Here is a 144,179-nt window from a genome sequence, read left to right as displayed (position 1 = left end):
TAGGATTTGATGTCTTAATATGAATTGTTTCTCTAGAAGTCTACTTTCATTTCATTCAAGAATCAACCGATTTAGAATATCCTACGGTGAGATATGTTTTCTTCTACAAATACTCTATTTTATCACATCACCATGTCTTACAACAATTAATTTATTGAACCTACTTAACCTCTAAAACATAAAATATGGTCTTCACAAAGGTTGTAGGTAATAATATTCGGGTTATTTAGAAATTTAAATCACCTAATTTGGACCATCCTATTAAAAGTTATGTCTAAAATACATAAGAGATATCATTTTCATCGAGAAATAGAACATCATATACAATATATTTATGGAGTGTTACATTATCTTCCTCTTGGGACATTCGTCCTCGAATGAGCAAAGACTTAGCTTGAGTAGAGTAGAGTGTAAACCAACAACCCATCATTAATGCAATAGTGCAATTTAAAACATCGTTCGAAACATATTTCATAATTTTGCATGCATATCATAAGAAAAGTTGAAATGCAAGGATTTCAGGTAATTGAGAAAGGACAACTTAATACCTTAGGTTTGGGTAGAGGGAAAAAAATGAGGGTATTTCTTAATCATATCCGCTTCCGCTTCCCATGTAGCACTTTCGATTTATTAATTCCTCCAAAGGATTTTAATAGATGTAACTTCTTTGTTCCTCAATCTCTTAACTTGTCGGTCCAAAATTTCAACCGGAACTTTTTCATAAGTCAAGTTTTCTTCAACATTCACTACTCTTAAAGGAACAATGGAACTAGGATCACCCACACATTTTCTCAACATAGACACATGGAACACCGGATGAACCATGGCTATTTCCAATGACAACTCCAACTCATATGCAACCTTGCCAATGCGTTCATGATTCTATAAGGCCCTACTTACCTATGGCTCAACTTCCCTTTCTTACCAAACCGAACCACACCCTTCATGGGTGAAACATTCAGATACACCCAATCGTCCACATTAAACTCAAGATCCCTTTTTTTAGTATCGGAATAGGACTTTTGATGAATTTGAGCCATCTTCAAACTTTCTCTAATGATCTTCACCTTCTCTAAAGCATCAAGTACCAAATTGGGGCCTAACAAGGTCATCTCACCTACTTCGAACTAATTAATCGGAGACCTATATCATCTCTCATACAAAGTTTCAAATAGCGTCATCTTAATACTTGAATGGAAACTATTATTATAGGCAAACTCGATGAACGGTAGATGATCATCCCAATTTCCTTTAAACTCCAACACAAAGCTCTTAACATATCCTTTAGTGTTTGAATCGTCCTTTCGGCTTGTCCATCCATTTGAGGATGGAATGCAGTGCTCAATTTTACCTTAGTACTAAGGTCATTTTGAAATGATCTCCAAAAGTGAGAAGTGAATTGGGTACCAAAATCCAAAAAAATGGATAACGACACACCATGCAACCTCACCAACTCTCGAATATACAACTTGGCATAGTCTTTGACACTATAGGAAACTGGTAAGAAGTGAGCCGACTTAGTCATTCTATCAATAATTACCCAAATCAAATCATGATGCTTCTGGGTATGAGGCAAACCCATTATAAAATCCATATTCACATTTTCCCACTTCCAAGTAGGGATTTCAATGTCTTGAACTAGGCCACCCGGCCTTTGATATTCGGCCTTCACTTGTTGGCAATTTAGACATTCGGAAACGAACCTTTCTATGTCCTTCTTTAAGCCACCCCACTAATAGAACTCTTTTAAGTCTCGATATATTTTCGTCGAATTGGGATGAATGGAGTATGTAGAATTATGAGCCTCCATCAATATGAAACTCCTTAGGTCATCAACATGCGGAACACATAGATGACTTGGTAGTATAATACCTCATCTCCCCCTTGGCAAAAGACCTCTATCTTCTTTCCCTTCACCAACTTTTTTAACTCGATAAACATCAGGTCAAGATCTTGCTTTGATTTAACATCCACCACCAAAGAGGATTCGGACCTATTTTGAACAACCATACCACCATCATCAGTACCACATAACTTTACCCCTAATCTAGCCAACTGGTGAACATCCTTCACCAACTCTCTCTTCCCTTCATCTACATGGGCCACACTCCCCATACACACTCTACTAAGTGCATTGGCAACCACATTGGAGTTTTATCCACCTCATTTGTCTTAGATTAAGGTCCTTTTTAGTGCACACATATTGAATACTTTTATGATCGGTATACACATCCACATGCACCCCATAGAGGTAATGCCTTCAAATCTTCCAAGCAAAAATAACGGCCGCCAATTCAAGGTCATGGGTAGAGTACTTACACTTATGCACCTTTAATTATCTAGAAGCATAGGCTATGAACTTACCGTTTTGCATTAAGACACAACCTAAAAAAATCATTGAAGCATCACAATAAACTACAAACCCTTCTAATCCTTCTGGTAGAGTCAAAATAGGAGCGGAGGTAAGTCGATCTTTCAAGGTCTGGAAACTCTTCTCACACTCATTCGTACATATGAATTTGGCTTTATTTTGGGTCAATTTTGTCATAGGAGATGAGATGGAAGAAAACCCTTCGACGAACCTTCTATAGTACCCGGCTAGACCCAAGAAGCTCCTAATGTCTGAAGGAGACAACGGTCTAGGCTAATTCATGACTGCCTCCATTTTTATAGGATCAACATTGATCCTATCACCAGACATTACGTGACCAAGAAAGGCCACCTCCTTCAACCAAAATTCACACTTACTAAATTTTGCAAATAATTTCCTATCCCTCAACGTTTGAAGCTCAACTCTCAGGTGATTTTTATGTTCTTCCTCACTCCGAGAGTAAATTAAAATATCATCAATGAAGACCACTATAAAAGTATCAAGGTAAGGTTTGAAAACCCTATTCATCAAGTCCATGAATGTCATCGGTGCATTCGTCAACCTAAAACTCATCACCACAAAACTCGAAGTGACCATATCTTATTCAGAAAAAGCCATTTTGGAAATGTCACACTCCCTCACCCATAGTTAGTGATAGCCGGACAAAAGGTCGATCTTGAAAAAGTGACTTTCCTCTTGCAATTGCTCAAACAAGTCATCTATTTTAGGGAGTGGGTACTTATTTGTAATGGTCATCTTATTTAATTGTTGTTAGTCTATACACATTGGAAGCGACCCATCCTTCTTTCTCAAAAATAACATGGAAGCACCCCATGACGAAATACTTTGTCTTATGAACCCTTTTCTAACAAGTCCTTTAATTGTTCCTTCAAATCTTACAATTCTGTTAGGGCCATTTGGTAAGGAGAAATAGAGATAGGTTGGCTATCGGAGAGGAGATCGATACCAAAATCAACTTCCCATTTGGGAGGGACACCAGAAAGGTCATCGGGAAAGACATCAGGTAACTCATTGACTATGGGAACCAACTCAAAAGGAGGACTTTTAGAGTCAACATCCCTAACCCTCATAATGTGGTAAATACAACCCTTAAAAAATCTTTTTTCGAGCCTTAAGATAAGAAATAAACTTACCCTTCACCACTGAATCACGACCCTCCTATTCAATGACGGACTCATTTGGAAATTGGAACTTGACTCGATAAGTCCTATAATCTATGGAACCATAAGATGCATATAAGCAATCCATTCCAAGAATGACATTGAAATCTACCATGTTAAGCTCAATGAAATCACAAGTAATAACTTTATGTAAGATAGACAAGGAACAACCCCTATAGACCTTTCTATCAATAATTGACTCACTAATGGGGGTAGACACCAAATAAGGCTCTAATAATATTTTGGGTGACACAACAAACCTATTAGCAAGGAATGGAGTAACAAACGATAAATTTGCACCTGGATCTAATAGTGCATACATATCAAAAGCAAAGACCTTTAACTTACCAGTAATGACATTGGGGTGGCGTACTCAACCTCTCATCTCCTCTATTAATAAATGACGAACTCCATTATACAGATGATGCAAGGCATAAAAGTGGTTGGTGCATTGGATACCTCCTTAATCTTGTTGACCATGAGCAATTTAGCCTTAAGGCCTACCACCGCCATCTCTACAATCACTAGCATAGTAGTCTAGCTTGCCACACTTAAAGCATGCATTGGATCCGGCTAAGCATTCCCTTTTATGAGTCCTTTTACACTTTTTGCAAGCGGGGAAAGTTTGAGCAGCAACATTCTCTCTTGGAACCATTAGTTTAGCACTCTTGTCCTTGTTGAACCCTGGAGGAGGAGTATTGGTAGAACCTTGTCCCATAAATTATTTCCCACCTTGTCCTTTGCCATTGTTACCATAATCGGACCTTGTAGGGTTAAACCCTCCACCATCCACTCTAGCCTTTTTGAACCCCCTTGATCTCTCTCTCAGCTTCTCTTCTTCAATTTGTTCTTCATAATTCATTAACTAAGAGATGTCAATCTCCTTGACCAACATGGCCAATTTGAACTTCTTGGACACCAAGCTTGAGACATCGGAAATAAACTTGCTCATCCTAGATCTTGAGTCGAATACCATAAAGGGAGCATAATGTGACAACTTAGTGAATTTGAGAGCATACTCCCTCACACTCATACTCCCTTGGCCTCCCTTAGCTCTAATGGGAAGAAGCAATCTAGGAAGGCACCTTTAAACTCTTCCCATTCTATCGGCCCTATTTCTTCATCCCTCTCAACAACCCATTGTTCATACCACACTCGAGCCACACCTTTGAGTTGATATGCCACTAGCTCGGCCTTCTCATTTGGTGGCACACCTATGATAGATATAATCCGATACACCTCATTAATGAACTCCATAGGGTCCTCATCTATTTTAGAATAATTGAACTCGGGCAGATTCATCCTTTGGAAATCTCAAATCCTAGAGGATGGATTTTGTATTTGGGGAGGAGGGACACGTAGATGCCCTTAGTTTTCTACGACTTGAGCTAACAAAGTAATAATACTGCAAAACTCGGCATGGGTTACCCCATCCTCATAATATGGGGCATTAGGAACTGAAGGAGTTTGGTCCTCATCGTCAACCCTTGATCTTCGAGGTTCTCTTCCACAAGTCATTATCTAGAGAACACAAAATGGGTCATTAGTTAAAGGAAAACTTAGGACACTCTAAGGCACGACATAATTTTGAGAGAAGTGAAAATTTTCCTAAATGCCTCATAGTCTCCTATTCTTAATTGTGGCGCGCTTCACAACCATGAACAAGACCCTATTCGACGCGGCATGTTGGACTCCAACGACCATTCAAAACCTTGGGCTCTGATACCAAGTTTGTCACGACTCAACCCTAGGGCCTAGACGTGACATGGTGAATGATGAATCTGAAAGTACCTCAAACTAGCCTCTTAGAATTTCTTTATCCTTTCATAGGTAATGACGATAAATAAACAAGCAAAAATCATAATAGTAAATTTTCAACTTACATATATCTAACAATACCTTTAACTGATAGATTTAATGGGGCTAAGACAAGTTCCTAGCTCATCCTTAATCATAATAGAAAAAATTCCATAGTAAAATATCTCAACATATCATAAGTTAGAAATATGAAGGAGTATTGTTCCTGAAATATGGGAACTCTCTAAAAGTAGTCTTCAAATAAAGTCTCAACATGAATTTGAAATAAGTGAAAACTTTTCTAAACATCCCATAGTCTTCTATTCATAGTTATGATGCGTTTCACAACCATGAACAAGTTTCTATTTTATGCGGTATGTTGGACTTTGAGGACCATTCAAAACCTCAGGCTCTGACACCAAGTTTGTTACAAACCAAGCCTAGGGTCTAGATGTGACATGGCGAATAAGGAATCCAAAATTACCTCAAACAAGCCTCCTAGCATTCTTTTAGCCTTTCATAGGTAATGGCAATAAATAAACAAGCAGAAGTCATAATAGTAAATCTTCAACTTACATATATTCAACAATACCTCTAACTTTTAGATTTAATAGGGCTAAGACAAGTCCATAGTTCACCCTCAATCATAATAGAAAGAAATGACATAGTAAGTGTCTAAAGATCTCAATATATCATAAACAAGAAAGATAAAGGAATATTGTTCCTGAAACATGGGAACTCACTAAAAGTAGTCTTCAAACAAAATCTCAACTAGCCACATAGAGGAGAACGAGGAGGAGCACCGGTCCCTATAGGCAAAAGAGTATGTATTAGTGCTTTGAATGTTCTAACTATGTAAGCATGTATAAACATTGAGAAAACATTAAAATATTTATGTAATATTAAACGTAATGCAATGCATGTATAATCAATCATATACATATCCTTTAAAACATCCATTTTATGGGAAAATGACCATAACCGACATTTAAGACCATGCGAGCTATTACATGGAATCCAACATAACCCCCTACATTGGCCGGAGAGACTACTTGTTGGGTAGAACTCCGTCAACTTCATTTATTTCTTTAACTTTAACCTTAAGGGATATTTGTGGATCCATTAGCCTAAGCTTACAAGGGCTCCTATGTGGGCACATAGTTAATGAGATAATAGGTTGCTACTAGGATTCCCTTACCGAATCTCACCTCAATGACCCATTCGGTGGTAAGTCAATCTACGGAATAGTTTAATACTTCAAAATAGTCATAGCATATAGCTTGAGGATTCAAAATATCATATTCGGTAGAATAGCTCATTAAAATATTTGGTAATTCAAATATGCAAGAATTGTCCTTATTGCATAAAAAATCCATTATTTCATAAGACTCTATTTTTTATCATATAGATTGTTTTCATAAACATTCATTTGGAGTCAAAACTTTCAAGTCAAACTTCATTGAAAACATACTAAAACTAGGTGGATTCAAATCACTTCAATTTTCAAATATGAATGTAAATGAAATTATACATAAATACTTTGAAATCCATCAATTAAAAACCATGCTTTAAACAACCCACCATGAATTTCAAGAACCTTTAAAGAGCTAAATAGAGAAAATACTTGCAAACCATCAATTCATACATATGAAATTATTTTGCATCAAAATAGACCAATAATCATTAGTTTAACCATTATTAATGCTATTAAGTAGAAATAAGAATTACCCATGGATAAAACACCCACATAACTTAGAGTAAAGCTTAAAGAAAATAAACATAATTTATTATATAATCAAAATACTTTAGGCATGAGAGTGGAAGGAATACTCTCATTGAAGACTTACATACGCTAATATAAGATACGTAATTAAACTTCAAATACTTAATAATATATGCATTTGGAATCATGATATGAAAATCCATAAAGTTCCATACTTGAATTAAATAGAAGACTTGATAATTCATTTGGACTTCATGGATGAAAGAATCCATAAATCAATACCTACATACCTTAGAGTAAAGCTTCAAAAAAATAAGCATAATTTATCATATAATCAAAATACTTTAGGCATGAGAGTGGAGGAATACTCTCATTGAATCCTTACATACTTGGAATTTGAAATGTTACTCAGAATCGAAGGACTTAATAAATAATCTTGAATCCTAGCATTTTCTCCTCGCCGGAGCATTTTGTGTACTACCCGGAGTATATGAATCACCGAAATAGTATTTATACACTTCTAAGAACTAAAATTATGTTTTAAAAATAAGTAAAGGAGTGTATATAGAGAAGAGTTTCTTGAGAAAGTTTGATGAACAAAATGATGAAATAAGGTGGGTATTTATAGGTGTGAAGGAGAGACCTAACAATAATTAAAATAATTATAAAGAAAAATCTGAAAATTTAATGGAAGATTGTGATGTCATGGGTGATGTCAAATGGAGGACTATTGATGTTATGGGTGATGTCAAATGGATCTAGTTCTTTCCATAGTTGGTGAGATGAACCTTCTTTTAACAGAATACCTTTATTCGGAGCTGCGTTTTGAAGAAGATAATTTCCTCATTAGGATTTGGTGTCTTAATATGAATTGTTTCTCTAGAAGTATACTTTCATGTCGTTTAAGAATTAATTGATTTGGAGTATCTTACAGTGAAATATGAGTTTTTTTCTACAAATATTCTATTTCATCACAGCACTATGTCTTGCAATAATTAATTTATTTAACCTACTTAACCTCTGAAAGTTAAAATATGTTCTTAACAAAAGTTGTTGGTAATGATGTAAAATTTGAATCACCTAATTTGGATCATCTTATTAAAAGTTATGCCCAAAATTCAGAAGAGATATTATTTTCATCGAGAACTAAAATATTATATACAGCATTTTGGGGGTGTTATAGAAGTAGATACAAAAAAGCAACTACGGGAAGAATATTACCAGAAGACAAGAGTACTGATAAGGAGACTCCTAAGCTGACAGAGATTCAAACTACCAACAAATTCTTTTTTCTTGAACAAGAGAAAGATGAAAGCACAGGAGACAGAGAGACAACCAATAGCAGTACATGGAAGGTACAAATAGAAGAGAACCAAAGGACCCTCACACCAAAAATAATAGAAGAACAAGTATTAGAAGGAGAATCGGCAAAGGAATGGGTCACCAGGTGAAAAACAAGTCTTAGAAGGAGAATCGATAAAGATCAACACAAGAACATATTGAAGTAAACTAGTAACAATGCACAAAATATTCAACAACCCATAGATTTGGGCACAAATAAGGCTCTAGAAGAAGAAACACCAAGAAACTCAACAAATAATGTAAAATTGAAGAATAAGTTAGAGAGAAAAAAATATTTTCAGGATAACATATTGAACCATAATAATCAGGAGCAGGGAGAAAACAAAGGAATCATAGAAGCTAAAAACACTATAAATCCAAATTATGATACATCAAGAGGTGGAACCGAATAAAGAAAGTGACATAAATGAAGATAATCAGATTATCTCTACTGCTAGAATGGAGAGTCATATTTTTCACAAAGGAGAGGAGGATGACACTAGTGATAGCTTAGAAGAGAAACTAGAACTATCATGACCCAACCCCGTAGGCCGCGACTAGGGTCCGACCTGGACTTCCTTATGCGTATCTATCAGCTACTCTTAAGTTGAACCGTGTGTGATGTGATACCATACATAACCCCCAATGGGTCAAAAACCTTTTTTCATAAACTTGTAGCCTCATTCACCTGTATCATAACAAGAAAGGGCACGCGAGCCGATGAAGCTTCCATACTACAAAAACATTTGTAATACGTCATATGAGCACAATTGAAACAAACTTATAAATAACCCACATACATATATCTACAAACCTCTAAGAGTAATAACTGTATCATATGGCGGAACAGGGCCCCTGTCGTACCCATGAATAAATAAACATATACATCAATGACCAGCATCAATAGTAAGGCTCTGGAACAGCGGAGCACATCCAACATAGCTAAGTGGAAACCCTAAGCTAACGGATCTCCAACATAAATATTTGTACCTGCAGGCATGAAATGTAGCCCCCTGAAGAACGGGGGGTCAGTACGACATATGTACTGAGTATATAAAGCATAACGTACCATAACTGAAACAACAAATGAAATGGGGATACAGAAAACATGTATAACAGTTAACAGATTACTGTACTTGCAGCTTAGGATATGCAGTCATATACCTTATCATACCATGTACCCGGCCCTCTAGTGAACTCGGTATTATAATTGTTTCATCATAATCACGTATCGTTATATACTCATGTATATCATTTCATCATATCGTCATATACGGCATCATATCATCGTATACGACATAATCTCATATGTCATCACAGTATATCCGGTCCACTCTGGGGCTCGGGGTCACAAATATATCCCTATATTTTCATATGCATGCCTACATAAAGTATCCGGTCCTTTAGTGAGGGACTCGGTGAAAAAGTAGTGTACGTCTATAGCGTACCATCATCATACAGTAAAATACGCCGAAGAACGTTCGGCCTGATCCATAATTTAAAACAATGCTGAAGAATATACGGCTCAATCCATATTTTCCATCATATTATCATATATATATGGCCCAGGATGCGGTGACGAGCATCATCACATACGGCGTCATTGTATGATTCACTTTATCGTATACAACACCTCATCCTTGTATACTTCTATATATATATATAACTGGCCCGGGACTCGATGAACGAATAGTAAAACTAGGTACGACCGCATTCCCGGCCCCCTTATGAGACTTAGAGGAAGATGGGTTACAGTGTGCTCGAATAGAGTAGTGACAAACTATATGCAACTAAGTCATTATTTGAGACTCAATGAAACAGTCAAGTGAGTCATCACCTGAAGACCAGAGTAGTAATTGTCTTAAGTACCTTCTAAGCGTCGTTAAGGAGCATATGAACTGGAGTTTCTGGAATCGTAAACGTGTATCGAGACAAGGTTAAACAGCTTATGGAAGTAGAGACGTTTGTCGTCGCAGAAACTTTAGGAATAAGAATTGACACATTCAAGTATTATTCAACAGATAGGAGACTCGAGGGTAGTAGCTCAACTATTTTAAGAATTCTAATACCAAGTAGTAAATACAAGTCACAAGTTATACCTGGAGCTTATAACTGGAACTACCTCCACTTCATATCATATGCTATTACATTTATACTTAAGACCTTCTAAAAGGAAGAACAGACAGGCTTTACATATACTACTATTCATGATCTAGCAGTCTGGAAAGGCAATAACTCAACTATTACAGGAGTTCTAACATCAAAAAGTAAATGAGAGTTTCGACTTATATTCAGGGATTTATGAATGTATTGAATCCCAAATATCACATACATATCATTTATAACTTACATCTAAGACATGCCAAAGGAAAAGAAAGATAGCTCTACATACTTATTCCAAAAACATGCCAAAGGAAAGCTTCACATACCTCTTACGGACTTCCCTTAATCACGTCCACGTTGTCGTCCTCCAAACCTATTTAACATGGAAGAAATACAAGTATCAACAACCTTAGGCTTTTCAGCACCTTAGGTTACACACGAGTATTTATAGAACTCATCCCCTCGCTCGCCTTCTCGGCTAGTTCCATAACTAGTTAAAGAGTTAACAAAAATCGGACAGCATCTCCCCTATAATGTGCCCTATCCAAATTTTCAATTATACTACTAATAGATACAGACAACCAAAAACAATAACCATCAGCTCATATATATATAAAACTTGGCAACATTACCCATTACAACCTCCGAACGACTCACTCAAAATTACGATATCCAAAATAGGGTTTCTAGTTTCTATTTTGCGAAACCTTTAACCGTACGAAGTGTGGAATCGTGTGGATGAAACCAGAAGCTCCCACACCTATTTTAGAACACATTTATACCCTGAAACATACACCACACAACCAGAAGAAGCCTCCAAACACACAACGCCTCACTTCGGCTACAATTTAACTACGACGACTTCAATTTAGATTGTTTCTTTTGCTGAGCATCCCCATGATTTTTTCCATACTTACAGAAGTATAAAAGGTACAAAATACACTCCATAACAACCCCATAAAGTCCAAATTTAAAGGAGAAACCTTATCTTACCCGAAATTGGCCAAAACTAGCCAAAATTATGCCTCGGAAACTTCTTTAGCGTGCTGAAAGTTGTGGACTGTTTGCAGCTCGTTCTTGCTGCTCCAAAATGGATTTTTATGTTATTAAACACTGATATACCACCGTACGATACCTTAAATCATTAATTTATGGAGCGAAATTAGAACGTACCTATTTTTTTCCTCCTAGCCGTCGCGATTTTCTCTCTTGTTCTAGGATTTATTTTCTGATTTTTGCTGCAGTTTTAAGACCCAAAACTGAAGTATAGTCATAATATACATACATATATGTGGTCCCAAGGTGTGACACATGTCATCGCCTAAAGGAGACACGTGTACAGCCCCTATTGGGCCACCGTGTCCATGCAAGCAAGGTGGGGCTGCCACGTGGTAGTGGGGCCCTCCTCCCCCTAAGCAGGTGGGTCACCTACTTGACCCCAAGCAGGTGGGTCACCTGCTTGCTTGAGGTGCTGCCACGTGTCACTCCTCCATTGGCTGTCACGCGTCATCTTTTCCCTTTCCTCGTGGGTTCGTAATCTCGTCTTATTTTAAGAATCCATGTAATCCATACTACGTAAGCTTGATATGTCTTTAAGTAACTCAAGTGTATAGGACTTCTAAATTAGTAGCTTATGTAGGTAAATCAAGTCCTACGATTCATTTCTTGTCCTCCAATTCTTTCCGGATTCTTATGACTCTATTTCCAACCTTCCCTACTATGGGGTATCACATTCTCCTTTCCTTAGCGTCGTTTGATAGTGTCATAGCTTATCCGGATCACATGATAATATCTAAGTAACTTAAGATACATTCCGAACTCGAGAGTGTGGGGTGTAACAAGAACAAATTTCCAAAGATGGAGGGCTCTCTCCTTGGCAAAAAGATAAAATAAAAGGCATTATTACAAAAGGAAAAGGGGGAAAGAGTAACAAAGAAAATCCTACCCAATCAGACAGTTACTCAGGAGGCTTGCTACCTCAAAATCTCTCAACTTATAATGAAGAAAATCTTACTATGAAACATCAGTCAATTCACAATAGGCTTCTCAAAGATTGGCAAATTAAATAAAAGAAATCATTATTTTATGATAGGATTAACAGAGCCTTTTCAAGATCCATTTAGTCTTGAAAACTATAAAAGAAAATTGGGAGTGTCAGCTGCAATAGCTAATTATTCAATTTTTTTTGATTATTTGTTAATGTTGAAGTGCAAGTGGACATTGTCATGGATACAACTCAGTATCTCACTTTTAAAGTGAGATAGAATAGTGAGGAAGTGATATTAACAATAATCTATGTAGCATGTGACTAAAGAATCAAACAAATTTGTGGGACTCTTTGATCAACCTATCAAATCAATTACATCTACCATGGTTGGTAGAGGGTGACTTCAATGTCATTATCAATGCAGAGGAGAAGCTTGGAGGACTCCCAGTATATCATAATGAAACTACTGAATTTAATGAGTGCATTAATGCTTGTGTTTTAATGGATATAGGCTACACTAGCGTATATATACATGGTGAAATAGTAGAACTGATGAAGCTTGTATTTTTAAAAGATCGGATAGAATTCTAAGCAATCAGAAGATGTTGGATATGTTTCCTACTTTATAACTCACTCACTTGATAAAGAAAGGATCAGATCATGCCCCATTGGAGCTTGAATGTTCCTAAATGGCAATTTCAATGGCAAAACCCTATAAGTTTCTCAACTTTGGGCGAATTATGCCATATTTAAGAATCAGGTGGAAGACAATTGGATTACAGACTTTCCTAGAAATATTTTTATGGTAGTACATTTAAAATTAAAGAAAGTCAAGAATGCTTTGAGAGGTTAGATCATGGAGACTTATGGGAGTACTTTTCAAAAACAATTACTACCATAGAAGATGTTATTATGATACATGAGAAGATCTTTAAAGAAGACCGTACTCCTAAAAATAGGGAAAAGCTATATAAAGTACATGAAAATCTAAGCAAATACTTGCACCTTGAAGAAGAGTTTGGGAGACAAAAGACAAAACTTAACTGGTTTCAAAATGGGGAAGGCAACACTAAATTATTTCACAACCATGTGAATCATAAGAGAAGAAGTCAATAAATTGATTGTCAAGACCCAAAAATCGAGGTAATGATGGCATACATCACAAAATCCAACCTGATGTATAAACCGAATAATATATCACATATGAGACTCCCAAAGGGAAATCAGGCCATAAACGGAAGAAAAAGAATTATAATGAAGAATTTTCTAAAACCTAGTATCATAAGTGTAAAGAACATCTAATTATTGATTTGCCAAGTAATTGGGCAGATTTGGTTACCATGGTTGAAAAAAGCCAACATGAATTGAGAATAACCAAAGTATGCTGGACTAAACCACAGCCTACAATGATCAAGCTAAACACAGATGGGAGTGCCCTTAACAATCCAGGGAAGATAGGGTTAGGTGGCATTCTAAGGGACCATAATGGAGTGTTAATATATGCTTTTGCATCTCCACTAGGTTGTGGTTCTAATAACCAAGCTGAAGTGCAGGCAGCAATTATTGGTATTCAGTGGTGCCTACAACATGGATACAGCAGGGTAGCCCTTGAAGTGGATTCTGAACTTCTAATCAAGTGGCTCAAACAAGAGGCTAAACCTCCATGGAACATTGTTGCTTATACTACTGAACTGCAGGTATTGGTTAGCAAACTGGAGACTTTCCAGTTCAGTCATATCTTTAGGGAAGCTAATTACACTGCAGATTCACTCTCAAAGGAAAGCCACATGAAAAGCTATACACAACACTACTACAGCTTTCAGCAGCTTCCAAGAGAGACCAAGGGACATTACAAAATGGACAAAGCTGGCATGGCTAGCTTCAGGAGAACCAAGATGAAGAAGATCAATCAACCACATTGAAGGAACTTCTTCATACATTGAAATATTAACTGATATTAATAATGATAATCAGGTCCATTGAAAAAGGGAGAGTCTCCCTAATTTACTGCTCTAATAGGATAATCTCCTTACCAATAGATTTAGGATTTAGCAGGATGGTACAGGGCAGCAGGTGCAGGGTGAGGAGTAACATGTGGACCTGTCCAATGGCCCCCAAACTTTGCAGGATGGTAGAATATATTATTTTGACAAGTCCCAAGAAGTTTCAGCCCAAACGGATAATTGGAGGCGTTAGGCGAGTGACATGGAAACATTCAGCTGCCTTAAGCCTAAAGAGAGGGTCTTTAGTAATTTGGACCCTCCAACTTGGGAAACAAGTCTTCAAACGTTGCAGGACTAAAGGAGAGGATATATATGCTAACTCCATAAAGTTTCAACTCAAATGGATAATTGGAGACGTTAGTCGAGCGACTTGGAAAATGATAACACTCTCCAAAGCTCTTACTGAGGTCCCTTCTTTATTTCTAGTCTGTGTATATTATGTTTTGTTTGGGCTTGTTTGCTGTATTATTGCAGGTGTCTGGAGTAATATATTAGCATTCTTCAACAACAAATACATAGACAAGAGCACAAAAACAACTTCCAAACACCCTGCAACCCCTAAGCTTCAGCAGGGCAGCAGGTGCAGGGTGAGGAGTAACATGTGGACCTGTCCAATGGCCCCCAAACTTTGCAGGATGGTAGAATATATTTTTTTTACAAGTCCCAAGAAGTTTCAGCCCAAACAGATAATTGGAGGCATTAGGCGAGCGACATGGAAACATTCAGCTGCCTTAAGCATAAAGAGAGGGTCTTTAGTAATTTGGATCCTCCAACTTGGGAAACAAGCCTTCAAATTTGGCAGGACTAAAGGAGAGGATATATATACTAACTTCATAAAGTTTCAGCACAAACGGAGAATTGGAAACGTTAGTCGAGCGACTTGGAAAATAATAACAGTCTCCAAGGCTCTTAATGAGGTCCTTTCTCTATTGCTAGTCTGTGTATATTATGTTTTGTTTGGGTTTGTTTGCTGTATTATTGCAGGTGTTTGGAGTGATATAGCAGCACTCTTCAACAACAAATACATAGAGAAGAGCACAAATACAACCTCCAAACCCCCTGCAGCCTCTAAGCCTCAGCAGGGCAGCAGGTGCAGGGTGAGGGGTATCATGTGGGCCTATCCAAAGGCTCCCAAAATTTGCAGGATTGTAGCATATGTTATTTTTACAAGGCCCAAGAAATTTCAGCCGAAACGGATAATTAGAAACGTTAGGCGAGCGAGCTTGAAACAATTAGCTGTCTTAAGATTAAAAAGGAAGAATTTTGCTAAATTGAAGCTCCATCTTGGGAAACAAGCCTCCAAACTTTGCATGGATAAAGGAGAGGATATATATGCAAATTTCAGAAAGTTTCAGCTCAAACGGATAAGAGGAGACGTTAGTCGAGCGACATGGAAAATGCTAACAGGCTCCAAAACTCCCTTTGAAATCCTTTCTCTTCTATTAACCTGTACAGGTCCTTGCTTGTCTTTGGCTATTTGCTGTGTAATTGAAGGTTGTTGGAGATATACACCAACATGCTTTAACAACAAATACATGGAGGACAACACTGCTACAGGAATCTCCATGACTGAAACAAAAGGAGTGTGCAGAAATGGAGACTCCTATTGTTTTTGGTACTTGTTTGGTTGTATGTACTCCTTGTTTGTTTTTGTTTAGGTGCAATACCTACTGGGGAGCCACACACAAACAACTTGAACCAGATCACAAGAGAGGATCCTCTTTTCTCCAACACAAAATTGGAACTGCACACAAACCTACAGCAGTTTCTCCACTCCATCCATGAATTCTCTAAAAGCTCAACACTTGCAGCAGCCCATTGTGCAACCCCTGTCCTGCTGGCTCCTATTTGTTGTATAGCTGCAGGTGTCAGGATGGACTCACTAACATGTTTTATCAACACCTACATAGAGCACAATACAGATACAACCAACAAAACAAATACCTTCACTAAGAGGCCTACAAAAGAATTGTGCAGAATGGCAATTAGCTCCTGGTTTTTGTGTTTGTTTGGTTGTTTGTATTTGTTTGATTGTTTTTGTTTAGGTACATCAACAACTGGGGAGCTATTCCATCACAAATTGGAGCTGCCTACCAGGATTCCACAGAAGCAATCTCATTACATCCACTCCAACCTTTGGCTTTGTTCTTCTCAGCCTGTTTGGCCATGGCCTTTTTTCATTTATGCAGGCCCTCTTTGGAACTGCTATGAGAGCTGCAATATCCTGGGGCTCCCATGGAGCAGCACACTCAGCCTTCCATCCACACTCTCTAACATAAACACACCACAGCAAACACTCCACCAACTGGCAGCACATAAAGAACATGGATACAGCAGCCTGCAAATCTCCTTGTTTGTGAGGTTTGGTGGTTTTGTTCTATGCAGGTACCCCAGCTACAGCTCTCACCAATGTAGCTGGCAGACCTCCCTTGGAAATGCTAAAAGGGTTGCAGTAACCTGGGGTTGCTTTGGAGCAGCACAATCAGCTTGCCAACCACTTTCTCCATTATCAACAAACCTCAGCAACAACTCCATCAACCTACAGCAGACAAGAAACATACACAAGTTTGTTGGTTTTGTTTTGCTGTGCAGGTATTCCAAGAAGTCTAACCAACTCAAAACAATGACCAACAAGCAGCCTAGGGAACCTGCAGTCATCAGCTCCAGCAACCTGCAGATTGGCAGGTGGAAGCCAGCTGCAAGTTCTTATAATTGTGTGCTTGCTTGTTTGTTTGCTTCTTTGTTTATGCAGGTTGATGGAGATACAACCAAACAAGACCTGCACACTTCTTTGGTTGTATGTTTTGTTGGTTTTGTCTGGCTGTGCAGGTACTCCAAGAAGCTGAACCACTTCAAAGCAAGGACCAACAAGCAGCCTAACTACAATGGCAACAACAAGAAGCTGCACACAAATCTGCACCAGCCTGTTCATTTCCCACAATTGCCTACCCCTTTGTTAGTTGCTAATGCAGCACAGCAGCAGCAATATGCAGCATATGCAGCACACAAGAGCCATTGTTTGCTTGTGTGTTTTTCTGGTGTTGTTTGTATGTGCAGGTACCAAAAAAGGGATCTACTACTAAACCTAACCTGCAACAACAAGCATGCTATCACTGCAGCTAGAGAGGTAGCAAGGAACTGGATACAGGACTGCAACACCCATGTTTGTTTGTCTCCTTGGCTACTTATAGGTGCAGATCCTCATAATTGTAAACAACTGGATACTAAAGCATGGCTTACTAGGGTGGTCGAATGCAGCTACACTTGTTCTGATATTCAGGCTCTCAATTTTATCCACAACAACTCCAAGGCTGTTAAATACTATAGCTCCATATATTTCCTCTCCTTTCAGCCCCCATAGCTGATAATCATGATACTGATGCAATGACACATCTCACCTGGATTTACTTGGTACGACAAGACTAGAAAGAGCAAAGATGAAAAGAATTTTCCCATCCCATGCGAGATAGAAGTTTCGTATACTTGTTCTTCTTCAATGTAGCTATGTCTGGTACGTAGCATAGTTGGAATAGGACTAGTGTAGGTTACTTTCTTTTTTTCTCATGGAAGGGGAGAGTCTCCCTCATTTATGCTTTCATAGTTGAAATTGTACCGGGAGGAGTCCTCTCACAGGTTTACTGCTTTCTAGTTATAGTTAGTCTCTTTTTGTATCGGGGATGAGTTAGCCGACCTTAATAGGTTAGCCGACTTATGAACCACCATAGGATTGGAGGTAAGGTTTATGTCCCCCTCCTTGTATTTTTATTTTGATTATTTATGTTAAGGCTTGGGGGTGTTGCTTAACCCCTGACTGTGCACGAGAGGTGGGAGCCTCGTGTAGGGTCTGTTCCCGTAAAAAAAAAAAAAAAAAAAAAAAAAAGAACATCTAATACAACTTTTGAATATGAGGTACATCATAAGTCCCAAAATAGTAATAAAGACTAAAATAGAAGATGGAACTAATGGTGATCCGAAACACATGATCTTAACACCACTCCTAGATAAACCCGTCCGCTAGTGGTGATCAACTACCACGAGGAGTATCCTGACTAGAATCTGTATCAAAAGTGACAATGAAGTAGGGGTAAGTGCAATTCATATGTACTCAGTAGGTTTGACAAAATGAGTATAAGGAATTAATCAAACTTATGAAATAAACTACATAACGTTTCCACCTTTATACAGAAAAAGTCTTACTATAGCATCGGTGTCTACAATTTATATAGAATAGAGCAAATAAAGTAAATATAGAAGGCATAATAATTTCATATAATATAAGGCAAGTTATACAATAAAGTAGACCAATGCAATGCAGTGAGATGATGCAACGATAAGGTGGTACGGTGGAATCAAGGTTGTCTCACAACCTGTCGTATACATCTTGTCGAGCTAAGGCTTCCAGAAAAGAACTCATGGGGGACTCATAGTCCATATATCAATCACACAATCTCAATACCTTATCAACTTGTCACCTAGATCATGCTCAAGAATATAAAAGGTGTCTCATTTTCTTTCTCAAAAATAAGTTCCACATTTCTCACCTTCCCAAGAGAAATGATATGATGAATGAGGATGAATGCATCACAACACATATAACATGGAGGCAACAATTAACTCAGCATGTGTAAAAAGATTCAAGGTTTTCAAAACTCAACGAAATCATGATATACACCCTCATATAAAAATAATGGGAAGAAGATTATTTGTAATAAGTGTTCACGCATTTTGAAAAGCATTTCATGTACTAAAAGTATGATAAAACCCCAACTCAACCCCTATCTCGGGCATTACAAGTCAAAAAGCATCTCAAGCCCCTCTCTTGGACAACTTATGAATGGCATGCTCTCAAAACAAATAGTAATATCAAATAAGGCCCCCACATGGTCAAAACAATACACATAATCCCTCGCACGGGTAAAACAATACAAATAAGCTCCCACATAGACAAAACAATAAAATTTACCACTTAAACCTATGTTATGATCCCATCCCATAGCCTAACTTATAAGGACGGTCAATTACTCAATCCATTCTAAAATAAGAATAGCCAAACCTACCTTGAAGGCCGAAAATTTCACCCGAACACTTTACCAAAGCTTTAACCTCAAATATCGACTCCAAAATGATACATGTTGGGTAATGTCAACATCCTGCCTATAGCAAGCCCCACGAGGGGCTAGAGTGGTCCAAATCGGAGTCATGATCGAAAATCGTATTTGCGTGATGGACTTAGTGGGGGATTATTGGATAATGCCAACATCCAACCTATAGAAAGACCCTAAGAGGCTAGAGTGTCCCGGATCGGAGTCATGATCGAATATAGTGCTTGCATAGTAGACTTAGTTAAGAAATAAAGTTGCACTTTTGCTATCAATTATAGCTTTTGGTATAATGGTAAGATCTTGATCCTAACAAGACCCAACTATCAAGAATGAAAAGAATTAATCAAAGGAATTTCAATGGTACCCATATTGTAAAGTTTAAGAACTAGGTCAAAATCGTCTAAAATTACTTCAAAACTAATAAGGGTAAAACTAGAATTTTAGTTGAAATTAAGTTCTACAAGTCAAGAGGAGTTCATGGTTGAAAACCCCATAGTAGAAATTAAGTTTAAAATTATGAAGTTAAAAGTTCTGAAATTTGGGGGAAACCCCAAAACCCACATTGAAATCTTGATTTTTGAAGGGTTTTGGAAGATAATAATTTAAGAAATTGATAAAGATTGGTTAAACAAACTTACCTAAATGAATTTTCTTGAAAGATTACTTTAAAATATCGTCTTTAAGATTCAATTGAGTAACAGTAGTGGAAATAAGAAAAAGGGACTAATTCCTGATTAAACAATGTTCTGGCCTAAAAAGGCTCTTCGCGATTATGGGCCACTAACCACTACAATCACGGAGCACAAAAAAAAAGTCCATTGCAAATGCAGGCTCAGAAATGCGAACGCAAAGTGTACTGGGACACCTTACTGCAAATACGGAGCACACGTACAGTTCTCATAGTGAATGCGTGCCTGCTGGCTGCGAACGCAAGGGGTAGGGTTCCCTACACCAAAACCAGCAATCCAAATCCAAGAAATGTCTCTGAATGGACCTTCGAAAATCATTTGGGATATGATAAAAAAAATCGGGTAGCCTACTCCACTTAGATCGATATTCTGGACTCAATAGAATCGTCGAAAAAAAAATAATTATGACCAAAATACCCTCACGAGCCTTTCTTAGGCCTAAAACTCAACTTTTAGCCTAAATACTCAAAATGAATTATATGATCTCATGGCTTTAACCAACCACCCTACTAGACCAAACTCTATGTTCAAACGCAATGGAATTTCTGGAATCACCATCCGACACTCGAATCTCAGAATATTGATCCAACTATTTTCCTACAATTAACCTAACAAGAGTCAACATCCCTCTCAACATGGACTATTAAGATTGAAATTCAAGATTGGACCACTATCACTAGTCACAAAAAACCATGACCCACATCATACCATCCTTTCCTACATAAAAATAATAATCATTTAGCCATCCAAACTTTGTGCCCGAAGGCCTAAGCATGAAATATCTCATTAATCTATGATAAAATATGCATTGAGAATATGTTTACAGCTATTCAAATAAGAAAACCTAATCTACCTGGTGAGAAGCAGCATTAGAAGGATTATAGCACAATCCTCGACTTTTGAAAAGAAAAATGGTGGAGATAGGCCTAAAATCTATGGGTTGTAGCCTTCCTCACGCTAGAATTATCTTTCTCCCTCCTCTCCAAACCTAGAGCAGCTGTATGAGGGCTTCTAGGGTGACCCTTGTCTATTTTGGCACTTAAGGAAAGAAGGAGAAAATAAAAATTCACGTCTTTTAATCCTACTCCCATAATCCCATTATGGCAGGTCCCATCCTACTCTAGCAGCGCTGCTGTGGTGAGTTTATTCCTGTATGGCGAGATAGTACTATTCTAGATCAATTTAGTGTACAAAATTTTTATTCCTTCTAAATAACGATAGTTCAGGTCGTTACAATTGCTATAGAGTATGCCTTTACATTTAATGTCAGTATAGAATCCTTCTAAGGGAGTCATCAACCAGTTATACAAGTTATTCAACAAATGTTTCTAGAGAAACAATAATGAATGTAGAAGAAGACATTAGGTAAAATGAAAGGTTATATGCTTTCCCAAAGAGGAGGGAGGTGTAAGGTCTCGTGTGTTTTCAAGGTTGGAATGTCATATAATAGGGTAAAATAGAGGAAAATGGCTTCGAGGGATTTTTTGGAGTTGTATTTCGCAAGATAAAGTTTTCAAGAAATGCCCAAAATAGTGAAGTCCATGACCTAGGCGCTTCGCGCTTCTGTTCTTGGATAATGCAAATTTGTCCGAACTTGAGCCAAGTTCAAATCTGGGAAAAAATTGAACTTCACGAAAAAATAACATGTGGGGGAACACCTCCGCATCGTAGACTTGTTCCCAAATAGTGTAAATTTCTACAAAACTTGCAATTTTAATTTAGGGCATCTTGGATAATTCCCTGAACTTGGACACATTTGGGGGTTATTTTCCACCCTTTTGGCTATCCAAAACCCTAGATTTTATTCCTCATCTTCCCTAAATCATCTCCTACAAGATTCCTCTCAAACTAAAGGATTTCAAGCTCCCTATTGAAGACCAAGCATTAAGATTTCTTCAAGTTTCTCAAGATTCCTTCAATTCCTTTTCAAGCTTTGCTCAAAGGTATGTGAGTTCCTTCATCTATGGGTTCTTCAACCCATGGAGTTCCAAAACCCTTTCCAACTAGTTCCTTTGAATTCAAGTATTAATTCTTTATGGGTACTTCTAATTTCTTCTTAATAGCATGAAGCATGATTGAAATTGTTGGTATTGACTCAATTTACATGAAATTGATTACTACTTAAGAATGACCTAATTTTCTATCTTGTGTTTATGAATTTTCAAATGGGTGTTCAAACCATCTCAAATTGCTAGATTATGGTTCAAAGTATTGATATTATGTTCAATAAGCTTATATTACTACTCATTTGCATGAATTATTGAATTTCAAGTAATTTCCTATCTCAAGCTATTATGGGTCTTTAAATCAATGGTGGGTTATTTGAAGTATGTTTTGAATTGACTCAATTGATAATTTTTATGCATAGTTCTATTGAAAAGCATATTTGAAAGATGAATTGAATAGTACCCACCTAGTTTTACTATATTTTTAATAAAGTTTGACTTGGAAGCTATTGACTCCAAATTATTTATGAAAGCAATGTCTATGATCAAAAGGGAGTCTTATGAAATGAAAGAATGATAAAATAATATGAATGATGGATTCTTTATGCAATAAGTACAATTCTTGCATATTTGAATCACTAAAGGTTTTAAGGAGCTATTCTATGATTATGTTTTCATAAATAGTGGACGGGTAGTAGATATGGCCCCTCCCACATGATGTTGATTTTATGTCTTATGATTTGTCTATTCCGTTGAGAGCTTACTTAGCACTGAGTGGACCTTCAGATAGGCACTCTCTCGTAGTTGAGGCAAGAGACCCATATTAAGATCCTATTATCCCATAACTACGTGCCACCGTAGGATAAAGGATACAATAATTTCTTTGCTAGATAGGCTTCTAGTACATGGAAGAAGATGGTAACATTAAGGGATATGGTGGAATATCAGATACTTTGGCAAGTGAGAGATGGAAATTCTAGCTTCTGGTATAAAAATTTGACTTATCTAAGAATTCTATATTATGTGATTCTAGAAGCTATGAAAGAAGAAAAGATGGAACACACAGTACAATACTTACCAGATAAGTTCGCATATATCAGTACTACTATTATCCCTCCTAATAACTAAAAAGAACTGGACAAGCCAACATGGATGTTGGAACATAAAGGAAATTTTTCAATATAGAGTGCATGGCATTACATAAGGCATAGAGAAGAGAAAAGATATATGGTGCGAAAGATTACTATCTAAAATGTCATCTACTTTACGAAGGGCTTGGAAGTTCAGATTGTGCCCATAGATGAGGTGGTACCAAAAAATGGGTATCATCTTCCCTTCTAGGTGTTACTGTTGTCCTAATCCACAAAGGAAGACCGTAGAATCTTCTATGGTCTGTAAGAGCTAACCGTAGAAGCTCTACTGAAATCTGAGGTCTAGACTCAATTCTACAGGCTCAAACTACGATCGGTAGATACTTCTACAACTTGTAGTTGGGTCCATAGGAATTGGACCCAAAATCTAACTTTCAAAACTTTTTCCAAGAGTGCATAGTATGGGTCATACACCCCATCTATGAGCCGTAGGTCAGGTTTGTAGGTATTGACTCTAAAAACTCTATTTTGGTAGTCTATGGTAAAATGGTAATAACATTTTATTCTAAACTCCAAATGAGGCAAAATTGGTGGCACTGAAAAGAAGAATCATATACCTTTAATTTGATAGATCATATATCACATAATTTATTGTATGCTGAAAGGTATGACCATTTGAAGTTGAACTTTCTATGAATTAATGCAAAAGACTTAGTCGGTAGAAAGGTTTTGAATTCAACTAAGTACTAGGGGTCTCTTATGACCCTAAACCACTTCCAATACACTTTTTGCACATGGAAATGAACTTAACACATAATTATAAGTAGGACATCACTAGCTCAAGCTTATATACTTATGATGGAAGATTCAGATTCTAAGAATAGAGTTGCAAAGTGTTACAATATCGCCCCTTTGGGATCATTCATTCTCGAATGATGGTCAGGATGAACTGGGAGGGAAAAGAGTTACTCTTACAGTGTTCAAGCCTAACTTTAAGTCACAGGTTGCTGCACATAAGATGATTATACTAGTCTAAACTACAAGATTCATGTTCTATACCTCTATAGAGAATTTTATCCCAACAGTACTACTCCTTATCACCATATTCAGCAAACCTTGAGTCCTAATCAAGAATCACCTACTGCATCATTCATTAATGCACATGTCATCAACACCACATTTAAGCCTATTACTATAACAACTCCATGGACTTTAAGTAACTAACTCTTCTAAGAATTCCCCGCCTTCTTATGTTCTCTAGCTGCTGAAATATCATGTATCACTACAAGAAGACAGGCCAAGTGCTCTCATATGACTGTTAATCATTAAAAACATCATCTTGCTCTTACTTTACAATTATAACCTTAACTTAAATGAAATAGCACACCACCACTATCACAACAATAACATCAACCCCTCTTATCTATCAATACTCAATTACTACCATTAGTATCACCATCAAAACTGAAAATGGATCATTGTAGGGGCTTAGAGGAAAAGATCCAACGCTCAATTCATTTGAGAAACTTTGATATACGAGTATGTATGACATAACATTACTTCATGACAGAGGATAAATCACGAATTCACAAGACTGAGCATACTATGAGACCTGAATACTTATATGAATACATTTATATCATAAGGATGATATTTGAAATATTATGGAGTAAGATTGAGATTAATGGGTTAAAGTCTTCGTCTCTTATTTTGGAAACTGAGCATAGATATGAATTTATCTGAAGTGTATGAGCATACGTCATGGATATATTCTGATATGCGAGACATCAATAGGGTGTTATAATGATTGAAATTTTAGAAATGTGTGAATGGACTGATATATCGCCAAAACTTCTTCAATACATCACTATTTGACTCTCATCACTTGACTTGATTCCTCAACGTATCATCTCCCCCTTAGGTTTGAAGCCAACACTAGTTATGGACCTATTCCACATTCTCTAAACTAGTCTATATTTGCTTTACTCTAATACTCGAAAAATGCTAATCTCATGTCTAGTGAACTCTCCAAGTGCAGGCACTAAGATTTCTTCTAAGGCTTATTTTTGATATTCTTCTCTTAACTTTATCCTGCTTCTATAGAAATCTTTCTATAATTATTACCCGCACTGTCTTATAAATCCGCTTTATCTAACTCTTGATATTCTGACTTATCCTTCTAAGCTCGCTAATACCGCTCTTCTAAGTTCATATCTACCAAACATTAGACACTTAAGCTATATTTAAGAGTCTCATCATTGTCTATATATGATCCCTTCGCCAAACTCTTAAGGGTAATAAATAATGCATACATCAGCCTACTCCACATTGACAACTCAAAAATACTATGTAGGCACACATAAAAAATCATAAACTTAATTAGAGCCTCATCTTACTATATACGATCTTAGTTACACCTCTTAATGCTCTTATTTATCTAATGACTTAACCATATTTATTGCTCTCATCTAACGGTCATAATACCACACTTATACCATTCACATTTATTGCAAGTTAACATCTTAATCTCTCACATATGCTATGTCAAACTTACTAGAGAAAATCTCCAAACTAACACTATCACTCTTATTATCCTATGCCCTTTTTCAAAAGGCTCATCTGAAATTCAACCTTAGAGTCTAGTATTAAACTTGTACATCACACACTTATCGCATAATATACTAACTTACAACTACTAGATAAAATTAAGAAACACTTACCCACTAAGACCTCATGACAAGTAGTAAATCTTTATCTCCTAGTCTACTTAGTTATAGTTTGTCATCACATTCTCTTTCACAACCTAAGTCTCTCTCTTCAAAATTATAATCCTAGCTTAGACTTATCAACTCATGACTACTTTGTCCTTTTGTTCAAATCCTATACTTCCATCTTTACTAACGCAATGACACATCATCATACACTCCTTTCTTGGTTTGGGTGTACTCTAACTCATCCTAACCAACAACGTTTTCTCTACATTCTATCATGAAAACTAAATGATACTGACTACTCTTTAGTCAAAACCAAAGGGGCTTAACTTATTACCCCATACCTAATAGATACATAACTCTATTTACATGCCTTAACCAATAACCATTCTCACTTTTTATTGGTTTCTACTCCTCTAACTTCATCTTCTAGCTCTAGAATCATTCTACTATTTATGGTTACAAAGCCTCGAATCACACTCTCTCTGGTGACAACACTACCCAAGCATTCTAAAACAACATACTTCCCTCTTAAAAGGTATCACCTGACTTGAAATAAGGTTTTAGAGATGAGAATTTGAGATCACATCTTGCGTTAGCTCAAATGCGTGATTCATATGAATAATAGTGCATTCTTTCTAATCAATAGGCTTAAGCACACTAATCAGCTCCTCTCAAGCCTTGTGCAGTCTCTTTACTTTTTGAAGACTTTATCGGAGAGTAACTCGTTGATAGGGATTTGAGCATTACTATTTCAACCACCTTGAATATGAGGGGAAGTCGAATGGATTTGAGAGATGCACAAATCTGAATAAGTTTCTTATGGCACAACTCTATTGCATGATCTAGAGTATGAAAGAAGGAGAAATATCTCCTAAGTGTCCTATAGCCTTCTAATTATAAATATGGAGCACGACACACCCATAAGTAAGACTATACTAGACATGACTTCATAGACACTCTAGGACACTCAAACTATATGCCCTGATATCACATTTTTCAAGCCCAATCCTATAGCCTTGATGTAATATTTCTCAAAATGCTCATAAGTGCCTCGGTAATATGCCGCTAGCATAGCGCATTATCCTTATTCCTTTTGAAAAATTTGAGTCTGGAATGTCGATCAGGGGGTTAAAACCTGTGGCAAAATAATTTCGATGGATCTTAGGACTCGTGTATTGAAAGATGAATTTTGTCAAAAATTTCACAAAATAGTGAGGTACGCGGCACTCTGCGTCGCCCACTTGTTCCTGTTCAATGTGATTTTCTCCTAAGTCAAAATCTGGCCAAAATCTCATTTGCTAAAAATTGGCCTATCCATGAGTAGCTCCATGTGACGAACCTGGGAGAAACTTGGCCTTGAGGATGACCATCTTTGACCTTTCATTCCCTAGCATGATGAGCTGGCTTACTACACCGGTAGCACACATTCGACCTGACTAGACATTTACCCTTGTGGTTCCTACCACACATATTGCATGAAAAAGTAACTTGGACTATAGGAGCACCTTCTTGAGGTTTAGGGTTGGGCACCTTATGTTTGTCAAAACTTGGAGAAATAGCATTAGAAGACCCTTGGCCAGAGTACTTTTGGCAAAAATGAGGACGTCCATCATTTTCGGACTTAGCATGAAAGAATTCACTATCATTAGTCATTGGACTCTTAGACTCCCTATTCTTCACCTCTAGCTTCTCATTTTCTACTTTCTCTGCATAGTTCATGAGTCTAGATATATCCATCACCCGAATCAACATCGCCGTTTTGTATTCTATTGCAACCATGTCTGACACACTCTATACAAACATGCTCATACGAGCTCTTGAGTCAGCAACCATGAATGGAGCATATTCTGATAATTGAGCAAACTTGAGGGCATACTCCCTCACACTCATACCACCTTACTTAAGGTTGATAAAGTCTTGCACTTTGGCCTTCCTCAACTCTAATGGGAAGAAGCAATCAAGAAATACCCCTTTGAACTCATCCCAAGTCATGGGCTCTGCCTCTCTAGGCCTCTCACTTTTCCATTGATCAAACTAAATTTAAGAAGAACCTCTCAATTGGTACGTAGCCAACTCTGATTTTTAAATCGGGCTAATTCCCATGATCTCAAAAATCTTATGGATGCTATCGACAAACTATTGGGGATCCTCATCAACTTTAGAACCTCAAAACTCTAGAGAATTTATCCTCATGAAATATCAAACTCTTGTTGCATCTGAACTAGCATTCGGATTCATGGGAACAACCACCTCATGATTTACTTGAGTCATAATGACTTGAGAAAGCACTTGAAAGGCCCACTCGGAACTCGGCATTGGAAACTTGATCATCGATAGGGTCATTCAGAGCTTGTTGCTCCTTTTCAACCACATTTCTTCTAATGGGGTATCTTCGTAGAGGCATATTCTGAAAATTGCAAAGAACAAGTGTTAGAGGAAAAATACTTAACCACTCTACCGCAAGACATAGATAATGAAAGAAGTGATACTTTTTCCTATGACGTTTCGCAACCTCCTATTCATGGATGTGGCATTCTTTACATCAATGAATAAGACTCTATTTGACGCTTCATGTTAGACTCCCTAGGACTTTTCTAAACTTTGTGCTCTGATATCAAGTTTTTCATAACCCGACCTAGGGCCTAGTCGTAACATGACAATCGGGATGCGAGGGACCTCAACCATAATCCATCTTAGCATACATCGCATGCATAAGATAAAGAACAACATAAACATGAGAGGAAGTAATTATTAAGTGGGGAATGAGACTAAGGGAGATCAACTCTATAAACGTCCAATCGAACTACACCATAATATCGTCTAAATATGCCTCTAGTCTAGTGTTTGACGGGGGCTTAGGACAAACTCCTAGCTCACCCTCAATAGAAGAAAGTGTAAAAAATAGTAACATGAATAAAAGTCTTGTCCTCGGTACAATAAGGACTCACCAACTTCTTTGAAATCTAAAGCAAGTCTCTATCCACGAGTGGGGTGATCGTGAGTGTCGTTCGTCCCTATATTATGAGACAATATAGGCAAAATATGCGTTAGTAAGTTTGAATGTGCTAAGTATGTGAGGTATGCATGAAAAAGAAACAACATAATCAATATACCATAGTATGCATGACCAATCATAATGAACATGAGTATAGTTTAAAAGAAATTTAAATCATAAGAAACTCTTGGCCAATGCATATCATAAGAACTTCAACTTTTAACTCATAGCTTGACATCTCATTTCTTTAACTTGAACTTGTGTGGGATAGGACCTTTAACCGACAACTAAGACCATGCAAGATATTACATAGAATCTGATAACTCCTACATCGAGATAGGCTGATGACTCTTGCATCGAAATAAGGGAGGCTACCTTGCCAGGGCATACTCCAAAAATAACTCAACTCAACTGTGCTATATGTGGATCCACTAGCTAGGCCATGAAGGCAACCTACACGGGCAACATAGTTTGGGACTTTAGGTTGCTACTAGGATTTCCTTGGGTAACTAACTGCGTTACTAGAATGAACCCCACCTAGAAGTCCTCTCGGTGCTTAGTCAATATCCCAATGGAAACTCATAAGCATGATCATAACATAGTAGGTAAAGATAGTAACTCCCTATCAATCCATCTTTAAGACATATTAGGAATAGCTCATCTATTCAGTTATTCATAAGAATCTATAACTTCGGTGAGAATTGTCCCTACCACCATCTTTAAACATCTTTTGATCTTAACTCTGATCAGCATCATAAGTTTAACTTCAAAATCATAAATCTCAAATTTAACTCATATAAAACTTTCATTGGAAATTATTTAACTCATGATCAACTCATAAACTCATCTTAAATTCATAATCATAACTTGAAAATACAGATTTATGCATGGGCATCTATAAATCATGCAATTCATATGAGAACATGCATATAAATATCATTGATAACATTTAAAAACGAAATCAAATCAGCCCATTGCAATTCATCAAAATTAGGGTTCATAATCAATTATAAATTGAATGGAACTTGAGAAACCTTTGGTACTTCATGGGTGAAAAGAGCCCATGAATCAATCTTCACATATCTTGAGTGAGAAGATGAAAGAATTTGGAAGAATTTGAGAATTTTGATGGAGAGCTTGAGTGAATTTCTTGGAAGTCTTCAATGGAGTCCTTGTGAGCCTTTTGTAGAGATATAAATATTTGAGTAGGTGAATTGTAGAATAATGAATGGAATTAAGGGTTTCGGATAGTTTGAAAGTAGAATTAGTCTCTAAAAATGTCCAGGTTCATTAACTAACAAATAGGAAAAATTCTAAAGTGCCCTTACTTAAAAATTGAATATGGACAAAAAACTTCTCCCAGGTCCACAATGTAGAGCTGCTCCCGGATAGGCCAATTTTTAGCGAATGAGATTTTGGCCAGATTTTGACTCGAAGAAAAATTACACTGAATGGGAATAAGTGGGAGACGCAGAGTTGCCGCGTACCTCACTATTTTATGCAATTTTTAACAAAATCCATCTTTCGATATACGAGTCCTAAAAATCCACCGAAACTATTTTATGGCAGGTTTTGACCCCTGATCGATATTATAGACTTGAATTTGCCAAAAAGAATAAGGATAATGAGTTACTTGAGCGGCCTATTCTCGAGGTATTCTTAAGTCACTTATGAGTATTTTGAGGAATGTGATAATATCTCCCCCTTGGGAACATTCGACCTGGAATGAGATTCAACTAATATAGGAAGGACATAGGAAAGAGGACTAGCAACCCAACATGTATATGAGGACACTTTGAAAATGCATAAAACATGTAAACTTCAACTTAACATAAAATCATGGCTTTGAAATCAATTTTTCATGAACATGCATGCATATGAATGACATAGGAGGAACTGAATACGTAAGAGTTCAACTAGCTTGAATAAGAACAACTTACTACTTTAGGCTTGAGGAGAGGGAAAGAGATACGGGTATCGTTTCATCATATCTTCCTGTAGAACTTTCTACTTGTTGATTCCTCCATAACATTTTGATGGACACAACTTATTTATTTCTTAACTTCTTAACTTTCCGGTCTAAGATTTCCATCGAAACTTCCTCATAAGTCAAATTCTCCTCAACACTTATATCTTTCAAGCCATATCCTTTGCCAAAGGTTCAAATCTTTTTGGTTAAACACATATTGTAAACTCTTATGATCGGTGAACACATCCACATAGACATCATAAAGATAGTATCTTCAAATCTTCAACGCAAACGTAACTGCCACAAGTTCAAGATCATGGGTTGGATAGTTCATTCATACACCTTAAGTTTCCTAGAAGCATAGGCTATTACCTTACCATGTTGTATCAATACACAACCAAGAACAACCCTTGAGGCATCACAATACACCATAAAACCATCGGACCCTTCCAGAAATGTCAAGATAGAAGCGGTAGTGAGATGATCCTTCAATTCTTGGAAACTCTTTTCACATGCTTCCGACCATCGAAACTTCACCTTCTTTTGAGTCAACTTGTTCAAAGGTGATGAGATTGATGAAAACCCTTCCACAAATTTCCTATAGTATTCAGCTAGGCCCAAAAAACTCCTAATATCCGAAAGAGATAATGGTCTAGGGCAATTCTTAACCTCTTCGACTTTTTTAAAAACAACCATAATCCCTTCATCGGACACAATGTGACCTAGGAAGGCCACCTCCCTTAACCAAAACTTGAATAGCAAAGTTCTTGAAGAAGCTCTGAAGAAGACGCTCAAAACCCTAGCTTTTCTACTCTTGAATCTTTCTCTAAGACTTGAGAAAGTTTTTTAGAGTAATAAGGTCAAATAGTAATGCTTAGGACCATAATTAGGTGCAAATTCATTGGGGTTTGGGCTTAGAAAGATTAGGAAAAGACCAAACTAATCCTTATTAATACACCATCAAATCATCTACGGGGCCATCTATGGACCATAGGAGCCAACTATAGGAACTCGGCTGAAATCGGAGGTTCTAGAATCAATTCTACAAGCCCAAACTACGATCCGTAGATGCTTTTATACCATAGTTGGATCCGTATGAATTGGAACCAAAATCTGACTTTTAGACTTTTTCCACGAGTGCACAGTATGGTTTGTACACCCCATCTATGACCAGTAGGTCAATTTCGTTGGTACTGACTCTGAAACTCTTTTTGGGAAGCCTCTTGTGAAACAATCATAATATTTTACTCCGAATTCTAAATGAGGCAAACTTGGTAGCATTGGAAAAAGAACTCATAGACCTTTAATTTAATAGGTATACTTCACCTAATTCATTATTTATTGAGAGATATGATTATTTGAAATTGACCTTGCATGAACTAATCAAAAAATTTAGCCGGTTGGAAGGTTTTGAATTCGACTAAGTACTAGGGCTCTCTTATGACCCTAAACCACTTCCAATGAACTTTCTACAAATAGGAATGAACCTTAACAAATACGGACAAGAAAGACATCACTCGATTCAAGCTTATATACTTACGAAGGAAGATTCAGATTCTAAGAATAGAATTGTGAGTTGTTACATGAAAATATATCAACACAATGGATAGAAATTTTTGAATTCCTAAACAAACTCAAACCCATTGTGCACTACAAGAAGGTAGTGTGGAAACCACCCCTAAAAGGCATACTTAAGTGTAACACAGATGGTGCTAGTAGGGGTAGCCCTGAAAAAAGTTCATATGGGTTTTGCATCAGAGATAATAGAGCAAATGTATTTTTTGCACAATCAACCATCATACCAGACACCATCAACAATGAGGCTGAGGCAGTAGCAATAAGAGAAGATATGGAATTCAATGTAGCAAAGGGGTACAAAAAATGTATTGTAGAAATTGACTCTCTTCTAATACAAAAAAATTATAGAAAGGGAGTGGAGAATAGCAGAATGAAATGGGTCAACATGAGTATACGAGTTTTGTAAAGTTACCAAAGAGAGGAAAGGCACTAGTAAATTTGGACAAAGCACGGGTCCCAAACATTAGGTTCAACATAAAAACTATTACTAATAAATAATGGCGGATGCAACAAATCAATACGCAAAGGAGCACAAAAGAAGTCCAGGAAAAAAATTGCTAGCACGCTAAGATGGATGGAAGGCACAATATCAACAAACATACGTATAATCGTCACAATACAAAGGAAATAGGGGAACATTCCTTAAAAGAGAAACCACAAGAAGCGTATGGACAAACCCAAACGTGAACTTGATGAATATAAATTAAAAAAATCTTAAGAGACATTGTATATCAAACAGGACAAGAACAAGAAAGCAAGAACATTTAGGTGGAAAAGAACAAATAGCAGCAAATCGACTTATCTTCCACGAAGAGCTTGGAGAAAAGATAGTTAGAATGGAAGTAGAAAATGTGCGAGATTACAAAGCTATCAACTTGGGTACACACAAAGAAACAACAAATCTTTATCAGTTCAACAAAGCAGAAGACCAAAAGAAACAAATGGAGAGAGAATCATGGAAATAGAGCCAAGAGGAGGGAGAAACAAATGAGATCACTTGAGCATCATTGAACACCACGATGAACTGATAATGAAGACATCTCTGACGCCAAAGTTCAACTTAGCAAGAAAATTCAAAAAAATTTGAAAACACCCAAAAAGAGACCAGCCAAAATGAGTTTCATGGAGACTTCTAGATATTTGATAGTCTACCTTTTTTTATTTTAGTTTAGCTTTTATTTATTTTGATAAGCCATTTTTGTGCTGAATTAGACAGTGTTTTTTTTAATTAAAAAAGTGGCTTTTGTAACCCAAAGTTAAGTTTAAAAAAAATAAAGATAGTGACAAAAAAATTAAAAAGAAAGAACTACAAGAGCCATAGTCAACATCCAACCATAACAAGATAGCACACTACTACCTACTATTCTCATATCCTTTTATCTAAGATCACATGTTCTAAACTGAAATTGTATCATATGTTTAGGAGTGGCAAATGGGTGGATTGAATTTGATAAGGATTGATTGAATATGGATTGAATAACAATCTACCCATATAAAATCTATAATATATTAAAAGTATGAACACTCTTAAAATATTGATTGAACTTTTTTCCCTTCATTAAAAGACTCCACTTTAGACAAAATCGTCTTTTCACCATTTTCTTCAATTAATATATCATTACTTTAATAATATTAAATATTGACTATAATTAATATAATTAAAAAATTAAATAAAGAAGATTTTCTTATCATGGTTAAATTTCTACATGAAAAATCCTTTTCCAACTTAAATAGACTTGATCCAAAAAAATAGTCAAAAAATACAAAATAATATGAAAAAAAGTTGTTAAAACTTTCAAAAAATATAGGTAAAAAAGGCCTAAAAAAATAGTCTAAGGAATAGGCAAAACAAGTAAAAGAATAATGATGTACCTTTGACTAGAAACCTTAACTTAACCTTCCGTGTTAATATAATGAAATCTTCCACATTAATATAATAAAATAATCTATCTATCTAAAAATCATGAAGACCCTTAGAAATGTTGTTAGAACTTTTTGACCGATCCTACAATAGATAAAAATTATCTTTTACTATTTTCTTTCAATTATTATTTTATTATCCTTATTATATTTAATATTACTGACTTTAATATAAATATTCATTGCTTTTATCCTTGTCTTAAGTATATGGGGATGATTTTGCCCATGAATGACATGAATAGGTTTAGAACTAATATATTAATTTTTTTTGTCCGTGAAGACTCCTAAATATGGGCAATATATTTAGAACTAAATATGATAAAATACTATGATTTACTAATTAAATATGATAAAATATCAATCTATTTATTTATTTATTCAATATTCGTGGTTTGGATGTGTGTCTATAAATATGAATGTTACTTTTATGATAATTTTAATTAACAAGAGTTGAGATACGTATATAAAAGTAAGTTTTGAGAAACCTTTTTACATGGGCTTCTAAATTTCATATACAATGGAATTTTTACGAGCATCTTTTGAGCATTTTACTACGATAATTCTATACTATATTCCCTTTGTAATTATTGATTGAGTTGATGAATTCACTTCTATTTATTTTTATGTTTTTACATGCAGGTACTTATATCAAAATTGAGGTTGATTTGATCAAAGATCAAGATGACGGATCGTTTGAACATGATTTCCAATCATGATTTTAAATTATGTTAATTTTAAGTTGAAATTCTATGAATTCCTAAAATATATGGTAAGATAAATAAAGGACAATTATTTTGTTATTTTTTCAAATATGGTTCATCAATTATTTCTTTTTGCCTTAACAATTCTTTAATTAATTGACTGTTAATTGTAATTATTTAAACATCACGTAATTGTGATATAATGTTGCTCCAATATTAGTAATTCTTAGGTTTGAAATTGTCATTTGTCCATTTCATTATTTTGATTTGTAGGATCAATCTCCACTCACAAATTTCAAAAGACAAAGTTTTCAATTCTATTAACATGAAGTCATTTTATTTTAATTTTGATTTAAGTCGTTTAGTGTTTGCTTTAGGAAATCGAAGACAACAATAGAACTTTTTGAAGTACATTAACATAACATAGACTATATATAAAGCACAAACAAAATCTACGAATAAGTAACAAATAAATTTGTCTAAATGAAGTATGATCTTAAGTTCTTATACAATAGACAATAACATATTTTAGATACCATATTTATTTATATTATTTAAATAGAATTATTTTAACATCAATTACTACTTTTTTAAAAAAAATTATTCTTTATATATTATTTAATTGATTAATGTAACACATACGTGTAAAACACATACACTAAACTAGTATGGATAAATATGGATTTAGTCAAATATGATTTGGATAAAATGGTTGTAACCCACTTTAATCTCTTAAATCCAAAAAATATTAAATCAAAGCAAAATTGTTAATATCTCAACTCATACCACCCACCCCTTATACTATTATTATTTTTAAATAATTTTTCATACAAAAGAAGAAATTTAATTTTCTTTACTCTGTATCCCCACCCACCCACACCCTAATTTTTTTTGGAAAAACAAAAAAACAATTGCCCACCCTACCCCCACCCCATTTCCAACCCCTCAAACGTACCACCCCCCTGCCCTCCCAAACAAATATCAAAACATAAATATTATTTCTTTAAAAAAAAATTGCCTACCCTACCCCCACCCCCAAACCTCTCTCCCCCCAAAAAACAAATTCAAAAACTTTAATTTCTTTAGAAAAATAATTGCCCACCCTAACCCACCAACCCCCAAGACAGCCCCCCACAGTCACGGCCTGAGCCTAGGGCCTAGACGTGACACGGTGAATGAAGCACCCGGAAGCACCTCACTCAAGCCTCTTATCATTCATCGATCAATTCATCGGTGAGGATAAACAACAAGCGGAAACATAAGGGGGTAATCGGGACTAAGGAGTTTCACATTCAATAAGAGTCAAACTCAACATATCATCTTTTTCTATGTCCAACAATACCTTTTACATTAACTTTAATGGCTAGTTGTGGATCCAATAGCCTAGAACAGCCGACAATGGACCCTATGTTGGCGCATAGTTAATGCATTATTAGACTTTACTTAAACACCCCTTCGATCGAGTCCCCATCTACATGCTATATTTGTTGCTAGGTCAATCCCACGGAATACTATTTAAACATCATAATAGCATAAGAATTTATATAACTTTAACATAAAATCGTCATTCAATGGAATTGCTCATTAAAACCTTTCATTTGATTCAATGCGAGATTTGTCCTTTCACATTGAAACAAAACTTTGGCTAAGAATCCCTTTCATCATTCAATCAATCATAAGAATCTCATTACATGAACACTTGTTTCATATCATTCATTTGGAGTTAAGTTTTCATTTCAACTTTACTTTAACATAATGAAATTGGGTGGGTTCATTTTATAAAAACCTTCAAACGCATTTAAACAATACCTACATGCGTGAGAGTGATGGAAATGCATCAAAATACACATCACAAAATAACCTACCATATATGCCTTAAAACCCTTTTCAAGTCTTCATATAAGCACTTTAGTAAATTATTCATTTGATGAAATTAAGAGTCAATATACATCAATATATGTAAAAAAAACTTAAAATACATCATAATCTATGCATTTAGAGTCATTGTGTAAAAATTCATGAGAATTCATTATTTAGAAATTAAAATGCTAGTTTGAGAGAAAATATTTGGGTCCATGGGTGGAAGGACCCTTGGATAAAATCCCTCATATGAAAACTTGAGGAAGAAAGGAGACATGAAATTCCTTGATATGAAAACACTAGCTTTGCCTTGAAATTTTTGTGAGAGTTTGAAAAGAGGGGAAATTTTGTGTATTGGATCTAAGTATGGAGAATAAGGGTTTTAGAGGTTTTAGGGTCTTTAGATAGAAAAATTTAGCCTCCAAAATGACACCCTGTAGAATTAAAATGCATGAAAAGACTAAAATACTCTTTTAAAAAATCTGGCCAGAAAGGACTTCACAGGGAACACCGGATGGACCATGGCCATTTCCAAAGGCAATTTCAACTCATAGGAAACCTTGCTAACCTGCTTTAAGATTCTCTAAGGCCCTACATACCTAGGGCTCAATTTTCCTTTCTTATCAAATCGAACCACACCCTTCATGGGTGAAACCTTCAAATACACCCAATCATCTACATTAAACTCAAGATCCCTTCTCCTAGTATCGCAATCTTACTTTTAATGAATTTGAATCATCTTCAACCTTTCGCTAATGACCTTCATCTTCTCTAAAGAATCAAGTACCAAATCGGGGCCTAACAAGGACATCTCTTCTACCTTAAAGCAACCAACCAGAGATCTATATTCTCTCTCATACAGAGCCTCAAATGACACCATCTCGATATTTGAGTGGTAGTTATTATTATAGGCAAATTCGATAAGTGGTAGATGATCATACCAACTCCTCTTAAACTCCAACACATAAACCCTTAACATATCCTTTAGTATCTGAGTTATCCTTTTGGCTTGCCTATCGGATTAGGGATGAAATGTGATGCTTAACTTTACCTTAGTTCTGAGTCACCTTTGAAATGACCTCAAGAAGTGAGAAGTAAATTGGGTATCATGATTCAAAATGATTGACAACGGCACACCACGTAATCTTACCAACTCCCGAATATACAACTTTGCATAATCTTTGGCACCATAGGAAATCTTAACCGGTTAAAAGTGAGCCGACTTAGTCATTCTATTAATAATTACCCAAATTCAATCATGACGCTTCCGGGTATGAGGCAATCCCACTACAAAATCCATATTCACATCTTCCCACTTCCAAGTAGGGATTTCAATATCTTGGGCTAGGTCACCCGGACTTTGATGTTCGGCTTTCACTTGTTGGTAATTCGGACATTCGGAGAGAAACCTTGCTATGTCCTTCTTCATGCCACCCCACCAATAGAACTCTTTTAATTCTCGGTATATTTTCGTCAAATCGAGATGAATGGATTGTGAAAAATTATGATCCTCCATCAAGATCAAACTCCTTAGGCCATCCACATCAGGAACACATAACCGACCTTGGTAGTATAACACCCCATATCCCCCTTGTGAAAAGACCTCTACCTTCTTTTCCTTCACTAACTTCTTTAACTAAACAAGTGTGGAATCAAGGTCTTTATTTGACTTGACATCCATCACCTAGGAGGATTTGGACCCATTTTGAACAACCATACCCCATCATCGGTACCACACAACTTTACCCCTAATCTGGCCAACCGGTGAACATATTCTACCAACTCCCTCTTCTCTCCATCAGCATGGGCCACACTCCCCATAAACACTCTACTAAGTGCATCGGCAATCATATTGGCTTTACCCAGATGATAATGCACACTCATATCATAGTCCTTGAGGAGCTTTAGCCACCTCATTTGCCTTAGATTGAGGTACCTTTGGTGAACACATATTGAAGACTTTTATGATCAGTATGCACATCCACATGCAACTCCATAGAGGTAATGCCACCAAATCTTTAAAGAAAAACCAATGGCTGCCAACTCAAGTTCATAGGTAGGGTAGTTACATTCATGCACTTTTAATTGCCTAGAAGCATAAGCTATAACCTTATATTTTGCCTCACAACACAACCCCAAAAAATCTTTGAAGCATCACAATAAACTACAAACCCTTCTAATCCTTCCAATAGAGTTAAAGTAGGAGCGAAGGTAAGTTGATCTTACAAGGTTTAGAAACTCTTCACACACTCATTCGTCCATATGAATTTTGCCTTCTTTTGGGTCAATTTTTTCGTAGGAGATGGGATTGAAGAAAACCCTTCAACGACCCATCTATAGTACCCGGCTAGACCCAAGAAACTCTAAATATCCAAAGGAGATAATAGTCTAGGACAATTCTTGACTACCTCCATTTTCTTAGGATCAACCTTGATTCTATCATCGGACACTATGTGATCCAGAAAGGTCACCTCCTTCAACCAAAATTCACATTTGCTAAAAAAATTTAAACAATTGCCTATCCCTCAATATTTGAAGTACAACCCTTAAGTGATTCTTATGCTCTTCCTCACCTCGACAGTAGATCAAAATGTCATCAATAAAAACCACAACAAAAGTATCAAGGTAGGGTTTGAACACCCAGGGTGTCTACCACGAGGACACACCATGGTTCGTGGACCTTGCCTTGGGAAAATTTCATGAGGGTCTTGGGGAGGGATCACTACGGAGGGTTTCACGGCCCATGGTGCTTACCACGGTCCGTGGTCCTCCTTCATGGTTCCTTCCCTGCAAGTTCTGTCTCTTAATCTCTACAATAGTTGCTCATCCCGATCCGTGATGCATACCATGGCCCGTGATGGCCTCTGTGGTCAGCATCTGATGCCAGTTTCTACAACTTTCTATTGCTCCTTGGTTTTGGACCTTTCACATTTTTGAGATCTTACAATATATCCCCCTTGGGAACATTTATCCTCAAATGGGAATCATTAGTATAGACAAGACATGGCATGAGCCTAGCTACCCAACATATGTATATACAATGACACTTGAAATGCATCAAACATGAAATCTTTGAACTTTTGCATAAATCCTAACTTTAAAACTCTTCATGAATATGCATGCATTTGAAAACATGGGAAAACTGAAACATAAGAGCCTTAAATACTTGAGCATGAATGACTTAATACCTTAGGCTTGAGTAGAATGAAAGAGATGAGGGTAACGTTTCATCATATTCGCTTCCGCTTCCCATGTAGGACTTTCAACTTGTTGATTTCTCCAAAGGACTTTAATGGATGCAACTTCTTTATTCCTCAATCTCTTGACTTGCCGATCCAAAATTTCAACCAGAACCTCTTCATAGGTTAAATTATCTACAACATTCACTATCTCCAAGGGCTCTATGGAACTTGGATCTCCCACACATTTTCTCAACATAGACACATGGAACACTGGATGGACCATGGCCATTTGCAAAGGAAATTCCAACTCATAGGAAACCTTGCCAACCCGCTGTAAAATTTTATAAGGCCCTATATACCTAGGGCTCAATTTCCCTTTCTTACCAAACCAAACCACACCCTTCATGGTTAAAACCTTTAAATACACCCAATCATCTACATTAAACTCAAGATCCCTCTCTTAGTATTGAAATAGGACTTTTGATGACTTTATGTCGTCTTCAACCTTTCTCTAATGACCTTCACCTTCTCTAAAGCATCAAGTACCAAATCAGGGCCTAACAAGACCATCTTGCCTACCTCGAACCAACCAACTAGATATCTACATTGTCTCCTATACAGAGCCTCAAATGGCGCCAACTTGATACTTAAGCGGTAGCTATTATTATAGGAAAATTTGATGAGCAGTAGATGATTATCCCAACTCCCCTTATACAGACCTTAACATAGTCTCTAGTATCTAAATTGTCCTTTCGGTTTACACATTAATTTGAGGATGGAATGCGGTTCTTAACTTTACCTTAGTTCCGTGGCCACTTTCAAATGACCTCCAAAAGTGAGAAGTGAATTCGGTGCCATAATCCGAAATGATTCACAATGGCACACCATGCAACCTCACCAACTCCCAGATATACAACATTGCATAATCTTTGGCACTATAGGAAGTCTTGACTGGTAAAAGGTGAGTCGGCTTAGTCATTCTATCAACAATTACCCAAATTAAATAATGACGCTTCCGGATATGAGGCAATCCCACTACAAAATCCATATTCACATCTTCCCACTTCCAAGTAGGGATTTCAATGTCTTGGGTTAGGCCACCCGGCCTTTGATGCTCGGCCTTCACTTGTTGGCAATTCGGACATTCAGAGAAAAACCTTGCTATGTCCTTTTTCATGCCACCCTACCAATAAAACTCTTTTAATTCTCGGTAAATTTTCGTCGAATCGAGATGAATGGAGTATGAAGAATTATGAGCCTCTATCAAGATCAAACTCCTTTGTCCATCCACATCAGGAACACATAACCGACCTTGGTAGTATAACACCTCATATCCCCCTTGTGAAAAGACATCTACCTTCTTTTCCTTCACTAACTTCTTTAACTAAACAAGTGTCGAATCAAGGTCTTTATTTGACTTGGCATCCATCACCTAGGAGGATTTGGACCCATTTTGAACAAACATACCCCCATCATCGGTACCACACAACTTCACCCCTAATCTAGCCAACTGATGAACATATTCTACCAACTCCCTCTTCTCTCCATCAGCATGGGCCACACTCTCCATAAACACTCTACTAAGTGCATCGGCAATCATATTGGATTTACCCAGATGATAATGCACACTCATATCATAGTCCTTGAGGAGCTTTAGCCACCTCCTTTGCCTTAGATTGAGGTCCCTTTGGGTGACCACATATTGAAGACTTTTATGATCGGTATACACATCCACATGCACCCCCATAGAGGTAATGCCACCAAATCTTTAAAGCAAAACCAATGGCCGCAAACTCAAGTTCATAGGTAGGGTAGTTACGTTCATGCACTTTGAATTGCCTAGAAGCATAAGCTATAACCTTACCATTTTGCCTTAAGACACAACCCAAAAAAATCTTCGAAGCATCACAATAAACTACAAACCATTTTAATCCTTCTGGTAGAGTTAAAATAGGAGCAGAGGTAAGTCAATCTTTCAAGGTCTGGAAATTTTTATCACACTCATCTGTCCATTTGAATTTTGCCTTCTTTTAGGTTAATTTCATCATATGAGATGAGATGGAAGAAAACCCTTCAACGAACCTTCTCTAGTACCCGGCTAGACCCAAGAAGCTCCTAATATCCAAAGGAGATAATGGTCTAGGCCAATTCTTGACCGCCTCCATTTTCTTAGGATCAACTTTGATCCCGTCACCGGAACTATGTAACCTAGAAAGGCCACCTCCTTGAACCAAAATTCACATTTTCTAAATTTTGCAAAAAATTGTCTATCCCTCAACGTTTGAAGTACAACCCTTAAGTGATTCTTATGTTCTTCCTCACCTCGAGCATAGATCAAAATGTCATCAATGAAGACCATAACAAAAGTATCAAAGTAGGGTTTTAACACCCTATTCATTAGGCCCATAAACACGATCGACGCATTCGTCAATGCAAAACTCATCACTACAAACTCAAAGTGACCATACTTTATTCGGAAATCCATTTTAGGAATGTCACACTCCCTCACCCTTAGTTGGTGATTATCGGACCGAAGGTTGACTTGCCCCTTATAATTGATCAAACAAGTCATCTATTCTAGGGATTGGGTAGTTGTTATTAATGGTCACCTTATTCAATTGGTAGTAGTTAATGCACATTAGAAGCGACCCATCATTCTTCCTTACAAACAACACAAGAGCACCTTATGGAGAGATGCTCGGCCTTATGAACCTTTTCTCTAAGAAGTCCTTTAATTATTCCATCAACTCTTTCAATTCCGCTGAGGCCATTCAATAAGAAGGAATAGAGATAGGTTGGGTATCGAAGAGGAGATCAATACTAAAATTGAATTCTCTTTCAGGAGGGACACCGGAAAGTTCACCGGGAAAGACATCGGGAAACTCATTGACTATGAAAACTGACTCAAGAGGACAACTTTCAGATCTAACCCTCACAATATGGTAAATACAAACCTTATCAATTAATTTTCGAGCCTTAAGACAAGAAATGAACTTACCCTTCACAACCGAATCATGACCCTCTCATTCAAGAACAGGCTCATTTAGAAATTAAAACTTGACTCAACGGGTGCTACAATCTATGGAAGCATAAGATGCATGTAACTAATCCATCCCAAGTATAACATCAAAATCTACCATATCAAGCTCTATGAGATCACAAGGGACAACTTTATGCAAGATGGACATAGGAAAACCCTTATAGACCTTCCTGGCCACAACCAACTCACCAATGGGGGTAGATACCAAATAAGACTCTACTAACATTTCGAGCAATATATCAAACCAATTAGATAACAATGGAGTGACAAATGACAAGTTTGCACCCAGGTCCAATAATGCATAGACATCAAAAGTAAAGATTTTTAACATACCGGTAATAATACTTGGTGCTTTCTCAACTTTTTGCCTCTCATGCAAGGCATAGAAACAGTTGGTGCGTTGGCCACCTCCTTGAGGTTGTTGGCCATAATCAACTTATCATTAAGTCCTACCACCACCACTACCTTTATAATCCTTAGAATGATGACCATGTTTGCTGCATTTGAAGCACGCATTTGAGCCTGCCAAGCAATCCTCTTTGTGGGTCCTACCACACTTCTTACATGGGGGAAATCTTGAGCACCAAAACTATCTCTTGGGACCATTGGATTAAGACCATTGTCCTTATTGAATTTGGGAGGAGGAGTATTAGTGGAACCTTGTCCCACAAACCATTGCCCACCTTGGCCCTTGACATTGTTATCATAACCGAACCTTTAAGGGTTGAACCCTCCACCATCCACTCTAGCTTTCTTGAACCCTCTAGTCCTCTCCCTCAACTTTACTTCTTCGATTTGTTCGGCATAAGTCATTAACCGGGAGATGTCCATCTCCTTGACCAACATGGTTATTTTGCACTCCTTAGACACCAAGCTTAAGACACTGAAAATAAACTTGCTCATCCTTGTCCGGGGGTCGGAGATCATAAAAGGAGCATACTTGGACAATTTTATGAATTTAAGGGCATACTCCCTTGACGGAGGTTGATAAACTCTTGGATTTTGGTCTCCCTTATCTCCAATGGGAAGAAGTAGTCTAGGAAGGAACCTTTGAACTCTTCCTATCCTATCGACCCCATTCCTTCATCCCTCTCAAAAACCATTGCTTATACCACACTCGAGCCTTACCTTTGAGTTGATAGGCCACTAATTCGGCTTTCTTATTCGGTTGAACACCCATGATAGCCATAATTCGGTACACCTCATCGATGAACTCCATAGTATCCTTATCTAATTTAGAACCATCAAACTCGGATGGATGCATCCTTTGGAAATCCCAAATCCTAGAGGCTGAATTTTACACTTGAGAAGGAGGTACATCTTGATGCCCTTGGTTGGCTACGGCTTGAGCCAACAATGTAATGAAATTGCAAAACTCAACATGGGTTACCCCTTCCTCATGATGTGGGACATTGGGAACCGGTGGAGCTTGGTCCTCATCATCAACCCTTGCTCTTGGAGGTGCTCTTCCATGAGGCATGATTTAAAGAACACAAATGGATCGTTAGTTAGAGGAAGTTTTAGGACACTCTAAGGCACGACATGAATTTAAAAAAAGTGAAAACTTTCCTAAACGTCCCATAATCCTCTATTCATAGTTGTGGCACACTTCATAACCATGAATAAGATCCTATTTGACGAGGTATGTTGGACTCAGAGGACCATTTCAAAACCTCAAGCTCTAATACCAAGTTTGTCATATCTCGAGCCTAGGTCCTCAACGAATGAAGCACCCAGAGGTACCTCACCCAAGCCTCTTAGCATTCATCGATCAATTCATCAGTGAGGATAAACAACAAGCGGAAACATAAAGGGGTAATCGGGACTAAGGGGTTTCGCATTCAATAAGAGTCAATATCAACATATCATTATTTTCTATGTCGAACAATACCTTCTACATTAAGACTTGGTGGGGGCTCAGACATGTTCCTAGCTCACCCTCAAGATTAGATCAAAATACCAATATATATAACTCAAATGTCTAAACATAAAGCTAGATAGGTTAGGAGTGTTGTTCCCGAAATATGGGAACTTACCAAAAGAGGTAGCCTTCAACGATCAACTTAGCCATAAGGAGGAGAGTGTGGAGAAATATCGGTTCCTACATGATGATATCATGTAGGCAAAAGTATGCGTTAGAACTTTGAATATACTAAGTATAAGAGCATGCTATAATGAAGAACATCAAGTCATATATATAAGCAATATGCAATAATGAGTGCATGCATAAGGAATATCGTATGGAACCTTAAAACATTCATTTTATGGGAAAGTGACCATAACTGATATTTAAGACCATGCAAGTTATTACATGAAATCTAACATAACTCCCTATATTGGCACGGGGATACTACTTGCCGGGTAGAACTCCTTCAACTTTAATCATTTCTTAAATTTTAATTTTAATAGCTAATTATGGACCACTAGCCTAGAATAGCCGATAAGGGCCTCTATGTTGACGCATAGTTAATGCATCATGAGACTTTACTTAAGTCCCCTTCGGTTGAGTCCCCATCTATATGCTACATTGTGCTAGGTCAATCCCATGGAATAACATTTAAACATCATAATAGCATACACTTTTATATAACTTTAACATAAATTTGTCATTCGGTAGAATAGCTCATTAAAACCTTTCATTTGATTCAATGCGAGAATTGTCCTTTCATATTGAAATCTTACTTTGGTTAAGAAGCCTTTTGATCATCCAATCAATCATAAGACTCTCATTACACAAATACTTGCTTCATATCATTCATTTGGAGTCAAGCTTTCATTTCAACTTTACTTAAACATAAAGAAATTGGGTGGGTTCATTTCATAAAAACCTTCAAATTCATTTAAACAAAACTTGCATGCATGAAAATGATGGAAATGCATCAAAATACACATCTTAAAACAATCCACCATATATGCCTTAAAATCCTTTTCAAGCCTTCATATAGGCACTTTAGCAAATCATCCATTTAATGAAATTAAGAGTTAATATACATCAATATATGTAAATAAACTTAAAATACATCATAATCTATGCATTTAGAGTCATTGTGTAAAATCCCATGAGAATTCATCATTTAGAATTGAAATGCTAGTTTGAGAGAAAATATTTGGGCTCCATGGGTGGAAGGATCCTTGAATGAAAACCCTCAAACCTTGGGGACACAAAATCCCTACGAAAACTTGAGGAAGAAAGGAGACTTGAAATGCCTTAAGATGAAACCCTAGTTTTTCCTTGAAGTTCTTGGGAGAGTTTGAAAGGAGGGGAAATTTTGTGTATTAGGTCTAAGTATGGAGAATGAGGGTTTTAGAGGTTTTAGGGTCTTTAGATAGAAGAACTCAGCCTCCAAAATGACACCCTTTAGAATTAAAATGCAAGAAAAGATGAAAATACCCATTTTTAAAATCTGGCTAGAAAGGACTTCATAGGGACCCTTCACGGCCCGTGGTGGGGTCTCATGGTCAGGGACTTAGAAATATCTTTAGAAAAGGTCCTTTAGGGTAATCTATGAAGTTTCACCACGGGACCTCTTCACGATCCGTGAAGTGCACTATAGGCCGTGAAAGGTGGTCGTGGTGCAGGTCCTGCAGGTGGACTTACAGGGTGTCCACCATGAGGCCACACCATGGTCCGTGGAGGATTTCACGATCTGTGGTGGTCGTCCATGGACCCTGCCATGAAAGCATCCTGAGGGTCTTGGGGAGGGCTCACTACGGAAGGCTTCATGGCCCGTAGTGTTCACCACGGTTCGTGGTCCTCCTTCGTGGTTCCTTTCCTACAAGTGCTGAGTCTCTGAATATCTACCACAGTTGCTCACCATAGTCCGTGATACACACCACGGCCTGTGATGGCCTCCGTGGTCAACCCCTGATGCTAGTTTCTGCAACTTTCTGAAATTTTATCCTTTGTTCCTTGGTTTTGGACCTTTCACATTTTTGGGATTTTACACCCTCCCCTACCCCCATCCCACACCCAAAAACTATCTATAAAAAAATAAATTATAAAGTCAACTTTTTTCATCCCCACTCCACCCCACATCCACCCCTACCCCAAGTTTTTATTTTTATTTTTCAAAAAAAATAGTGTAATTAGAGATTTTTATTATAAGTGGTGATATATGGATTTTTATTATCTACCCATTTTATTCATATTTGTATGAGCTTAAATAGGTTGAAAAATATGAGTGATCCATTTAATTGGCTAAATGGACTTATTTCACATAGGGGCTGTTTGGAAAGCCACCATATAATTAAGATTTGGTTTAATTGGGTTAATTACACTCTTTGGCTTGTTTGGTAGACCAAGTAATTACTTGGTAAGAGAAGAATTGAGTGTAATTGAAGGAGAGTAATTACACTCTTCAAATCCCAAGAGAGGGTAAGAAATTGGTATAATTACACCATGTAATTACATGAAATTTTTTAAATTCTTTTTTATTTATATTTATTTTTTATTTATTTTTATTTTTATTTCTATTATTTATAAAATAGTTTTATTATTCTGATATTCTTTTTAAATGTATTTTTTATTTGTATTATTTATATATCATTTCTTTCTCAATCTCAACCTTTACTTTTTCATTTGATTCCATATAATTTTTCATATTATTTATTTATGTATTATTCTATTTTTTTATTTTTATAATTTTTTTATTATTATAATTTTTAAATTAAAGTATAATTCATTATTAAATAAGATTATAGACTTACGTTTTCCTTTTTTTAAAATCATATTTATGTGTGTTGTGTTGAAATTTGATATAAGAGTATTATGTTAATTTTTTTGAATTTAGAATTTATGTCATATTTTTAATTTCATTTATTTTAGTAATATTGAATTGATATTTCACACTGCAAATTATTTATTTTTTAGTTAAACTTGATAGATTTATTTTTTGACAAATATTTTAATAATTTTATGACATTATATTTATAATATTAATATTTTTGTCAAACATACATTTCAAGATGCTAATAAAAATCTTATACTTTTAGTTTTTATGATTAAATTATACTAATTTAAAAAATATAAATATTTTTATAATATTAGTTATGGGGTAGTTTGACTCCGTCTAGTGCCCTAGAGATGGGGGAGAAGTTGATGGCTATAGGGGTGTGGGATAGTAGGGGGATGCGAGCAGTATTTGGGATAGGACGGTCAGCTGCATTAGGGAAGCAGCTAAAGAGGTACTGGTGGTGGCATTAGTGAGCACCGAAGGGATTGGTGGTGGAATGGAGAAGTCCAGGGAAAGATAGAAGCAAAGAAGTAGGCATATGTGAAGTTGGTAGATAGCAAGAATGATGAAGAGAAGCGGACGAACAGGGAAAAGTATAAGATGGCGAGTAAAGAGGCGAAGATGGCAGTTTTGGCGGCCAAAATAGTAGCCTTTGAATGCCTTTATGCAGAACTAGAGGACAGGGGTGGGGATAGGAAGCTATTTAAGCTCGCCAAGGTGAGAGAGAGGAAGGCACGCGACTTGGATCAAGTGAAGTACATCAAGGATGAGGATGGTCAAGTGCTGGTACAGGAATCCCGCATTAGACAGAGATGACAGTCATACTTTCATGAACTCCTAAATGAAGGAAGAGACAGAGACTTTGTGTTGGGAGACTTGGAGCAATTGGATAGGCGTCGCAACTTTAGGTATTGTAGGAGTATATAGGTTGAGGAGGTTAAGGGAGTTGTTCGTAGGATGTGCAGGGGAAGAGCGATCGGACCTGACAAGATCCCTTAGGAATTTTAGAAGAATGCAGGTAGGGTAGGATTGGAGTGGCTGACTGCGTTGTTTAATGTCATTTTCAAGACATCAAAGATGTCGTAAGAATGGAGGTGGAGTACAATAATTCCTGTGTACAAGAACAAGGAAGACATTCAAAGTTGCAACAACTATAGAGGTATCAAGCTGCTAAGTCACACTATGAAAGTGTGGGAAAGGGTGATGGAAATGAGGGTGAGGAGAAGTGTTTCTATTTCAGAGAACCATTTTGGATTCATGCCGGGGCTCTTGACTACAGAAGTCATTCATATTGTAAGGAGATTGGTGGAGCAGTATAGGGAGCGAAAGAGAGAGTTACACATGATATTCATTGACCTAGAAAAGGCCTACGATAAAGTACCAAGAGAGGTCCTATGGAGATGTTTGGAGGAGAAAGGTGTACCTGTGGCGTACATTAGAGCGATTAAAGACATGTATGATGGAGCTAAGACCAGGGTAAGGACGGTAGGAGGAGACTCAGAGTACTTTCCTGTTATGATGGGGTTGCACCAGGGATCAACTCTTATCCCATTTCTATTCGCCCTGGTGATGGATCAATTGACGACACAAATACAAGGTGAGGTGCCTTAGTGTATATTGTTCGCGGATGACATAGTCCTGATTGACGAGACTCGCAACGGAGTTAACGATAAGCTGAAGGAATGAAGACAGACGTTGGAGTCTAAAGAAATTAAATTGAGTAGGACCAAGATAGAATACTTAGAGTGCAGGTTTAGTGGCCTGCCGCGTGAGGCTAATGGGGAAGTGAGGCTTGGTACCCAGGCCATTCAAAAGAAAAGAAGCTTCAAGTATCTTGGGTCTATTTTACAAGAAGATGGGGATATCGATGACGATGTTTCACATCGTATTGATGCAGGGTGGATGAAATAGAGGCTCGCCTCAGTGCCGTGTGACAAAAAAATGCCACCAAAACTCAAAGGCAAGTTCTACAAAATGGTGGTTAGACCGAATTTATTGTACGGGGTGGAGTGTTGGCTAATCAAGAAACTTCATGTTCAGAAGATAAAAGTCGCAGAAATATGAATGCTGCGATGGATGTGTGGGAACACTAGTATGGATAGAATTAGGAATGAAGATATCCGATACAAAGTGGGAGTGACATCGGTGGAGGACAAGATGCGGGAAGCGAGACTAAGATGGTTTGGGCATGTGAAGAGGAGAGACACAGATGCTCTAGTGCGGAGGTGCGAAAGGTTGGTTATGGACGGTTTTAGGAGGAGCAAAGGGAGGCCGAAGAAGTATTGGAAAGAGGTGATTAGACATGATATGGCATAGTTGTAGCTCACCAAGGACATGACCTTAGATAGGAGGCTGTGGAGGACTCAGATTAAGATAGTAGGCTACGTGGCTTATCTTTTCACCATAGTAGTCGTAGTTTTGCTCATTTGTTTATTATCATTTGATTACTGCTTACATTTGTTGGTCCGGTATACTTTGGTATCCTATTTATCTATAGTAGTTAATGCTCCTCTCTTTTCGGTCTGTCCTACCCTGACTTTCTCGCTCTCATTATTCATATTTTTTATATTGTTTTCATTATGCTTCTGACCTTTGTCTTGTTTCCTTGTTGTTCCTCTCTTGTTCTTCTCTCTTAAGTCGAGGGTCTTTCGGAAACAGTCGCCCTACCTTTCTAGGTGCGGGTTAGGTTCGCGTACACTCTACCCTCCCCAGACCCCATATGGTGGAATTATACTGGGCTTGTTGTTGTTGTTGTTATGAACATACATTTATTAATTAATATATATCTTAAATATTTATTTTAATATCATTTATAAAGGTCCTTATTAGTTTAATATAATTTTTAAATTTTAAATGATTAACTTTTATTTTTAAAATTTTGATATAACTTTATGATTACACTTGTGCAACCAAATAGTACACTTGTAATTCCAATGTAATTACATTTTGACAAACAAATAGGTTATTGTAATTACTAGGCTGTGTAATTACTAAGTTGGTAATTACTACCCTAGTAATTACATCAATTCCAATTACTAGTGTACTATTTTGTTTTACAAATGCAATCATAAGATTATATTAAATTTTAAAAATAAGTTAATCATTTAAAATTTATATTAGACAAATAAGGACCTTTATAAATGATATTAAATCAACTATTTAAGATATATATTAATTAATAAACATATGTTCTTAACTAATATTGCCACCCCTACATATGTTATCTAATGATTTCTCTCCAATACTTTATGACCTAATTTTTCATCGAGCAAAATCATCCATAACCAATCTTTCACTTAACCATCTCCCTTTTGTTTCTAATTAAAAAAAAAAGAGAAAATGCTCATAAATACCCCTCATCTATTAGTAAAGACTCATAAATATTCTTCTTCCGCATTTTGATCTAAAAATACCCCTAACTTATTTTTTGGCTTAAGAATATCCATAACCTATTGGAAATGGCTCAAAAATAGCGTTCCTCCACCTTTTGATCTAAAAATACTCTCAACCTTTGTTATTGGTTCAAGAATACCACTCAATCTACTTTTTAGTCTAAAAATACTATCAACCTTTGTTATCTCTTTATATTTGTATATCTAATATTTATGATTTTAATATTGTTTAAACTTTTACCATATAAAAAATTTGTAATTTTATTATTTGAACTAAATTAATTTTTTTTGTAAATAGTAATTTTTTACCCGACTACAACAACAACAACCCAGTGAAATCCCACAACGTGGGGTCTGGGGATGGTAGAGTATACGCAGACCTTACTCCTACCAAGGTAGGACGGCTGTTTCCGAGAGACCCTCGGCTCAAAAAAGGCATAAAAGGGGGTCGGTCAGATAAGGTTAAGAAATTCAAAGCGCTATAGGAAAATAAATAACGAAGGCATCACAGATAAAATAGAGTAATCAAAAGTACTGAAAGCAATAAATAGTAACAGAAATAGCAGAAATGAGAGTACAAAGAATTGTAATGTGCTAGTGCGCCTATGAATAGGGAAGAATAACGAGACTATGTACTAGCCTTCTACCCTAATGTGGGTCCTCCACAGCCTCCTATCTAAGGTCATGTCCTCGGTAAGCTGTAACTGAGCCATGTCCTGTCTAATCACCTCTCCCCAATACTTCTTCGGCCTACCCCTACCTCTTCTGTAACCATCCATGGCCAACCTCTCACACCTCCTCACTGGGTCATCTGTGTCTCTCCTCTTCACATGCCCAAACCATCTCAGTCGCATTTCCCGCATCTTGTCTTCCACCGAGGCCACTCCTACCTTGTCCCGAATAGCCTCATTTCTAATCCTGTCGCTCCTGGTGTGACCACACATCCATCTCAACATTCTCATCTCGGCAACTTTCATTTTTTGAATGTGAGAGATCTTAACTGGCCAACACTCTGCCCCATACAACATAGCCGGTCTAACCACCACTTTGTAGAACTTGCCCTTAAGTTGTGGTGGCACCTTCTTGTCGCATAACACTCCGGAAGCGAGCCTCCATTTCATCCACGCTGCCCCAATACGATGTGTGACATCATCGTCAATCTCCCCGCTCCCTTGCATGACAGACCCAAGATACTTAAAACTACTTCTCTTTTGAATGGCTTGGGCACCAAGCTTAACTTCCACGCCAACCTCCTGAGGTGTCTCACTAAACTTGCACTCTAAGTACTCTGTCTTGGTCATACTCAGCTTAAACCCTTTAGACTCCAAGGTATGTCTCCAATCCTCCAGCTTAGCATTAACTCCACTACGAGTCTCATCAATCAGGACTATGTCATCCGCGAAAAGCATACACCATGGCACCTCACCTTGAATTTATCGCGTCAATGCATCCATTACCAAGGCAAATAAAAATGGACTTAGAGCTGATCCTTGATGCAACCCCGACTAAAAGATTAAAATCAATTAGAGAACTTCTACTTAAAATTTGAATCAATAAATAGTTACATATTTATTTTTAGTATTGAGGATAAATCGTTAAATCTATGAAATATTAATTAGAATCTGTAATCTCCAATATAATTTTTAGTCGACTAAAAAATTAGTAAAGAGACATCTTATTAGAAAATCTTCTACTTATAATTTGAATCAATAAATAATTATTTTTTTTAGTGTTGAGGATATATTAATTAGCCAAATTTTATCTTTTTTCCTTTAATTTCTGTTATTAAAAAGTTTTATAACATAAATAATTTATTTTTTGTTTGAAATATAGTTAGACTTAAATATTTTAAATATTTTGGGATGAGATAATATTAAGAATTTGAATAAATAAAAAATTATCTTTTAGAATAAATAAAATAATTAATTAATTAGTAAAATAATTTAATTAAATTAAATTTGAGTTGATGATATTTTTAGAGTAAAAGATGGAAGAAGGAGCGTTCTTGAACCAAAAACAAGTGTTGAGAGTATTTTTATACCAAAAGCTAGAGGGATGACATTTTTGAGTCATTTCCAATAGGTTAGTGGTATTCTTGAGAAAAAAAATAGGTTAAGGATATTTTTAGATCAAAATGTGGAGGAAGAGTATTTTTGAGTCATTTCCAATAGTTTAGTGATATTCTTGAGCCCAAAAAATAAATTGAAGATATATTTAGACCAAAAGGTGAAAAAATGATATTTATGAATCTCCCTTTAAGAGGTATTTATGAGCCTTTTCTTTTTAAAAAAAATCAAATGAAAGAATTCTATATGGGCCCAGAGGCCGGAGAATGAGAGGCAGACAAGAAGATGAAGCTAATGGCTTGAAACAAAACCACACGATTCTCCCAATCACATCTTCTCCTTTCAATTCATTCGTTCGTATGTGATAAACCTCACTTCTCATAAAAAGAACTATTGTCCTTTTTGCATAATCAGTCTGTCTAGACTTCATATTATCTGAAAAATACAAAAAAAAAAAATTTATCTGAAATATACAATCTTGACATTTTTTATCTGTTGGATTTTTACACTTGGAGTTTTCTTGAATTTATATATTGTTTCTTAAACAGAAGATGGGAGATTGCTAAATAGGTTTTCATATGAGCAATAGATGATGGCAACTTTACCAGTGTGTTCGGCTACTGCTTGCTGTTCTTCCCATTCACAGGTTACAACTTATAAATAATTGTTAGCTACCCCATTAGAAATATTGTTTATGTTTTTGAGATCACATTTCTTGTTTTTTGTGGGAGAGGGAAAACAGTTTGGTGTTATACTAATCTGACATGAGTTGCTAGCTTCAAGTTCTTGGTACATTTACAACTTATTAGTGACAGTTAAAAATGTCCATTCCTTTTCAATTCAAAAGTTAAAAAATGTAGACTACAGTTTAATGCATCTGAATCACTTAATTTTGTACAAAGGGAACAAGAATACAAGTTGCAAGTGATCTAAACTATATACTAGCTTTCCTCTATTGACAAGCTTTTAATACATGTTTGATACAATATAATAACTTCATATAGAATAATGCTAACTGCGATTAACTGTTTTTTTTTCTTTTCTGAAGTTGCATCTTCATACTACTTCATATCTGGGCAGATGCAGATTACACTGTCAAACATGAAATAATATTTTCAAATTAGTGTTGATTGTTTTGTTATACCACTTAGTAATATTTATCTGAGTGGTCTAATGTGCTGCAGAACCACATAATTTTGCCAGCTATTGTGTCCGAAGCAAGCTAGTTCACTATATAACTGTCTTGATAGTGTACCATGTTTGAAGCTGCCGGTTTTCAATCAACAAAAGTTTCATTCTCATTTTCTCTTACTTCTTGTCCATTTTTCCACCTCCAAAATACAAAAATCGCAGACACAGTAGTAGTAATGTTACCCATTCACAATGAATGCACCCTTAGTTGCCCAAAGCTCCACCCAGACCAATGCTGTTATTGCTTTGGAAATTTAACTTCACATGTTTCCGGGCGAGCATACCATCCAACTATGTATCTTTATAGACTTGGAAGGTTTTTGTTGTCGGAGAATTTCAGATATGTAAACTTATGTTCCTGCAGATTCCTTTCTATGGGGGGTTGAGATCCTTTTCCTCTTGTTGGAAAACATACCAGCTGAAATGCAATGTTGTGGACTTGTCTAGCTCATTTCATCTGGATGGAGCTTCATTCCGAGGACAATCAGCTATATCCTTGTACTCAGAGTTTGTACACAATAGCAGTCTGTCCAGTTCCAGTGATATCATTTGTAGTTCTTGCCGAAATGTATTTGATGGTGTCAATCGTGAATTATTGACTAATCAGAGATATCATCTGGGTGTAACTAGTGACTCTTGCTCCATAGGCACTGGAAATCTGAGATTTGTAGATAGTTCTGCAGTACCTATTGGAAGGGAGGAGATGATGGGTTTTAGAGATGACTTGGTTGATATTGCTAAGTTGTCACCAGAGTCTGCTAATCTAGAGTCCATAACTACCGTAGATGTCACACAGGGAGACCCTGCCTCAATATTGGATTCATTGGGCTTGGATACAAGTTCCCTATCTAATGTGAAATCATCTGCTTTGGACGTTTTCTCTGAAGTCAATAATTCAATCACTGGTTCAGTTGAGAACGGACAAAGTTATTTGAACAATTCACTTGATGGAATTAGCTCCTCTGTTACATCAGCTGTTAGAAGCGCTACTCAGGCAGTTGATGATGTGATTAGTAAATTGACATCCACAGTGGACAAAACAGGGGATTCAGCAGGTAATGGTGTGGTAGCCTTTTCGACTGGCTTGAAAAAAGTCTCTGGTAGAGCTGGGCTTCTTGCTGTCGATGCATTGAGACATATAATTCTCATTGTTGAGGATTTGGTATCACGAGGGGCCACACTTGTTGTGTATTCTTATGGGTCTGTGAAGGAGATGCTTCCTATGGAAGTCCAGGATCTGCTAAATATGTCTGAAGAGCGTGCAGTGAAGCTTCTTATTCCATTTGGGACCGCTCTGGGACAGGTATGACTAGTGTTTAGGGCTTCTTCATGTACAAATGTTTGAGACATCCTTACTCTTTGAAGCCTAAATTTTTTATGGAGAAAGTAGCTTAAGGAGGATATCGAGGATTAACATAGTAGATTGCTCTTCCTCCTGATAAGAATTAACAGCGCACAACCTTCTGTTTGTTTTGCTTCCTTTTAAGTTATATTGTAGTTCGCATTCCATCTATTTTCTTATGCTTCTATTTGAGGTTATGCTTTAGATTTCATTCATCTGTTTGTTTTGCATCTTTTTAAGGTTATAGTGTAGGTTTCGTTCCATACTTCAGAAATACTCATGCTTCTTCTACATGATGGTATGCTTTGTGACACTGTGATTAGCAGGGTTACGCTGCTTTGGAGGGTCTGGAGAGGAGTCTTGGCTTGGATCCAAGTGACCCAATTATTCCGTTTGTTCTTTTCCTTGGGGCATCAACTTCTTTTTGGTATGAGCACCCTTCTACTCCTTATCTCATCGTTTCCTGTTATTTTCCTATCACAATTAAAGTTCCCCCTCCCTCCCCAAAATCTCAGTTTTAACTTCTACAGAAAGTTAAATTGCTTATCAGATTTCTGCAGGACTTTTTATTGGATATTGACCTATGGTGGATATGCTGGAGATTTATCTCCCAAGTCAAGTTTTGAGCTTCTGAAAGGAGACAGGAATGCTGTACTCATTGATATCCGGCCTGAGGCAAGGCACTGCATAGTTATCAAGTCTCATATTTCTGCAGAATAGTTATACCAAATATTCTGAGACCTTTGTTGTGCACTGTATTTCCTTGCATTTATCTCAGTAAATAATGCTTTGATTCGATAAATGTATACATGGAGCAAATGTCTTATATTTTCTTCCTCTATGCTTTTCTGAAGGATCTCAGAGAGAAAGACGGCATTCCTGATCTTCGACGCGCTGCTCGGTTTCGTTTTGCCAATGTAACACTACCTGAGGTTGGTCGATCAAGTTCAAGGGTTGGATTATTAATTTCTTTTGTAAGGATTGGGCTTTCTGATTTTAAGAGTCTGTCTTTCAATTAATGGCCCTCTTTTTCCTTCTGTATATTGCTAAAATGTTTTCAGATTGATGGATCTGTAAGGAAGTTATTCAAGAGTGGAAGAGAACTTGATGACTACCTGCTAGCTGCTGTCATTAGGAACTTGAAGATTGTCCAAGTAAATAGATATATCTCCAGTGTTGCCTTTTTTACTCAACTGTCCTTTTATTTGTTCAATTTCAAATTTAACTCCTGAAAATCATGTTGCTCAAAAGAACATCTTCCCATGTTTTCTTCTATGTCCTTTCATTTATGCCACAACTTGAGGAGTAAAAGAGCCAATTGGCTTGTACCGGCTTTATTTTCTCTTGAAGTAACCTGCGCTTATTAAATTATCCTCTTGTTTTCATTCTTAGAACATGTAAAGAATCTGTTAGTGGCAAAAGATTCTTGTGCTTACTTTGCCCATTTACTTTTGGTAACTTTTTTTTGTATTTTGATTGACACTTCCATTACCCAACCTATAGGACAGGTCACAGGTTATAGTTATGGATGCTAACGGTAACCGTTCCAAGAGCATCGCAAGGTCACTCAGGAGACTTGGAATCAAGGCAAGTATATTTGCTTAATGTTGATCTCCCCTGGTACTTGTCCTAAAATTACAGGTAGCATAAGTCATGAATAAGAATAATGTGAAGAAAGAAACTGTATGGTCTACACATTTTACCTCTGGTACTTTTTAGAAACCTAATCAATTAGAAATAAATGCGGGGATTGGGATACTTTAAGCTTGGAAATCCTCAGATCTATGTATACTCCTTTTGTAACTTAGCACCAGGCTAATTCATTTTAATTCTTTAAAAATCTTCTGGTATGTTTTTTCTCTCCTTTTACCTGTTTACTTTCAGTAAAATAGAAACTAATCTGATCAGTGTTACTTAGTAATTGCTAATAGAATGATATTCAATTGTGATGACAATGGACCGATGAATAGGCTAATAATCTTTCATGCCGTGCTGATTTCAAGAGACATACAGTTACTTATTAAACATTAGGACTTTGCATATAGATACAAGAAAGTGCAAAACTTGGTTCTTAAAGTGGTTGTTGTACTGATACACATTATGTGTTTAAAAGATTGTGATCTTATATATCCTTCTCAGATTCCAAAGCATGCCCCGTTTGATTGATAACTGTTTTCTTATTTAATGATACAGAGACCATATTTGGTCCGAGGTGGCTTTCGGTCTTGGGTTGAAGAGGGCCTCCGCATTAAGGAGTTGAAACCTGAGACTACATTGACAATCCTCAATGAGGTATATAAAATGTTTCTTGACTTTCTTAAAGTGAGCCCTATGATTGCTGAGGGTCCAAAGGCTGTGCCAACCTCCCTGTTAAAATGTCAAAAAATGAAAGATCTCTTTATTGAAAAAGTAAACTACTATGATCTATACAACACTGAAGTCACGCCCATGAGTATGCTGATCATCATGACAAGTCAACTACTTTTCCGAACACCAAAAGTAGGGATCAGATACAACCAGATATTTAATATTATGAACTTTCTTCTCTTTCTTTCTAACCAAGCATACCAAAATAAGTGGATGATTGTCCAATATTTCTCGTCACCCCAATACTTTACCAACTATATACAAAACAAGGAAATTGTCGGCTGACATTGCATGACTTAATGTAAAACAAGCACAATTGCAGCCAATTCAGCGAACCACTTGCAGTGGAAAATGTTGTTCAGACTCTTCAACCTCTTATGAAAATAAACAGCTATTGACAGAAACTCAATTCTTATCTTATCATCTGGAAGGGCTCCACCAGTTGCTTCCCAGGCAACCAAACTAATAAGCTTATCTCAGCCGTTTTCCCTTATAAACAGGCCACCATGAATTCCCTCATCAATATTTTCATGCTTATTATGGTAAACATATACTGCTTGACCTTTCACAATGCCCACGACCATCCCTCCTGGAGATGTAAATCGGTTTGTGAATATATCAACCTCCCTTTCTTGCGTAACCCTTCTAAACGTTGGATTAGGTAACACCATTCTGCTTCTCACTCCAAATGTCTCTTTAACAAGTGCATAATTTGTTTGCCCCTTCCTGTTGCATGACATTGGAATATTTTTATATTATATGACCATCTATTTTGTGAGCTTCTGTTTAAAATTTTAAAAGTAAACATGAACTCGACTTATTCAAGTTCCCTTTAAATCTTAACTAAGTTAATTTATGTTTGTTTTGATGAATAATCTGAGTAAGCTTTTAATTGTTAAGATAGTTCTTATATATAACATTTTAACTTTGTGCGGATAGGCTTTTAATTATATTTTGAATTTCCATGAAAGATTGAACTATAATTCTTCCTCATTAAATTGAATTTTGACTTGTAGGAGTATAGTGTTGATAAGCTTTTACTTCCAAGTAATTTGATGGCTTTAGAGAATTATTTCTAATTTTACATTTCCATGAAAAAGATTGATTTACCCCTTTTTACTTAAAGATACATGTATATGATAGAATCGTGTGGCAAGAACAGTTCTCAAAGAAAAGCTTACATCCGCATCAGTATTCTATGTCATTTTATCGGTAAATATTGGTTATATACCTATGCTCTGGACTAGAATTAAAAAGCTATTGCCAACTAGTAGGGAAGAAGGTGGTTATTTCAGTGATATATGCCATATTTCGTTATTTTCAGGAAGCTGAGGCAATTTTTGAGGAAATCAACCCAACACCATTACAACTTGTTGGATATGGAGTGGTAAGTCTTTCTGAATGTATTACATGCTTCTTATAAAGCATTTCTCATTTCCCTTTTTGTCTCAAGTGTTTTTCTGTTTATTAGTAATTTTTGCATATCAACCAAAAGCTCTAATTATGTGGTTCTCTACAAAGCCAATCCAATCATCTAGACAAGTAGGAATGTCTTGTACTCGCTCAAAAAACTAGAGGGTCATCTTATCTGAATGATTGATTTCTCTTTACTTGGGGGTGATTCCCATTCTCTAACTCCTTGGCCTTCTACTTCCATGTTTCCAGCTCCACATGAGTTGTTCCACATCACTGGGCATATTCCAGATGATGCCAAACAGGTTTAACTCAGGTTCCTCATTTGTCGTACTAAATGGTTATAAAGCAAATATTTCACATTCTCCCGTTTCCTATGTTTTGATTCTTAGGGCTTGAGAATATCGTTCAGGAGATGCTTCATCCTTTGTTGGTGTAACCAAGGACATGCTATTCTCCATTTATGTACTTATGGTTTTCTCCTGATGAAATATCTCTTTTACTGCTATCACTGCTGTTAGAAAGAAGTAGAAACAAGAATACTGTATAGAATCCTACTTGGAAAAGGATTAGTATATAGAATCTTACTACGAAAAAGATTGTATTATAGTGTCTATAAATAGGGTCTCAGTGTTATTATGTAGAGACACAATTCAAAAATATTTTTGTCCTATATTTCCCATATGGTATCAGAGCTTCTACTACCTCGGTAGAGAACAAAAAAAAACTTCCGCAGCCGGCGGGCGGTTATAACTCCAATAGAAACATGGAATGCGTTGTGACCCTTCGGGGTGACACAATGGTTTGGGCTTGGGACTTCCATGTTGGAGGTCTCTAGTTCGAAACCCCTCGCCAGCAAAAGCAAGAGGTTTTGCCTTTTGGGTCGAGCTCGTCGCACCAGGATTGTCTAGTGCGGGTTACCTCTCCTGTGTGGTTTGCGAACTTTGCATAGGAACATGTTTTTTTAACCCTGTGTGCACCCAAAGGGTAGCGGCAGCGGGTTTCCCTTGTCATAAAAAACATGGAATATGTTGTGGATCTTATCCAACACAGGCAACAAAGCTAATTTATATGCAACCGGTCCAACCCTTTCAAGTATCTCATAAGGTCCAATAAATCAAGGACTAAATTTTCTTTTTTGGATAAACTTCATTATCTTTTCCATGAAGACACCTTTAAGAATACTTTATTGCCAACTTGATGTTCAATTGCACACCTTTTAGATTAGCACAAGACTTTTGTTTATCCGAAGCAATTTTTAGACGATCCGTGATCACTTTTACCTTGTCTTCTGTTTGTTGCATGATTTCAGGTTCAATAAGTTTCCTTTCACTCCAACAAAGTGGGGTCCGATATTATCTTCTATATAAGGCTTCATAGTGAGGCATTCTAATACTCGATTTGTAACTATTATTGTAAGCAAACTTTATCAAAGCCAACTGTTTGTCCCAACTACCCTCAAACTCAATAATGCAAGCTCGAAGTATATCCTTGGGATGGAATGAAGTGCTAAAGTTCAACTTAGTACCCAAGGCTTCCTGTAAGCTAGCCCAAATCTAGATGTAAACCTCGGGTCTCGATCAGATACAATAGAAATAGGGATTCCATGTAGCCTTACAATCTCGTTAATGTACAATTCTGTAAAACGCTCAAGTGAGTAATCCATCCTAATTGCCAAGAAGTGAGCACTCTTTGTTAGCCTATCCACTATCACGCATGTTGCATCATGATTTCTTTAAGTGCGAGGAAGTCCATAAACAAAGTCCATAGCAATTTTCTCCCATTTCTATTCTAGCACCGACAAGGGTTGTAGCAAAACCAAATGGGACCTGATGCTCTGCCTTTATTTGTTGACAAACCAAATATTTCAAAATGAACTCCGCTATGTCTTTCTTCATACCATTCCACCAATAGTGTTCTTTGATGGTTTGGTACATTTTGTACCACCAAGATGCATTGCGTATGGTTTGGTTGTTGCCAATATTGCTTGAAGAGGTGAAAGAATCACAAAAGTTAAAAGAGAAACTCGTAAAATTGACCAAAGAAGTTCAAAATGGGGAAAAACTTGATTTTACATCAAGGGAGGATGGTGTCTTGTTTTATCAAAATAGGTTATGCATCCCTAATGATGACAAATTGAGGAGAGAATTCTTGAATGAAGCATGGTATATAGGCATCTATTTTTGTGTGATCTATGGGTTGTACATGTATAGGTAATTTTGAAGGCTAGTTTGGTCATGGCACCATGATTTGTAACTTAAATTTGGTGATATGTTTTGTTGTTTGGGGTGTGTGAACTCAAGTCTTATGATGTACTAAATTTACTGTTTCTTTTGGATGTTTGTATAAAGCATACCAGTGCACGTTGATACTCAAAAGTTTGGTATTAATTTACGACGTGAACCTGAGATCAAATGAATTCCTAAATGGTAAATTTTTATACCTTTAACTATTTTGAATGAGTCTAATTTCACTACTAGATTATAATTATTATGTCTTACTCTAAGCAAGTTTTAAATGTCCCAAGTATTATATTAGCTCTCTTTTTAAGAAGTAGCATCTTTTCGAGAGGGCCGCTATTATCAAGCCCCTCAGTTATCCTTATATTAATCACATCTGTAACATCTCGGTACATATGATTTGTATGTACCAGTTTGAGGGGGAATGTTAGAATAGAAGTAGGAACAAGAATAGTGTATAGAATCCTACTTGGAAAAGGATTAGTATATGGAATCCTACTAGGAAAAGGATTGTATTATAGTGTATATAAATAGGGTCTCAGTGTAATTATGTAGAAACACAATTCGAAAATATTTCTCCTATATTTATCACAACTGCCTTGATTTCTTGCATTCAATCCCCAATTATAGTTACTCTATGTTTGATTAAACAAAGGGAAGTAGAGGAATTGAGAGCATGTTTGGATTGACTTTTGGCCTATGACTTTTAAGCCAAAAGCTATAAGTTAGGAATTCTAACTTATGGCTTTTGGCTTATTTTTGTTATTTTGGCTTAATAACTAGTGCTTATAAGCACTTTTGTTTTTACCCAAACATTACAAAGCTGTTTACAAGCTATTTTTGGCTTAAAAGCACCTAAAATTAGCCAATCTAAACTGGCTATGAGTCTTTTTTTTTCTGATTCCCTTAAGAATGTTCTTAATCTTTCCCTCAGGTTGTTTGGTACAGCCAGAAAAGTGAAAGTACTACTTTCGCATATTTTTGAGGGTTGAAGAAGTTAAAGTGGAATTGGATTTTGCTTCCCCTTCTCTTGTACATCCATTATACTACTAAAACACCTGCTACCCTGCTTTTAGTTCCCCTCTTGCAACCGTTCCTCTTTTTACCCTAAAGAAAGATATAACTTATTCAAGCAAGATGGAGGGATTTCTCCTAATGAAATTCCTCTTTACTCATCTTCATTCTGTTGCTCATTTTGATCAATATTGCTTTTCCAACAACACACAAATTGGTTTTCCTCAAATAAACCTTTTGTTGCCATAAGTTTTCCATAAAAAAATGTAAGGCCACATATTTAATGGATGTTATCTTATTTAACTTGGTCTAAGTACTTCCAATTTAATTTCACTAGCATACCATGTTACCTATTCTCAACAACAAAAAAAAATCACTACCATACTGCTAAGCCCGGTCATGAAACAAAATCAAAATACGATTGAATATTAATTTCATAATTTTTATAAAAGAAAACCGATCTTTGGTAGTAAGACATTTTTAATGATTCTTTTTAACATCCTATATACAAAATTCTTTGGCTGAAAAGATCTGTGAGAAGCCAAAATTCCATACTATATATGAAGCAATTCATTTTAATCAACATTTGTAAATGTAAATAAGAAAGTCGGAAAATAAAAAAAAATTAAAAAAGAATGTACTATAAAAATCATTAAGAAGATGGCGATGACACTGCCATTCTTTCACGATGTTTGTTGGACTTTTTCCCTTCGAGATCATACTTCTCTCTTCTTTGTCTGTGTTGGAAGAGAATTGTATGCTGGAAAACAATTTTCTTGAGCTGAGAGTCCATCGAAAACAACCCCTCTATCCCACGAAGGTAGTGGTAAGATCTGCATATACCTCACCCTTCCCAGACCCCACTTGTGAGACTATACTGGGTATGTTGTTGGAAGAGAATCAATATGAGACTTGAGAGATAGAAGAAGGGAATCCATATAACCAAACATTAGTTTTTTAAAAAATTAAAAATATCTTATTTTTCTTCTAAAAATAATCTAAACATATAAGTTTATAGCTTCAAGGAAGTTCATTACATAGAACTTCTTTTCTGTTGTTTCAAAAAATTGGAGTACTTTCAACTTATTATTTAAATTAGCACATAGTCAACTCATATACCAACTCATAATTGTAACATACAAGTAGGAAGTAGAAATGTTTCATTAATGGTCATCCAAGTGAAGGTTTATAACAGATAAGTCACTATCTTTTCTTTGTCACTTAAAACTCATCTAACTAAAGCTTAGATAAGTAAAATATAAGCACGGTTGCAGGACACATATTTTGACCCAAAAAACCTAATGTGGCTCTCTTAATCATTTAATAGGGTTCATAAAAAGGATTAAACGTACTAAACCCATTTCAATACCCAACCCAGCCCATGACCTATTTTACAAATCAATTCATATAAAAGCATAAACCCTACTCATTCCAGAGCATATTAGGCCGCACCTTATCCCTCTCTTCTCCTTTAGAGATTAAGGTATGCGGAAATAAAAACCATGCAATAATACATGCTCTTGAATTGGTGGATTTGTGCTTTTACCTATTGGTAAATGGCTCGGGTTGGGTATTAATATGGGGTTAATACATTACTTTTTATTAAGCCAATTAAATTATTAAGAGAGCCACATCAGATTTTTCCGTTTAAACTATAAATCTTCCGAATTTTAGTTAGCTAGAGTTCAATTAGATGACTTTTGCATGACCGAATAAAAGAACATCGACTTGTGTTAATAAATATTTACTGGTATAAATTTCTCCGGAGAAAGTAAGTTACTCCCTCCGATTCAATTTGTTTGGAAGTCATGCTACTGGAACAGAAATGTTACCCACAGTCCACAACATGGCCTTGGAAGCTAATGTGGAAAACCAAGATTCCTCTAAAAATCTCTTGTTTTGTATGGTTAGTGTATAGGAAAGCTTGCCTAACTCATGAAGTACTGCAGAGAAGAGGTAGACAGATTTGCTCAAGGTGTTTTATGTGTACATCGGATGCAGAAGTAAATAGTCATCTGTTTCTTCATTGCAAAACAGCTGCAAATCTGTGGAACATGTTCTTCTGTTTGCTTAGAGTGCATTGGTTGACTCCAAAAACTACCAGAGGAATGCTTAACAGTTGGAAAGGGATTGGAAGAATAGAATCAGAGGAGGACTGGTGGGAAATGATACCTGCATGTATTTGGTGGACCTTATGGAAGGAAAGAAATGCAAGAGGTTTTGAAGACAAATCCAATAATATGCAGAAGATCGGAATGAACTGTCTTAGGCTTCTTTATTTTTGGTGTAAAGAGGATAGAGTGGGGGATATAGAACTTTTTGTTGATTTCATAGGAAAATTGTAAAGCCACTTAGTCTAGTTTTGTTTTTGCTGGAATGTTTCCCTCTGGGTTGTAAGTGACTTTCCTCTATCTTTGATGATGAGTACTTTGTGAATACACAATTACCTTTTCTCAAAAAAAAACATACCTTGAACCGGATGCCATTTCTTATGAAGAAGCAGAGGCTCGGTGCATGAGACGACAAAGTAAGATTGAGTTGGGTATATATATATATTTGCTTCGGTATAACCTTAGAGCGTCTGCTGATTGATTTCGGTTTACAAAGTTTAAATGCAGAATACATAAATAGAAACCTTAACTTGGCCTCAACCGGCAACTAAGCACCCTAACTTTTAAAATTTACATCTATACACTTAGCTTGGTTTAAGTTGTCTTCATAAACACCCACTTAAAGAAAGCTCAATTTGAGAATGCACATCCAGAAAGGGTGTTTACGGGGCCAACTTAAACCAAATTAAGGTGTCTAGATGTGCATTTCAAAGTTGGAGTGTTTAGTTGTCAATTGAGGCCAAGTTAAGGTGTCGATCTATGTATTATGCCAAGTTTAAAGCTTACGAATAATGAAATAGATATGTCGTGCTTTTTTTTCCTTTCATGTTTACCAAGCCTTATTCCTATCCTTAGTGATGCAAGATTTTGTTTAACTTTATCACACTTGAAATGTTGTTTGCTTTCTTCACTAACTTATGTGATGCACTCTTGGCAGGGTTTGGTAGCAGCAGCATATGCATTGGTTGGTGAGTCTGCAATTTCTGCCAAATATTCTGAGAAACTGCATATTTTCTCCGTAGTTTGGATTTTTGGATTCGCTTATTCAACAGATAATGTTTATTGGAGAAGAACACCGACTTTTATGAAATTTCTCTCTAGACATTCAAGTTAGAAGAAATTTTCTGTCAATGATTCTTGCATCTTCTTTTGGGAGGTGGTCATATGTGTTGGAAAATTGGGGGTGGAGTACTCTCAATCTCTCATTTTCTATTGAATAAAAGTGGAGGAAATCATTTTTCTTTACTTCCCTCTACTTGCAAACATAAAATGGCTATAGTACCTAGGTATTTATAGAACTTTTCTAGCATGTACCTAGTCTAGTACATGTACCTTAATTTAGTTCTAATTTCCTTTTTCCTGGTTCATGACCAAAACAATACATGTATCCTAAGAGTAATACATTTTTCTTCTAAATTCATAAACTAAGATGATTCATGTATCAAAAAAAATCTAAGAAAACCTATCCTTTTCCAACCCAAAGTTCAATTTTCAACAGTATGCTGTGAGACCTGGAGGAGCAGACCACTTTTTCATATAGGAACTTAGGGTTTCACAATATTAAGGCAGCTTGTTTGATCTTTAAAATTGCTAATAAAACAAGATGTTCTGTTATTGTATTATGTTTCTAATCTCCAAACTAATTTAGCCTAGTGATATGAATTGCAGTCTCTCCAACAGTTTTTCTGGTTTTTATTGAAATATAGGTTTTCATGTCCTCAAAAATGTTTTCCATAGCTTACCTTGTGCACTGAACTCATTTTTATCAGACTAGAAATCCTTCGTTTTTTTACTATCACAATCTTTATTCTCTTAGTTTTACAAGGAAGCAAGGGAGTGCCTTTTATTCTGTTTAATGACAGTGAGTTCATCACTGGATGCTTGTTCTCCTAACTGAAGACACTAAGATTCTTTTCTTTTTATTCTCTAGAGTGGGAGAAAACACTACAATACGTTGGAGTTTTTGGCCTATGTCAGGTAATTGTTCTAATTTTCAAATAAACTTCCTTTATGATTTAAAGAGAGAAAGAATTTCCTATGTCGGAATACACTAACAACTAACTGAAATGAGTGGATAAACTATTTCATACTGGATTTTGTTGTTGGAAAGCCAAACCAAAGATTTCATGATTATTTTTCAAAATTTAATTGCTAAAAGCTTGTTATTTGTTGGATGTTAAGCTGATACTTGATTTCCTAAATTCTGGATTTATTTTCTGTTTTTAGACTTTGTACCGTCGAATTTCTTCTTACGAGGATTCAGAAGATTTTAAACAGGATGTGAGGTAACCGCCCTTTTCAAGAATTGAATTTCTGTTAAGTGTTATATATCTTTTACATAGTGTTACTTTATTCATTTCTGTTCTTTGAGCGACAGTCCTAAAGTCTTACTAAGGTGGAATAAAGGTTAAAAGAATACAAAGTGAAGAATTAGCTCAATTTCAAGAAAAGTGAAGAAATAGTTAATGCACCTATTGTTTATCGTATATGGGTTGATGAATGAAATGAATTCTTGTTGTAAATGTGATACTACTTTGGTAACTCAATCACATTGAGCTTTTCTCAAGTACTGGGGCAGATTTAAAAATCTCTTGGCTTACACAAGTTGGAATTTTACGTCTTGATTAAAACGAAAGGTTATTAGGAATTCACTTGAAAGGAGAACAACTCTTCGATCAATATGCATATGACAAACATAGGAATTTACTTTGAAAGGAGAAACAACTCTCCGCTCTATATGTATATGACGAACATAGGAACTTAGTTGAAAGGAGAATTAACTCTGCAATCTATGTGCTATGACAAAACAAAAAACTCAATACATGTTCGGTACCATTTGTGATAACTTGTTCAATGAGTCTGGGAAACTGCAGATGCATGTCTGGGACAATTCCATTCTTATAGCCTATGCATTAACATGGCAGAAAATGATAACTACTCAAACATAACCCGTTTTATCATATCAGAAGATCTTGACAGTCTTATCAGTTACCATCATGATTTTCTCCCAGATCTATTTTTTTATCATTGCACACTGTTGGAGGCGAGTTTTTGGCCAAAAACATTACTTTAACTAAAACTACATCCTTGTACTACACAATGAACAAAAACATGCCTGAACTATCCAAATTATTACAAGATCTATCCTTCCGTTTGTTTTCTGAACTATGCATGACCTCAACATGGCCTTTTCTCAGCTATTCTGCCTTCTCCCCTCTTGTCTTCAACATCATGCAAAAAAAAAAAGCCTTTATTTTGTTTAAACGACAATAATTTCATATATGATTCAACCGCACGTGATCGAGTGCGATTTGGTTGCATGAATAAGAGTTTGTAGATCCTTTACGGGCCTTGACTTGTGGAAGCTTCTACCTACCATGGCTTCATTAAAAATTGAAAATAGTACGCCCCATAATCCGTGCAGAAAGGAACCTTAGCTTATTATCCTTACTTAAATTCCATCATTATAATGCTGCCTCATGGAATTAGAAGCCAGTTTCTGTGCATTCTTGTTACTGCCCAAACAAGAGCAATGCAACCGAAGTTAAGCAGATTGCTGTTTGTTTATTTTTCTACTCTAGCAACAGATCTTCTCCAATTTTCAATCAGTCTCATGCCTCTTTTCTCTTCCTAAAATCAAAATCCAACGTAGCAAACATACCCATGGCCGAGCACATGCAGAGAAGTAAACTAGCCTTCATTCTGTTAGTTTTTTATACAGAGATTGACTATAGGATGAAACATGTTAAATTTCTGATACTTCAAGGGTGTTCTTTGTTCACCATGGTAGTACGAGGATGTAGTTTAAATTTGAAGCATAGTTAAAGGATGCTTTTTGGCAGAAACTTGTTGGACGCCATATGTGCTTGTGATATGAGATATTTTACTACTCCCTCCCAATTTATGTGATGTAATTTGATTGGGCATGAAGTTTAAGAAATACGAAAAGACTTTGATGTGTTCCAAAATTAACCTTAAAATAAATGAATTTTTAATTAGAAGAGTACATCTTTGTCGACGTATTACCAAATAAGTGGGATCCAACATGGATAAATTGTTGATAGTGTCATTAAACATTTGTCAAATAAGGATGCGAGTCATTCTGTAACATAAATTGGAATAGAGGGGGTGTCGTAACTGCAAATTGATGGTATTAAACAGATGCTTACTGTGTTAATTTTTTCCAGGCAACTTTTGGCCCCAGTTAAGCTAGGAGGCCAGGCAATGACATGGGCAGTTGGCAAGTTGGGAACAAACGGTAATGGACTGCCAACTTCACCTTCCTCAACTGATGTTCAGAGCAGGGTGTTGCAAGCTGCTGCAAAGCATGAATCACAACCAGATAGCGAAGAGACCCAAGATCCATCCCCCGAAACTATGCTTTCCGTCGGTGAAAACGTTGATCTTTCTGAAGCATAGATTTAAGTATTTTGCAGCTAACTTTAATAGTCCAACTGAATGACATTGCATGTTGTATATTCAGTCAAGACAGTGATTATCAACCATATAAACACCACCTTAAAATTTTTATAGTCCAACTTCTTTTCTTTTTTTTTGTAATGAACATATAAACGTTGCAACATTGACTCATCATGGATTCATACATTATGTACCATGTTGTACATTCGTTGGATATTCCATAGCAAACACTGTTATGAATTTAGCAAAACATGCCTCCCCATCCGATGCAAGTTGCTTTATCTTTTGCTGTGCCCATGACAACCTTTACGTTCCACTGGATGTTTGAGAAGGTACCTTGACTATTCCTTTTTTTACATTATCACCTTTAGGTCGCATATTTATTGACATGTGTAGGCATTACACGGACTATAAATAAACAATGTTGAAACATGCCCAAACGATGGCCCAAGAAATGATGAAACATCAATGTTTTCTGCATTACAGGACCTTTTAACAAAATTAGTTTTGCCAACACTCTGTCGTGGTAGAACACATTGCAGGCTTAATATACAACCGAATCGACATCCTTAAAAAGACATTATACACATTTCCATGAGAGGAAAGATTCTACCATGTATGCCATTTAGAGAAACCCGTCAGCAAATTTGTTCAGTCCATTATCCCAGCATGCTAAGTGAAGAGTTGATGAGGCAAAAAATTGGTTGATTGAATCATGCAATGGTTCCTTAACCAAAATGTCATATGAGGAGCACTTTCATCTCCATGTAGCTCATTTATTTGAACAAGAGACTTGAGATGAGACCAGAAATATCTTTTGGCATCTTGCATTACCAGTGATGCACAAGAAATTCAGGTTGGCTGGAAGGATTTTGCCATTGTCATATTTCATTCCTTGTCAGCTATAACAACAAAAACATCCTTAACTGACCATTTCCTTCTCTCTGTTTTTGCCGGGGGATTGATGACCGCTTTGTCTGCATTAGCAAGACGGTAACCAATCACAATCTCTCTCCTTTGTCGTGCACGCAGGAGCACTTCATAAAAACTCAACTCCTCACCATCACAAAGGTATAGATTTGCTCCTCTTATTTGCATCTCGTTTCCCTGCAATGTTAGAAGGTTTTATTAGTCGTTTACAATCAAAATAATTACTACAGCCATAATGGAGGTTGCAGAATACTACCATTATAGGAAGGCATTTCATGCATTAGAGACTAGTGAAGCATTCAATACTGTCAAATTTTAAAATTGAGAAGCAAGCGATATACTTCAGCTCAAGTTTATAAAAACGAGGAATGTGTCCTATCTGACCTTTACTGATTGAAGGTTTGATAACATAACTGAGAGTCAACCTAATTTGGAAATCTACGGCAACAATTTGTATTTCTATTTCCAAAAAATCAAAACCTGCCACAACATGTGTCAGGTTCCTAGATACAAATTAAAGAGAGTATAGGAAGATCTTTAATCCTATGACAAAAATTACAGGGCTCCTAAGACATTCGCAACTGATTCTAGATCTTCCATCTACTCCTGTTTACACCAAAAATGAAACAACACAAGACAGTTCATCTTCTGGATAGTGTTGCTCTTGTTCTGAAAACATCTAAGGTTCCTTTCTTTCCTCATTGACCACCAAATACAAGCAAGGATGATTTTCCATCTCTCCCTATGTCCAGAGATGTAGGCATAACTACTCCAGATCTTCAGGGTTTGAGTTACTCTCCTTGGCATCACCCAATTCAGTCCTTTTGTATTGATGAATAGGTCCCACAGCAGGTTGATGATCGTACAGTGAAGAAACAGGTGAGTCAGAGTCTCAGCCTCTTCCCCACATAGGAAACTTTCTAGGGCTCAATTGGATACCCCTCTTCATGAGATTTTCCAGAATCAAAACAGCCTGTTTAGCAAGTAGCCAAGTAAAACAAGACTCTTTATAGGAAATTTTGGTTTTCCAGATCAGTTTCCAGGGCCACCCATTAATCTGGTTATTGAAGGGGTTGAACTTCTTGTAAGCCCCCTTGACACTGATCTTCCTTGCTTGCTTGTGACCTTGCCATTCCAAGCAGTCTTGGACAGTATTGTCTCCTCTGAATTGTTCCAGAATTCTGTAAAATTCTACTACTCTCTGGATCTCCCAACCATTAAAAGGCCTTCTAAAGTTCAGATTCCACCCTTGGTTTGACCAAACCTCTGCCACAGTAGCCTTCTGCAGTTGGATGAGGATGAAAACATCAGGGAAAAGGGTTTTAAAAGAACCTTGTTCCAGCCAACTATCTTCCCAAAATGAGACTTTCACACCATTTCCAATTTTGATTTTGCAGTTCCCTCTAAGTTTCGGTCAGAGATTCCTTATGGCTCTCCCAAGGCTGGTTCAGTAAAGTGTTGGTCACCTGAGTTGCTCAGACTCGGGTGCAGGTGTCCGATACGGGTGCGGATTTAGAGGTCGGATCCTCTATGATCTAAACTTTAAGATTTAGGGATACAAATCCATGTATGGATACGAATGCGGGGAGCCGGAAATTCGACTAAAAATAATTCAAATATCTAAAAATAGAACTATAAAACCTAAATTATGAGATATTATGTGCAAAATTTGAGGAGAAAATATTGATCAAGAGGAGAATTCTAGAAGGAGATAAAAGGAAAGGAAGTGACAATAGAAATTTATATATACAAGGTATTCCATTTTCTTCAGTTTCGCCGTAGTTTTTGTTTTGATTACAGAACTCATTAAATCTATCCAGAATTTCTCCCACTAATTTGGTCAAAGTACCCAAAACCGGTTGACCAAATCGGGTACAGATCCCACACCCACGTCGTGTCGACACGGGTGCGGCACCAAAAGTGAAGAGTCCGAGCAACTTAGTTGGTCACCATGTTAGTTGACCAGTGATCTTCCATTTCATGTTTTGCCTGAATCACCTCCTTCCACAATGCTTGTTCATTGGAGGGTAGCCTCCAGAGCCATTTCATTAGTAGACATTGATTCTGAGTCTTCAAGTTTCTCACCCCTAGACCCTAACTTGTTTATTCCCAACAAGGCTTTCCATTTAACCCAATGATTTTTTTTTGTTTCACTGTTACTTTCCCATAGGAAGTTTCTTTTTAGAGCATCCAGTCTATCAATTACTCCATCAAGAGTAGGGAAAGGGACATCATTTAAGTAGGCATAGAATCCAAGACACTATTAATAAGTGTTAGCCTTCCCCTAGGGAAAGATATCGACTCTTCCAATTACCAATCTTCTTTCACACTTTTCAATCACCTAATACCTATAGACCTGCTTTTACCTCCAAGAGGCATCCCTAAATAAGTAGTAGGGAGGTCACCAATTCTTCCACCAAGGGTCCTAGCCAGAGAGGATAGGTTAGGAATTACATTAACTGGATATATGAAGTTATTGTTCCAATTTAAATGAAGTCCTGATATAACTTCAAAGAGAATAAAAATCATGCTCAGCATCCTAAGTTGTTCTATGTTGGCATCACAGAAGATGAGGGTATCGTCCGCATATTGTAAATGGGTGATCTCTAGTTCACATCCCACTCTGTTTGATACTCTGAATCCCTTTAGCCAAAAGTTCTCTCGAGCAGTTTTCAACATGTCACATAGTCCTTCCATTGCAATGATGAATAGAAAAGGTGATAGAGGCTCACCTTGCCTTATGCCCCTTTGAGCCGAGAAGAAGCCAGTAGGAGAGCCATTGATAAGAACCGAGTATTTGACTGTTTGAATGCAAAATTGCATCCATCTTAGCCATCTGCCACCAAAACCTCTTTTATAGAGAGTTCCCCACAAAAATTGTCAATTCAGGTGATCATATGCCTTCTGTACGTCCAGCTTGAAGAGAATTCCTGGAGCATTGCTTTTGGTTCTAGAGTCCACGCACCCGTTTGACATGAGGATAGCATCCATTATCTGCCTACCTTTAACGAAAGCCAACTGTTAAGAGTGTCCACTAGTTTATGCATCACCTTTTTTAGTCTCTCAGTAAGTAGTTTAGTTATGATCTTGTACACACTACCAATTAGGTTGATTGGTCTGAAGTTAGTGAGCTCCTTTGCACCTACCTTTTTAGGAAAAGGCCACATAAGTTGAGTTGAAGCTTTTCTCAAAAACACATCTCTCATGGAAGTTCTTAACAACATTAATCACTTCCCCTCCTATGGTATAGCCATTAAGCCCAGGTGCTTTGTCTCCAGCACAAAGCTTTACACTCCCATATCTCTTAGTCCACGAATTCCTTTTGAAGCATGAGATTATCTTCTTCAGGAATTATGTGTCCTCCCCTGGAACTACCTGAGGGTCTCCAAGTGTTAGTTTCAGTGTATAATTCCTGGTAGAAATCCACTATTGCTTTCTTTATAACTTTTGGGCTCTTGACAACTTCCCCATTCACATTTAACTCATCAATAGAGTTATACCTTTTGTGTGCATTGACAGTTCTATGGAAGAATTTGGTATTATTGTCACCTAGCTTCAACAGGTTAACCCTTGATCTTTGTCTCCATGATATCTCCTCATACTTGGCAATGTTCTCAAACTCTAGGAGAAGTTCAACTTTTAAGTGTATCTCCTCCACGCTGAGGACTCTATGGTCCTGTGTTTCCTCAAGTTCAGCAAGTTGATTAAGTATACTCTATTTTGGCAACGCTAGATTGCCTAGGCCAAACTTACTCCAGTCCCTTAGTTTTTTTTAAAAGCCTTTAGTTTGAAAGCTAAAACAAAATCAGGTCTTCCTTCACATGTTATGGAAGTCCACCACTTCTTGACCCTTTCCAAGAAAGCCTCTGTATGTAACCACCAGTTTTCGAATTTAAAATAAGATTTCACAGGCTCCCAGTTCCCACATTGCAACATAATAGGAGTGTGATCAGATGTTACTTTCTGTAGAACTGATTGTTTAATGTTCTTAAAGCCTTCATCCATTCATTAGACACTAGGAATCTGTCTATTCTAGCAGCAATATCATGTCTATGCCCTTTCCTCCAAGTATATTTGCCACTTGCTAGTTGAGAATCCAACAGATTCAGGTCCATAATGAATTCAGAAAAATCATTCATTGCTTTTGATATTCTGAGGCAGTTCTTCTTTTCAGAAGGATATCTAACGGTGTTGAAATCTCCACAAATCACCCAGGGGCCATTGACCAGACCTCTGGCTGATCCAACCTCCCACCATACTTCGTCTCTTTCTCCTCTATTATTAGGAGCATAAACACCTGTAAGGAGCCAGGAAGGTTCTTGCTTCTTGCCTGTGAACTGGCAAGATATAGAAAAGGCTCTTATACTACTGATGACTCCATGCCAGTCTTCCCCATTCCATAGAATTAAAATGCCCCATCTAGTCCCACTAGCTTCAAGTTGACAGAACTTTACTCCTCTATTGGCCCACAAGTATTTTATAATGTTACTGATATCCCCCTCAATCTTAGTTTCTTGAAAGCAATACACATTTGCTTTCCATCCATGAATTAGATTCTTAATAACACACCTCTTGTTTGCCTGGTTAAGGCCTCTCACATTCCATGAGATTATCTTCACTGTCATTGGGCACTCGGAACGATATCCCCCTTTTCTTCATTTGTCGTTGCTTCTAAAATTGCTTCCACACTCTCAGCTTTTCAATTCTTTAGACCCTTTAATTGCTGGTGTTGATTTACTGGTGTTCAGCCCCTAATCTTGGTTAATTTTCCTCGTACCGTCCATCTTCATGAATAATGATGAAGTTTCTTCTTTACACCCCTTGATGTCAACTCCAAATTTCTTGGCCAATTTGTTGATATTTTGGTGGATCTAGATTGGGATGTCGAACTCTGGATCATCTCCTTCTTCTGGGCTGAAATAGTTAAGAGGCACGGCTTCAACAAAAAGAGTCAAGCTGGTATTGACTACTTCAGTGCTTTGAGGACTGTTTCATTGTATGCATGTGCTCTCCTACTGCCAGGAAATCTCAGAGATGTCTAAAATATTCTCCATTGTTGTTCCTCCTACTCTCTTCTCCTTCGAATTTCTTCCCCTCTAAAAAAAATCCCCTGCTCTTTTACGAACTCCTCTGTCTCAGGTAGAGTAGTGGAGGTAATTAAGTTAGCCTCAAGTTCCACCACAAATGGGTCAGACAAAAGAGAGGCAGGCAGCCCATTTGAAATGGATTGGACCAAAAGATCTATGCCCAATTTTTTCCTTTATTCACTAAGGTTGATTTCTTATGAAGAATAGAGTGGTGAGCCATTGGTTTACGTGTGATTGCACGTGCTGGTCCAGCTGGCCATTTTGAAATTTCTGGATCGTACGAAGACCCCATGTAGTCAGTCACTTCTGTAAAGCCTAAAAGACTATCTTCCCCCTTTTGACTAGACACTTCTTCAGACAGTTGGATATTATTGAGTTCTCGCCTCTGTTCGTTGGAGATCATTCTTGCCGGTGTCTTGACCCATATTTGCACTTTGAATGTTAAACCTCCGTGGGTCAACTCCACTTTGCTCGGAATCGACTCGCCTCCAAGTTGTTCAAGAATAGTGGCGTTGAGTTTCTCAACCCTTTGACTTAGGATTAGTCAGTTCTATTTCTCGATGGGGCGGGGAAGGGATATAACTCAACGGTAGAGTGTCACCTTGACGTGGTGGAAGTCATCAGTTCGAGCCTGATTATCCCTAAGCCCATCTCTTGCACATTCAACCTTGCCCATTTAAGATGATTACGTAACTCTGTCTCCTCTTCCGTACGGATCCACCCTCCACAGAGATATGTGATCTCACAGAAGACTTTTTGGGACCATAGATGGAGAGGAAGTCCAACTATATTCTGATCCAGACTTGATCTGGTATCTCAAAAATGGCGTTTGTGATTGGCGACCACCATTGGAGATTGAATTTTTACGATTTCCAGAACCAGTTCCCCCTTACAATGTGGCCGTGGTCAGCAGCTGTTCTATTGGGGAATTCGAAGAGAAATCGATTTCCCCCCAAATCAAAGATATTGATACCGTAATTGTGCCTCCATGTGCTTGCGACCTAGCGTCGAATCTCCAATAAAGTGATACCTGGGATCTCCTTCGGAAGGGATCCGACGACACTCATTTTTTTTGTGGTCGAACTATCATTTTATTGATACCAAAAAAGTGCACATTACAAAACTAAGTAGGAGCTGACCACTTATTTCTCATATTGCCACTACATTCTCCTAGTTAAACTGGAAAACAAAAAGAACAATTTACATTGGCAAACAATCATATAAAATCATCAGTAACCTCCTCCAAATCCTCCAACTGAAGCATATAAATCAGGGCATTTTGTTCAGCTTCTGCAGTGGTTCTGTCCATTTCTTCAGGTCTCTACCACGCACATGGATGAAGAGTCCAATCTCCTTGCATATTCTGTCACAATGGAAGGTAGATGTTTGAAATCTTATGGCATTTCTTTCCCTCCAGATGATGTAGACCGCCCATAGAAATACACAGCTGGTTATTGCACCTATTTCTGTTTTCTTGCTTGCCCAAGCTAGTTCAGTTTGCCAGTTTCCCTCAGATCTAGTGAAGCCCAACTTCAATATCCTACTCCACAAGGAACCAGTAATAGGACAGGCAAAGAAGAGGTGATCAAAGGTCTCTCAAAGGTCTCAACACTTGCCTCACAGTAAGCACATTCAGTTGGCACTTGAATACCAATTTTGAGTAACCTCTCAACAATAGCTAACCTCCTCCAAGCAGCTAACCATAATATAAACTTGTGTCGAGAATGAATATTTTTTTGTAGAGCAATACTCTTCCAACAAACCTTAGGATAGATTGGCTGAAGTTTGAGATACATCTTGAGAATAGAGTATTTACCATCTACCACCACTGTATTCAGCTTTGTTGTGATATCACCTTGTGTCATCATATTCCTTAGGTATTTCCTAGCCTCTAGGATCTTCCTCACAACCCATGTTGCATTAGATGGTATAGGCCACTGACCCGACGACACTCTTTGCTAGTGACTCGTTCTGAGTTGTTGAAATAACGTCTGAACTCTGATATAATGAGCGAATTTCCTTTTTGTTGAATCCTCGTATCATTTAATTCCCTTGTAGACCATCTATTGTTCCAGACACTGTCTGAATATAAACCCTGCTCGGCTTACCTATGTGATGTTTGAACTCTCTGTTGGGCCTTAGCATTTATGAAGACTGATATTTTGGTAGCTATGTCCATCCATCCAGAGTTTAATGACCACTCAGGGATGATGATGACAGCTCTCCTCTTGTCCTGCACCTTTATAATGCTAATGTCCGAACAAATTTGTTGTTTTTCCTAGGGGAAAAAAGCTCTGTAAAATGGTCCCACCGTTTCCATCTGCGTACAGAGTTTCCATGGCTTTTCGAAGCTTCCCTGAGGGTGTAAGCTAGCCACTCCATCGTCTTCTGGCTAATACTCATCCTTGTCGTCATATTCCGACCTCTCTCTACGCAGTCGTACCAAGTTTCGGCTCTGGATACTACCCTGGTAATGTAGTATGATTTGAATCCCACAGCAAAAAAAATTGTGTCATCCCCCATAGTTGCAGAGAAAGAAAAGGGAAGGAAAGCTTGAAGAAGAGAAGGGGAAGAAGGGAAAAATAAAATTATATATATATATCATGTTGCTTCAGTTGTTAGCTTTCCCTAATAAACAGTGTTGGATCTCCTACAATACCCTGATATACATAATCCCTAAAAACTCCAATAATACTGGATGTGTACTTGAGCAATCCTCTATACTTGAGACAGAAAATCAGGAAACCCAGTAGGCATGACCCATGCCAGTTGCCTCACCTCTTCAGCAAACAACTCTTCCAATACATCATTTATTTGACGATCCTCTGCCACCATGGCCAATGCCATGCTAACAAGCTCATTTGACAAAACATAGTCACTTATCTTTGACATAGACAAGAGGTTTTTAGTCCTCGGGTCCAAAATTTCACTGATTATAACTGACTTATCTGAAGCCTGCTGCATCTCCTCTCTCCAGGAGCCCTGGGAGGAGCTACCCCCGTGAATTTTGGAAACCATAGATTCTCTATATGGGAGGCGTTTGGCCTGCAAAACCAGAAAACAGATTTCTGAGTGCATGATCTGATGTCACAGCTTAAAGATTGAATTTAAATAGTATTAAATCAGCTCAACAGAATTAAGTTAAAAAGTGCATCTGAAGATAAAGTAACAGTACATCTAAAAAGTAGCAAGATTTAACAAGATAATACAAGAATATTGCTACTTTATGAAAATAGAAATCATGCATCTAAATTAAATTCAAAGGGGCAGATGACTCGATTTTTCCTCGAGAAACGTAAGATCTTTGCAGTTAAATTTGAAAATATGCTAATTGGTCAATGAGTAAGAGGATCTCTTCATCCATTCCTGGATCCTGTTGATAATGTCTACTATAGTAAAGCAATAATGCAGATCAAGAGCAAACTACTCGTTCTGCAAAGGGACCGCCCCAAAATTTGCAGATGAATGCAGTAATACTGTTGAGAAGAACACATGCAGAAGGAAAAAAACGCAGGTGTTTGATGGCAAAGATTAATTCTGCCAAAACAGTCAAGAACTAAGAGGCAGTCTGATCGCTTAGACATGGAAACATGAAAAAGAAAACAGAACCTGGCTAAACTTGGAAAATTAAGGATATATTAAGCAGAAAATTTTAGAGGGAGTGTAACTTTTCACCTGGTTGGCAGAGAGCGGAGTACTATTGACAGTTGAGAATATGAGAACAAGATTTTATGTCAGTTATTGTATCACACACAAACGTTCAGGTAAAGATGTGGACCGCCTATGTTTGCTTAGACCTCTCAAATTCCTTGCCACACCCGTGTTGCTTGATACAATTGGGATGTGGGGTGAGGGATTCGCACTGGATTTGGTATACCTAACTAGGGTTCTTTGACTACACCTATTGCCAAGAACTTTAGGTTGATTGGTTATTTGGTATGATTTTGGGTTTGAATATATTTATATATTCACATAAAGTACTAGAACACTTTGTTTTTATACGAGATAACTTATAGCTAAAGTATTAATCCCTCTGTTTAATTATCTTAGTTTGATTGGACACGGAACTTAAGAAAATAAAAAATAATTTAGAATCTTGTGATCTTAAACTATAGATGTGTAAAAATTACCTTACCAAAAGCAAAAATAGACCAAAGTTGTACTTGGTCCACTTCAATATTGACTTTCTAAAATGCGCACATTTCCCAAGAATATGACCCAACCTATCTTCCTTTCCCTTTCTCTCTCCGGTGGTCCTTCTGATCACCGGAATCAACCCCACTCGTCCCTCTTCTCTACTCTATATCTCTTTCCTCTCTCTTCTGATACCCATTTCTCCATTGATTCTCACCCCCCTTCTCTATCTTCTCTCTCCTCTCTCTTCTGATACCCATTTTCTCCATTGATCTGATGGAAGAAGACACCATCTATTTTCCTGTGGGCTTCAAGTCTTTTGATGTCTCAAGAACTTCAGGTACACAGGAGGACTTGTATGAATGGACTGAAAGGAGTAGGAACTACATTACTAGAACCCATTTTACCAAGAGTACAATGGTGTGGTTGATCCAAATGCTGAAAGAAGCTTCTTGGTAAAAGGGAACTCGATCAGAAGGTGGAAGAGGCGAGAAAATTTCTCTGAAACTTATTGTGCAAGGAATTTCAATAAGTTTGGACGATGCATCAGCATCATAAACTTGAAAGGCAGAAGATCATTGTTGATAATCCCTGAACGAACCTTTAACTTAGACTGGATGTTCATCGCAGGAATGAGAATGTTCCAATGGAACCTAATTGACTGATAAGAACATTCCTTATGCTGATGCCCTTCGAAGTATTAAATGGTCCAACAGAGGGGAAAGTTCATTTAATGCAGAAGTCACATTGAAGGGAGGAGTAATTTGCATTAATGACGGACCCAACAAACAAAAATGAAGTTCTTAGGAGAAGTTTGGTTGGCAACTTCAAGGATGTGGATACACCAACCCTCTCAGAGATTAGAAGATGGTCCTCTAGCATGTGGAAGCAAATTTTTGGGCTGATCATTTATGAAATGGGAAATAAAATTTTCCTATTTGAGTTTGTTTCGAAAGCAAGAGCAGAACAAGTGATGAATGATGATGCCTTTGGAAACAAATGCACATCGCGTTCCAGTGGTGGAGCCCTATGGTTGGAGCCATTGAAGAAAAAGCAAAACCTAATTCGACATGGATTAGAATTGTTGGTCTGCCCCTCCATCTTTTGTCGCATAAAAGTTTCAAGGCCATTGGAGAATTTTGTGGCGGCTGGATAGAAACAGAGGAAGAAACACAACTAAGAAATCATCTTAAGTGGGTGGGCCAGAATCAAATCCTTGGAGACGGAACATCTATCCCAGAGGAAGTGACTATCGAGAGTGGTGGATTTGTCTTCACAACTCAGATCTGGGCAGAAGCTCCGGTGAGATTTCACGTTGGAGAAGGGGAGGGAGAAGAAGTCCAAGTCTTTGGACCAACAGATATTGAGGGAAAACACAAAGGGTAAAGAAGTAGCTCATAACAGCCTGTCTTTTAAAAAGCTGATGATGCCAGCACGTGTGCCTCCATGATGTACTTCTTAAACAGAAGTTAGGCGAGCCCAACAAATCTTATGCGGAAGACACAAACAGAGGTTGTTCGGAGCCGAAAGGGTATATCGTTTTTACAAAAATTTCAAAACGGCAATTAATTTTTTTTTGAAACTAAAAGAGCAAAAATGCAAGGCTACGTGCGACTTGCCTTTTTGTCAGTGACGTCGTTAACGCCCACCGTTAAAGGAAATCTCGAGGCAACTTGTAAGTCGCATGGTAGCCTGCCACTTACAAGTCGCAAGGCAGCCTGCGACTTCCTTTAACAGTGTGGGCCCACGCCCCTCTTCCCATCCCCACCCCCACCACCCACTCCCGTTGCCCCACTTCCCCAGCCCACCCCCAATGTTTTATATTAATAAATTTATTTTTTATTTTATTTTTTTATTCTGCTATATATATTGTTTTTCTCTGGTACTCGGAACTGTGACTTTTGAGCCGAGGGTCTTTCGAAAACAGTCTCTCTACCTCCATGAGGTAGTGATAAGGCCTGCATACATCCTACCCTCCCCAGACTCCACTTGTGGGATTTCACTAGGTATGTTGTTGTTGTTGTTGTTTATTTATGTTTTAGCTTAATTAATACTTACAAATTAGGTTTTATCATTTTTAACGTTAATTTTTTGATATTACAAATGTTCTCTTTAACTTTCATTCTTTATTTTATTTCTTATAAATTTACAATCATAATTTTTTTTCGGTTTACATGTTTCTTATAAATTAATAGTACTTGTAATGTAGGATAGAGATTCTTATTGCATTGTCCAATTATTCATGTATACGCATTTTCATCATTAGTTTGTTGTTTTATCAGTTCAAATAAAGTAGCACATTTTACATACCATACAATGTTATTATTGTTTCTAGTAGAGAATTCGTGCATTTTTTACTATATAATTATTCAATGTTGTTTTCTTAATTTATAATATGTTGTTATTACTATTTATAGTACTTTGTTACTAATTAATAATTTTTTTAAAAGAAATTCCTATTTATAAGTAGGAAGTGTCATTACATATTTATTTCAAATATGGAATTTCTTTTAAAAAATATATTAATTAGTAATGAAGTACTATAAATGTAATTTATAATAATAACAACATATTATAAATTAAGAAAACAACATTGAATAATTATATAGTAAAAAATGCATGAAATCTTTACTAAAAACAATAATAGCATCGTATGGTATGCAAAATGTGCTACTTTATTTGAATTGATAAAACAACAAACTAATGATGAAAATGTGTATACATGAATAATTGGACAATGCAATAAGAATCTCTATCCTACATTACAAGTACTATTAATTTATCAGAAACATGTAAACTTAAAAAAATTATGATCGTAAATTTATAAGAAATAAAATAAAGAATGAAAGTTAAAGAGAAAACATTTGTAATATCAAATAACTTAACGTTAAAAATGATAAAACCTAATTTGTAAGTATTAATTAAGCTAAAACATAAATATACCAAAAAATATTAATATGAAACATTGGGGGTGGGCTGGGGGAGGGTGGGGCAACGGGAGTGGGTGGTGAGGCGTGGGGCGTGGGGGTGGGAAGAGGGGCGTGGGCCCACACTGTTAAAGGAAGTCGCAGGCTGCCTCGCGACTTCCTTTAATGGTGGCTCAATGTGGAAGGCTTCAATGATATGGTACAGGGATGGTGGAATGGGTTTGTGGTGGAAAGGTGTCCAGATTACAAATTTAGCATCAAGATAAGGCTTCAATGATATGGTACAGGGATGGTGGAATGTGTTTGTGGTGGAAAGGTGTCAGATTACAAATTTAGCATCAAGCTAAAGATGTTGAAACAGAAACTCAAAGAACGGAGTAAAACAACTTTCTATGAGTTCACCAATAAGAGGAACAACTTGTTAGAGGAGCTGGCTGATATTTGATAGAACTCAAGATAACAGGGACCTCACTGAAGATGAAACGATGGTAAGAGCAACAATATAAGTGGAATTGGAGGTACTGGGCAAAAATGAGGCGGCTAGTTGGAGGCAGAAATCAAGAGTTTTTTGGTTGAAACAAGGAGATAACAGTACTAAATTTTTCCAACAAATAGCAACAGCTCACAGAAGACACAATACTATTGATAGGTTGGTGGTAAGGGGGGAGGCAGTTCAGGACCTTGCAAAGATTAAGGTGACCATGATAGACTTTTACAAAGATCTATATACAGAATCAGAGATATGGAGACCTTCTTTTGAGCTTTTGGACTGTCCAAGATTTTCCCGAGAGGAACAAGAGTGGTTGGAGAGGCCTTTTACAGAAGCAGAAGTACTAAAAATTGTTAAGCAATGTGATAGAGATAAAGCTTCAGGCCCGGATGGTTTTACCATGAATTTCTTCAAAACATGTTGGGAAATATTGAGAAAAGACCTGATGTAGACTGTCCATAACTTTCATCATAATGAGTTCTTTGAAAAATCTTTTAATGCCACCTTCATAGCTCTAATTTCAAAGAAGACAGGAGCAGAAGAACTAAAAGATTTCAGACCTATTAGCTTGATAGGAGTGTACAAAATCATCTCTAAACTTAACTCTGAAAGGTTGAAAACAGTCATAGGGAAATTGATAGATGAACACTAAATGTTACCTTCTCAACAAAAAAAAAATAAAAAAAATTGGTAGATGAACACCAAATGGCCTTTTTGAAAGGAAGGCAGATTTTAGATGCAGCTAATGTTGGCCAATGAGCTGGTGGACTATAGGGTGAAGGGTTTCAGTGATCAGACCGTCAGGGGAGATGCTTTGGAGGTTACACACCTCCTGTATGCGGATGACTCATTAGTTCTTTGTGAAGAGAGGAGATTCAGATCAGGCACCTAAGGGCAATTCTCACCATTTTCTAAGGCATTTCTGGATTACTTGTTAACTGGAATAAGAGTTCCCTCTATCCTGTCAATCAAGTTGACAATATGCAATCCTTAGCTGAGATTCTTGGTTGCCAAGTAGCTTCCCTACCTACAAAATACCTTGGAATGCCACTGGGAGCTAAGAACAAAGAGTTGGAAGTCTGGAATGAAGTGTTGGAAAGATGTAAAAAGAAGCTTGCAAGATGGAAGAGTCAATTTTTATCCCTTGGAGGGAGGTTGACATGGCCTTCCCAAATATATGATGAGTCTATTTCCAAAACCTAAAAGCATTGAAAAGAGAATCAATCAACTGAGAAGATCTTTTATCTGGCAAGGAAACAAGGGAGAAAAGAGGGTACAACCTGGTGAAGTGGGATATCCTAACACACAACAAAAAACAAGGGGGCCCAATTATAAAGAATCTCAGCAAACAGAATGCATACCTACTACAAAAATGGTTATGAAATTTTGCATAGAAGATATGGCTCTGTGGAGAAGGTTCATCACAGAAAAATATAGGCTGCTCAACCGGTGGACAACTGAGGAAGCTTTGGGTACTTTTGGATGTAGTGTATGGAAAGCCATCAGAAGATTGTGGACTCAGTTCAACATCAATATTTCATTCAGAATGGGAGACGGAGTGAAGATTGATTTCTGGAATGAGCTCTGAATAGGTGACGATACTCTAAGAAGCTCTTTCCCTCAACTATACATAATTAGCCTTCAAAAAAAAGCCATTGTTTCTCAGGTTTGAAGCCAACAAGTGTGGAACCTGATTCTTAGAAGAGCTTTGAATGACTGGGAAATTGATAGAGTAGTAGGCCTGCTTCAGGTTTTAAACTCTTTTTCAGGTATCTTTGTGGGGCCAGACAAACCAGTTTGGAGTCTCCATAGTAGAGGATTTTTTACAGTAAAATCTTGCGACTGGAAGATGAATAATAGGCAATCTTTGACAGTTATATGGCCCTGGAAGTTAATTTGGAAAGTCAAAAGCCCACTGAAAGTTTCCTTTTTTACTTGGCTTGTGATCAGAAGAACTTGTCTAACTCATGAGGTGTTACAAAGAAGAGGTTTACAGATTTGCTCAAAGTGTTTTAGGTGTGACCAGGAAAGAGGCAAATAGTCATTTGTTTCTACACTGCAAAACAGCTGCAAATCTGTGGAACATGTTCTTATGTATTCTGGGAGTAAGCTGGATAATGCCTAAAACTACCCTGGAGCTACTCAACAGTTGGAAAGGAATTGGAAGAAGAGGGCTGACCGAAGATTGGTGGATGAGCATTCCAATTTGTATCTGGCGGACCTTATGGAAGGAAAGAAATACCAGATGCTTCGAAGGCAAACGTTGTAACGCACAGAAGATCACAATGAAATGCCTTAGCCTTTTTTTTGGGTGTAAACAGAATATGGTGGGGGGCAGTAGTTACTCTAGTAGATTTCATAGGCAAATTGTAAAGCTTTAGTTTTTGTAAAGGATATTTCCCACCCATTGTGGGTTGTAAGTGCCCCACCTCATCATCCTTTTGATGATGATTTTTTGTGAATACAAAGTTACTTTCTCAATATATACATATATATATATATATGTGTGTGTATAATGTACCAAAATGAGCTTTAAATCTTGTGGTCTTAAACAAGCCATGTGGGATGTCCGAACCAAAGAGTCACTAACAATAGAAACAACAAGAGCAAATCCCCTCTGAATTTGGCAACAAAACTTACTTTAGCACTGTAACTTCACGTGCATTTAAATACCTCCTAAACAACTTTCAAGTGAATTAAATATCACCTTAATTGCTGACGTGACAAATAAAAAAGATTCTTTGTGCATAAATAGCAAAAAATTAAAGAGGAAAAGTAAGTGGGCCCCCCTTTATCTTCTTTCCAGACTTATTTCGTCTCCTTTTTGTTCCCATCGCCGGCTAGACCTTCCCCATCTGAAAAACATTGATGGCGATCACGAACCAACAAATGAAGCTCAACCACGACGGACCTCCCTCCTGCTCCTTTGTCACTGCTAAAAAACTTTGAAAATAACCAGCCACCATGAAACCATCCGATCTTGGAAAAAAATTTCACCATGCCAGTGACTATGGACAAAACGTCCCTTTTCCTTGGCTCTCTTTCATTCTTTCTCTTTTATTTTCCTTCTTTTTATATATGTGTAGACGTTAGATTTTTTTTTCTTGTGGGTGTTAGATTTTTTGCCAGATTTAAGGTATTTGTTTTTGTTCTTGTAATAGAAACCCCAATAAAAAAAATTAAGAAAGTGGGAACAATGTATTTATCCATAATGAAATTCGCCATTTGAGAGTAACAATTAAAACAAGTTCGTGTCTTTGAGTTGTGGGAACCTATATTGTTCACACTCTTCAAAAATGTCAATGGGTGCATGTCGAATTCTCCAAAAGTAGTGTATTTTTGGAGAATCCGACACGGGTGCGGCATCGAAAGTGAAGAGTCCGCGCAACTTAGGTGGGAACAACATTTGGGGAAAATCTTTGTGGGTACCAAATAAAACATTGAAGAGAATCTACAAATATGGGTTTTCAACCTGAGAAATGGAAAGCTTGAAATGAAGCAACAGAAAAGAAGATGAAGAAGAAAAAGCTATTTTCTTGATCTGTCTTCTTCTTTTCTTCGATTTTTGTGCTCTATTGTTCTGTCTCTCTCAGCCAATTCTTTCTGTCCTTGGGTGAGAAGAAATGTAAAAAAAACATTATTTTGCAAAGATCTGGATAAAGAGAACAAGGGTGATTTTTACTTTGTATTGTACTTAGACAATGAAGAAGATGAACAATGAAGAAGAATGAACAGTGAAAATAAGAACAGAAAATGACGTGGAATAAGAAAAGAAATGGAAATTAAATTTGTTCATTATCTGACGTGTTGTCGATGTGTCGCTGAGATGGCGCTTATGTGGTGCACGTGTATATCACCTTCCAACCATGAAGTTGGCACTATGAAGATAAGGTGATATTTAATTCACTTGAAAGTTGTTAAAGGGTATTTAAATGCTTGTATTATTGAAGTGCTAAAGTAAGTTTTGTTGCCAAGTTCAGGGGGATTTAACGTATTTTCTCTAACAACAACAACAACATACCCAGTGTTATCTCACAAGTGGTGTCTGGAGAGGGTACAGTGTATGCAGTCTTACCCCTATCTTGGGAGATAGAGAAATTGTTTTTGGTAGATAGACAGGTTGAGGGAAAGCATATCGAAAAAGAAATAACGAAAGTGAAGAAATAATGGCAAAATTTGTATTATATTAAAAGCAGGAACCCCTAACTTAAAATGTTAAATTACCTACATACCCTTTTAAATAACTAAATATTCAACTTGTAATTTTTTTTAAGTGCTTACTAACAAAATTAAAACCGACATCTATACAGTATCCAAGGTGTCCAAAACCAAACGTCACCACTATTCCCATCTTTCCGAAATTCACAGAAGAGCAAGAAGATGTTTAATCAATTTTTAACAAGAGGTCTGAACTATATTAGACAATTGACCAACCCCTAGTAATATCCTGAAGAGGAGGAAAAAGATTGTGGTTTGATTATTACTTTTTGTTCGTTCAGAAATACAAGGTTGTAATTTCATGTTAGAGCACACCATTGTCCATAATTTCACAATTCTTTTTCATGAAAGTGAACAATAGGTGTTGTTGATATCTCGAATGAGGGGAATATTAATGCTCCTTTCACTATCATCTTTCATCATTTTAAAATTACATATGAGTAAAATCAGTTGGCTTAAATTCCAATCGACATATTACCCACTTACAAAAATCTCTTGCGCATCATTGCATCAGCGTCGGTTGAAGCAGTGTAGTTGGTTGATGGCATTTTCCATTCTCTCCAAGTTTCAAAAGTTCCATAACATCCATCAAGCACTTCGGCTGACTAGAAGCAATTTCATCAAGCCCTTTGGGTTTTTGAGCATTACATTTCTATAGAAAATAAAAGCAATCTTATCCTATACAAGATGCTCACACATTATTGATGATTCATGATAAACCTCGTATATTGGAGAAAACATATGGTAAGTTTTAACTTCTTATAGTATTTTGATCTTATTTTAACAATATTAATACTATTTTACAAATCGTATACCATATGATTTGGCATACACGTGCCGAAAAACTAGTACTAAACAAAACATGGCAAAGCATTCTGAAAAAAGTACATTAACTACATCAAAATAGTGCGATAATCGAAGTAGAACAATTAATAGTGACAAAAATCAAAGGACAAGAAACTATAGGAGAAATACTACGGCTACTAGTATGGAAGAATAAACAAGACAACAATCTACTACCTACTAACCTTCTTTCTTACTTTGTATCCTCCACAACCTACTATCTAAGGTCATATCCTTGGTAAAGTGCAGCCATGTCATATCTTATCTAATCAACTCCCCAACACTTCTTCGGTTTACCTCTATCTCTACATCTCCTAAAATCATCCATAGCCAACTTCTCACACCTCCACACTGGGCATTCGTGCATCTCCTCTTCACATGTCCGAATCATCTCAATCTTGCTACCTGCATCTTGCCCTCGACTGAGGCCACTCCTACCTTGTCCCAAATATTTTTATTTCTAATTTTATCTCTCCTATATGCCTAGAAATCAACCACGGCATCCTCATCTCTGCAATTTTTATTTTTTGAACGTGAAAGTTCTTGACTGACCAACACTCTGTAACATACAACATAATTAGTCTAACCACCACTCTATAGAAGTTGCCTATAATTTTGGTGGCACCTTCTTATCACACGAAACTCCAGATGCGATCCTCCATTTCATCCACTCTGCACCAATATGATGTGTGACATCATAGTCAATCTCCCCATTTCCTTGGATAATAGACCCAATATACTTGAAACATCCTTTCTTTCGGATGACATGTGCATCAACATTCACGTCCACGTCGTCACTGAACTAGCACTCTACGTAGTTTGTCTTGATCCTCCGTCATCTGAAGCCCTTTGCACTCCAGAGACTGTCTCCAAACTTCCATCTTAGCGTTAACTACGCCATGAGTCTCGTCAATCAGAATTATGTCATCCGCAATTAACATACTCTATGACACCTCACGTTTGATTCTCCATGTCAATTCATCTATCAATAAGGCAAATAAGGATAGGCTAAGAGTTGAATTCTGGTGCAGCTCATCACAATTGAGAAGTGCTCAGTGTCACCTCCTAATGTCCTTACCCGGATCTTGGCTCCATTGAACATGTCCTTGATCGTCCTAGTATACGCCTCAAGTACTCCTCTAGCCTCCAAGCATCTCTATAAAACTTTTCTTGGGACTTTGTTGTAAGTTTTTTCTAGGTCAATGAACACCATGTGTAGGTTCTTTCTCTCCCTATACTGCTTCACCAGTCTCCTAACAAGATAGGTGGCTTTTATAGTCGAGCGCCCCGCCATTGAATCCGAACTGGTTCTTAAAAATATACATGCCCCTCTTCACCCTCATCTCCACCACCCTCTCACAAACTTTCATAGTATGGCTTAACTCTTGATACACTATAGTTGTTGCAACTGTGAATGTCACCCTTGTTCATGTACAACAAAATCATTGTACTCCACCTCCACTCCTCAAGCATTTTTGCAGTCTTAAAACCAACATTAATCAATCTAGTCAACCATTCCATACCTACCCTGCCTACAGTCTTCCAAAATTCCATCTGGATCTCATCTGGCCTGATTTCTTTTTCCCTGTGCATCCTTCAAATAGCACCTTTAACCTCCTCAACCTTTATACACCTACAATACCCAAAATTGCAACGCCTCTCTGACATCTGTATCCTAGCAACACAGTGAACCACCTCATCTGAATTGTCCAGTAACAACTCCACTTGTGGTGTGAGATTTTGAGATGGCTGGGCATGCAATGGGCAATGCAGGGCATAGTGAAGGAAGCACTCTCCAGCTGAACTTTTAGAAGAAAAAGAATTCGAAGAGCTTGGAATGTTGCCTCACTAACAGTCATGTGCATCCTGTGGAAAGAATATGAGAGCTTTTGATGGGACAGAGAAGGACTTTGCACACTTGAATAATAGCCCCTCATTCCTAGTTTCTTTTTGGTGCACCCAAGGGGTTTCAGTGTATAGAAGATTAGATGTTGTTTGCTACGATTATATGTTATATATTCTATATTTTTTGGTATACTGCTTGTATATGGGATTTTCTCATTATCAATAAAATTATTTACCTTATAAAACTTTTTAGAAGGACAGCATAACTAAACAACATGAGACATTAATAGACATAATGGGGCACAAATTGTCATAAATGTGGCATAAAATAAGATATAAAATATGCCTTCTACAAAGTACCTGAATGTCACGTATTAACAGTAATGTGGCAAGTGATCTGGAATCAGCCTGAATTGCAGAATCTTCCACTGATTCATCTGCCAAAATTAAGATCTGTACATGAAAAAAAATAATCAGAACAGTGATACAAGTTATAAAAGACACAATATGAACAGGAACACCTTAGAAAACCCATGTTATTCCCTCCACCCACTCCAGCAGAAGAGAATAATGGATCCAATCTATCTGAGCATCGTTAGCATCAGAACACAATCACTTCATATTACCTAAAGTGCATCTTTTTACATATTTGTGAATCTTACTTACCGAGTCAAATGATTCCAACGGAAGACTTTCTAGATGGCGTCGTATAACAGCATTACCCTCACGGTTTACCAGTATTATGTTTGCAAGCCGGCTAATATCCAGGCCACCATCTGTTAGCTTCTTTTCTCTTTCCTTCTCAGAGACTTCATTGAACATCCACAACTCTGAACCATGTGCTAAGAAGGCATCCAATACCTAGAATGAGTAGCTGAATTTGTTGGAGTTACAGAGCATCATTTTCAAAAATTGTTCAGATCTTAAATACTTTGTTCTTTCTGGGCTTCTCTCATCATTCTCTGGAACTAAGAGATGGAATGAGAAAACATTCAGAAATCAGAAAACTTGGAAGTGTATATACAGGCTGACAGGCGGTGGGTAGATACGGAAAACAAGCAAGAAATCTCTACCCCCATAGTTTATAGAGAAAAGCTTGCATGAATAAGGAAAGCATACAGTTGGCTCCTCTTAAGATTACCAGTATCATATCCTCCATATCTCGTCGCCAACCACAAAAAAGAATCCGCTCTGTAGTCTTTGGGATAATTAAGTTCTTTGGCAAGTTTCCTCTCTGAACCTGCAGCATTCAGGTAAAATGAAAAGGAATTAGGAGCTTTGATTTAAACTCACCACAATCATATCATCAATGTCTCGTCTCCATCCAGTTAGTAGAATCTTCTGTGGCTTTCTTGTTGGTCGGACAATGTGCATCAAAGATGCTTCTCTGACCTGAATAACCAAATTAATTACACCTTAGAAAGTCTATTCATGCCAAGTTCTGCTTGCTTGAATTTCATGCCTGGAATCCCTCAGTTGCGAAGCAGAAGAGGATTTCCTTCATGTGATCCACTAAACGTTGAAGGTCATTGAGTTTTTTCCACTCCATTTATTAAGTAAGACTTTTAATGATTATCATGAATCTAATAAAAGCTTTTTCGTGTCCTTTGAATGGTTGGCATTAATAATTTTTGCTTGCAAATATCAAAGCTTAATTATCTCTGCAGTATGAAAATTTACAATCTCATTTATATCTGTTTCAATTTCATAACCTATATTCTGTTGATCATAATAAATATATAATGCAGTTCATCCTCTCTAAATAAAAGTCAAGGAAAAAGGTTCTCGGAATTTATCCAAATCTGAATCTACACCAAAGTTAACCCATTTATCTTATTGATGAATATACTTTAAAGAATATTTTAACTTTGTGATGTATACACTTTTTCATCATAGTTATAATATGTGAATTGGGTTGACTACTTTTTCAAGCAGAGAAACAAGAGAAGGTATCTATCTTAGAAAAAGAGGAAGCACCATAGGCAGTGCTGCTGGAGCATATGAGTCATCATCCTCAGCAATAACAAGAACCTCATCCCCTGCTTGCAACACATATGAATCATCGGGATTCAGTATTATTTTTCCACCTGATGATGCCACCTTGATTCCACAAGGAATAGCATCAGGAAAGCTGATTAGGACTTCTTCAAATTGCATGCTATGCAACTGTGGCCATTTCTTGATGTAGAACTCACAATTCTCAAATCCAAGGATGTCTTCCCATATCTGCCATTGCCAAGTCCACGGTGAAATAAATTAGATTCATGACATTGATATGCTTCCTTCTTCTACTCAATGTAGTATCTAGGATAAAATTAAACATTAGTCACCATACAAAGTTGACCACAGCTAAGAGTTGACCTGCGCAAGACCTGGCTGTCGAGCACATTGAATCATTAAGCGACCAATTACATCATGAGCTACCACAGTTTCAACAAGATCTCCACCAACAAGTTTCACAAGGACCTCATTATCAAGATCACCAAGTTCAACCACTAGGTGGCCCCGAAGTCCTTCCTTTACTCCCGTAAGGCTTAAAACTGTCCTCAGAGCACGGGCATCACTCTACATTAAATTTTTTGTTTATTAACTACTCAGTTTTGAATCATGAAAAATGAGTTGCTTCAAAATGTCTATTGCTCTGACCTGGTCAGCATTACCATCTTCAGCAAGGACAACTATTGCACGAGCCTTGGAGACAGACACCTACTACAAATTTACCCAGTGAGCTCAAAAGATATTTAACTTGCAAATTCTGGACAACTTCAGAAGCCTTTATTAAACAATCAACATGAGACAAGAAATGGCCTCTTGATGAGAAGCTGTTTAAAATCAGAAAAGAGAAACACTAGCAAAATTTCACGATAAAGCATTGCATGATAGAATCAGACCTTTAAAAAGAAAATGGCATTCAATACCAAGGTAAGAAAAGGAAAGAAAGGTCTTGGAAGACATAATTAATGCTTCAAAGCAAAAAATAATGCATACCTTTTTCAGGTCTGCCAAAATCAAGGGGCTTCCACTTCTGCATATGACAGAAGTTCCTCTAAAATCAAACTCCATTTTAGCAATATCAAGTTCCATCTCTTCTTTATCTCGCTCAGCCATGACTACAACAGTTCCTCCCCCCAAACTCTCATTAGCTATCGCAAGTTGATTCAATAATGATCCCTGGGTATACAGATGTACTCTTAGTGAATAAGTCCACTACGTCTTCCGAGTCACTTTAAGTTGTCCAAAAATACAGAGTTATACTAAGAAAGCTCCAGCAAATACCAGTAAGACTCAGCTGCATTCTATATATTTAAGTGTATGTGGCTTTTTTTGCAAACTTTACCGTTTTCAAAAAAAGTATGCAAGTGTTTTGCAAGGTCAAGTAATCTAAGTACAATGATTGTTCTCATTTGTGTTCCAATTCCTTATATAATGAAGATTGTTGTCCTGGTCAATCTCGTTATTTCATGGAGCATGGTAAATAATTGGGAAAGGACTTAGAACAATTAAAAGATAGCATCAATCTACTTGGAAGACAAATAAGCAATAAAATTAATGTAGTTCTTCTGATTCTGCTACACTCAATTGAAAATTATAGAAAGAAAAAGAAGAACCAAAGATTTGGAGCTTCTCTCATTTTCTTGGAGTAATGATAGGGGAAATCTTAAGTAAAATTAGAGAGGGCTTCTGAGCAATGCAAAAATAAGAAATACCATACTCGGGATTGCGATTCAGATCTGGTTCTAACATTAGTCAGCAGTTTGGGGGAAGTTATCCAGAGAAAGGAAAACGAACGCAGATCATTTAAACATATGAGCTTGTCAAAAAACAGACTCTAGCTAATTACAAGGACCCACCAGTTTATCACTCCAACCAAGTATAAGTGTGTGGTTCTGCTCAACTACTTCACTTCTTCCCTTCCTGAGTGAGTCAAATTTCTCAGAGATTGCATCAGAAACTAGTCCGAGCATCATGGCAAATATCAGCATTCCACCGAAGCTAACAGAAACTGACACTAGACGTGGACCAATGCCTTCAGTATTAGTATGGTTTCCTGAATCTGCAACATATGTCCATGATAACCAAAGGCAATCTGCTAGGCTATCATCGGTCACGCCAAAAAGTGCTAAGCCACCTAGACAAATAAGGAGCAGAGTGGCAACTAACAAGGTCAGTGGTTTAGCATAAGGATGAAATGATAAGAATACATCTACCCGATACGCTAGCTGCTTGTTCAGAGATAATTCCTCTGTGGTACTGTCCGACGGTCTTCTGATATAGGAGATATATTCCATATATTTAACAAAAACAAGAGGAAGGGAGAACATCATGAATGAGAGAATCAATGCTGTATTTTTCAAACTTGCACCGGAAACATTATGTTCTGACATCGAGTCAATAATGTCAATAGAATCTGAAATGTTGCAGCGTCTCAGCCTGATACTGAGCTTTGAAAGCTCATCCTGATATAACAGGAAGGAAAGAAGAAACAAGTAAACAGTTAGGGGACAAATCTAGTAATATCTTGCATTCATGTTAGTCAAATTCCACTTGTCAAAAGCCCAAGTTGTATCAATATGATTATACATGAGAAAAGTTATGAGGAAGTAATGTTAAACACACTTAAGTCAACTAATAACTGAAGAAGATGAAGGCTATATATTAATACGGTCGTCCCTTTTCATGGACATTACCTGAGTTGGCCTTGGAAGATGATCTGGAAAATAAGAGATTCACCTAAAGTATCTAGTTCAAGAGTCTTGTTTGACACAAAATAACTTACAAAGAAGAAGCTACAGAGTATGAAACAGATGTGGCATATGCAAGGAAGCAACTTAATAAGTCAGTCATCTTTTACTTCGTCGCAAAGTTGGGTGTCAAATATGGAATATACTGCTAAACTTATATGGAGTCCGACGAGGAGAAGATAGAGAACATGTGCAGACAAGCATGGACAACAATACCATTGTGTATACTATGGACCATTTGAGTACAAAGTGTTGGGTGCGTCCAAAGTCCCACATTGGTAGTTGAAAAGAGAAGGAAGCTACATATAAAGTGATGGGAGTGTGAGGCTTCCGAAGGAAACCGTACTGGCTTGGCCCAAGCGGACAATATCACATGATGTTAAGAGTATCTTTGGAATGTTTTAGCCCAATAACTGGTATTAGAATGGTTCAGCTAGACGAATATGTAGTTGGAGGAGTGGGGCTCGACTTATTGCCTTTTCCGGGTCTGCGGACCGGTTTACTACCTTACTTGTAGCTTGGAGACGTACACACACAAAAAGAAGCCTATGTGCTTTGGTGGCCATAAATAGTTGGATGATGTGAGTGCCACATAGTTAATTTCTGGATAAACCTATTAGCTGATGGGCAATGTGGAACTTAATTTGAGGGGGAGATTGTTGGTTGCATGAACAAAGTCTCATATTGATAGTTGTAAATAAAAGGAAGCTACATATAAGGTGTAGGCATAATCTTAATGGTGTGAGGCCTTTGGGAAAAAGCGTGCGGGCTTGACCCAAAGCGGACAATATCACACTATGTTAAGAGTATCTTTGGGTTGCCCAATATAAATAACTAGGAGAATCTCTTATGTAAAGATTAATGTAGTTAAAAAGTTCACATATTTGGAGTAAAAGGAATATAGCAAATGACTTTGACGATATCCTAGAACTAATGGTGTCCTTGCAGGCTTAGCATGAGTGCATCAGGAACTTTTAAACATATTTAGTCCCTTCCTGGTACTATTTAATTTTAGGGAAAGGGCCAACTTTACCCCTAAACTATTCGAAATGGGACAACTTCGTCCTTCAATTCATTTTGTCCTAAAGTGTCATCACTGTTAGCCAAGTAGCTCAAAAATGTCCTCTGTTGATAAGAAAAAGAAAAAACCATGAACGTGGACTCACAAATGGTTACTCCATCTCAAATAAAATGCAGTTAAAAAAAAGGAAAAAAGTCAATTTTGTCTTAGGAATTAATTGTGAGATATTTATTAGAGTTCCGCAGCTGCTAATGCATGCGCAAGAGCCTTTTTCGACAACTTTTTTCAAAAAAAAAAATTCTCCGTTGAGGACGCTAGAACATTCTGAGCCTATTCCTACCAGTTTTGACTTTCCAGTCACTGGAATTAGTGTTCCGACATGGTAGCTACTTTCCGACAAAATCTACTGTTTCCAACGAATTTTTCCAGAATCTTTTTCCAGATCTAGGATCACAAGCTTGTTCCGACCCTTCTCTTGCAATTTCTATTCCGTCAGCCGCTGTTCCAAATTTTACACAACTTATTGCAAATAGGCTTCTGTGTTATCTCTGACCACTCTTCCGGTAGTAGGTTCAAGTTTGGTACTTTTTTCAGATTCCAAATTTTTTGGATTATTAATTGTCTACACTATGGGATATGAAAGGAGCAGCGTGAAGTCCTCTTTCATAAATCAGTGTTGTGAACCTAGGTGGGGCTGGTACTTTTCTTGCTTGGTCAAGGTCTTGCTTGCTCTTTATTAAATCTAGAAAATTAATTGGAAATACCACTAGAGAAAAGAAAGCACTTGTTGTGACCGACTAAAGCACTAGTTGTGACCGACTCTAGCTGTAGCAATGGAATTTTGAAAATTCCCTTGTGATGACATGGCCTCTGAACTCTATGCACCCTCTGATCCCTAAGCAATATTTATTGCCCGATACTGCTGAAAAGAGCACTTACTCTAGCAAGGAGAATAATGCCCAGATCTTTGAGATTTGAAACAAAATTCATGCCACCAAGCAAGGTGAGTTGACTATCACTGACTATTATTCCGAGCTAAGTGGGCTATGGCAGGAAATTGACTACTATTAGGATCTCCAAGCAAAGTGTACCGATGATACAGCTCTCTTCCAACAACTAGTTGAAAAGGAGAAGGTCCATGATTTTCTGGCCAATTTGAACCAAGGATATGATCAAATAAGGGTTGAAATTGTCAGTAAAATTCTTTTCTTCTCTTGAGGACACATAATCATATGTTCAATAGGAAGACATACATGAGGAGATTAGTTTTGAGAAGAATAGATAAATTTGGAACTGTTTTAAAATACTATTTTTGTGTAAATAAATGATGATATGGGCATTATTTATCTGAGGTGGAGCTGATGTTTCCTCCATTTCAGGGTAAGTAAGCGACACACGGGGTAATAGGTGTATAAAAGGTTAGTATTTATGAAGTTGAGGGGTTTGGAATAAACTCCGCGAAGTAGAGGGACCATGATGTTAAAACGGAACAAGTACAAGGGTCTCCCAGGCTATTCTGCCTTTATAAATTTACGTTATATTAAAAATATTAAATGTCATCTAAGCTTTTAAGTAAAATCATATGCATGAAGTGGAAACTGGAAAATTGTGCGCTGAACTTTGCACCCCGAAGGTGCAAGGTTCAATTCTCACATGATCTTTCCTTCCATGAGCTATCCCAACAATCAAATAACTGAGTCCTCCTTCCTCCTTAAAAATAGTGATAGGGTTTGAAGTGTAAGGTCAAATATCTAGTAATAGTTGATTTTAGTCAATAGGCCCTTGATTTTTGACAAATAAGATTCATATCAAGAAATTTTATAAGCAGCAGTAGTACAAAACAAATTTAATGCATACAGGATGTTTAAGAAGATTGGAGTCAAAGAAAAACATTTTTTAGCTTTTCAAATAATAACAATGATGTATAAAGTGAGACAAAGGGAACCAATATGATCATTGTAACATTTTAACCTTAAGAAATAATAATTTTGTGGTCCTGTAATCAATGTAATGTAACTTAGTATTTGCTAAACCCTTACATAGATGCATAATTATAAGCAAAAATAGATATTGACTTTGCAAGTTACCTGCAAATCATTAACTTGATTGTGTAAAGAAAAGTTTTTGTGTACAAGACATGTAAAGCACGTCACCAGTATCTGCAACCAAAATATAGCAAAACCGTAATTTACATATTCAACATGTAAGTAAGGTGGCATTTAATTTAAGAAATGTCAAACTCTTTTTTCAGTTTTTACAAAAAAAAACTGATTTTTACAAAGAGCTGAAAAGGGAATTCGACAAAATTTCTTTTGATCCTTAGAAAGAATTTGGAAACATTTCTCAACCAAACACCACTAGGAACTTCGTTTTCCAGTTTCTTTATGGGTTTATTGAAAATATAGCACCGGAAAAAAATTCAAAAAATCTTTTGAAACTTTTTTAAAGGCTTAATACATAGTTTCCTAGACAATTGAGCTTAAGGTGACAAAAAACTGTTGGAATTAAAATTGCTGACAAGTTTGACCAGCTCAAGTCAAGTTCTTTTTTAATTAGTGATTAAGATAATTGGGGTGTAAAATGTAGTTTATAAAACTTCTAAACTTTTACGAAATAACTAAATAAATCAATTCCCAATTTACCCTTCTCCTCTCTAAAAAGCTGACGTTCTTTCTTAAAAATACTCTCACCGCTCACCTCTCTTTCACCGGCGGTTCAACTCCAGTGTTCATTGTTGCCGTCTTCGTCTCCATCGTCATCTACACGATCAAGTTCAGTTTGATTTTCAAAGGTACCACTCTATTCTTTTCTCTCATAGTTAGGGTTTTCAGGTTATAAAGGTTAAAGTTTCATTGTGGATTGTTCCAGCTTTTTTCCTAACTTACTCAGGCTGCAATCTGTTATCAAAGAGTTCTACTCTTAAAGCTGGTCAGGTTGAACTCTTTGCAGGTCATCATTCGTGAGCTTAAATCAATTCTGAAGGAGCTTCTTTCTGATCAGGTCCGTCCTTCATTTCATGTAGAAAACTTCTGCCCCCCCCCCCTTCCACCTGTGTGCTAATTTGCATATTTACATTTGTGTGCAAAATTTTCTTAGAAGGCAGAAAATACCATCTTTAGCTCAACATATTACAACAGATATACCATTTTGGGCGTATAAATTTCATTAAAGTTAATGTTTTTATAAGAAACTGAGCAAAGTAGAATAAGCTGTTGCATTTTTATGGGCATAAAAAATTGTATCGATTAAAGTTAACGATGATCAAACAACACCAAAATAGCTACATTTAACAAAAGAGTCATGATTTCTATTTCCACTGTCAAAGAGGATGATACAAAGAAAGAATATTGTTTATTTTGGGATTGTTATTTCATTCTTAATGTGGAATAAAAATAATTCTACAATCTCAGGATAAATTATTTTGTGATTTATGTTTCTACGCTTATTTCGGAAGAGATATCAACCACTTAATAGTGTAAAGGGAAGCAAATGCGCAACATATATATATCTGGGAGAGAGTTGCCCCAACATAAACATATGTTGCACATTTGCTTCTCTTTACACTATTAAGCGGCTGATATCTCTTCCAAAACAAGCTTAGAAACATAAATCATGAAATAATTTATTCCGAGATTGTAGAACTATTTTTATCCCATATTAAGAATGAAATAACAATCCCAAGATAAACAATATTCTTCCTCTGTATCCTCTTTGACAGCGGCAATAGAAATCATGACTCTTTTGTTAAATATAGTTATTTTGGTGTTGTTTGATCATTATTAACTTTAATCGATAAAAAAAAATTCAGTTTATTTAATAAAATCAGCTTTAATGGAATTTATACGCCCAACATAGTCTCTGAATTATGATATATTTGTTGTAATATGTTGAGTTAAAGATAGTATTTTCTGCCTTCTAAATAAATTTTGTACACAAATGTAAATATGCAAATTAGCACACAGGTGGGGGGGAGGGGGACAGGAGTTTTCTACACTAAATGAAGGGGACCTGATCAGAAAGAAGCTCCTTCAGGATTCCTTCAAGCTCACGAATGATGACCTGCAGAGAGTTCAACCTGACCAACTTTAAGAGTAGACCTATTTGATAACAGATTGCAGCCTGGTTAAGTTAGGAAAAGCAGCTGGAACAATTCATAATAAAACTTTAACCTTTACAACCTCAAAACCATAACTATGAGAGAAAAGAAAAGAGTGGTACCTTTGAAAATCCAATTAAACTTGACGGTATAGATGATGACGACGAAGACGATGGAGGCGGAGATGAAGACGGCAACAATGAAAACTAGAGTTGAACCGCCGGTGAAAGAGAGGTGAGAGTATTTCTAAGAAAGAACGTCAGTTTTTTTAGAGAGGAGAAAGGTAAAGTGAAAATTGGGAATTGGGTTAATTTAGATATTTCTTGAAAGCCAAGAAGTTTTAAAAACTACATTATACACCCCAATTATCTTAATCACTAATTAAAAAAGAATTTGACTTGGGCTGGTCAAACTTCTCACCAATTTTAATTCCAACTCTTTTTTGTCACCTTAAACTCAATTGTCTCAAGAAAACTCTTACACCCCCGCCGTTACGTCTTCTTCCTTGCTGTAACCCCCTCCCTTCTACGTTTGTTTGCTCAAATTTTCTAAACAAAAGCGACTAGGCTATTTTCTTATCAATACATGTAGCTCAAAATGAAACTATTAAGAAAAAATGACAACAATTGTACCTTACATTTGAGATTAGGTCCAAAACTGCCTCCTATGCACTGAACAATATTTTTTTTAATTGGTAAAGGGTAATGTACTGAACAGTTTTTGTTTGATAAACTAACACATTTCCATGAAATCTTTGATAATTTATACTAGTTAGATTTGACGAAAAGAGTAATAAAATATTTTATCATAAACACTGGGAAAGTCTCACCAAATCCTAAAATATGCCCACAAAAAACTGCACTAGACACAAAAAAGAGAGAAAAAAAATAGTTGAAAATACACTTTGAAAAGCTACACTAGACTCAAGAAACAAATAAAAAATAAGAGACTACAAAAATTATACTTCTAATTGCGAGTTTCAATTAGTCTTCTTTTTTATAGTTCACGTCAAATCTAACAAAGAGAGTTCCGTAAATATTTGACTGAAACTAAAGTGTTAACTTTTGACATTGACAAACTTAATGAATCAAAATTATTCAGAGCATACGGACTAGTTTGAACCTACTGTCAGAGATAAGGGACGATTGTTATCATTGTCCCTATTATTTAATACGGAAAAGGGTCAAATATACCCCTGTTCTATTAGAAATAATTTAAATATAGCTCTCGTTATACTTTCGGACCAAATATATCCTTTTTGTTATACTTTCGGTTCAAATATACTTCTCTCATTACACTTTGGTACAAAGTTGCCGTTAATTTTAACGGAATAACATTTGAAAAACTCAAAATTAAATAATTAATTCTCAATTTTAAATATCTGATTTTTTTAGGAATAAATAAAATTTCCACATACTAATTTGAGTTATTTTTTTCTTAGAAATGACAATACAAAATGTATTGCATAATTTTAATTTTCACGTACTAATTTGAGTTATTTTTTTTCTTACAAATGACAATACAAAATGCATTGCATAATTTTAAGTACTAATATATGAAATTTCTAAATATTATTTTGAGTTTTTTCTTACGAAATGACAAGACAGAAAATGCTTCAAAAATCATTTTGTAAGAAAAAAAACTCAAATTAGTACTTAGAAATTTCATGTACTAGTTGTATTGTCATTTCTAAAAAAATAAAAAAACTCAAATTAGTACTTGGAAATTTATTTATTCATAGAAAAATCAGATATTTAAAATTGGAATGAGTTACTTAATTTTGAGTTTTTCAAGTGTTTTTCGTTAAAATTAATAAGAGGGTATATTTAAAGCAAAAGTAATATTTAGCCCGAAAATAATATAAGGAGATATATATTTAAGCTATTTACAATAATACAGGGATATAATGTTCTTCTAATAACAAGGATAATTTTGTAAAATTAGCCAATGTAAAGAGAGAGAGAGAGAGAGAGATATTACTGCAATAATGCAAGCCGCCTGCCGACTAACAGTGAACCGGCGAAAGAAACCGGCAAATTTCTTATCAACCGATGTCGTTTTGTTCCCCGAACTTGGACAGTCTTCTGACTGGACGGCGACGTCGTTTGACTTGCCATGAATTTCATCTCTAGCAGCATCAACAGAAGTTTCCCTTTCCACAATCCGGTGCCGGTGACTAATACGTCGTCGTAGAGTTCGGTGGACTGCGGAAGGAGTAGAATTTGAAGAAGGAGGAGAAAGAGAAGTCTGAAAAGATGTCGTTCGAGGGTAAGGCGAAGAGAACCTCCGGGCGGGAGTTCGGGGAAGGTTGAAGGATTGTGAAGGGAAAATCCAGTCTCGGTTGGTCGTCCACGGCGGGTCAGGGTCGAAGGACATGTTGGTGATTGCAACAAAAGTAGCGGCGTGAACAGTATTATATAGTCCTTTTTGGTTTTTGGCAAGCGTTTTTGTTAAATACTAGATGGCAAGCCTGTCCACCACACAGAAAATTTAATAACACAGATAATTATAGTTTAGATAGCTTTGTTACCGTATTAAACTTTGAGTATAAATTAACGGATTGATCGCTATCTTTAATAATTGAATTAAAGGGTCAATTTGATTCTATTAATATAGTTTTCTCGTATTCCATATCACTCTCCAAATTTAATTTTTAAAACAATTATAAACATATTATCATAACTTAATGTCATGTAATCTTTGTTATACTCTAAAAATAAATAAAGAAACTTTTACATATTATCGAAAGATTGACTCGAATTCGACGCAACATTATTTTTTAGCTTAAATGATTTTTTCGGGAGATGGAGAAAGATAAAAGGTTAACTATAAATTTTGTAAAAAATAATTTAGATAGTTTTTGAAAAATAGTCACGTAATTTAAATATGGTGCTTATTTACTATTGCTCCATGACATGTTTCAGTTCTCAAGAGTTAAATTGATTTATTTTATAAGTCAAATTAGATTAGATTAATTTAATACTTTAATTTAAAATATAGATGTTAAAAAAACTACATGAAAAGCACTATAAGTTGCAAATAGTGAAAAAAAATTGTAAACAACAAATTTTTGAGCCGAGAAAAATAAATAATCAAGACCAAAAAATTGGAGTAACAAAGTGTAATATTTGATTTCAAAATGTAGTGCGTGTTACAATCTCTATGATAATCCTCTGATTCTTCAAATAATATGGAACACGTTGAACTTGAATTTGATTTAGAGTCAAGGGCTTGAATAGCTTGATCTTGAATCTTCGTCTTCAAATTTGGATTTGAATTATTCGTCACGAACACTTGTATGGTTATGACAAATAGTAAATATGAACAAGTAACTTGATCTTGATCTTCTTGATATTTTTCTTCGTTCTTGATCTTGATCTTGAACTTGAACTTGAATTTGATTACTTAAACTTTGTAGCTTTGTAGAGAATTTGCGGTCTTTGATCCACGATCTCTCTTCTTGCTTCTTGTTCTTGAAAAAAAAAACCTCTGAGAATAATGAGGACCCCTATTTATAGTTGTAGGGAGTGGTATGAGGGTGCGATTTGATTGGTTGGTTTGAACTGACCAATCAGATTTTTTTGGTGAAGAGCTTTAATTTGATTGGTCAGAACATATCACATATACATGTGGCATTATTCTAGTGGCTCATTTAATTTGACTTAGTTTGCCACATAACTTTGACATGTGGCATGATTTTAGTGGCTTATTTAATTTGACTTGGATTGTCACCTAACTTTGGCACATGGCATAATTCTAGTGGCTTATTTAATTTGACTTGGATCGCCACATAACTTTGGCACATGACATAATTCTAGTGGCTTATTCAATTTGACTTGAATTGCCGCATAACTTTGACACGTGGCATGAAAATGGGCCTCTAGGATGAGATGATATCGGGCTTAACAAAGTGGGGTCATCTTTATAGCCCAAATCAATAGATTTGGATTTTTAATTAAATCCATATTTATTGGACTTAAATAATTGACCCAATTTTATTAATCCAAAATATTTATTTGGATTAATATATCTTGAATTTAATATAAATTGAATCATTCTATAAATTTATATTTAATAAATTTTAAATGATTACAAATGCCTCTTGCTTCAAGTCTTGTCGAGATATTTTATCTTTTGAAGACTAGGCTTGAAGTATTAACTAAACGATAATAGTATGTCGTGCAATTTAATATGCACTATGAACATATTAAATTAATATGTTCCTCCAATTGGAGTGACATAGTTGGAGTAAATAATGAGACTCCAATTGGAGTGTATATATATATATATATATATATATATATATATATATATATATATATATATATATATATATATATATATATATTATTTGAGCCGTTTTTTCGTTTTTCTTTTTTTTTGCAAATGCCTACTCTTTATTCTGTCTTCTAAATCCAATTAGAATTCAGAAAGGACACACTCCTTTTAGAATACGGATAGCCCAAATTTTCACAATTTCACAACCAATTAGGATTTGGAGAGAATAAATTTGTATCATTCTACTAGAGTCCTAACTCAAAAAGTAATTATAATTACTTTGGAAGAAAGACTCCCTCACCATCACTACTTGTCTATAAATAGACTCTCTCTTTTTATTTATTTTCATCATTGGCATTGACAATTTTGATGCTCCTTTTTGCATACCCTCTTGAGTTCATCAATATACGATGTACATTTTTTTTTATTATTTTATTTTTTTATTTTTACTGACACCATCGTATCATTATACATATGTACTCCTAATGATGTTGTAAACGACTTTTGAAAGGGTAAAACACAAATTTTTTTATTTTTTTATTTTTCGTTTTTTTTCTTTTAGCAAATGCCACCCTTTATTTTGTCTTCTAAATCCAATTAGAATTCAGAAAGGACACGCTCCTTTTAGAATACGGATAGCCCAAATTTTCACAATTTCACAACCAATTAGGATTTGGAGAGAATAAATTTGTATCATTCTACTAGAGTCCTAACTTAAAAAGTAATTATAATTACTTTGGAATAAAGACTCCCTCATCATCACTACTTGTCTATAAATAGACTCTCTCTTTTTATTTATTTTTATCATTGACATTGACAATTTTGATGCTCCTTTTTGCATACCCTCTTGAGTTCATCAATATACGAGGTACGTTTTTTTTATTACTATTTTTTTATTTTTTTATTTTTACTGACACCATCGCATCATTATACATATGTACTCCCAGTGATAATGACTTTTGGAAGGGTAAAACACATATTTTTAAATTTATTTATTTATTTATTTTCATTTATTTTTTTATTTTTTTTAGCAAATGAAAATATTACTTCATATACAATAAACTTTTATTCTATTGGAGTCAAAGGCATCACATAGTCCAAGTTAAAGACTTTACACCGTCTGAGGCAAAGACTTTATATGATTTATGGCAAAAACTTTACAACGTCTGAGTCAAAGGCATCACACAGTCCAAACCAAAGACTTTACACCATCTGAGACAAAGACTATATATGATTTGTGGCAAAGACTTTACACCATCTGAGTCAAAGTCATTCCATAGTCCAAGCTAAAGACTTTACATGATTTGTGGCAAAGACTTTACATGATTTGTGGCAAAGACTTTACACCGTCTGAGTCAAAGACATTCGATAGTTCGAGCTAAAGACTTTACATCGTCTAAGGCAAAGACTTTACATAATTTGTGGCAAAAACTTTACACCGTCTGAGTCAAAGGCATTCCGTAATCCAAGCTAAAGACTTTACATTGTCTAAGGCAAAGACTTTACATGATTTGTGGCAAAGACTTTACACTGTCTGAGTCGAAGGCATTCCATAGTCCGAGCCAAAGACTTTACACCATCTAAGACAAAAACTTTACATGATTTGTGGCAAAGACTTTACACCATCTAAGTTAAAGGCATTCCACAGTCCGAGCTAAAGACTTTACACCGTCTAAGGCAATGACTTTACATAATTTGTGATAAAGACTTTACACCGTCTGAGTCGAAGGCATTCCGTAGTCCAAGCTAAAGACTTTACACCATCTAAGACAAATACTTTAAATGATTTGTGGCAAAGACTTTACATCGTCTGAGTCAAAGGCATTCCATAGTCCGAGCCAAAGACTTTACACCGTCTAAGGCAAAGACTTTACATAATTTGTGGCAAAGACTTCACACCGTCTGAATCAAAGGCATTCTGTAGTCCAAGCTAAAGACTTTACACCGTCTAAGGCAAAAACTTTACAAAATTTCTGATAAAGACTTTACACCGTCTGAGTCAAAGGCATTCCGTAGTCCAAGCTAAAGAATTTACACAGTCTAAAGCAAAGACTTTAAATAATTTGTGGCAAAGACTTTACACCGTCTGAGTCAAAGGCATTCCGTAGTCCAAGCTAAAGACTTTACACCGTCTAAGGCAAAGATTTTATATGATTTGTGGTAAAGACTTTACACCGTCTGAGTCGAAGGTATTCCATAGTCCGAGCCAAAGACTTTACACCATCTAAGGCAAAGACTTTACATGATTTGTAAAGACTTTTCACCATCTAGATTAGGCATAGGTCTTGCTCAAAGAATATAATTGTTCATTATCGAGATTCATGACCATGATGATTGAATTACTAATTTATGAGCTAACAAAACATATATATATATATATTTTAATTTTTTTTTGCAGATTGAATCATGATTTACTTTAGAGATTTAACTTCTCCTTCTTCAGAGTTGCGATACCTTGTGATATCAGATCATAAAGACAGTGAGGTGGAGACTAAACTGCTTGTAAGTACGCCCTTAGCTGGCCAATATGCTGCTCCATGGCCATCTTTGGGGGAACTTCCTGGTTTAGAGGATTGGACTCTTGAATATAACAGTCGTCCTCCTAAGACGTGGATACTTTGCACTCCTAATCATCGTACCAAAAATATTGCAACTTCTTTACCATATTTGGGGCGACGAATCATTAATAGAGAGACTCGATGGGATGACACTTTTACACTTGATGGAGAATTTCACTATATTCCAGGCTATTGGGAGTGGACTGAAGATATCCTTAGCAGGAATCACCAGACTTTGAAGGATGCAAAAATATATGATGATGTGTATGGTTCACTTTTTACTTATGATCGTAACAATAACATCTTGCAAGCCTTCTGCGAAGCTTGGTGTTCTATTACAAATACACTACTTACTTCAGTCGGAGAATTATCTATATCACTTTGGGATTTACACGTGATTGGTGGTCTACCCATAGCAGGAAGTCTTTACGAGGAAGTCGTGTCAAATGTTGCAGAACTTTTAGGCACATTTGATAAGGGAAAAGGTTTCTCCCTCACTCTTGTGAGCATTTATTTGATGCTTTTCATCAAATCCGAGTAGAAAATAATCATGACCCAAATATTTCTGTGGAAAGATGGGTAGAGTTTTGGTGTAAGAAAGATACGAAATATGGACAATCCCCCCCCCACCTAAGAAGAGAAAAGAAGTCTGCCTGTCTTAAGTCATTGCATAATCCAAATGGCGTAATTGGTGAATCTGTTAATTGGTCTCCTGCTGAAGAAGCTTTATTTCACAAGTTGGAAGTTAAGAGTCACAAGAAAAATGAAACATACTTGGCAACTTTTTTATCTTGCTGGTTGTGTATTTGTGCTTCCTACGAAGGAGGATGGCTTTATTCGTCCGGGCGTCTTCAGAATCGCTTGTCATTTAGCATGTGGATGAAGAGTTAGCCTTGCAGTTCCAGTCTTAGCCAACATTTACAAAGGTCTAAATACGATTTCAAGATGCTCATGACTTGATCTCGTTCAAACTTGTTTTCCAATTCATTATGTGTATGGTTGGTTGGCCTACTACTTCAAAACTCATTACCTATTAGCAGGTGGACCGGCTGATCCTCTTATGGCTTCTTTTTCTGGTGAAGGTGCTGCTAGTTATTTTGAAAAAAAAGATGTGAGGAAGCGTATACATGGAGGGAAAACCATTGTGTGGGATGCAACATTGATCAAAAGGCCTAATGCTCACCACTACCGCGACGACGGCACTGAAAAGGAATTTCAATCGAATTTCTTTATGAGCCTTCGCTCAAACTATCTCACTTTAAGGGACGAAAATATCTTTATTGTGGAGCCTTATAGTCCCATAGGTTCAGTCGTCAATTTGGCTTTTTTCAAGATGCTCCTAGTTGATTAGATCAAGATTTTCATGAAGCTTCATTAGCCGAGGGCTTAAGACTTGCACAAATTTGTGTGCTGACAAAATCTAGGGCAAGAGCAATATTTTCTCCTAGTGGATCCAACTTAAAGAAATTCTTTTCACTCAATTACAAGTCTTGGTGGGAAAAGGTGCATGAAAATTTTCTTGAAAATTATATACAGTCCTTGGTGAGTGCTGTTGGTCTGGATAGTAATGTTCTTCAAAAACAAGACGAGGAGGTCTTAATTGTGAGTCAACCTACTATTTTGAAGTCTAAAGTTGTTGTTCCAGACAAGATCAAGGGATCTTCCCTTGAGGAAGTTCAAAAAGCAAAGTATTCAGCTCAAATTCAACGAACCTCTCACAAGCAGCCATCTCAAGATGAAAGTAGTAGCACCCATAGTGATCGTTCTTAGAAGCAATTGAAACTACCTTCTGACATGCCAAACGATGCTAGTTCACATCCGATGGAGATTTTCGACAACAATGTTAGTTCTTCAAAGACTTTAACAGCTATTAAAGAGGTAATGATTTTTTTCATTCCATGATACCACATGATTCTACTAACTACGATATTTCTTCTTTTATTTATTTATTTCTTTTTTTGTAGGCAAACGATGTTAGCATGTTGGAGACTTCTTACCAAAGCAAGCCACAAGATAGTAATGAATCTATAGAGGGGCCGACTTCAAGAAAATCAATTCTATCACCCAAATTAAACCGAAAGGCTACTTTTGTCCCACATAAAAGGACTACATCAAATGTAGAATATCTTCCCCATAAGAAATCGGCAATGCCCGTGTCCGTTTTTGACGGAAGGCAAGTCATCTCAGAACTTTGAATGAATTTTGGCGAAGGAGCTTGGAATAAGATTCATTCTAAGCTCGCTGATCTCACTGCAGAACGTATTTCTTCTCTTAAGGATGAGGTCCAAGTAATTCTTAAGGATGTAGATGAAATAGGGGTGGATATTTCTCCTTTGAAGAACTTATTTGAGTCTCTCTTTGAACTTTCCACCTCCTATGACCAAGAATGATCATCCCTTGCTGATAAAGCCCTGAAAATTGAAGAATTCGAGCCATATCTAAATGCCAAGAAACACCTTGATCTTGTCTTGAATGAGAAAAATAGGAAATTCGAAGAATTTTCTGACATCTGTTAATCTCTGAAGGAGGCGAGAAAGAAGGTGAAGGAGTTAAAAGCCCTCCGAGATGCTGCTAAGAAAGAAGTCGAAGATGTCGAATCTAAAGTCTCAGCAGCTGAACAAGAGTGCAACAAATGTGCTGATGTTTCTCTAGCTAATCTGAATGCCTCAAATGATGTGGAAGAGAAGAAGAGAGTTTTAGAGATTTCTCTTCAAGACTTAACTAATTATAAGCTACGTTTAGACTAGCTTATTATGAACTATTTTTTTTTGCTCCTCTTTTTTTTTGATTGGTTAGTTGTTACTCTTTTATATTATATAGTGCATTTCTATAAGTATTTCTTTTACTTTCCAGCTTCAAGAGTTATTTACTCGTATTGATGCATTGATGTAATCGCATTAAGCGTGGACTTTCCCCTAAACATCATTGTTTATTACCTTGTGTGTTTTGATAGTACGAGAAATATATCATTGTATGAGAGCACCAAATCTAGGAGAGACTCAATTTATCAGAAACCAAACTTCTTAATCTGAAACATATCCAAAATTTATAGCTTGAGTCCCTCAAGATCGTTCTAAACAAACTTCAAAAATGAATTTCACATGCAAAAAAGCTGACAGATTCATATTCTCATGATCTTACTAAAAATATATATTCATATCTCAGCGTAGAGAAGCCGAAAAGAAGATTCATAGAATTACAACATGTACAATAATCACAACTAATAGCTTTACGGATTTGTACGAATATTTCTTTGAAGTCAATTCAAATTCTGTCTTGATTGGCCTTCTCTAATTCATACGTTATATATGACAATCTACGAGAACATTGTGATGCTCAAATAATAGCGTTCCCCATTTCTTTTGAACTTGTGAGACTAAACTTAGGATGTAACTAACGGATTATGGTGAAGAAGGTCAAGACAGACTATGAGTTCTTTGGATACTCATGCGACTAAACTCAGAATGTAATCCAAGCGCCTATACCTTAGTGAAGAGGATCAAGTCATAACGTAGTTCTGAAAGAGTGATTTTTTTTTATGTCCTAATTTTTGCCCAGGCCACCTCTTTCGAGATTTTCAACCTAGCGGATATTTTTTTTTACAATGATGATGCCGTGCACAGTTTATACTCTTGCGGGCGAGGAGTAACATGCAGTTTATACTCGTACCTTAAGGAGTGTATTTCTTTTCTTCAGGGATAGTATCTCTTTATGAACTTTCCGTTAATGGGGCCAATGCGCAATCCTTCTAAGTCAACCAGTTTGTAAGCGCCACTTGAGTATACTTCTTGTACCACATATGGTCCATCCCATTTAGCGGAGAACTTGCTTGTAGACCGACGAGAAATAATAATGGGACTTCTTACAACCAGAACTTGATCACCCACTTGGAAGCATCTAAGACGAACCTTGTTATTAAAAGATCGAGCTAGACGTTCTTAATAACATTCTAGACTTTGTTGGGCCTCTAGTCTTTTTTCATCAAGAGCCTCCAATTCTTCAAGGAGTAACCGAGCATTTTCTTCATCAGTGAGTCTTTCTTGAATGGCAAGGCGCAATGACGGAATTTGACGCTCAAGTGGAAGAACTGCTTCAACTCCATAAACAAGAGAATAAGGAGTCGTTTGTGTTGGCGTGCGATACGTAGTCCTATATGCCCAAAAAGCCTCTTCCATTCTTTCATGCCAATCTCTATTAGACTTGGAAACAACTTTTTTCAACAAGTTGTAGAGTGTCTTGTTAAATGCTTCAGCGAGACCATTAGCCGCCGCATAATACATAGAGGCATTGCGTTGCTTGAAGCCAAAAAGATCACATATCTTCGTCATTAACTTATTATCAAATGGCTTGCCATTATCTGTCAATATGTATCGAGGAATACCAAAACGGTAGATAATGTTGACTCGAATGAAGTTGGCAACATTCTCTTTCTTTACTTCTCTAAGAGAAATAACTTCTTCCCATTTTGAGAAGTAGTCAGTTGCAGCCAGGATGCACAAATATCCACTAGAGGACTTAGGCAATGGTCCAACAACATCCAAACCCCAAGCTTCAAATATCCATGAGGCAATAGTTGGGTGCAATACTTCTAGGGGTTGATGTATAAAATTCGCATGGAATTGGCAAGCTTTACATCTTTGGACATAATCCAGGCAATTTTTCACCATGCTTTGCCAATAATATCCCATCCTTTTTATGTGAAAATGAAGTTTTGGCCCAGATTGATGCGCTTCACATACTCTAGAATGTGCTTCTTGCATAGCTTGAGTAGATTCATCTGCCCCCAAACATCGTAAGAGAACTCCATCGAACAATCGCTTGTAAAGTGTATTTTTATAATAAAGAAAATAAGGGGCTCGTCGTAGGATTTCTGTTCTTCTTTGAAGGTCTTCTAATAATATTCCATAACATAAATAATCTATTATTGGTTGTCACCAATCGACAATTTCATCTTCCGAAGTGGCGATAACTTGTCGAAATTCTTCTTCATGCTCATCTGGAGTCGGAGTTATCCATCTTTGGCAAACCACAACTTGCATTTCATCAGGAGATACTAATGTATAAGCTAAAGCTGCCAATGCATCAGCCTTTTTATTTTCCTTTCTTGGGACATGTTGAATAGTCACCTCTCCAAGCCACCCTATCATCTTTTAAGCGCAATTGTAGTATGGAATTAACTCAGGCTTCTTTACTTCATAATTACCCAAGACTTGATTGATCACCAGCTTGGAATCCCCAAAAACTTGTAGTTGCAATTGTTTCATATCAATGGTCATCTCAAGCCCAAGTAAGAGTGCTTGATATTCAGCAACATTATTGAAGTAGTGTTGTGTTAGAGTGAAGGAGTACGACAAAATTTCTCCATGGGAAGTGATAAATACCACTCTAGTACCAGCTCCTTCATGATGTGTAGCACCATCAAAATACATCTTCCAAGGTGGCTTAATTTCCACTAGCATTGCGTCTTCATCAGGTAATTCATCAGATAACTCCCAATCATTCGGAATTGGATGATTGGCCAAGAAATCTGCTAGCACTTGTCCTTTTACTTCCTTCTGAGATATATACACAATTTCAAATTGTTGAAACTGGAGGTACCACCTTGCTAGTCTATCACTTAAGACAAACTTGGACATGACAAACTTAATAGGATTCGCTTTAGAGACAAGTTGCACAATATGAACTTGGAAGTAATGCTTCATCTTCTGAATTGAGAATACGAGTGTCAGACATAACTTCTCAATAGGTGAATATTTGATCTCGTTTTGTGTCATCATCCTACTCAAGTAACATAGGACATTTTCTTTCCCTTCATTATTTTCTTGTGCGAGAAGTGCTCCTACTGACCTTTCTTGTGCTGCAATGTATAAAATCAATGGTTTTCCAGGTATAAGAGCTACAAGTACTGGAGGTTTCATCAGATAAGACTTTATGTCCTCAAAAGCATTGGTAAAATCTTGGTCCCATTCAAAAGAAACATCTTTCTTCATAAGGCGACTGAATGGTTGACATCTCCCATCCAGATTTGAGATAAACCTCCTAAGATATGCTAATTTTCCTTGTAAGCTTTTCAACTTATGAATATTTTTTGGCTTAGGCATTTTGAAAATAGCATCTATCTTATCTTGGTCAATCTCGATTCCTCGATGTCGAATAATAAAATCGAGAAACTTTCCCGAAGTAACTCCAAAGGCACATTTTAAAGGGTTCATTTTGAGTTGGTATCTTCGAAGTCGTTCAAACACCATTCTCAAATCTTGCTAGTGGTCATCACTCTTCTTTGATTTCACCACTAAGTCATCGACATAACACTCAATATTTTTATAAAGCATGTCATCAAAAATATTCTGCATGGCTCGTTGATAAGTGGCTCCAATATTTTTTAAACCAAAAGGCATTACTTTGTAGCAATATATACCTCTAGGAGAGCGAAATGCAGTAAGTTCTTCATCCCTTGGTGCCATGCGAATTTTATTGTATCCAGATGAACCATCCATGAAAGACATTTCCTCGTATCCAGTTGTATCATCAATCATAAGCTCAGGGATTGGAAGAGGAAATTCATCCTTAGGGCATCATGCATTATTAAGATCTCTAAAGTCAACACAAACTCGTATTTGGCCATTCTTCTTTCTTACAGGTACAATGCTTAAACTCCATATAGGATATTTGACTTCATGAATGAAACCTGCTTCAATGAGCTTTTAACTTCAGTTTTGATCAAAGGAACCAGTTCAGGTCTAAAGCGACGTTGCGCTTGTTTAACAGGACGAATGCCTCATTTCACAACAAGACAATGAACTGCAACTTTAGGGTCTAATCCTGGCATCTCTTTGTAACTCCAAGCAAATATATTCCTAAATTCCATAAGCAGCTCAATATATTTCTTCTCTTCATCCCATCCAATGAAGCACTTACATATGTAGGCCTTATCTTATCATCAACCCCAAGATTTATTTCATTCAATGCATCAATAGTATTCTTTATCCCTTCCTCGAGTTCAGGTGACGCATCTTCAACATCCTCATCTTCTTGAGTATCACCATCATTAAAAGATATGTGATGGCATGCATGAATATCAACAAACCCATCCTCAATTTTTGCATATAGTGGAGTACTTTCTTCGTCACAAATTGTGATGTGATTTGATGATCCCACACTTTCTTCATCTTTATATCGCTCTATAGTGTGAACTATGGTATGAGTTCTTGCTCTCAGGATATCTCCATATGAAACTACAAGTTTTGTTTCTCGCCTCATTCTAGAAGGGATCAAACTGGGCCAATTCTTGGGTGAATTATGCTCTCGAGCATGTACCTGTTCTTCCATTGTTCTATAATTTCCTTGGCGCTTGTATTTCTTCTTTATTGGTCCCAATCGATCAAATACTGAAGTTTTTAGAGTTAATTCTATTAGCCGATCAGATGCAGAAACGTTAGGAGTTATACCACTAAGTCGATCAAACATAAAAGGCTTCTTGTTGAACATCATCGGTTCTTCCATAGGGGTAATGTAGTTGATGCTCATCCTTTTTATAGAGATTTGGACTGGTGACGGTTGTTTGTAACCTATGCTTTCGCGCGATTTCTTGACATCATACCCTCTCTCTATCATCATCCTTTGAGTTGGATTTAGGCCATGATTTGTCCTTTCAATAACTCTATTTGGAAGCTTCCCTACTTTAGAAGCTTCATTGGGATTTTATCCTGCTTTCACCAACAACTTATATGCATTCGGGTCAAAACCCTCATTTGTACGCTTTTTTGGAAGTGATTCATATGAATCATGATTCGATGGTTTGACAAATCCTTGTATCATTTTTGAAGGTTATTTGATTGCATCAATTTGCTTGATAGGGAATGTCAACTTGCTACTCTGCAACTCAGAGGGTGGGATCTTGATTTTGTTTGTCTTTGGGACATAGTGAAAAATAGGAATCATTCTCTTACTTGAAGATGCCCCACTTATCTTAAGTACTTTACTCATATCTGAAAGCGTTTTACTCTTTTCAATCATGACCGTCGCATTATCAGGTGCTACATCAACCTTTTTTGTAATGTCAGTAGGTATCACATTATCAACTTTGGCTTCTTTTGAAACATGATTCTTTATGTAGAAATTTGCATCACCAAAGTGCACTTCTATCTCGGTGAAAGGTTCATCATCAGCAACTACCTTCTTTTGAACCCCATCTTTAAAGTATTTGAAATATTGATGGTAGGTGGACTGCACCACTTTGTTCTCATGTATCCATGGCCTTCCTAACAAGATATTATACGAGGTCTTTGAGTCAATAACATGCATCCATGCACTCGAACGCATATCTCCCATCGTTATATCTAATTTGACAGCACCAATGGCTCTCTACCCCCTTGATTAAATCCTTGAATCATTAGACGACTTTCAGACAGTTTATTTATCAGGATTCCAAGTTCCTTCACAGTACGAATAGGGAGAATATTGAACCTAGATCCATTATCCACCATGATCCTATTTACTTTATGTCCACGCACAAAACCTACCATATATAAAAGACGATTATGCAACACTTCACCCAATAAAAGATCATCATTAGTGAATGTAAACTTCACATCACAAGTGTCCACTTCTTCAGAGTGAGGCTTTATAGGGCCTTCATGTGATGGAGGTAATGATGACGATGAGTTTTCTCCCATTGTCTCTTCTTTATCAATGTTACAACACGAGGCCTTGGTGTCACAATGAGAAATCTTTTCATGAAACCAACTTGGTAAGAATTCCTCTAATGTTACCGGAGGACGTTGCTTTTGATAGTAATTTTCCCCAACTCTTGACTTCTTCACATTCTTCTTTACCCTTTGAGTTTTAGGTAGTTTTTTCATCTTTGCTCTTGTCACTTGCTTACTTGGTTCTCTTTGCATGCTCATTTTACAACGTTTTCATCGTGTCACTAAAATCCATCCTTCATCATCAGTATAAGCACTGCAAGATTGGTTTTCCTTTAGAGGTTTATCTTTCCTTATTACTTCATTCATCAAAGAAACAAGCGATGATGCGTTAACATCTATTGGTTTGAAGTCACCAAATTTAATCATTTTTGGTGGTGATGTGGCTAGGTCATCACCACTATTATGTATTTTGACAAAGTTGCAAAGAACTATGGGGTCGAGTGAACCAAAAGTGACAAAACTTGATTTGAACTCTCCTTCTCGTCTTCAAGCAATATCTTTCCTTCACGGGCCAAGTTCATGATATTTTCCTTAAAGATAAAACACTTTTCAATAGGATAGCCCATCAAATGGTGATATTTGCAGTAATTTGGATCAGTAGTCCTCCCAGTCTCATCTGGACGCTTCATTTTAGGTAGCTCAAAGAATTTTAATGCCAGAAGCTCTTCAAAAATTGCTGGAACATCTGAGTCTAAGAAAGGATACTCTTTTGCCTACATTCCTTCAAAGTCAGCTTTCTACCAGCGTTATTCTGAAAAGTCGTGGTCTTCACCCTTTGATTCTTGCTTAGATTTGTAGCCACTTTCAAAGGTACGACATTAACATTCATCGACTCCTTATTTCCAAACTTAGGTGCCGAATTTCCTCCTTTCTTTACCTCTATTTTGTCTTTTCCTTTGCGAGGCCCATAAATAAGTGGTCCTTCAATCCCGCTTGCAGACATGCTCAACTCCATATCATGAGTATGTATGGCTAGTTCCTCAAATGATTTGGGTTTAATACCTTGTAGGATATAACGAAGTCCCCAACGTATTCCTTGAATACACATTTCTATTCTGGAAGTTTCACTAAGCCTATCCTTACAATTGAGGCTTGTATTTCTCCATCGATGGATGAACTCAATGACAAGTTCATCTTCCCATTGACGTGTATTTAAAAGTTCAACCATGCTCATAGTATGCCTTGTGCTATAGAAACGATTGAGAAATTAATGCTCAAGTTGTTCCCAATTATCAATAGAGCCAGGATCGAGATCCGTATACCAGTCAAAGGCATTTCCTTATAAGGAGAGCACAAATTTCTTGACTAGATAATCTCCATATATTCTAGCATTATTGCAAGTTTCAAAAAAATGGGCAATGTGTTGCTTTGGATTTCCCTTTCCGTCAAATTATTGAAATTTTGGAGGTTGATAACCTGCAGGCATCTTCAAAACATCGATTCTTGAAGTGTATGGCTTTGCATACGTAAATGATGACTTTGAATACACGTCATACTTATCCTTGATAGTTCCCATAATGAAGTCCTTCAGTTGATGAATGGGGATTCCTCCTTCAGCAGATACTTGCAGCTCATCACCCATATTTATTTGTTTTATAACTGAATCTCCCTTTTCTTGTATCATCGGATGTTTTCCAGGTGCATGACTTGAGTCCCTCTCCATAACATTTTCAACTCTGTCCATCAACTTGACAATTCAATTATCCCAATATTGCACATCTTTTGTTAGACCTTGAATTGCCTTTGTCAAACTCGCCAGTTGTTCTTCAATAGTTGAGGCGTTAGTCATCATCGCTTGGATGGTCGTTATGGATGATGGAGCAAAGCATGGATTTTCCCTCAAACTGAAATTTGTCTAAAACAAGTTACATGGAGTGACTGGGGCACATCTAGTGAATCAAGACATCATCTCCATCTTAAATAGTGCAATTCCTTGTGTTAAAAGGACTAAGTCGAGCCAACGTCTTTTCAGCAATATCAGCTATATTCTCTCATTCTTCTAATTCATTCGGAAAGAATCTTGCCCCCTTTGAAGATGAAGGATCAAAAAAATAGGAACCAATGCAGACGACACTTGGAGTGCTTGTTGTCCTAGCAAGTTTGCTCAGTTCCTAGTGATGGGGCCCAAACTCTCCATAGTTGCATCCAATATGTTCTCCACCTCAGAGGAAAACTTTGAAGCAGTAGCCTTAGCAATAATAGTTCTGGAGTTAAACTTCTTAGATGCAGTTAAGTATTCTTGAAGTTTGATGATTGATGTAAATAGATGAGAGGTAGAGATCGTCCCACTAGGCATGCCAAAATTTGTAACCAATAAATTTTCGAGCCGAGAAAAATAAATAATCAAGACCGGAAAATTGGAGTAATAAAGTGTAATATTTGATTTCAAAATATAGTGCATATTACAATCTCTATGATAATCCTCTGATTCTTCAAATAATATGGAACATGTTGAACTTGAATTAGATTTAGAGTCAAGGGCTTGAATAGTTTGATCTTGAATCTTCATCTTCAAATTTGAATTTGAATTATTCATCACGAACACTTGTATGGTTATGAAAAATAGGAAATATAAACAAGTAACTTGATCTTGATCTTCTTGATATTTTTCTTCATTTCTTGATCTTGAACGTGATCTTGAACATGAAATTTGTAGCTTTATAGAGAATTTGTGGTCTTTTATCCACGAGCTCTCTTCTTGCTTCTTGTTCTTGAAAACCCCCCTCTGAGAATAATGAGGACCCTATTTATAGTTGTAGGGAGTGGTATGAGGGTGCACTTTGATTGGTTGGTTTGAACTGACCAATTATATTTTTTTGGTGAAGAGCTTTAATTTGATTGGTCAGAACATATCACATATACATGTGGCATTATTCTAGTGGCTCATTTAATTTGACTTAGTTTGCCACAAAACTTTGACATGTGGCATGATTTTAGTAGCTTATTTAATTGACTTGGATTGCCACCTAACTTTGGCACATGACATAATTCTAGTGGCTTATTTAATTTGATTTGGATTGCCAAATAACTTTGACACATGGCATAATTTTAGTGGCTTATTTAATTTGACTTGGATTGCTACATAACTTTGACACGTGGCATAAAAATGAGCCTCTAGGATGAGATAATATCGGGCTTAATAAAATGGGGTCATCTTTATAGCCCAAATTAATAGATTTGGATTTTTAATTAAATCCATATTTATTGGATTTAAATAATTGACCCAATTTTATTAATTTAAAATATTTATTTGGACTAATATATCTTAAATTTAATATAAATTGAATCATTCTATAAATTTATATATAATAAATTTTAAATGATTACAAATGCCTCCTGCTTCAAGTCTTGTCGAGATATTTTATCTTTTGAAGACTAGGCTTGAAGTATTAACTAAACGATAATAGTATGTCGTGCAATTTAATATGCACTATGAACATATTAAATTAATACGTTCCTCCAATTGGAGTGACATAGTTGGAGTAAATAATGAGACTCCAATTGGAGTGTATATATATATTATTATTATTATTTGAGCCGTTTTTTCATTTTTCCTTTTTTTTTTGCAAATGCCTACTCTTTATTCTGTCTTCTAAATCCAATTAGAATTCAGAAAGGACACACTCTTTTTAGAATACGGATAGCCCAAATTTTCACAATTTCACAACCAATTAGGATTTGGAGAGAATAAATTTGTATCATTCTGCTAGAGTCCTAACCCAAAAAGTAATTATAATTACTTCAGCTAAAAAGAGCACTTGGGTGTGGGACTAATTTTTTGTTAAAATGACCTCATATGGGAATTTCGAATGCACTATTGTATCTAGAGCGTCGAATTTGGTGTGGTAGCATATCTTATTTGTGCACGGGGTTCCAAACAAATCTCGAGCATCCTATCAAAGAATTTGGACATTCTAAGTCTATTTTACACTAGGTGAGTCTGGTGCAACCACTAAAGCGATTGCCGCTAAAGCGGACAGGGGGTTGCTAAAGATACCAGGCCCCATGGGCGAGTGTCGCTAAAGCGACCCCTTACTAAAGCACCAGGGTCCTCGCTTAAGTGAGACCCGCCTCTTTGAAGTGGTCGCTTAAGCGACCATCGAGGGTTCGCTTAAGCGACACCTAAGGCTCGTTTTAAGTTCAAAATTCAGTATTTATTATAGATTTAAAATATGATTTCTCTCTCAAATTTGTGGCGATTTAAGTTATTTCGGTGGCTAATTTATGTGGTTTTTCGAGAGGAATCTAGTGATGTTTTCAGAATTAGGAGTTAAGGCTTCGTTAGAGGTAATTTACCCTTTTTCCATGGGACTTTAGTGGTTTTTGGTGCTTAGGTGGGAATGTTGATGGATGTTTGGATTGTAGTTGTTTTGGTGTGTGAATTGTGTTCCTTATTGGAAAAAAAACTTGGGTTAGCATTTAGGACCCATTCTCGGGTCCCATAATTCCTGATTTTTGACTCTGAAATAGGTCCGTCTTCAAATTTGATAATTTTAATGTTATAATGATCGTATTGATATTGTGCGTCTATTTTTGACAGTGTGGCAGCATTTTGAGGCCATGTGAAAAGGAAAAACTCCAGCAAAGTGATTTGGAGCGCGCGTGTTTGGCCTATAGGTAGGCTACGACTTTTCTTTCTTTAGATTGAGCTGGAATGTGTGAAATCATATTGAGATAGATGGAATTTGGGTTGGTTTACCTATATATCTTAGGTGTTTGGAATCTTGTTTTAGGCATTTTTATCGGGTATTTAAAGTCATTTAAAGCATGTGATCTCTTCCGTTAAAAGTTAGTAATGTAACTAGCGTCGAGTTTATATATTTGGTGTTATGGAACATGTTGGCCTTAGATAAGGATGTGAATGTTCTGTAGATGTCTTGGCGTTGCTCCGGCGGGTTTAGATCCTTGTAAAATGGCGTACCAGGCTAGTGTCTTATAGATGGGCCTTAACTAGGCGGTAACTTTGCTCTTATGAATAACCTTATCCATAACTTCCTATGATTGTGACTTTTGAGATGCGTCGGTAATGCTAGATTTTGTGTTGACTTATTTTAGTTCCGATTGAAGCCCAGACGATATATATTGGTTTGGTTCATTGTGGAGGCAATCCTTGGTAATTACTAGCATCCAGTTGGAAAGGAAAAAAATGGCACCATCGATTAAATCATCTGTGAGTGTTCGGATTTAAGTTTTGACCTCTATTCTGGAATTCCATCGAAGAGCATTTGGGTCCTAGTCCCGGCCTCTACCAGCTTGTTAGTATAGCGATCATTCGGGTTCCAGCCCGGCCTCGAATATACCGATGGATCATGGAGAGCATCTGGGTTCCAGTCCCATCCTTGACCAATTTGAGAACTCGAGGACCATCTGAGTTCCAGTCCCAGCCTCAGTCCCTAGAGTATTCATTGTTAATTGATTCTTGGAGATTCTTGGTTCGAGGATGATATGGTTCTTCAGTTCTTGGTATCGATGATTTTTAGCTCCTAGCCTTTGTAGTAGTAGCTATTTTGTGTATCTGACTGGCTTATGGAGGTTCGTCCGAGTTTTTATTTAAACTTGCACATGAGTGTCGCAGCTAGATTTTTGGGGACCTAGTGGGTGTAGTTAGTTGTAGTCTTCCTAGATAGCATCTCCTTGTTCACATGGAATTTATCTTCCTTACCTTAGATGCGTATTCTGACTCCTGTTTAGGCTTATTCCTTTTTTTAATATTATTTTTACCTTTTCTGGTCAGTCAGCCTATGAATCTACTGGGTAACTTATATCTAGTACTCATACTACACTCTACATCTACTTTTGTGATGCAGATCTGAGCACCAGCTACCACCATTGATAAATCGAGCCTGTTGCAGCCAAATACGGAGACAAGGGTGAGCACATGCTGTTTTAAGATCATTTCTATCTCCTTCAGCTTGGATGGCCCTTTTTTGTACTTTTGAGACTAGCCGATGTTGTATATATATTTTTGGTCCACTTTTGGGACTTGTACTCATTTTATTTTGGTAGGATCTCTATAATAGTGACTTCGAGGTTTTAGAAGGGATTCATTTTTGTGTATTTGTATATATTTATCTAGTTTCTCCTTATTTGAGTTTCTCTTAGTTCTGTTTAGTATTTCCCCATATACCCATTACTTGCAGTTTAGGGTTACGGGTTTGGCTTACCTACTAGGTTATGGTAGGTGTCATTATGACTTGAGAAATCGGGTCATGACAAGTTGGTATCAGAGCCTAGGTTCGTTGGTCTAAATTGTTCAGAGCTAACGTCTAGTAGAGTCCTGCGAATGGCTATGACGACGTCCGTGAGTTATCTTTGGGAGTGTATAGGACGTTATTAGAAATGTTCTCTATGATGAGTTAATTCGTGCAGTGGTGTGTCTTATTGGTTTCATTAAATCTCATTTGTTCCACTTTTTCGTAGGGATGGCTTATACGCACGGTACTACTTATGGGTAGCCCCGTGGCACAGGCAGGAGAGCAGTACCAACCCCCAATCCAGATATAACTCCCAAGCATATAGAGGAGCATCAGAACGCTTCTATTCCTCCCTAGCCGGAGGGGCCACCACTAGCAACACAACCTCTAGTCGCACTAATTATGACTCCAGCATTACAGGGGGCGATCGCTCAGAACCTCATAACTATCAGGGTTATACCATAGGCCCTAGCCCCAACTATTGATATGCCAGCACTGTAGGACCAGCCTACGCTGCCAGAACCTGAGATTCAGCCACCCCCACTAGATGTTGGAGCCCCACTAATAGTTTCAGAGGGTGTTATGTCCTTGCGTGAGCAGAAGATATTGGGGGTATTTCAGAGGCTATTACCCAGACATTTTCTAGAGCCATTGGCGAGGACGCCATAGAGTTTCTGACTACTTTCGAGGAGTAGATTCACTCTTTGGCTCTTGTGGAATCTAGATGGGCCGACTTCACCGATCATCAGTTCTGTGGGTTATCCAGATAGTGGTGGCGCTCTTACTTATAAACCAGGTTAGACGGGTCACCACCATTTCCTTTGGCCCAATTGTTACCGGCCTTCTTGGCTAGATACATCCCAAGAGCATCAGAGACCAACTCCGATATCAGTTTACACAGTTGGAGTAGGGTTAGATGACAGTCATCGAGTACTAGACCAGATTCCACTAGCTATCTTGATACGTCGCTATGATTCTACCCACCGAAAAGGAGCATACAATGTTTTATGCGTGGGTTGAGGCCTCACTTGAGGTTGGGGATAGAGCACTTATTTTCTGCGGGCCGCTCTTTCTTGGATGTGGTGGTCCATGCCTTCACTATAGAGATTATTCATCGCTAGGCCCAAGGGGGCAGTGATAAGAGGCCCAACCATCAGGGCAACTTCAGTGGGTCCTAGTTTAGGGGCCAGGACAATTATGACAGGCCTTACCAGCGGTTCCAATATTATAGGTACCAGCAGGGTCAGTCCAGCCAGCCGGCTTAGGCATCCCTTCCAACAGCTAAGGGTAGTCAGCCTCGTTTGGGGGGGTTCCATTGTAGGTTAGAGCTCGAGGGGATCAGGTCCTCTTTTTTCTTATTGCGGATGAGTTACTACAAAGCGCTCAGCTTCAGGCTGTTATAATTGTGTGTCAATAGAGCACTGGGTCAGAGAGTCCCCCTGTCGGGCAATATCATTGACAATAGTACCACCTTCACTCGGAGGAGGAGATTGGAGTCAGGGCTGTGGCGATGGCCAGCAGGGTGTTCAGGGAGGCATGTCAGGTAGTAGGTCAGATGGATGTGGGGAGGTCGACATGGCCATTTTTATGCTACTCTAGCTAAAGCAGAGATCGAGGCATCAGATGATGTCATCACATATACTATCCTCATATGTCAGCAGACTGCTTCAGCTTTATTTGATCTAGGATCCACATATTCTTATGTGTATATATATTTTACTCTACGTTTGGGTATTATTTATGAGCTACTTGAGGTGTCGTTGCATGTTTCAATCCTAGTAGGGGATTCTTTAGTAGTGGATCAGGTATGTAGATCTTGTGATGTGACTATTCAGGGTCATGAGACTCAGGCTGATCTTATTTTATTATATATGTTAGACTTTGACGTTATACTAGTCATGGATTGGCTTTCCCCTCACCATGCAATTTTGGAATATTATACCTAGATCGTTCCTTTAGCCATGCCTGGTATTCCCCTGGTTTTGTGGCAGGGTGCTTATAGCCACTCACTAACGGGGATTATATCCTTTATGCAGGCCTGACGGCTCGTTGCTTTTGGGTGTTTGGCCTACTTAGCATATATACGCGATGTATCCAGCGAGACCCCTTTTGTTGATTTAGTCTATGTGGTTCAGGAGTTTACTGATGTTTTTCCTATCGACCGACCTGGCCTACCCTAGAGAAAGATATTGACTTTGCTATAGACGTGGAGTCGGGCACTAAGCCTATCTCTATTCTACCTTACTTGATGGCTCCCACAAAGCTCTAGGAGCTCAGTGTTCATCGTAAGGTCCTCCTAGGTAAGGGATTTATTCATTCGAGTATGTCTCCATGAGGTGTTCCTGTCCTATTTGTTAAGAAGAAGGATGGGACTACGTAGATGTGTATCAACTACAAATAGCTAAACAAAGTGACAATGAAGAACCATTACCTATGCCTCACATTGATGATCTGTTCGACCAGCTTCAGGGTGCCACCATGATTTCTAAGATTGATTTGAGGTCTAGCTACCACTAGTTAAGGATTAGAGTTGCCGACATTCCTAAGATTGCTTTTCAAAATTGTTCTGGCCACTACGATTTCCTAGTGATGTCTTTTGGGTTTACTAATGCCCCCACAACCTTTATGGACCTTATGAGTCGAGTATTATGGCATTATCTTGCTTCTTTTATGATCGTATTCATCGATGATATACTAGTATACTCATGGAGTAGAGAGTAGCATGTTCAAAATTTGAGGATTGTGCTCCAGACTATGAGAGATCAGTAGCTTTATGCCAAATTCTCAAAGTGCGAGTTTTGGTTAGAGTCTGTGGCATTTCTAGGGCACGTGGTGTCTAAAAAGGGTATCATGGTAGATCCGAAGAAGATTGAGGCTATTCGTAGTTGGGCTAGGCCCACATCTGTTATAGAGATTCTGTTACACCCCGCACTCTCGAGCTCGGAACATCTTCTTAAGTTCCTTAGACACTATCATGCGAGCCGGATAATCTACGACACTATCAAACAACTCTAAGGAAAGAAGATTGTGATACCTCATGAGAAGGAAGGTTGGAAATGGAGTCATAAGAATCCGAAAGGAATTGGAGGCCAAGTAATGAGTCGTAAGACTTGATTTACCTACGTAAGCCACTAAGTTAAGAGTCTTATACACTTAAGTTTCTTAAGGATATATCAAGCTTACGTAGTGCGAATTACATCGGCTCTTAAGACAAGACGAGATTATGAACCTATGGGGGAGAGGAGAAGGCGACACGTGGCATCAAAAGTAGGTGCCACATGGTAGCCTAGGGAAGTGCCACATGGCAGCAGGTGACCCACTTGCTTGGGGTCAAGTAGGTGACCCACCCACTTGGGGGTGGGCCCCACCAAGGACACGTGGCAGCCTTGGAGGCTAAGGGTGGATCCATGGCCCAATAAGGGCTTGACACGTGTCACCCTTAGGGGCTGACACGTGTCACTTCCTAAGGAACCATATATTTGTGTGTTAATGACTCTTAAGTCATTTGGAGTCCAAAAATCAACCAAATTATAGAGAGAAACGTGAGAGAAAGAGAGTACACAACATCAACCACAAATTGGAAGAAATTAAGGTAAGTTCTTCACTTTTCTTCCATGAATTAATTATCTATGGTGTTCCCTAAGCACGTGGAGGTGTATATATGTATTTTATGATGTGTTTTGCTTTACATACTCAGTACATATATCGTACTAACCCCTCTTTTCTCGGGGGGGGGGGGGGGGGCTGCATTTCATGCCCGCAGGTACAGATGTTCATTCTGGAGATCCGTCATCTTAGGAGTTCCTCTCAGCTATGTCGGAAGTGCTTCACTGTTCTGGAGCCTAATTTTTGATACTGGTCACTTAATGTATATATTTGTACATTCAGGGGTACGGCGGGGGCCCTATCCCGCCATATGTTGCCGTTACTATTCTTAGAGGTCTGTAGACATATGTATATATGGGTTGTTATAAGTTTGTTTTGACTGTGCCTATACGGCATGTTGTAAATATTTTTATGTTATGGAAGCCTCGTCGGCGCGTGCCCTTTCATGATATGATACAAATGAAAGAGGTTATATGTACATGAAAAAGTTTTAAACTATTGAGGTTTTAGTGTATAGTATCACATCACACACGGTTCAACTTAAGTGTAGCTGATAAATGCGCATAAGAGGGTCCAGGTTGGGCCCCAGTCGTGGCCTACGAGGTTGGGTCATGATAGAAGTGGTATCGATGTGTTGGGTCATGATAGAAGTAGAGTCTTGTTTATCGATGTGTTGTGCACCACATCTATAGATAGGAGGCTACAAGACATTTAGGATATTACTTTCTTTCATATCTAAGATCGTGCGATAGAGCCGAGCCATAGGAAATAACATTCCTCATACTAACCTGCGATTTTAGCAGGAGGACAACGCTAATAGAAGAAAGTAACTGACAATATTGGATGTTACGAAGCACGCAGGTAAGCAAAGGCACGAAGGACCTATGTCAGGTAAGGTGTTGCAATACAATTGATATATAAAGTTGGAAAATTTTACAGGAAAGTTCGAGGGGACATACGAGGTAAGTCCATGTTCATACTGCTAATGTGGGCGCCTTGTATGGCTGCGATATGAGATGATATGAATATATATGTGTGCCCTGGGTGGCTGCGATATGATACGATATGAATATATATTTGTGTGCCCTATGAGGCATTGATGGTATTTTCTGTGTGCAGCTGTTGAGATAGTAAGAAATACAGAGGAAACTCTGCCCAAATTTTCCTATAAATAAGAAGAGAATAAGATATAGGGCTGTAGTATATCTTGAAAGGTTGTTCTCGCAATAATGATGAGATTTGACTAAACGGGTATGGCTGACCTCGAGAAATAAGTTAATTGCTGAGTTAATAGCAATAGAAACTAGGAGGTCGATACTGGAATAGTAGAACGAAGTTAGAAAGGACCTATAAGCCAAAGAAGATGACTCAGAGAGGACTGATAAATCGGGATAAAACGATATAGTAAGGCATCGCCTGAATTGATACATAGGGATAAACTATGACAAGTTATAGTTGAGGGAAGTAACAGTATGATTAAGACAAGAGTACGAGGGATAAAAAATTATGACGGATATGAAATGTTAATAAGACAGCTTGTGAAATATTAAGGATATCACTAACTAAGAAGGGTAAGTAGCCCATAGTAAGAATCGTAAAGAAAGTCAAGCAGTGTTATACTATGAGACTGAATGTGAACAGGGTACCAGGTGAATATAACAAAAACCGTTATGAGAATAAGTAAAGGATAATATGGAATTCCTTACGCCCAACCAAAAATGGAAATGAGCTGAAGGAATAATACAGAAATTCTAATAGAGGCACTCAAGATAGATGTGATTAATTAAGTATGAGTATCGAACAAAAAGAGAAATGGACAGTTAGGAACTGGAGGTACAGTATGATGAAAAAGTATTAAGACAAGGCCACTGCTACCCCAAAGTTGATATAGTTTTAAGCAGGATTAGAAATGAGCCTTAAGCACACGACAAAGATGCAAGCTCAGGAGGCGTAAAAAAGTATGGTGTACATGTGACTCCACTCTAATGATTAGTGGTATCCACTGGAATAAGGTTAGTATAATGACGAAGCTTGAAACATGTGTCATTAAAGTATAAGTACACTCGAGTGGGGAATTTTCACCAATTATGAGCCCTCACTAATTACTGATTGGGATGAATGAAATGTGGCTTTGAATGCACTGCTACATTACGAATATTACTCGAGTATTAATCGTTAGATGAGATTTTATACGATATATTCCAAATACTAAAGCACCCTACGGTTGTGCTAGAGTTTTCTATAAAGGCAACCTAACGTATGGAATATTTAACAGAACATGTAGATATGGTGCAGCACGTTAATATGTTGGAGTGGAATCCTTCGCATATGAATAGCTGAAAATAAACGGAGGATGACATGGGTACACCCTAAAAGAGGGGAAGTGGACAAGAGAAGTAAAAGCGTAAAAGAAAATCAACTGAGGCTATCGTATGTAAATAGGAACGCTTAAACTTCAAACGAGACCCCATAAGGGATGGACGCGATCATACCCGCACTCATGCACCGGATTCCGTCAAAACTACGAAGTTAAGCATGCTTGGGTAAGAGTAGCACCGGGATGGGTGACCCCCTGGGAAGTGAAAAAGGGAAAGAAACAAGTATGACAAAAGGAGATTATAAAGGCGTGTTAGTACAATGACATAAATTGAACAGAGTAAGCTAAGAGCAGAAAAGATTATGACTGAAATATAATGCACCTCGTGAAAATGGCACAAGAATAGTTGTGCAGCTTACGAACATTGGCATACTAAGAGCGAGGTCAAGTGATTACTCGATAAAAAGGAATTAGTAACAACAATGTGATTGCCATATGTAAAATCTATTAAAGAAAAGTGTAAGATGGTTCAAGGCAGAACTATTAAGATATAATCGGTATTAAGAATAAAAGCCATAGCAGAGCCCTGACCTCAATCGAAGGAGGTAAGCCGCTAGTATAGCGACACTAAAGCATTTTCTGAATAGCTCTACGTACCTACACACGTTTGTGTAAGAATTACAGTATAACGTGTGGTAATAAAACTGGAAAGAAGATCTGAGTAAAGGAGAAAGATAGCATACCTAAGGTGTTACAAGTTGAATTAAGAGGAGTTGTATAATGGCTTAAATGAAGAGGAGCATCAGAGGTTTGATAGCCTGTTACGGGGTATGGGAATCCCGACTCGGAGATGGAAGGCGATTAATGTAGGTTATAGTGCAGGCTGAACTCGCACTCTACGAAAGTATAACTTCATGTGGGTTATGGTAGATAAGCTGACAAAATTAACCCATTTTCTTCCAATTAGGAAGGTATATTCAGCTAAGGGTTATACGAGATGACATAGCAAGGAAACAATAAGATTTCACGGGGTTTCCACATCTATTATCTCGGATGGGAAAGTTCAACGCACAGCTAATCGCTGGTGATCATTCCGGTAAGGATTGGGAACATAGGTGAATCTTAGTACGACATGTTGCCTTTCGATTAATGGATAGGCCCAGAAGGGATCCAGTAAATTATTGATGAAGTAAAGCTTAATCCGGAACAAGCTATCTATTAGAAGCCTAGAGTCGGCAAGAAGGGGATACATTGATCCTACTCAGGGCATTTGTAGAATAGATAAAGCTGCCTATGAGTGGGACCTACCGTTTGATTTGAAACAATACATTCAGTTTTCATAGATCAATGCTCTGTAAGAATATGAATGACGCTCCCAGAATATTTCTCGTGGAGGAGGTCCACGTAACAGGGAGTTATCCTACGAGGGGCAACCCATTTCCATCCAGGATCAGCAGATTAAACGGGTTGCGAACTAAGGACATAGCTTCCGTCAAGGTACTGTGGTGGATTAAGAATCGTGAAGACATAAACTGAGAGGTTGAAGAGGACATGAAACACAGGTGTCCATACCTATTCTCGATGTCTACAAATAACCCCCAGTCTTGGAACTCGTATATTAACTACTTGGATGAGAATGTATGTCATTCCAGTAGAAAGGAATCTCCCTACAATTTGTATAAAGTCTTAAGGGAAGTTTTATTCAATATTCGGGGAGGAATATTCTAAAGGGGAGAAGGATGTTACACCCCGCACTCTCGAGCTCGGAACATCTTCTTAAGTTCCTTAGACACTATCATGCGAGCCGGATAATCTACGACACTATCAAACAACTCTAAGGAAAGAAGATTGTGATACCTCATGAGAAGGAAGGTTGGAAATGGAGTCATAAGAATCCGAAAGGAATTGGAGGCCAAGTAATGAGTCGTAAGACTTGATTTACCTACGTAAGCCACTAAGTTAAGAGTCTTATACACTTAAGTTTCTTAAGGATATATCAAGCTTACATAGTGCGAATTACATCGGCTCTTAAGACAAGACGAGATTATGAACCTATGGGGGAGAGGAGAAGGCGACACGTGGCATCAAAAGTAGGTGCCACATGGTAGCCTAGGGAAGTGCCACATGGCAGCAGGTGACCCACCTGCTTGGGGTCAAGTAGGTGACCCACCTACTTGGGGGTGGGCCCCACCAAGGACACGTGGCAGCCTTAGAGGCTAAGGGTGGATCCGTGGCCCAATAAGGGCTTGACACGTGTCACCCTTAGAGGCTGACATGTGTAACTTCCTAAGGAACTATATATATGTGTGTTAATGACTCTTAAGTTATTTGGAGTCCAAAAATCAACCAAATTATAGAAAGAAACGTGAGAGAAAGAGAGTACACAACAACAACCATAAATTAGAAGAAATTAAGGTAAGTTCTTCACTTTTCTTCTGTGAATTAATTATCTACGGTATTCCCTAAGCACGTGGAGGTGTATATATGTATTTTACGATGTGTTATGCTTTATATACTTAGAATATATATCGTAATGACCCCCTTTTCTTGGGGGGGCTGCGTTTTATGCCCGCAGGTACAGATGTTCATTCTGGAGATTCGTCAGCTTAGGAGTTCCTCTCAGCTATGTCGGAAGTGCTTCACTGTTCTGGAGCCTAATTTTTGATACTGGTCACTTAATGTATATATTTGTACATTTAGAGGTACAGCAGGGGCCCTGTCCTATCATATGTTGTTGTTACTATTCTTAGAGGTCTGTAGACATATGTATATATGGGTTGTTATAAGTTTGTTTCGACTGTGCCTATACGACATGTTGTAAATGTTTTTATGTTATGGCAGCCTCGTCGGCGTGTGCCCTTTCATGATATGATATAAATGAAAGAAAGAGGCTATATGTACATGAAAAAGTTTTAAACTATTGAGGTTTTAGTGTATAGTATCACATCACACATGGTTCAACTTAAGTGTAGCTGATAAATGCGCATAAGAGGGTCTAGGTTGGGCCCTAGTCGCGGCCTACGGGGTTGGGTAGTGACAAATTCGAAACTTCATTGAATTGGTTAGTTGTTACAGGCGCTTCATTGAGGGTTTCTCCACCATTGCAGCCTTATTGACTTGTTTGACCTATCAGGTTATCCCCTCTATATGGTTTAAGGAGTGCGAGTCAAGCTTTCGGAGGCTCAAGGAGTTGCTTACCACAAATCCTATTCTGACTCTTCCCATTGAGGGCAAACTTTTCAGTATATTGTGATGCTTTTAGTGTAGGTCTTGGGTGTGTTCTAATGTTGTAGGGCCGAGTTATTGCTTATGCTTCCAGATAGTTAAGAGCGCACGATCACAACTACTCCACTCATGATTTAGAGTTTGTGATGATAGTTTTCGTGCTCAAGATGTAGAGGCACTACTTATATGGGGTCCATTGTGAGATATATACAGATCATCGCAGCTTACAGTACATTATGAGTTAGAGGGACCTTAATTCTTCACAGCGACACTAGATTGATCTTTTAGCAGATTATAACATCTCTATTCTTTACCATACGGGCAAGACGAATGTAGTTGCAGATGCTTTGAGCCAAAAGGCGGGGAGTATAGGTAGTTTGGCTTACTTGTCTCCTATGGAGCGGCCCCTAGCCTTGGACATTCAGTCTTTGGCTAATAGGATGGTCAGGTCGGACATCTCAGATTTTGGACCGATTTTGGCTTTTATGGGAGCTTGGTCATATTTATTGGATCAAATTCATGACCGATAGTTTGAGGATGGAGCATTGGTAGAGCTTTGTGACTTGGTACTGTGAGGCGAGGGTAGCCATGCTTCTAGATTCAGATAGGGTACTATGGTTTGACAGTCGCCTTTGCATTCCCAAAGTTAGAGACTTTATTTATTTGATCCTTTGCAAGGCCCATAATTCCAGGTACTCTATCCATCCGGGTACCACGAAGATGTATTGGTATTTGAGAATGCATTATTGGTGGCATGGCATAAAGAAAGATATTGCAAAGTATGTGTCCCATTATTTGAGTTGCCAGCATGTTAAGGCCGAGCATTAGAGGCCTGGTGGGGTGTTTCAGAGATTACCCATTCCCAAGTGGAAATGAGAGCGTATTACTATGGACTTTGTGATGGGATTACCTTAGACACGCAAAGGAAGTGATGGTATTTGGGTCATCACTGATCGATTGACCAAGTCTGCACACTTTTTGCTGGTGTAGTCTATTTTTAGTGCAGAGCTTCTAGCTCGGGTCTATATTCAGAATATGGTCCATCTTCATGGGGTGCTGGTGTCTATTATATCAGATAAGGGGTCTCACTTTATTTCTAATTTTTGGAAAGCCTTTCAGAGAGAGTTAGGCACCTGGGATGATGTTAGCATGGTGTTTCATCTACAGACCAATGACCAGCTAGATCGTACTATTTAGGTTTTAGAATATATGCTGTGAGCTTGTGTATTGGAGTTTGAGGGTCATTAGGAGCAGTACTTGCCTTTGGCGGAGTTTGCATATAACAACAACTATCACTCTAGTATTCAGATAGCCCTGTTCGAGGTCTTATATAGTAGCATTACCGCTCTCTACTTGGTTGGTTTGAGTCTTCAGAGCCTGGGCCACACGGTACTGATTTACTTCAGGATGCCTTAACTAGGGTCCGTACTATTCAGGATAGACTGAGGATAGCTCAGAGTAGATACCAGAGTTATACTGATCGCAGGCGCTGACCTTTATTCTTTGAGGTTGGAGATCGAGTATTCTTGCCAGTGTCACCCTTAAAAGGCATGATGAGATTCGACAGGCGGGGTAAGCTTAGCCCCAGGTATATTGGGCCTTTTGAGATTTCGAGGAAAGTTGGAGGGGTTTCTTAGGGGTTAGATCTTCCTCTAGCATTTTCGGCTTCACATCCAATTTTATATATTTCTATGTTGTGCTGGTACATCTAGATGAGTCCCACTTGCTTCGGTATGATTTTGTTGAGATGGATGATTGTCTAAACTTTGTTGAGGAGCCGATTGCTATATTAGCCAGAGATGTTCTCCAACTTCATTCCATGTCCATCTTTGTGGTTAAGGCCCAGTGGCAACACCGTCTGATCAAGGAGGCTACCTGAGAGGCCGAGTAGGAGATGCGAGAGTAGTTTCTAGCTTATTTGAGACTCTAGATAAATCCTTGTATTTACTTTCATCGATGAAAGTTCTTTTAGTATTATTTATAATGACCCTCCAGGTCATTTTCATATTTCTACTTCCATTTTGTTGTTTAGAGAGTTCTTATAGCGACCCTAGGTCATTTATGACCTACTAGCTTTGGTAGCTCGGTCGCCTGGTTATTCATTTGGGCTTTAGACTAGTTTTCCTATTTTAGAGCTTTTATAAATTAAAAAGTTGACTTCGGTTATAACTTTAGGTAAATGAACTCAGACAATTTTATCAGCTCCAGAATGACCAAATTAGGCTATTAGCATAGTCGACATGAGTATCAGGGCAGTCAGTACGAGTTTGGGGCTTGACTTTGATTAATATTCTTGAAAAACGTACTCGAATGAAATTTTTAATAGTGTGGTTAATTCTGGAATGTCGAGTTTGATCTAGAATGACCCTTTGTTCACTTTATGAGGCTTCCGATCTAATTTTGCGGTTCGTTGTGGAATTTGGCTAAAAATGTCACTTGGGTATGGGATCAACTTTTTATTAAAAAGACCTAGTATGGGAATTTTCAATGCCCCATTGATTCTGGAACATCAAATTTAGTGGGTTAGGATATCTCCTTTGCGTGCACGGGGGTTCTGAATGAATGCCGAACATCCCGTCGAAGAATTTAAAAATGCCAAGTCTATTTTGCGCCAGTTAAGTCTGGTGCCATTGCTGAAGCAACTCTTGGTCACTAAAGCGATTGCAGCTAAAGCGGTCAAGGTGTCGCTAAAGCGACCAGGCTCCATTGGCGGGTGTCGCTAAAGCGACAAGGTCCTTGCTTAAACAAGGCCCGCCTCTTTGAAGTGGACGCTTAAGCGACCATCTGAGGTTCGCTTAATCGACTCCTGAGGCTCATTTTAAGTTCAAAATTTAGTATTTCTTATAGATTTAAAATATGATTTCTCTCTCAAATTTATGGCGATTTGAGTTATTCCAGTGGCTAATTTGTGTGGTTTTTCGAGGGGAATCTAGTGATGTTTTCAGAATTAGGAGTTAAGGCTTTGTTAGAGGTAATTTACCCTTTTTCCATGGGACTTTAGTGGTTTTTGGTGCTTTGGTGGGAATATTGATGGATGTTTGGATTGTAGTTGTTTTGTTGTGTGAATTGTGTTCCTTATTGGAACACAAGCTTGGGTTAGCATTTAGGACCCATTCACGGAGTCAATTCCATGAGTTACAGAGCGGGTGCCACAATTCCCAATTTTTGACTTCGAAATTTGCCTATTCTTTAGATTCAATAATTCTAATATCATAATGATCGTATTGACGTTATGTGTCATTTTGACAGCATGGCAGTGTTTCAAGGCCGTGTGGAAAGGAAAAGCTCTAGCAATATGATTTGGAGAGCGTGTTCGACCTACAAGTAGGCTATGACCTTCCTTTCTTTAGATTGAGCTGGAATGTGTGAAATCATGTTGAGATAGATGGAATTTGAGTTGAGTAGCTTACCTATATATGTTAGGTGTTTGGAATCATGTTTTAGGCGTTTTATCAGGTATTTCAGGAAATTGAAAGCACGTGATATCTTCCGTTAAAAGTTAGTACTGTAACTGGCGTCGATTTCATATATTTGGTTTTGTGGAACATGTTGGCCTTAGATTAGGATGTGGAACTTGATTTAGATGCCCCGGATTACTCCGACGGGCTTAGATTCTTGTAGAATGGCATACCAGGCTAGTGTATGATAGTTGGGCCTTAGCTAGGTGGAACTTTGCTCTTATGAACAACCTTACCAATAACTTCCTATGATTGCGACTTTCGAGATACGTCGATAATGCTAAATTTCGTGTCGACTTGTTTCTGTTCTGGTTTAAGCCTAATATATATATATATATATATATATATATTGGTATGGTTCATTGTGGAGGTGATCCTGGGTAATTTTTAGCATCCAGTTGGAAAGGAAAATATTTGGCACCATCGATTAAATCATCTATGAGTATCCGGATTCAAGTTTCGGCCTCAGTTCTGGAATTCCATTGGGGAGCATTCGGGTTCCTATCCCGGCCTCGACTGTACCAATGGATCATGGCGAGCATCCGGATTCCAGTTCCGGCCTCGGTCCCTAGAGCATTCATGGTTAATCAATTCTTGGAGATTCTTAGTTCTGGGATGATATGGTTCTTCAGTTCTTGGTATAGCAGATTCTTTGTTCTTAGCTTTTGTAGTCGTAGCTATTCTGTGTTCCTGGCGGACTTATGGGGGTTCATTCGGTTTTTTATTTAAACTTGAGCACGAGTATCCCGATTGGGTTTATAGGGATCTAGTTGAGTGTAGTTAGTTATAGTCTTCCTAGGTAGGATTTCCCTGTTCGTATGTATATTTTACCTTCCTTACCTTAGATGCCTATTATGACTCTTGTTTAGGCTTATTTGACTTTTCATATTGTTTTTACCTTTCCTACTTAGTCGACCTATGATGCCTACTAGGTACCTTATATTTGGTACTCATACTACACTCTGCATCTACTTTCGTGATGCAGGTTCGAGCACCAGCTATCGTCGCTGATAGATCGAGCCTGCTGCAGTTAAATATGGAGACTAGGGTGAGCATATGCCATTTTGAGACCATTTCTGTCTCCTTTAGCTTGAATGACCCTTTTTTGTAGTTTTTAGACTAGCCAATGTTGTATATATATTTTTGGTCCAGTTTTGAGATTTGTACTCATTTTTTTTGTAGCAGCTCTGTACTGGTGACTTCAGAGTTCTGGGAGGGATTCATTTTTGTGTATTTCTATATATTTATCTAGTTTCTCCTTATTTTGGTTTCTCTTAGTTCTGTTTAGTATTTCTTCCTTATACCCATTACTTGCAGTTTCGGGTTACGGGTTTGGCTTACCTACCTGGGGGTTATGGTAGGTGCCATCATAACTTGAGAAATCGGGTGGTGACACATTTTACTATATCATTCTTTGAATATAATAAATTCAATATTTCAAAAAATATAGTGACAAATAATAATAGTTAATATTAATGATAAATTAGGAACCAAAAGTGATAAATCTAGAAAGATAAAAATAAAAATTTATGTTTAGTATAATACACAAGTAAAAATAGGCCGAAGAAGTAAATAACAAATAATTAATCAGCTTCAATGCCTAAATATGAAAACTTAAAATTACCCTTGATTTTAAAACAACTATACATCAGCTCCAATGCCTAAATATGAAAACTATTGCCCTTGATTTTGAATTTATTGGCAATAGACATGCATGTCGATAGCACAACTTAACCCACACTTCTGTTTTTCCTAGTTCACTAATAAATCGACTAATTAAACTCATGTTTCTATAATCAATTCGATTTCCCTATTTTTTTTTTATGGAAACAGACCCTACACGAGGCTCCCACCTCTCGTGCACAGTCAGGGGTTGAGCATCACCCCCAAGCCTTAACATAAATAAATAAAGTAAAAATACAAGGAGGGGGACATAAAACTTACCTCCGATCCTATGGTGGTTCATAAGTCGGCTAACCTATTAAGGTCGGCTAACTCATCCCCGATACAAAAAGGAGACTAACTATAACTAGAAAGCAGTAAACCTATGAGAGGACTCCTCCCGGTACAAATCGACTAAGAAAGCATAAATGAGGGAGACTCTCCCCTTTCATGAGAAAATAATAAAGTAACCTACACTAGTCCTATTCAACTATGCTACGTACCATACATAACTAAATTGAAGAAGAACAAGTATATGAACCTTCTATCTCGCATGGGGTGGGAAAATTCTTTTCATCTTTGCCCTTTTTAGTCTTGTCATACCAAGTAAGTCCCAATGGAAGGTTGCATCCACTTCAGGATTGAGCATATATCAGCTAAGGAGGATGAAGGTAGAGGAAGTATATTGAGTTGTAGCAACCAGCATCCTTGGAGTTGTTAATGCCTAGTAAAATATCGCTTGAATTTAAGGAAAGGTTGCTGGATTTATCCATAGTTTGTTTGTTTAAATTATTCCTTATCTCTAAAATCTTATTTCTCAAAATTATAAAGGTACCACAAAAATTAGAACGAAAAGAATATTAAAGTTAAACATTATAAAAGATTAGATAATTACACTAAGCATGCATGTTGAAATCCAAATCTCTACTCATTGTTCTATAATAGTGCACTCTATTAATTTTTCTTTGTCTAGTGTTGACTTGTCACACTCCTTAAGTCTTATGAAATATTAAATAGAATCAAAATTTTTACTATATCACTCTTTGAATATAATATATTTAATATTTTAAAAGGGATAATGCATAAGTACCACCTTCAACTATGACCAAAATCTCAACAATACGCCTTCACTTTACTAGGGTCCTATTACCCCCTGAATTATTTTAAAATGGAATAAATAGATACTAAAAGCTGACATGGCACAGAGAGTGTGCACACTCTCTTGAAGACAAGTAAAGGGTGAAAAATTGGACAAGTGTCCTTTTTTAATTGGTAACTTTTTCATTAGTTAATACACATAATTATTGATATTAAAACTTATATATATATATTTAATTATTAGCATTTCTTTCTATGTAAAATATTTATTTTAATTTCTTCCTCACTTTAAATATTTTTATTTTTGTCTTTCATTAATTTCTTATCTTTTTATTTTTAATTATTTTAAAAAAATTATGTGGATTCTTTAAAAAATATAATTCAAAAGTGTTCTTTAATTTTAACGTTTTATTTTTTTTTTATATGATTTTTCTCAATTATTTTGATATCCATTCGAAATTAAATAATTTTAAATATAAGCATTTGTAATTAAATTTGAAATCAGATCAAAAAGGATAGATAAAGAAATAAAAAGAGTAAATAAAATTAATAGAAAAATAAAAGAGAAAATATAATGAATAAAGGTGAAAAAAAATTAAAAAAAAAGTTTAAACACACGATTTTTTAAAAAATAAAAAGTATGTGTACCAACTTAATTTAGATACAAGATAAGGAAAATAAAAAGATTTAAAAAGAATTAAAAACATTATTATTTTTTTTAAAATTAAAATTTAAAAATTAAAAAATTAATTACTGACGTATTGGCGAGTGTATACAAACATAATCAATCAGCACAAAAGGTGCACGAAAATGCAAAAAAATGAGTTTGGGAGGGGGGGGGGTAATAGGACCCTTGTTATGTCAAGGTGTGTCATTGAGATTTCGATAATAGTTTAGGGAGGCACTTATGCATTATCTCTTTCGAAAAATATATTGAAAAATAATAATAGTTAATAGTAATGATAAATTAGGAACCAAATTGATAATTCTAGAAAAATAAAAATAAAAATTTATGCTTAGTATAGTGAACAAATAAAAATAGGCGGAAGAAGTAAATAACATATAACTAATTCGCTTCAATGCCTAAATATACAGTACTTTGCTATAGTTATTGTTCTTCTCTTGTAAATTTTGCATTGCATTTTATTTTTATTTTTATTTTTACTTTTTACTTTTTATTTATTTACTTCTTTCTCATTTTTTTTCTTTCTTTCTTTATGCTATATATATATTTTTTTCTCTCGTACTTGAAACTGTGACTTTCGAGCCGAGAGTCTTTCGAAAACAACCTCTCTATCTCAATGAGGTAGTGGTAAGGTCTGCGTACATCCTATCCTTTTCCAGACCCTACTTGTGGGATTCCATAGGGTATGTTGTTGTTGTTGTATACATAAGCTCCAACGCCTAGATATGAACACTCAAAATTACCCTCGTTTTGAATTTATTGGCAATGAACATGCATGTTGATACCACAACTTAACCCACACTTCTGTTTTTCCTTGTTCACTAATAAATCGACTAATTAAACTCATGTTTTATAGTCAATTCGGTCCCTCGATTGAATCGAAACACTTACGGAAAGATCGCTTGAATTTAAGAAAAGGTCGCTTGAATTTATCCATGGTTTGTTTGTTTAATTTATTCCTTATCCCTAAAATCCTATTTCTCAAAATTTAAAGGGTGCCACAAAAATTAGAAAGAAAAGGATGTCAAAGATAAACATCATAAAAGATTAGATAATTACACTAAGCACGCATGTTGATATCCAAATCTTTACTCACTCTTCTATAGTAGTGCTCTCTCTATCCATTTTTATTTGTTTAGTATTGGTTTGTCACACTCCTTAAATCTTATGGAATAATAAATATAATCACAATTTTATTATATCACTCTTTGAATATAATAAATTCAATATATTGAGAAATAATAATAGTCAATACTAATGATAAATTAGGAACCAAAAGCGATAAATCTAGAAAAATAAAATAATTTTTTTTATGTTTAGTATAATGAACAAGTAAAAATAGACGGAAGAAGTAAATAACTGATAATTAATCAGCTTCAATGCCTAAATATGAAAACTTAAAATTACCCTTGATTTTAAAACAACTATACATGAGCTCCAATGCCTAAATATGAAAACTTGAAATTACCCATGATTTTGAATTTATTGGCAATAAACATGCATGTTGATACCACAACTTAACCCACACTTCTATATAAGTAGAAGAATAAATACATCAAAACCCTCCTGAACTTGGCAGCAAAATGTACTTTAGCATTTTAACTACACGGTCGTTTAAATACACTCCCCTTAACAAGTTTAAAGTTAATCAAATACCACCTTGAAAGTATAACACCACTCTCACCCACCACATCACAACCATATAAGCACCACGTCATTATTATTATTATTATTTTATTTATTCTTTAACACTTCTTAAATTAATTTACCCTAATCAATTAATTAAAAACATATATTTTTTAAAATCAAAATATAAAATATGGCCCTCGCTTCTTTCTTCTTCCTTCTTCACCACTTTTGTCCTTCACTATTCCATTTTTTCTCTCTTCAGATTTTTGGACTAGACATTTTCTTTTCTTTTTTTCCTTATCCTCTTTCTTTTTTTTCTTTTCCCTCAAAATGAGATCTGCTACTAATTTCTTGATGAACAGATGGTCGGAAATTTTACCGGATATTTCTTTCGGTGAATCTCTATATATATTTTTAATGTCCTTTACATTTTTTATATTTTTAAATCTATAATTTTAAAAGAAAATAAGAATGACGGCTTTCTTCTTCTAAAAATAAATCACTATTAATGTATCTTAATTTCTCACCAAGATGTTCATCAATGGCGAATCTGAGAAATTAAAATCATTCTTTGTCAATTTCACTGATGCTTCATTCTTCAAAGCTGAAATTTCAAGGAAAACATGTAATTTTTATTTTGATTATGGGTATGCCAAATAGGTATGGTAGAGTTGAAGATGAATATGAAGGAAAAAGTGATGCTTCAATGGAGAAGAAGTTAAATTAGGGAAGAATAAAGAGAGAAAATGATTAAAAACATTGTGGTCACTAAGAAAATTTATATATTTTAATAAAAGTTAATATATTAAGAAAATAATATTTCAAATATTAATTATATATTGACCTATAAAGTAATGTCATGTGTATGATTTTTTTTTTAAAAAATATCTATACTCGCTTTAAGAAGAGTGAACTCACTCTCTGCTACGTCACCCTTTAGGGTGATGTTTAATTAACTTGGAAGTTGTTAAGGGGGTATTTAAATGGCCATATAGTTAAAATACTAAAGTAAATTTTGCTGCTAAGTTGAGGTTTTTTTTATTATATATTTCCTCAAAGTAGAAAAGAAAAGAAAAGAAATTCATCGGGTTCAATTAGTAATCTTTTCCGGAATTTTCGTGGTTAAAAGTAGAAATTGCAACATTACTCACTTTTGCCAATACTAACATTGTTTCAACAGTTATGGGATAATAATAAAATGATAAGACAACTAGAAATGTAGCTAAAAAAAATTGGGCGAGAGGGAACTTTGGTTTTTAATTGATGTATAAATGACTTGAACTAATTTTCTATAATGACATAAGTTATTGTGTAAGCTATTTACCAATTATATGCTTGATTGCAAACTTATTCATTTGCAAGCATATTCAAAAAATTGTATAGTGGACATTCACAATACAATATATTTATAATACCCTTTCTTGAAATTTCATTAAGAGGTAATGCGTCTCATTAAAATCTTAGTAGGAAAAATTTAGTGAAAAAAAATCTTAATGAAGAAAAAAGAGTACACGTATCTAGTGATACACATTTCTAGCTTCTTGATTAAAAACCTTTCCAGAAAAAAATCAATAGGATAAAATCTTTATAAAAAAGAAAAAAAGAGTATAACTCATATTTTACTCTCCTTGATTAAAGTATCACGTAATTCTTAAAGATGATGAACTTTAATCTTGTATATTATTGTCACGTTCCGAGCCTAAACCCAGAAAAATGTGATACCCTAATTTAGAATAAGAATCTCACATTGACAAAATACTGGAGAAAAGTTGGGTATATAAGTAAGCATGCCTTACACACTAGTGACGCATTTTAAAGTCGTGTGGGCCTAGGTCCAAAGCAAACAATATTAGTAGCGGATTGGACTGTTACAAATTCATGAAGTAGATCGGCTTCCACCTTCACCTTTGCACAATAGATCTAGATTGATTTTTGGTTTCCATATCAACATGTCGAGGTTTACCCACTTTTTTCGCCATTGTAAATATTGATTTCTTGATAAGAAGATTAGGTGATAATGATGGGAGAGAAATTCATGCCAGAGTTAGTTGAAGTTTCCACCTCAAGATTAAATCATGGTTCCCACTTTAATGACCTCATCTTATAATAGCAACCCTTAGCTTTCAAAAATTAAGCGGGTTTTGACATCATATGTACATAGTATTCCATGATTGTTAATCGAATCAAAATATATCTATAAAAAAGACTACCTTGCGTTCTGACTTGATTTCATATTGTATGATTTTTCGTATCTCTTCAAATTCTAGCCATCCATACAGTAATTTACCTATCACAACAAATTATAAATTCTCATGATCATGTTGTTGTAAGACTCCAAAAGTTAGAAAGTCAAAGCAAAGGAAAATATTGTAGAAATAGTGTCTGGCGCAAGTTTTACGAGCCGACTTACGGATGATAGGAAGTCTTACAGACCGTAGGAAGGTATCATAAGTAGGGTATTGGAGTATAGAAATTTGGATAAGTGTGGGTTTAGACTAGGATTAGCTTTTACGGACCGTATAAGGTCCTATGGTCCGTAGAAGAGGACCGTAGGAATAGTCCTAAGAAATGTCAATTTCCAGTAGTTAAGGTAAACTTCCACGAGAAGGTCCTACGTACTGTAGTAAGTTCTACGGGTTGTAGGATGACTCGTAGAGTGAGGTTCAGAGAGTGGTTTTTTTTTTGGATTTTAAAAGTTGTACAGGACGGAAGGTCCCTACGATTCGTGGTGGAGTCTATGATCCGTAGACTTTGGCCATAGGATTTAAGTGCAATTTCAATAGCATCTGATTTTGGACGCAGGTTCTGTAGATGCTTCCAATGGATCATGGAAAGTCCTATGGACCATAGGTCTCATCTATAAGACACTTTGACAGTTTACAAGTCAGAGATCTTTTGGACATTTTCCATTCTTTTAACTCCTAAACTACGTACTAGGAGGGTAGAACCACCCTTCTGGTGACCTCGACACCAAAAAACTTTTCTTTCATCACCTTGGTTATCACCTTACATGTTAACTAACAACCTTTTCCTTCTTCATGTTTGATCTCTACCATGGAAAGTGATATAATATATTTTGTGATAGGACTCAAATCTTTTGATATCTCAAGAATCTCTCAAGGAGAAAGCTGGTACGACTAGACTAAACGTGGAAGAAAGAGGATGAGCAGGTCAAGTTTTAGCCAGAAAACAATGGAATGGCTGTGTATAACTATCAAAGAAGTTTTGAAGGTCAAAGGCAATACTGTGTGCGATGGAAACTACAAGAACTATCTACGCAATGATTTTATGCAAGAAGCTTCAACAATAGGGGGAGATACATAAGTATAATTAGTGTATAGGGCAGAAATAGAGAATATTAGTTGTCCACCAACAATATTTAATCTAGGTTGGTGGGATATGGCTAATAAAATAGAGAGGTTTATTTATGACAAAGCTACAAGGATGATCAAATAGAAATTCCCAAATTGATTGATAAGGAGATACCTTATGTTGAAACAGCTAGGAAAAGTAAATGGACTTCCAGAGGGATAGATGGTGCGACCACAAAACAAGAGGGAGATATAATTCACATTGATTTTGAATCCAAGCTATCTCACAATGAACCTTTGAGCAGGAGCCTCTATGGTCAGGTTTTAACCAATGGGTATGAAATCCCAACTTTTTTAGAGATTCGTAGATAGTCTAACTCAAACTGGAATCAAGCCCATGGTCTGAACATATATGACATGGGTAAAAATTATTTTCTCTTTGAGTTCGCCTTTATGAAAGCAGTAGAACATGCTCTCAGAAGTAGCTTGTCATGGAAGAAATAGAGCCTGTAATTCTAATGGTGGACAGAGAGAATGAGAACCGGAGGCCTCTATTTAGTCCCTGAAAATAAGCTATGCTCAATAAAGAAGACAACCTCCTTCTTCAAAGTCAATTTGGAGAAAAAGAAATCTAAGAATGTGTTTTTGATTGTGCAGGAGACAAGGCTCATGGCCCAGATGGTTTTACCAAAAACATTTCCATACAATGTTGGGAGGTGGTGAAGATAGAAGTGATAGAAACCATCCAAAATTTCCATAATCAAGGATACTTTGAAAAAAGCTTTAATGCTACATTTATAGCTTTGATCCCAAAAAAGATGGGTGCATCAGAATTGAAGGATTTCAGGCCCAACAACCTGATTACTAATGTCTATAAGATCATATCCAAGGTTTTAATAGAAAGACTCAAGAAAGTGATGTCAAAGTTGGTGGATACACATCAATTGACTTTCATCAAGGGTAGGCAGATCATGGATGCCATACTCATAGCCAATGAATGTGTGGATGTGAAGAAAATAACTAAAGTTTTTGGGATTCTAGTATTGACGGTTATAATAAAAATAGATCCAAATATCACAACGATCCTTTAATAATGTCAAAATTATGTGAAGAGTATTTAGGGAAGGATCCTAGTGCAAGTTCAAAATCTCTATGTTGCAAAAGCCTCAAAAAAGAGGAGAAAAAAGTTGAAGGTTTTACAACACATCCTTCTCTACCCAAGATTTGGATTTCTTATGTATCTAGTATTTTTTAATTCCTAGTTCCATTATAATCCATACTTTTCAACATTAATATACATTACAACCTTATAATGTATAATGTATTATGTTTAAATAACATTTTTGATATGTAACCCTAATTCGTTGAGAAAGTTTTTATTATATATCTTGTTCATGGTTGTCTTTTTTGATACTAAATTGTTATGTATAGTCTTCATGGTTCTATTTATGATACATAAGGTTGTTGTATATGGTATGAGTGGTTGAATGTCTTTTACAAAATTTGATTGAATGTATCTCATATCACGATACATAA

At 36.8% G+C, this 144,179-nt stretch overlaps 2 protein-coding genes across 6 annotated transcripts; one reads left to right on the top strand and one right to left on the bottom strand.

Annotated features, from left to right (window-relative positions):
- The first annotated feature begins 53,746 nt into the window (after positions 1-53,746).
- Positions 53,747-69,795, top strand: LOC129870210 (uncharacterized). 3 transcript variants are annotated; one of them, XM_055944877.1, is made up of 14 exons: positions 53,747-53,841; positions 54,033-54,130; positions 55,040-55,978; positions 56,341-56,444; positions 56,578-56,692; positions 56,872-56,949; positions 57,079-57,171; positions 57,521-57,604; positions 58,211-58,309; positions 59,709-59,771; positions 66,100-66,130; positions 67,093-67,139; positions 67,389-67,447; positions 69,350-69,795. In XM_055944877.1, exons 2-14 carry the CDS (start codon positions 54,074-54,076, stop codon positions 69,579-69,581), a joined length of 2,001 nt encoding a protein of 666 aa, XP_055800852.1. In that variant the 5' UTR covers positions 53,747-53,841; positions 54,033-54,073; the 3' UTR covers positions 69,582-69,795. The 3 variants fall into 3 exon arrangements, 2 of the variants coding, with proteins under 2 accessions (XP_055800852.1, XP_055800853.1); XR_008762056.1 differs by lacking the exons at positions 53,747-53,841; positions 69,350-69,795 and adding an exon at positions 62,149-62,226 and having other exon boundaries at positions 53,893-54,130; positions 67,389-67,448; XM_055944878.1 differs by lacking the exon at positions 53,747-53,841 and having other exon boundaries at positions 53,905-54,130; positions 56,344-56,444.
- Positions 69,796-70,036: 241 nt separating this feature from the next.
- On the bottom strand, positions 70,037-102,318 carry LOC129870208 (ion channel CASTOR-like). Of its 3 annotated transcripts, none has more exons than XM_055944874.1 (12): positions 101,895-102,318; positions 97,906-97,977; positions 93,907-94,512; positions 93,044-93,226; positions 92,702-92,761; positions 92,417-92,620; positions 92,033-92,281; positions 91,197-91,295; positions 90,722-90,916; positions 90,416-90,508; positions 78,377-78,643; positions 70,037-70,688 (listed from the first exon to the last, which is right to left on the bottom strand). In XM_055944874.1, the coding sequence occupies exons 1-12, from the start codon at positions 102,288-102,290 to the stop codon at positions 70,470-70,472; spliced, it is 2,643 nt and encodes an 880-aa protein (XP_055800849.1). In that variant the 5' UTR covers positions 102,291-102,318; the 3' UTR covers positions 70,037-70,469. The 3 variants fall into 3 exon arrangements, with proteins under 3 accessions (XP_055800849.1, XP_055800851.1, XP_055800850.1); XM_055944875.1 differs by lacking the exon at positions 70,037-70,688 and adding an exon at positions 87,854-87,972 and having other exon boundaries at positions 78,384-78,643; XM_055944876.1 differs by lacking the exon at positions 78,377-78,643.
- Between the last annotated feature and the right edge of the window lie 41,861 nt (positions 102,319-144,179).

Source organism: Solanum dulcamara, chromosome 10 (assembly GCF_947179165.1).
Source record: "Solanum dulcamara chromosome 10, daSolDulc1.2, whole genome shotgun sequence".
Classification (NCBI taxonomy): domain Eukaryota; kingdom Viridiplantae; phylum Streptophyta; class Magnoliopsida; order Solanales; family Solanaceae; genus Solanum; species Solanum dulcamara.
This window is presented reverse-complemented; position numbering and strand designations above follow the sequence as displayed.

Bases quoted from the DNA above. Each gene is read 5' to 3' on its own strand.
- LOC129870210 (XM_055944877.1), top strand. From the start codon at position 54,074: ATGATGGCAACTTTACCAGTGTGTTCGGCTACTGCTTGCTGTTCTTCC. The intron at 56,693-56,871 runs GCAAGGCACTGC...GCTTTTCTGAAG, and splicing joins TCATTGATATCCGGCCTGAG to GATCTCAGAGAGAAAGACGG. The intron at 67,140-67,388 runs GTAATTGTTCTA...TTCTGTTTTTAG, and splicing joins GAGTTTTTGGCCTATGTCAG to ACTTTGTACCGTCGAATTTC.
- LOC129870208 (XM_055944874.1), bottom strand. From the start codon at position 102,290: ATGTCCTTCGACCCTGACCCGCCGTGGACGACCAACCGAGACTGGATT. The intron at 92,282-92,416 runs GTCAACTCTTAG...TGGCAATGGCAG, and splicing joins GACAGCCAGGTCTTGCGCAG to ATATGGGAAGACATCCTTGG. The intron at 90,917-91,196 runs GTAATCTTAAGA...TACTCATTCTAG, and splicing joins ATATGGAGGATATGATACTG to GTATTGGATGCCTTCTTAGC.